The sequence below is a fragment of the Pongo abelii genome, chromosome 7 (assembly GCF_028885655.2).
Source record: "Pongo abelii isolate AG06213 chromosome 7, NHGRI_mPonAbe1-v2.0_pri, whole genome shotgun sequence".
Taxonomy (NCBI): domain Eukaryota; kingdom Metazoa; phylum Chordata; class Mammalia; order Primates; family Hominidae; genus Pongo; species Pongo abelii.
The window spans coordinates 132,829,439-132,973,617 of NC_071992.2; the positions used below are offsets into that span (position 1 = coordinate 132,829,439).

Here is a 144,179-nt window from a genome sequence, read left to right on the forward strand (position 1 = left end):
TCCTAGGGGATCATAATCTAAAATTCTCATAGGCAAACCCACACCAGCTGGCAGATCTCACTGACTTTGGTGGTACACAAACAGCAAAATCTGTGATTATCTTTAAAATATAAAAATTACTAAAATATATTTTTCCCAATGTACTACCATTCTCCTAATTCCTAATTCCTCATTCACAACACTTGCTGTTAGCAGAATTATACTTCATGGTTTGGGAAGACAAATGTGAAGTCCTAAATAATATAAACAAAATGAAGTTTACTTGTGGTGGCATGATTCTTTTCTTTAAAATTTCTGTGTCCTGTCCCGGAGTGGTGGCTCATGCCTGTATTCCCAGCACTTTGGGAGACAGAAGCAGGTGAATCACTTGAGGTCAGGAGATGCAGACCAGCCTGGCCAACATGGTGAAACCCCATCTCTACTAAAAATACAAAAATTAGCCAGGTGTGATGGCACACACCTGTAGTCCCAGCTACTTGGGAGGCTGAGGTAGGAGAATCGCTTGAACTCAGAAGGTGGAGGTTGCAGCGAGCTGAGATTGCGCCACTACACTCCAGCCTGGGCAACAAAGTGAGACTCTGTCTTTAAAAAAAAAAAAAAAAAAAAATCGTGTCCCATGGCCTGTGAGTACAGGGACTGGTTGACCATCACCAACAGAAATGAAAAGGCAGACTGACTGGAATTAGGCCAAGTGATTCCGGGTCCGGGGACAAGGAATCCTGGGCAAGTACACGAAGTCTGGACTTCTCTCGAGGTGCTCATTTGGGAGCAGCGAAGTATAAAAATTCAAAAAAAAAAAAATATATTCACAGTAGGTGCCACGGCCTCCGGGTCAGAAGCTGGGATAAGTAGTTGGGAGAAGTGGGTTGAAAGGTGGCACCTGAGAGGCAGCAAAAGTGGTGGAGCCTATAGGTTTCTGCCTGATGAAACTTCTGGTCAGGGCTTGCTTTAGCTTTTAGAAATAAACAAGTATAAGCAAACAAAAGGAAGCCAGAGAAAATACATCTAAAATCAAAGAAGCAAGCAGTCAAGGTTTTGTTTTATTTTATTATGGCTAGAAAGACACTGTTATAGCCAAAATCGGCAATGACACTAAAGAAATCCTCTGTGCTTTTCAATATGCAAATATATTTCTTCCAAGAGTTGCCCTGGTGTGATTTCAAGAGTTCATGTTAACTTCTTTTCTGGAAACTTCCTTTTCTTAGTTGTTGTATTCTTGAAGAGCCTGGGCCATGAAGAGCTTGCCTAAGTTTTGGGCAGTGAACTCCTTGATGTTCTGGCAGTAAGTATTTATCTGGCCTGTGCATTTGAGAAAGAGATAGAGCCATAATGTTCCACAAATTGTAAAATGATCCAGAAAGCTAGTCAAACTGAAAAATCAGCATAAAACAGAATCACCTGTATATTGTTTTGAATTCAGAGTTTATTTTTCTATAAGGGATAAGAAATACAAGTTCTTTTGAAAATAAGCTACTGTCCACTCTCAATTACACAGAGAATAAAGAAAAACTACTCCTCAAAAGCTTATCAGCCCTTAGGACATAATAGCTGTCAGTCAAAAGGACTGACTAAATAGATCAAACCAATGCTGTACAACTGAGAAAACAGCATTGACTAGCCTTCACAGGTAGAAAGGAGATACTAACAATAAATCACAGAGCTGCAAACCAGCCAGACCTACTGGACCCAGATGTGAACAAGTACGGTAGGTTTTCAGTTTGTGCTTTGGGAATGTTAAGGAGTTTTCTCCTACGAGCCAGACAGAGTAAGAGTAGAGAGTTCACCTGAAGAAAGGGCTCCATCGTTGCTTTTTATGTCTTAAATGATCTAATCTCATGCAACAGTTACATCAGTTACATACTTCTTCAAAATATAAGGATTTCAATTCTGTTTGAATTGGACCTTTGGGAAGGAACTGTGTCTCATTTCCAAATTTAATTTGTATGTACACTAGAAAATGTTAAGGAATTTGGAATTTCCTCCCACATTACAAATGTATCAATATAATTGAGAAACTGCCAATCAGCTTTTGAGTAGGATTTTCACTTTGATAAAATCTTCTCACAGGTAAGGATCTGACTGAATCAGATGGCATTTAACATTTCTATAAGATTATAGCCAAATAAGGGCATGAATGTCATATATTCAAAATCAAGTCCTAGTACAGGACACAGGACCTCTCCTGCTTAAAGGTGGTATTAAACATTAAGCATAACCAGAAAAAGTTCATCCAGAAATACATTTGTGCTGCCACAATTTAAGTCCAAGTAAGGGAAATAATTTCCTAAATTCAAGTCAAGTACCCACTGTACACTGCTGAGCTGGAAGAGGAATAGTAAGAGGCCTGAGCTAAGTGATCTTCTGCATTAAGACTGTAAACAATTTTTCTGGGTTTCCATGAAAAAGCACTCATTTCAGAAAGTTTATAATGCCATCTCAAAAATGTTTAGAAACATAGAGTGAAGCACTGAAAGGACCTGGACAAAAGAACAAACTCTTACAAGTTCTTAGATTTCAGATATTACAGGTGCTAGATTCAAATTCATCCTGCAGCTATTTCAAACATACTAGCTTTTATGGCATGCTTTTCTGTTTGTAAGTTTCTCACTGTCTTCTGCTTCCTAAGAAATGAACAAAACCAGCCAGGTTTTGCACTGGGCAACAATACCTGCAATGAGCAGTGAGTCCATCCTAGCAGGAGGCTGTGGCGGTTTGAAGAGTTTGGACAGGTCCTCCTCAGGGAGCGGGGGTTCTCCTCGGCTCTGGCGCTGCATATTCTCCTGCTGGCGACGCTGCTGATACTAAAATTCAAAGGGAAAATGATTTGGTTATTTTTCTCCATCTGAGGAGGAAAAAAAGATGTCCTTCCCCTACACAACCAGCAGAACCCCACTGCTCTGAATTCCAACCTCAGTTTTTATCAATGGCAACATTTGGTAACTTGCGTCTAAGAAGCTAAATACGCCAATAATAGAAGAAAATTCCTTTGTTGAAAACTCTAGTGTCACTCTGAGCTCTAAGAGTCTATAACTAATGATTCAGAAAACAAAACTAGTTATGTAAGTAACAGGGAGCTTAAAGGGAAAGAAACTCATGATTAGTAAGGTAAAGGGAGTTCCTTTATCATTTATGACAATGGGGTAATAAATAAATGATTCATCCTAATTTTAATGACTAAGTAAAGAACTACCACACTGGAAATTCTTTCACCTTTACTCCTATTGACCTAAAATAACAATACAGATGATGTCATTATTGCTATGTTCACTATTGTTACGGCTTTTTTTTCTTTTCTTTTTTTTTTTTGACACAGAGTCTCATTCTGTCACCCAGGCTGGAGTGCAGTGGCACAATCTTGGCTCACTGCAGCCTCTACCTCTCAGCCTCCCCGGTTCAAGCAATTCTCCTGCCTCAGCCTCCCAAGTAGTTGGGGTTACAGGTGCCCACCACCACACCCAGCTAATTTTTGTATTTTTAGTACAGTCTCAAACTCCTGACCTCGTGATCCACCCGCCTCAGCCTCCCAAAGTGCTGGGATTACAGGCGAGAGCCAGCACTCCTGGCCTGTTGTTACTACTCTTAACAGATAATTGTCTGTACCTCAGCTCTATAGCTAAGGATGGATACTATTAATAGCTCAGATAATGCTTCAAATACTTTCAAACTCTGGATTCCTACGATTCGCTGAAGAGAGAGTAGGGACATATATAAACTTTAACTATAAACTTATAGATCAACTACAGTAAGAGCTAACAGCTATGACTGCTCCCAACAGTGAAGCACGTAATATCCCATACACAACCTTAAAATGTCAGGTAATGAGAAACCAAGCTGTGCTAGTAAAAATTTAGTCTTTGGATTCCTAAGAAAATCAAGGGAAACAACAACTCTTTCTAGTGAAGGAAAGTAACTTGCTTTGTAAAGATTCCTGTATTCATTATGGGGTACTCATAGGAAACAAATATTCAATTTGATACCCTGGATGAGTCCTTCACCTACAGGAAAAACCAGCATGAAAATGAAATCCAGCTGAGACGATTTTTTCCCCCTCAGTTTATCAGACATTTGTAACCACTCCCATCTTTTCAGTTAAAAAAAAAAATACTGATTTACATATGTTTTCTCAATTCTAAGCTGGTAGAAACAAAGTACTTTAAATTTCACTATATACTAAAAATGAACTCTGATATTAAGAAAAAATTTAAATACAACATTCTCAGAAACCACTTAGTTGTGCTTAGAATTCTATATTTAACAACGCTCTGTTTAAAGTACATTTTAATGAACAGAGTAGTCATATATAAATACTACTTTCACAGATAAACATTCTGGAATCAACTTATCTATGAATCAAATGCTAAGAACACTTTAGAGCAGTATAGTCCAAATACAATATTCCAGGAACTGTGAAAACCATGTGGCCTGCAGGCAACATGAATAAAGAAAAGGTTAAATGGCCACAGCCGTAGATGTATGCATATGAGAATATTCGGATAATTCTAGGGTTTTTGTCTGTATTATACTATCTACTTCACAGCAGTTAGTCTATTACTTCCTATCAACATTGCTTGCTCTTAATCACAATTGCTCAGTTTTTTAAATGAACTGAAGATTGATTGCTAACTATGCTGCAATGAGCCACTGCCAAACCAATTATATTTTAGTAAAGAAATGAGCTGTGACATTCTGGAATCTCTTTGCTCCTGATTTTCTCAATAAATGTATCTCTTATTTGCATAACCTTGGCATTACAATCTGAGCTTAATAGCTCTCTTTAACACAGGTATTTTTAAGTATAACCTGTAAATAATATGTTACAAACATGCCATAAAAATAATAATCTTTTAAAAATATGATATAGAGTAACTAGCTAACGGTCAGTGCTTTACCAAAGATAATTTAGGTCATTTTGAACATGACTCTTGAAATACATGAAACGTAGAAATACATGTTTGTTGAATTTTTCCATAATACCAACCTGATGTTTCTGCTGCTGTTGTTTACTAGTATTCCTCATGTATGTGTTGTATTTAACTATATCTTGGCTCATTTCATCCACTCTGTCCATCAGCAACTGTAGATTCTTCCCCAAATGATTGCTGAAATGTAAAGTAAACATACTGACAAGTCTTACTTTAAATTATAGCTTTGCTACTGCTCTAAACAGTTTTAAGACATGAACTTGAACTGGCTTTTGCTAAAAGAATGAGAGCACACATATGCATAAAAGCAAAGGCAGAGGAAAAAATCTGAGTCAACTTGTTACTAAACTTTCCATACCAAACTTCCAACTATAATCTCAGGGATACCTGAAATAGCCGAGTTTCTTATTGTGAGAGCACAGGCATGATAGGGTAGGAACTGTTAAACATACCTAGTGAGACATCTATAATACATATTTTTTATACCAAGTTCAGTATTCCCAAATTCTTTTCATTAACTCACCCCTGCCCAAATGCATTCCATAACATTTAAATCAGCAGCCACAGGAAAGAACCATCCAGATTATGACATCTGGCACATGATTTCTCTATCTAGGCTTTAAATGAGCAATGGTAACATTTATTCTTCTACGAAACCTGATGAAGAGGCTCCTTTCCTCTTACCTTTCCTAGAATCTATAGTACAGTCTTTCATATTTCTTATTCTCTCCAGAAATTTCTATTGCAGTTCAGTTACCAACATCACTTTATAAAGTGATATAATGATTGGCACAATGACCACCATATTCACTGATTTCTGCCTGCAACTTACCTTCTACCATGGTAACGCCTGGACAGCTATTATACATATATATGTTTTTAAAATAGCAAGCTTCTAAAGAGTAGTACCCATTCATTAACTGCAAACAGGTATTTACTATACTCCTATTATGTGCCAGCCTTAGTACTAGAAAACAGGGAGACAACAGTGAATAAGACATACATGTTCTATATCTTCATTGATCTTATAACTGATTAGGGATGGAGGAGAAAGAGAAGGGGGAGGTGAAGAGACACTTACTTTAGATAGCATGATCAGAATATCTCTGAGGAGATGACAGACTGAAAGTGAAAGATGAGTCAGCTATGCCAAAAATATTGTAGGCAAAAGAAAATACAAGTGCTGAATGCCTGAGATGAGCAAGAATTAGGCAGATTTGATAAAAAGAAGAGGCCTGGCATGGCTAGAGCACAGGGATTAAGGTCAGGCAGACCAGACAAGCACATGTGGGAAGCTCATTAGCACCACACAACTCCCCAGCAATATAGTTTGTTGTGAATGAGACCTCACAACTGCAATGTGAATGATACCCTGGAGTTTTGCATGTTTATGACACATTTTGCTTAGATTTTAAAATGATCATTCTGCTGCTATGCAAATAGACTGGAGAGGAGAAACCAGGAGGTTAGTTAAAAGTCTACTGTGGGGTGTTGGCGAGGATGTGGAAAAATGAAAACACTCATACATTGGGGTGGGAAGGTAAAGTGATACAGCTGCTATGGAAACAGTTTGGTGGTTCCTCAAAAAGCTAAACCAAATTACCATATAACCCAGCAATTCCACTCTTAATGAATATACCCTATAAATATGTATATACCCTAGGGAATTAAAAATATATACTCACACAAAAACTCATACATGTATGTTAATAGCTACATTATTCTTAATAGCCAAAAACTAAAAACAATCTAAAATTCCATCAAATGATGAAGAGATAAATAAAATATTATATATCCATATAGTAGAATGTTATTTGGCCTTAAAAATGAATAAAGTTCTGATACACCCCACAACATGGATGAACCTTGAAAACATTTACTAAGGGAAAGAAGGTAGACACAAAAGGCTGCTTATTTTAGGACTCTTTTTTTCTTTGAGACAGTTTCACTCGTCATCCAGGCTGGTGCAGTGGGGCGACCTCCACCTCCCGGGCTCAAGCAATTCTTGTGCCTCAGCCTCTCGAGTAGCTGGGACTACAGGCATGCACCACCACACCTGGCTAGAGTTTTTGTATTTTCAATAGAGATGGGGTTTCGCCAGGAACTCCCGACATCAAGAGATCCTCCCACCTCGGCTTCTCAAAGTGCTGGGATTACAGGCATGAGCCACTGTTCCTGGCCAGGACTCTATTTTATAAAATATTCAGAATAGGCAAATCCGTAGAGATAGAAAGTGACTAGAGGCTGCCAAGGGTTAGGGGAATGGGAATGACAGCTTAATGGGTTTGGGTTCCCGTTCAGGGTGATGAGAATGTTCTAGAGCTAGTAATGGTTGTAAAACATTGTGAATATACTAAAAACGACTAAAGGGTACATTTGAAAAGGGTTTAAATGGTCAATTTTTTCTCTATTTTAAAAACTGCACCTCCGGCAAATAATCTATCGTGACATTACAGAGAGAAATTGTGGTGACTTGAACTAGGATGATGGCAGAGCATAGAGAAAAGTGAGCAGAACTGAGAGAGATTCTGGAGGCGGAGCAGGCAATCTTTATTTGATAGGGGGCATAAGAGAGGAATGGAGGGTGACTCTCAGTCTTCTGGCAGCTGGTTACTACATTTACAGAGAAGGGAAAGACTGAGAAGGAAACAGGGTGGGAATACTGGGAATGAATAAAAATAAATCCAACTAAAATATGGATTCTATCAGTAACCTCAAGAAAATCAGAAAGTTTTGGCTCTTTATCAAATAATGGAAAGAGCATAGAACTAGGGTGTATGTGAGTAAATTTACCTTTTAATCCCAGCCTGGCACTACCTAGATAACCTTGGTCCAGTAACATGGTCGGACGACTTCACCTATTGAGGAATCAAGTGCTTCTTTCATATTTATTTTATTGTGTTGTAATTTTTTAAATCACTTTTAACTTCAAAACATTTCTTCTTCTCTGGATACAATGTATTTGCTTCTGTTTTACCCTAATTTCTAAATAGTTGATTTAAATTCACTCAGACTTAAGTATTAGAATTGGGCAAGACTGGGGAAAAGAGAGGCAGACAACGATCAAAGTGCAATGACTTAAAAACATACTACAAGTCTGGAATCTGTCCTAAGGACAGTGGGAAACCAGCTAAACATTTTAAGCAAAGGAGTAATATGACCATCTAATTTGCATTTAGCAAGATCATTACAATTTTGAAAGAGGAAAAGAAATAAGGTCCTAGACTAAGGCAGTAAAAGTCACAGGAGTAAGACAAAATCGCCCCACGAGTATATGTGTGAGAAGACAGACCCTGGGGAACACGGACAGAGATGAGCACAAGAGGGTTCACTGTGGAAAATGAGAGGAAACCCAGAAGGGCTATAGTTTCACAGGCTCCTAGGAAAGGATCTCAGGAAGAAGGCCTTATCAACATATTACATGCTGAAGAGTCTAAAATACTCAGTGACATAGTGACATCAAAGTCTTTTGTGACTTTGGAGGGAGGTCTTACTACATATAATGGGTGGAATGCCACAAACTGTTGGCAATCACTGGGAAATCAGTGGGAAATGAGGAAACAGTGACATCAAAATTCTATCGAGAAGTTTGATTATGAAACAAATTGAAAAATTTAGCAGAAAACAAAAGGAGATGGATACTAAAGGCAGGAGATCAAAAGGTATTCTTTTCATAAGTTTTTCTTTTGAGATGGGGGACGTAAACAAGTTTAAATGTCTTTGTTTTTGGGAGATGCATGCTGAAGTATTTAGGGGTTAAAAGTCACGTCTACAATTTACTTTCAGATGGTTCAGAAAGAAAAAGTAGTGTTTATGTACGTAGATAGAGTGCAAATGTGGCATGATATACAATTGGTGAATCTAAATGAAAGGTTTATGGATGGATGTTCACTGTATTTTTCTTTCAAATTGTCTAAAGAGTTGAAAATTTAAACAAATTTTTAATTGGAAAAACAAGCCTATAAAGATTGAAAAAAAACTAGTATAGAAAGAAACTGAAAATCTATGAAGAAGGAAGGAGTAGATCAACCTAATGAGGTCCTGAGAAGGCAAGAAGACAGGAGGCACTGGCTTCAGGTTCCTGATCCTTTCATTTTTACCAGTGAGCAATGTGAAGCCCAAAAGGCTATATAAAGTGTAAGAAATGCCGTTAGCTACATGATTAGTTGTTAAGTCATTTATGTCATTAATTGCAAAAGGAAATCAGAGAAAGAAAAGATCATCACCAATGCTGTGGCTGGGAGGTTACGGGGAAAGCAGTGACAGTAGGGAAAAAATAACAGCACAGGAGAGGTACTGCCATATGCAGAGAAAATACACCTAGACCTTAAATCTTGGAGGCTGTTTACAGTAGTGAGAAAGGCACTACTAAAACAGACCCACTGTTTCTACCAGAAAAGTCTTTAATATAAAGTACTAATATTATCTGCTGCAAGTATATGAAGTTATTGTGAAAGAACACTGCTACAAGCACAAATATGTGGACTTTAAGTATTTCATAACTTTTATATTATGATAATGCTCTTCAGAAAAAAAAATCAGAAACACACACACACACACACACACACAAATCTGTGTACTACAGGCCTTATAAAAGGGCATCAGAAATTAACAATGACAGAAAATCATACCACTACCAAGACCAATTTTGTGGGAATCTTTTCAGTACCAATTTAACTAGGATGCTGAAACAGGGACTTACTGTTAGGAGTTTCAGTAACATTGCCTTTTCTTTTATTGCCAAGCAAATAAAGAACTGAAAACAGATAACTTAAACAGATGTGAACCAGGACATGAAGTGTTAAGTCTGCTCTGGCTACAGTATCAATTTATGCTTATAATCCTTAATGTATGATGCCCACCCTTAGTTTACGTTTTTTAAAAGAGAAAATAAAAACAGAATTGTTTCACATGTGTGAAAAGCTGAACGCCTGTGATACACATTTTTAAAAACTAATAAAGACTGTTATGGAATAACTATTACTAGAACTTCCATCTAATAAAATTAAAATAAAAAAATTTGAATTTTTCAACAAAAGCAAATACGTTTTAGTCGTCGCAGAGAACAAACTTATCAGGCACATCAAAGAAACTGGTGCCCATGTATAGGCTGTGAAAGGAAAGACCAAGTTTAAGCACCTGCATAAGAATGATTTCTGATGAGGTTTCTTATACAAACTTTTATGGCAACTGGCCTGAGCCATCATCACACAACTACTGTCAGAAATTAAAAATTGAGATGTACAAAACTTTTCTTTCTGTCTTTTAAAATAGTATAATCGATTTGGTTCAATGTAAGCGTCTACTAGCAAAAAAGCGCTGCTTCAAAGTTGCTTCATTTTTTTCCCTCCCAACAGGAACACCAATTTACACTTTAAATAATTTCATATGGAAAGCAAAGAAATGGGGCCTCTTTTTCCTCGTTTACATAAAAATACAGAAGACAAAAACTATAATAAAATATTTGTCTAGGTCTCAGTTGCTAGGGCAAACTGAGAACATTTTCTTGGTTATTATAAATGCTGCTTTGGACAAACGGACATTATAGACCAGCTCATTGGTAATGTTAAAGCACCATCAGGGATGTATTTCTTTTGTATGCTCAATAAAGGAAGCCTGGGAAAAGGTGAAGACATGAATTATGTAAGCAAAAGCTTTCATGCAGTAAATTTAAAATTATTATATAACCATATACTTAATACATCAAATTGTAACCTTGCATGCTGAAAAAGGTTCTTAGCTAAATGCTTTAAATACAGGTGTGCCCAGTGTGTTTGTAAAAGCAATAAAGAAAAATATGACCTTCTAAAATAGACAAATTAAAGGACTATTATGAATATATGTTTGCAGTCAAACAGCACACTCTTTGGTGCCAAATTAGCCTTGCAACCTGGCTGTGTTACTTAGCACTCCATTTACATTCATCGTCCATCTCCCTGCCCTGTTAAGACTTTCTAGTGGCCTTTGTGATCAATTAATGCAACGGAAGGCGGCGCTTCAACCACAGTCCTACTCGTGCCAGCGCATGGAGAAGAACATTGATGTCTCTGGCCCTTCTGGGTTCATCCCACTTGCCTTATTATCGAGGAAGTACAAAGTCTGTACATTTTTTTTTTTTACAAGTCTCTATCTAAGATTACTAGAAATCTGATAAATAATTTAGTCTGCTCCAAACTGGTTGCTTAAGAAAACACACCTTGTTTCTTTCAGCCAACAAGCATATATTGATTCTTTACCTACTCTGACCATTTAATTTCATTCCACAAGTCTGCTGCTAGCCTCCTTCCACCACAGACAAAATAATCACTAACATAATGCTCAAAGGGCATTTAAGAGGAGCTATACATGTGGCTCTATTCACATTTCTGTTAAGAGTAATAGATGAGGGGGAAATAAACATTAATTTAACAAAGGGAACAATACTTCCTTTTGGAAACCTCAATCTGCATTTTACAAATATAATAAACATTATCTCAACAACTAGATAGCTAAGGCAGTCACGCTGGAGGAAATTGTTATCACCAACTAAAATAGGTGAAGCCAATGTCAGGTTCAGAAAATTCAAATTTTAGTTGAAAACTCAAACAACTGGAATTTTACAACTGCAAGAGTCTGCATCTGAACAAGGGCAAGTACAACAAGTAAAAGAAAAAAGCATTTCTGTTCTTTTCCTGAGCATTATTAAATATCCAGACATAATACCCTAAGCCTCTTAGGACCGTGTACAAGAAATAAAGCTGAGCCATATAAAAAAGCCCTCCCTCTTGGGCACTGACCTTATCAAAGCACAAATGATACAGCAAAGAAGGCAGCAGAGGGTTCTTCTAATATAAGCAATTAGTATTCAAATAATGTGTTGTTTCATATTATCAGTTTGGCGTTTTTCCCTGAGATCCTAACAGGGCCAGACTATTACTCCATGTTACACATGTTTTAAGAACCTATAAATGTTCTTAAGTAACTGTTTTCTTGTTTCACAGGTAAAGTTTATGTGAAAGAATCTTTTGCAAAAAGTTCTAAAACATGGGCTTTTTATTAGGCAGGGCCACTTACCTGCTGGCAAGGCTGAGCAATTCATGTTTATCTGCAACAGCTGACTTCTTTTCAAGTTCCCACATTAGGACATTGATCAGATGTGAATTTTTAATTACAATCGGCACTTCTTCAAACATGTACTCAAAGGTGATATTTGCTTTTTTCAATCTGTGAAGCATGTTAAAAATACTTTAGTCTGATGGTCAAAAGTAGATGCTAGATTGACTACTTCATAAAATTTACCTAATTACAGGCCCTATCCAAGATCTTTGTTTCATTAACACTCTTAAAAAAAAAAAAAAAAAAAAAAGAGAAACTAGAGTTTTACAGAGTCAAGCGTAAGTTGAGTGATTTGAGTAACTTTGAAAATGATGCGAATTTGAGCTAAAGCCCAGAAAATAAGATTCTTGGCAGAAGAAACTACTCATTCTTTGTAATCAGGTATCTTTAAAATTTCACTGATACGAAAATGTAAATGTCACAGTAAGCTATGCTACACAACCTACACCTACAACTTAATTTAAAATAGCTAGAAATGAGAAATACTCTATTTCTTGAAAAGTTCATTTTAAAAGCCTCTTGAATTAGAGTTTAACAAGTAGCAGAACACAAGGAGACTCCAGATACAATAGTTAGAACATGCCAAGAACACAGTTTCTCATAGATTAATTATAACCACCACATCCAGGAATTGTTCATGAGTTAGCTTTTCTTTTAAAATTCTCTGCACCTTAACTTTTTAGGAGCCAAATGGGAAACTAGAGATGAACCGTCCTACATGAAGTCAAAACCATTAATTCTGATTCAGTAAGAACTAAAAATTTCTATAATTAAAAAATGGAAGAATTCTAAGTATTTAATTTATTTAAAGTAAATATTACAATGCCATTAAATAGGATCCCAAAACAGCTCCATCAGTTAATTCTCTGCATAACTGTCACCCATAAAATTTCCAATAAGCCACATTCTTTACCAAATTCTTAAAATGTTTATGTCTTTCCCACCCCCTCATTAAACAAGGGTTCGGAAAATAAGACACACAGCTCACAACCAGTCTGACACAGAGCTTACAATCTGACAGCCACTGATCACTCTTTCCATCTCCCTTTATTCAATCATTTATTTCTTCGAATCCAGTAGCTAATTAATTCCCATTCTAACTGAATTCACCCTTGGTGAGAACAACAGATGAGATATTCCCTAAAGAATAATTTAAACATGGGAAGGGAGAGAGCAAGCAGCACTCGGCATGCAGAAAACTTCTACAGTCCACATGGCAAAAGCATTACCACACCACAACCGAGGATTCAAGAGATGTGGCAAAGAAAAATCTCAACAGAAAAATACCCAACCCTTTACCAGATGCCCCCAAACACTTACGCTTCAGGGGAAAAATCCTTTTCTTTACAAACTTCCATCAGTTTAGGAGTCAGTCTGTATGCCTTTAGTGAGAGAGATCCTTGGGCAGTTTTTATGGGATCTCAAACAAGGAAAGAGAAATAAATTACTAAGAATTTTGTCACTACCATGCTTGAATGGCATTGGTTCTAGGCACATTCTGTTACATATCACACAATCTTTGCAAAATAAAGATCAAAATAAATAACCAGAACACAACTTGAAGCAGACTCAAAGCACTATAGCAAATAGCACTTGAAAATGCAGGAATACCTCTACCCTACTTACAATAGAGTAATTTCCTCTGTCAAAAACTAAAGATGCAAAAGAGTTATTTTCAAATTCATTCCTCAGCAAGAACCAGTAATCTTGCTGAAAATTAAATGTATCGTATGTTCTAGACATCTTGTATAATTAGGAAATCACTGATAAATATTAAACATGAAAATTCACTGCATGTACTTGGGTAGCTCCTCATTCAACTTAAAATGAATAGCCCCGCACACAAAATTTATCCATCCTAACAATCACTGTTCACATTTTTTCGTTAAAACAGATTGTAAAAACAAAACCATTCAAGTCAAACTGCTATCACAAAAGTGTCTTTTTGGTTTTGGAGAAACTAATTTTGTCAAAACTAACCGCTGAAACACTCCATGAGTAAGGGAGCTTAGCACTTGCTGCATGATAACGGCTCTGGCATGCCAATATTCGCCTAAAACCTGTGTTAACATTCATGTTGTATGAAACTTAACACAGTGAAACTTTTAGCAATAGGTGATAAAATGAAAACCAAAATAGATTGAAACAAGTGGAAAATTCATCAAGGTCTGATGATGCAATGTTTCCAGCCAATATAAGTACACTTTAACAACTTGTTCTTTACTGTAATCCAATTGTTAACATACTGAAACAATTTTGGGGCAGCTCATAAGATTGATCGTATTCATTAGTATTTTTTCTGACAGATACTCAGGACGTTACATTTACTTCTCAGCTGGAAACTATATGCAAGTCTGCCAGATATGGCAAACTGTGAGTGTTTGGGGAGGGGGAAGGCTATAAAGCTGTTAAATTGCCTACAGTTCTGATACAGCACAGAACATCTGGTCTGGAGAGCTTGAGGAAACACCATTAAATAGGCCGAAAAGAAAAAAATCTTTGTGCTAAGAAACAGTCCAGGTTTTGTACGCTGTTGTCAGAGGTATAAAAAAAACTTGGCACACTGTATTATGATTGGTCAGTCACGTACAGAGCCAGACACTCTAGCAATCGGGGTTTGTTAGACATCTGGTCTAGTTCCACCGGCCCCTTCAATGAGGGAGGGGAGATGGAGGAATAAAAATGAAGCAGCTACTCCAGCATTCCAAAATGTACACATCAGGGCTCTGATAGCAAGAAAAATAAACAGAAAGAAGGAAACCCTGTCTAGACTGAGCTGCTGCTGAGGCTGCTGCAGAAACAGGGTTGGTATTTACTTGAGAAGGCCTGCCAGACTGCTCTTAGAGGCAAAAAAGACAGAAAGCAAAAATAGTAGTAATAATATTAAGGGAAAAAAGAATAATAAACCTCCTACTAACCATAAATGAGAACGACAGATTCTTCAATGGCATGCTGGTAACTAAACTGAGAGTCCAGGAGCGCCCGGGTAACGAATGAGCCATAGTATGTGGACTGATACCAGCCCACATGAAGATGATCAATGTTTACATGGCGAAGGCTCCGCATCATTTCCATCTGATATTGGACTGGATGATGGGGAAGAGGAAATTAAAAGAAAAAACTTTTTAATGATGTTACCAACATTAAAAACAAGCCTTTTGGAAACAAATGTCTACCTAACAATTTATTAGCAATAGGGAACAGGATTCCAGACTTAAAATTCATTCAGTTCATATATAAAACAAAACAAAATTAGGCTTTTAAATCATCAGGGGTTTCCTTTTATTCTTTAATGAAAAAATATTTTGTAGAAAATGTATTCCACACAATATTAATACCTTGTTCTAACCAAAGAATTATTAAATGTGGCTTCTACTCCCCTTTTTGAAACTCTCAAAATAGTAAATGTTGAAGAAAAATTTGTGTAATTACTAAATTGGTTGGTTGTAAGAAGTTTCATTTGAATTAATAAAAAAGGAAGAGTTATCAATCTCTTCTTCAACACAGCTTTTAGAGCTGAGAAACTAAAACCATTAGGAAAACTAAGGGGAAACAATTAACTACCAACCACACTGCTTATATATGAAGAGGATACAGGCTGTAGCTGATTCAAAATATAAGAATATATTTTTGCCTTCATCTGGTGCCCCCTGCTGCATATGCTAAATTTTTTAAAGAATTATTTTTTCTTGTTTGTGTGTTCCTTTAAGTAACAGACACTATTTTTTCCTTAGAATAAAGTTATATTTTAATGACCATGTATAGAATGAAAAGGTTCAGTGACTTTTACTTTTGTCAAATTAATGACTACAATGTATACTAATGACTATAATGTATACTATATTAAAGCAGTATTACCAGAAATACAGATTAAAACTAGCAATATAATAAATGACATTTTAAAAAGCAATATAGCAGAATAATGCACAGCAAATATATAATACAGGAGAAAACTTTATAGTCAACATAATAGCCATGCTATTTCTCTTATTATTATTTATTATTATTATTATTGACACAGGGTTTCAATCCTGTTGCCCAGGCTGGAGTACAATGGCCTCATCTTGGCTCACTGCAACCTCTGTCTCCCGGGCTCAAGTGATTCTTTTGATTTAGCCTTCCAAGTAGCTGGGACTACAGGTGTGCACCATCACACCCGGCTAATTTTTGTATTGTTTTTTTGTAGAGATGGGGTTTCACCACGTTACCCAGCCTGGTCTCGTACTCCTGGGATCAAAGAATCCACCCACCTCGGCCTCCCAAAGTGTTGGGATTACAGGCATGAGCCACTGCATCCAGCCCCAAACTATTTCTATTATTATGAATACATGACCACGCTGAGTAAACGTATTTGCTTAACTTGAAACCTGTTTCATTTTCAAAATTCTTACTCAGGTTTTAGCAAAAGAAAAGTTATACATCTGTCATTCTTTTGGTTATACCAGTATGGTTTTACAAAGCCAACAAGACTCAGGATCATAAAGTATAAAAGAGTGTTCCTCAGATGGACACAGTCTGATTTTTCATTACTTGTAGGCGAAGAAGTTATAAATCTGCTTATTCCAAGGAAGTTACAGTTCTCATGCTAAAAGATGGCAGCCAACTCATCAACTACACAAGAATTGTGTTTTTTGAGATTTTTTTTTTTGCTATGTAGAAAAGCTAAACAAACAAAAACTACCAAACAAAGTTATTTTGCCACTATCTGAAGAGACTTTCTTAAGCCTACGGCAATGTTGCAACAGAGCTGGAAGCTGCACTACTGTCAAGATGTACACAGTTTAAGTGCCTGTTTTGAAAGTGGGCTCATTCATTCATAAAAAGGAAAAAAAGTGTTAATATAGAGGAAGTTAGGCTACTAAGGGTATGGGGGAGAAGGTGATACCAGACACCAGACACTTTGTATACCAAACCAGGGTTTCTGTATATTTATGAATAAAATACAAAATCAAAGTCACATAACCTATGCTATACTTTAAACCACCATTAAAAACATCACTACCTTAGAAACCTATTTTATACACAATATGATAGCCTGAAAAAGCAGTATAAAATATGATAATCTTACACCAATTATTTTTTATCTTCATATTTTATTTCTCTAGCATGTAAGAGGAATCTCACCTCCCCCCAGCTAGTTTAACGATTCACATCAACCACATAAATTTGGCAAGTGGGACAGAATCACTGCTATGATCTCCTTCTGTTTTGAAATTCCATAATTCTTTTAAATCAAAGTAAAATCACTGATTTGGCTAATAAATTGTAATCAAATTTAATTTATGAGTGAAAAGTCCCAGTATTATAAGTAAAATGGGAGCCGAAACTAAATTTGCTATTTATTTTAAAGGGAAAGGGAAGAAGAGAGATTATTAAGCAACTGACAGAACAAGTAAGATTTTTAAAAAATTATTTTTAAATCAAAACTTACACAACATATTAGTACACAATTTAGCTACAATATAAGAAGAGGTTGGAGTCTGCCAACTTATAATAGCAGAAAAGAAAGACTTGGGTGATCTCGGCTCGCTGCAACCTCCCTGCTTCAGGCTCCTGTGATTCTACTGCGTCGGCCTGCCGAGTGCCTGGGATTGCAGGCGCGCGCCGCCACGCCTGACTGGTTTTTGTGTTTTTGGTGGAGACGGGGTTTCACCCTGTTGACCCGGCTGGTCTCCAGCTCCTGGCCTCCAGTGATCTGCCCGCCTCGGCCTCCCGAGGTGCTGGGATTGCAGATGGAGTCTCGCTCACTCAGTGCTCAATGTTGCTCAGGCTGGAGTGCAGTGGCGTGATCTCGCCTCGCTACAACCTCCACCTCCCAACCGCCTGCCTTGGCCTCCTAAAGTGCTAAGATTACAGCCTCTGCCCCGCCGCCATCCCATATAGGAAGTGAGGAGCGTCTCTGCCCGGCCGCCCATCGTCTGGGATGTGAGGAGCGCCTCCACCCGGCCGCCCCGTCTGGGAAGTGAGGAGCGCCTCCGCCCGGCCACCCCATCTGGGAAGTGAGGAGCGCCTCTGCCCGGCCGCCCATCGTCTGGGAGGTGAGGAGCACCTCTGCCCGGCCACCCCGTCTGAGAGGTGAGGAGCGCCTCTGCCTGGCCGCCCCCTCTGTGAGGAAGTGAGGAGCGCCTCCGCCCGGCCGCCCCGTCTGGGAAGTGAGGAGCGCCTCTGCCCGGCCGCCCCGTCTGGGAGGTGAGGAGCGTCTCTGCCCGGCTGCCCCGTCTGGGAAGTGAGGAGCGCCTCTGCCCGGCCGCCCTGTCTGGGAGGTGAGGAGAGCCTCTGCCTGGCCGCCACCCCGTCTGGGAGGAAGTGAGGAGCGCCTCTGCCCAGCCGCCACCCCGTCTGGGAGGTGAGGAGCGTCTCTGCGTGGCCACCCCATCTGGGAAGTGAGGAGCGCCTCTGCCTGGCCGCCCCGTCTGAGAAGCGAGGAGCGCCTCTGCCTGGCCGCCCCGTCTGGGAGGTGAGGAGCGCCTCTGCCTGGCCGCCCATCGTCTGGGATGTGAGGAGCGCCTCTGCCCCGCCGCCCCATCTGGGAAGTGAGGAGCGCCTCTGCCCGGCCGCCCTGTCTGGGAGGTGTACCCAACAGCTCCGGGGAGACAGCGACCATCGGGAGTGGGCCATGAGGACGATGGCGGTTTTGTTGAAAAGAAGAGGGGGAAGTGTGGAAAAAAGAAAGGAGAGATCAGATTGTTGCTGTGTCTGTGTAGAAAGAGGTGGGCATAAGAGACTCCATTTTGTTCCGACTAGGAGAAATTCTTCTGCCTTGGGATGCTGTTGATCTATGGCTTTCCCCCCAGCCCCCTGCTCTCTGAAACATGTGCTGTGTCAACTCAAGGTTAAATGGATTAAGGGCGGTGCAAGATGTGCTTTGTTAAACAGATGCTTGAAGGCAGCATGCTCTTTAAGAGTCATCACCACTCCCTAATCTCAAGTACCCAGGGACACAAACACTGCAGAAGGCCACAGGGACCTCTGCCTAGGAAAACCAGAGACCTTTGTTCATGTGTTTATCTCCTGACCTCTCCACTATTATCCTATGACCCTGCCATATCCCCCTCTCCGAGAAACACCCAAGAATGATCAATAAATACTTAATAAAAAAAAAAAAGGAAAAAAAAAAGAACTATAAAAAAAAAAAGAAAGACTTGGAATCTAGAGGTCGAGGTTCTCATGCCAGCTCTGAGATTTCCCCTGTGGGGATCTTGCTGTACAGTTAATAATTCTTCTTTGATATTTAATTTTCCCATCTCCAAAGAGATCTGAGAACCCAATCCCAGTCAAAACGCTATTATTCCACATTGTTCACTGGATATACTAATTATAAATAATTTTCTATTAGCTAAAGGGGCCTCCAGCACGCATTATGATTTAAAATAAAAATACATTCCTCTGAAAAATATTCTGTAATCTTGCTAAGTCTCTCCTCAAACAGCCTGAATACAAGAGATTCACGAGGTACAATACTCCAGGATACACGAGGTAAAAAACTCCAAGATCCGTAGCAAACTTCCAAATTTCTTCTTCATCCAGAGTTTTACCTATTCTACAGCACCTCTGACAAGGGTAAGAATGAAAATGAAGTGTTCCTCTAAACTAGGGAAGAAAGTCAAGAAAGCCTATAGCCATGTGGAGATACCACTCCTCCAACATATTTCTGGGGACTGAGGAGTAAAGAGAGATCAGCTTCTTTATTAGGGGAAATGAGGGGAGCATTTCCATTTCCTCTTCCATGGTTTAGAATATGACATAAAAGATTTTGCAAGATTTTGGACACATTTGTAAGTCATAAGAGTTTTCATATCACCTAAATATCAAAATAAAGGGGCCAAGAGCAATGATTGGTCAATTAAGAAAATCACTTTAAAAAGATACAATGCACTAGAATTTCACTAATAAACAATGTATGTGTTGGGCCTAATCTATGTAAAGTGCCAGGAGATTCTCTATCTTGGTTTGGACTTACCACCCCAATTTTAAAATTAAAAACAAAACAAAACTTTTTTTTTAAGTGCCCTCTCAGAGGCATCATATAAAGAAAGGACCTAAACAGACTGCAAGTGAGTCTTAAAAGGTGGGGCTGGGGATGCTGGAGCTCCGAAATGAACCACAGTGCACAGAGGCCCAGTTCTCACCATGACTCTGCTCATATGAAGCGCCAACAAATGCAGTGTTTGAAAAGAGCTCACTTTGATGTAATAAGGTAAAAAAAAATAATCAGTAATACTGTTTCTGTTTATTATAAGCCAAGGAACAAGAGACACAACTCACAGCCACGTGAACTGCATTATCTCTGTAGACTTTCAGGTCTGTGTCCCCATTCTTTGAATCCCATCTCCCTTCACCCCCAGTTTATCCTCCCCTTCCCATCCAAATTTTCAAAAAGTAGAAAGCCAACTCCTGCAAAAGCTTCCTGGTAAACCTAAGTAGGAATACGAAATGAAAAGCAACTGTCCCAGTGACCTGTCTCAAAACCATGCTCCTGGCAGGCACCATCAAGGGAGCTAAGCTGCCACACCAGCTAACATGTATTTACCCCTCTGGCCTATGGACAAGGGAACAACTCTGAAATGATGACATGCTGGTTAAGTTTTACACAGAAAATAAGAAATGGTCGTTCCAGATTCCAATCTCCTGGATAAACACCCTTGCTTTTGTGGCTATGCTAGTTTCTCTCAGGAGTTATATTGGGTGGGTAGGTAAGGTGAGCACAAGAGACCCAGTTTGGCTACAAAACAGGTAAATGAGGGAGGGAAGAAGCCTCTGCATATCTGGAATTGGTTTGTGATGAAGATGCCATGTCATAGCCCACAGGCTCTGGTGACTATGAGGTACTGCTATTTGCCTCCTCATATGCAGCCAGTACTCACTTTTCTGGCTGGAGTTTTGGTATTTCACTCCCGAGAAATAAGGCTCAGGAGTGGCTCACACCTCAGAAGGAAGAGAATCATGTCAAAGAAACAAAAGGAAAAAGGAGGAGGAAAAGAAAAAAAAAAGGCTCCTTGACTCGAAGTGCCAACTGCCTACTGCTGTGTTAATGCAGATCAATGAAGAAACAAGCACTGATTGGCAACTTTGCAGAGTTGGTCCAGGGTTAGACAAGCTTCAATTTTTGTTCTAAAGTTCTCATATTTAAGGGAAGTCAAAACAGCAATTTCAACCAATGACATTCTCTTCTGAGTTAATGTCTAAATATTCCTGGAGAAATTTCCCAAAGATGAATGGCAAGAGGATAATCCTCTTGGGAGACAGAACTATTTTAAAATTCATAATGTTTAAGAGAAGGACTTAGTAGAAAAGAACCTTTTAGGCATTCTTAGTACAAAAAAGCAAACATCTCCACTGAGAAAAAGTAGTATGCAACACATAAATTTCAAAGACAAACTGGTTGGCTGGGCCCCGTGGCTCACGCCTGTAATCCCAGCACTTTGGGAGGCTGAGGTAGGTGGATCACTTGAGGTCAGGAGTTCAAAACCAGCCTGGCCCACATGGTGAAACCTCGTCTCTACTAAAAATACAAAAATTAGCCAGGCATGGTGGCAGGCGCCTGTAATCCCAGCTACTTGAGAGGCTGAGGCGTGAGAATTGCTTGAGCTCGTGAGGCAGATGTTGCAGTGAACCAAGATCACACCACTGCACTCCAGCCTGGGCGACAGAGCGAGACTCAGTCTCAAAAAAAAAAAAGACAAACTGGTCGTTACTATTAAGCCAACTCAAACTACTAATACAAAAAGCCACACTTGGATGCAGTTGAGCTGGTGCCACAAAATTTGGAAGGATTATAAAAACGAGAAGTTTTATAAATCTCTTCAACTTTTGCAATTGTTTTCATTGGTAAGCGTGTCCCAAGCAAAGGAAAACCTGCTTTACAACACTGAATAACTGCCTGAAGTTTGGCACCAGTATATTCATATTCAGTTTTTCCAGATATCCTCTTTGCAAAACAGTCCATTTTAAAGCGCCTAGAGCTAAATCTGTCTTCATTGAGGTGGACTGTCCAATAACTATCCCTTTCAAACATCAACAACATTTGTTGGGCTTTCTCTTGTTTTACCGTCACATATGAAAACACTGAAAATAATATGCTGTCTTACATTTAAGTGTTATATATATCTGAAGTTGCAATGGCAACCAACCAAACAACAGTATGAGATTCAAGTGCTCCTGAAGATCACTGGAAAGGACAACAGAGTAGAAGCTTTTCAGTTCAGCAGAATAACTCAACAGAATTCTTCTTACCTTCAATTCTTCGTCCTCATTTTTAAAAAAATCATCTTTTTGTGTTAAGAGAGCCCTTGTGAAATACAATTTCTCACTGAGAAACAGGAACAAAGAATTGCCACCAATGGATAGGCTGGGATGAGGAGAAAGTAGAAAACTAAAAATGGAGCTTATTCAAACTCGAAAACTCAAGATATGTCCAGTAGATCAAGAAAAAAGAAGTGTTTTGCAGATGTGTTATTAGGGAACTCTTAATTAACAAAGTCATTTAAATTCTAAAAATTAAAAACAATTTAAGAATCTACCATCTAATATTTAATGACTTAATATTTTATCAAATAAATCCAAATTATTTAAAAATACAATAAAATTATTTCTAAAATAAACATAGCCTGTAGGGAAAGAGTAGAGCTAGGCACAGAGAAGGAAACTACCACTTAGTGAGCACTTACTATGTCAGACTTCCTGCTAAGTGTTCCACATATGTTATCTAACTTTATATTCCTCACAATAACTCTAATGAGCTAATCATGATTATTGAAATCCTTTTAGAAAAGCTGTTTACCACAGCTATTACTTCAGACTCTGACTCCAAAGGCTAGCCAGCCACCCATTTTGAGAGCCTCATTACTTCTTATTGGCGAAGTATACAGTAAATTATTTCTGAATCATTGAAGCACAGCACAAATACAAGAGAAATACACAACAAATTTCTAGGTTTCCAGAAACCACATCTTGTGTATATTTGACATTAAATTAACCAATAATAAACCAATAAATGCCAGTAAAATTTTAAGTGATAAAACCACCATCAAAGATTTTTAAATACTACAGTTGGTAATTATCACAAATACATAACCAAGCCCCTAAAATGCTGCATTCTATGTTACTATTTGAGGCTTGTGCCATGACTACTTTGTAACTAAATACTAGCTTAGGTCAAAGATGACCTATATAGGTATATAGATGGAACAGAGACCAGATCTAGTACATGTTCTTTGCAGCAAAAAAAAAAAAAAAAACACAAAGCTCAATCAGGAGATGCAAATAGCTTAAAAAGCAAGCAAACAAACAAAACCCCACAATTTTCCAGAAACAAACCAATGATCTCAACAAATACGACACGGAGGTGGAATGCATAAAAATCTCCTATCTGTTCTGGCATGAGAGCTAACCAAAGTAGGACTTTTAAGAATATAATTATAGGCCTCCTTCCCAGCTGCAACATGGGACACCAGTGAGCACTAGGCTGTGAACAGTGTAGGCTCTGTGCCATTATTTAACAAGACAAACTTTATTCTGTGCTTTCCTCTTCATATCAGACTTTTTGCCAAGCTGCACATACGTTTCAGGCAATGTTCAAAGCTACTAGCAGATGTAGACTTAGGCAAACAGAATGTGCATTTGAAAAAAGAATTAAATAAGAGTCTACTTTGGGTGGAAAGAATTATGGAGTACACAAGTTTCTTAAAACATCCATATTCTCTGCACCCAGTCTGTACCATGTATTCATCTCTTGTTTCAATTAATACATCTCTTACTAATACCACCCTGTGACTGCTTAAAAATTTTACTAACAGTTCCATTTTTCACATTGAAGTGTCCAATGTAAGTTCTATTCTACCTAGACACTAATCTGTTGTATTGTAAAAGAAGTAACAAAAATACTGCCTCTTAATCTTACAGAAATATTTTTTAAAATCATGGGTGGTTTAATGTCTTCTTTAAAGTGTTTATGAATTCTGAAAAAATATTTTTTTGAACGCCAAGCTGGGGGATAATGGAATGGGAATAGGGTGGGGGAAGGCATTGTTACCCTAATTTATCTTTAAAACTAGTATGAACTTTGACAATTATTAGAAATCAGGTATTCTGAGGTTTTACTGTGTCTCAAGAAGTCTTCTATGAAATAAATTGAATTATTCACACATAATAACACTTACATCCTGTAACAAATTTATATTATCTTCTTAAGCAAATCATGAAATAAAACCATGAGATCTTATTTCTTTGAGGTTATAAGAATCTGAAATACATATATACATTTATGGCCTTGGTCATGAAAACACATACACATAGTGGAAGATAGATAGCCATCAGGAAGTTAATTCTATGTCATTTGAGATGTGTTTGTACAAACAAACTGAATTTACCTGGAAGGGCTCACCATGAAGAACTCTCATATAAAGAACAGCTTACTGACCAATGCTACCTCTTGCTACAATTAAGAGCATGGTATGTTAGAAGACCAAATGAGAATCTTTAGTGTTAGGCAAAAAAAAAATTTACACTATGTAATAGGCTCTTTCATGAGGACAAGTAACACCTCTTGTCATACAGGTATTAGATTAATGTTAGCAGAGAGGTGCTGAAAATATTCCCGAAGAATGGAATATTTAAAAAATGTGATTGTTGTTAACGTGCTTGAAAAAAGTCACAACTATTGGGAAAGTATACGTGTGTGTGCGTGCACCTGTGTGCATGTGTGCACGCTCTGCCCCATTCACAAAGGACTTGAGGTAGCTTGCATTAAACCATACAAGGTGATAAGTAATATCAGAACTACAAAACATCTAAATTAGAATATAGAAAGTAGAAACTGAAGGAGAGGCAGAGAACTGAACAAAGTGAATCAGGCCATGGATATTCTGATTAAAACATACAATTTGGCTCCAAGCCAAATCAAAGCAAAAAGGAAAACATGGTCATTCATATCCAAAGGGAGACAAATATCAGATCTTAAAGTAGGTGAAACACTTCCCAGTACTTAACCCTGAATGAAATTACCTTAACCCTAAAATGAAATTTTCATGTGGGGCTTCAATGAAAACTATTTTAAGAAGACATTTCTGTTATACAAAAATCATGCTTGATTTGCCTTTCCTATAAATTTCAGTTTCTAATGTAAATCAAGGACAGAACAACCTGAGTACTTTTCTAAACACAGAAAACTGTTTGTACAACTTTACAAAAAAAAAAAAAAGATTAAGGGGCTAACAAAATGAATTAATAGGTTCTTTCTATTTACAGAAACAATCTGTAAATTTCAAACTCCACTTGTTTACAAAACAGAAAGAGATGTATCAGAAGTGAGCACTAAACATTCAAAAGAGAACAAATGATCACTTTTTGGAGGTACTGTTTGTAGTGTACACACAAAAGTGTGGTGATAATAAATGACCCACAGAATCACTTCACTTTATTTGTTCTGAAACCATTTACTGGGCACTGCTTGCACTAGGAGCCTGATAATGCTATAGTGACCTCATCTTCTAAAAGATACCCTCTTCAATAAGGTTGCCCAATGAACTAGTGGTAGTCAACACATTTGTCTCTCTAGGCCTTAATTTCCTCACCTAGAAAATAATCGTTTCAACTTCCAAACACATGATGATGGCAATTTAAAAAACTTTCCTACGAGCCCAAGGGCTCTTTTGCTTCTTAATGAGCATTTTCAAAAGTCCCATAGGTACCACACACCATGAAGTATGTATAGACTAAGTTCATTAACCCCACCCTCAAACTCTACTACTTCTATATTTTCTCCCTCAGTTAGAGGATTTGTGCCATCTATTGTGACTACTTCTCCACCACTCGGCTTATAATAGTCAACTACCTTCCGAGTAGACTTTGTTTTCCTCAAGGCAAAAATCATTTAGAACATTTCTAAAAATTTTAAATGGCATAGGAAAATGCTCGTGAGCTGCTAAGAGAAAAAAGCAGAATATAAAACTATAAAACATCTATAAATGCCAATATGTAAACAGTGTGGACTGCACTCTCCTCCTAAGGAGAAAGACTGGAAAGAAATACGCTAAATTGGTAACGGAACTGTTCTCCAGAGAGTGAGATCATACAAGGTTTTTCTTTCTTATTTACTCTTATCATCATTTTCCCATGTTTCTTTGGCAAAACAATTATTCAATGCATACAATGTTAAAGAAGTACATACATACATACATACATACATACATACATACATACATACATAGTGACAAAAGTTTTCTATTGCTTGCCAACTTGCTGATTTTCCCATAGTCACCTATAACCTGGTTACTAGTGCTCCTAAACTGTGGGAGCAGCAGGATAGGGTACCGGACTACTCTGAATCTGAAGCACCTAACCTGGTCTGAATAACATCTTTACCACACATTAATTGTGTGACTGGCAACAAATTAACTAGACTGGCCTCCTCTGTTGCCGAAAAAGAAAACATGGGGAATGTGGGGGACATGGGGGCTGGGGGGACATAGGGGCTGGGGGGACGGTGGGCACGATACTACCTACTTCATAAGGCAGTTAAGATTAAACGAAATCATTTACATCAAAAGCTTGGTGCACTGGAAACCTCAGAAGAGCTCAAACCCTTACCACCATCACCTATTATTCAGAAATGTTCCTTAGAACCCAGGTACTATGATACTCATCTGGGTCAGAAGGAAATGTTTGTGTAGAATTGGATTGGATTAACTTGGCCTCCACGGAGTGTTACGCAAGCTCCCCTTTTCTCATCTCCATATTGGCGATGGGGGAAATCAGGAAACTGGGGAGGGGGACTGGAGATTGTATGTGTCACTACAAAAATCAAAGTCTATGCATTTCTAACATTCATGTCATGAAACAGAATTCATATGTACAAATAGGAATATGATCAAAAAACAATCTACCAGGAGAAAAAAATACTTCTAAGATACTAAAAACACTAAGCTAATTATATTCAGTACAATAAAGAACAGATTCAATAAAGAAAGAGACAAGCTACAGAAATTAGATTTCAAGAAAAGGTAATCTTGGGTGTTCTATTATTACTGTGCATATAACAATATAATTGCATTGTACCATATAAGTTTCTATCTCCTGATTCCATTAATAACTCTTCCAAAGAGAAGAAATAAGCTTCCTGCCCCTATCCCCAACAGGTGACTTTTCAAAAAAAGAAAAACATTGAGAACAGCAGTGGGGATGGGAAGGAGGAGTGAGCAGTAATGCCAGCTTACTCAGGGTACTGGGTCAAGGCTATGTGAAAAAACTGCCCACCCAAGTGAATAGCTAAAGTCAGTTAAATAGAGCAAACAGCTTTATCATACACCATGTATTGCTTAGGAAAAGGGTCCACTCCAGCAACTTCAACTGCCCAAAGATAAGCTTCCTTTACCTTCAAACATCAGGATGATTTGGATTTTAAAAAACAGTATCAAAGATATTACAGAAGAAAGCCTGAGGAATATAATTTTTGAAGACTATCGTTAACTGCAACCTAAAGAAGTGGAAGATGGCAAGAATGGAAAGTGACAGCAGTTATAGAAAAGGTTAGGAAGAGCAAACAATTTCCTATGGTTTAGTCAAACCAGAAAAATAGAAGTTTTTATAACCACACACTCCATCCATCCTTTCTTGTCCTCACTTCCTCACCTCTTTCCCTACATACATACTCTGCTTCTTCCAAATACTTTTCGTAGGATAGGAAATACAGCATTCCAAGCTAAGAAAAATGATCAAGCAGAAACCTTCATGGCAGCCCATGATAAACAACAAATCTGAGGTTAGGAATCTATGGTTTATTTTTAAATGGGGCCATGTTACATTTCCTGTTATGACAATATCTAACCCAGGAATCCTTATCCTGGGATTTCAAGGAATGTGTGAATCTCCTATAATCATATGCATATGCACTACTATGGAGATAGTCCAAAGCTTTCAACAAATTCTCAAATGGGCTCAAGATCTAAAAGGGTAACAAGTACTGAGATGCAATGGAGAACAAACCAAATGTGCTCCTGGAACTCCCATTGCCTCACAAGTATGTGGGGAGAATGCGGAGGTAAGGCTAGGTGTGAGGCAGTTATCAATCCAGTTCCGGGGCAGCTACAAGGTAGCACAGATGAGTACTGAGATCACCAAAGATACACTATCAGGACAAGTACAAATGACAGACCAAGGGTTCAGAGAAAACTCCAGCCTTCAGCAGGAGAGCCAACAGAATGTGACTTTTACCCTTGCCCTTCTCCTACCAAAAACACAAAGTGCATGATGAGGGAAGCTGGATGGAGGCTTCACCTAACTACTCTGTGATCCAGACTATTACTTTCCAGGGTGGAGAAAGAGAAAAAGCTGTGCATGCCCTTACCCCCAAGGTGATATGACCAGAGACTTCTACATTTGAGAAGAATACGCATTTATAATTTGGGAGAAAGTTAGTCTCTAGCAAAAATATCACATTATCACATTTTTGAAATACTCTCAGGATAAATTTTATTCTATGTTAGAAATGTACCTTAGATATAAATAGCTCTACTGTCACATACTAGGGACTAACTTCAAGCAACCAACAATCCTGTTACTTTTTGGAGTTTTTACACACAGATCTCTTGAAGTCATTACTGAGATTAGCCTTATCAGCTGCCATTGGGTAATCTGAAGCTCATGAAGATACTTTCCTATGGAGGGCCACTAGGATTAGAGGAAGGTGAAATACAGTATATGAGGGGGAAGTAAAAAATATTGGACAGCAAAAACATTATTACAGAAAGATGTCCGAAGGCTACAAAACAGATCAAATAATTATCTTCTGCAATTGGCAAACAGGCTCCTGACAGATATTTAAAATAGAATTAACTTCTATGGGCTATACTGATAGAAATAAACTGTATAACTATAAAAAATAAACATCTAGGAAAGCATAAATAACTGTCTAGGGAAGGACTATCTTTGTTTTACTTTCCCTAAACTTGCTTCAGCTTGTTTGTCATCCCCTAACGCAGCACAAAAATTGTCGTTCCATGTAGTATCCACTGATACTAAGCCAGCAGTGTATCCCAAGGCTTTTGAGAATGTGTCAAAGGCAGACCAAACGATATCTGCCTAGGGAGCTAAGTTTAATCAGAGTATTTGCAATGTTTCAAAGCATTTCAAACCAGGTAATAATATCATCTTAACAACAACAAAATCTTCCTTTTCCCCTGAAGAATATACATCTTTTCCTTGCAGAAAAGATTATGAGGCTCAGTTAGACCAACGCGTTGAATAGCTTTCTCCTTATATTTTGGGGGAGAAAAATCTGAAAGAATGAATTCATGCATTCATTCCCATGACAATTATTTATTCTGTGTTCTAATTGTGCCAGACCTTCTAGGTGCTGTCCAGCATAGGGCAGTAAAGACAGAGAAAGCTCCTGCAGCTGACGTAGTAGTATAGAGGAGTCGACAGGGCACACAGGATGACAGTCAGCATTCTAGGGTCTACTCAAATGCTTCATGTTTGTTCCGTAAAGAAAATATCTGGGTAATCCCGCAGAGTTCTCCACACCTTTAAATTAAACAAACTATCTCCGTCAAGAACCACCAAAAAAATCAACCTTGGAAGTCAAAGGCCCAGCTTCATACCTTGTAAAATAATACAGTGTAGAAGAATAGTTGCAGGCTGAGAAAACAGAAGATCTGAATTGCAATTTTGACTCTGCCATTAAAATAATAAATCAAAGCAGAGAAAAACCTCCCCAAAACCTAAATGCCCTTAAAAATACAGTTAAAAAATAACCTAATTTTTAATTTATTCCAAATGAAAAAATTGTCTGGTTTAATGTTTATTACAATGGTATGGAGACAAAATAGTAAAACAGCAATGAGTATCCTTGTTAGAGAAAGCTGACATTTTAAAAGAGTTAAAGCAGATACAGATAAAAATCTGCCATGAATAAAATTCCATGTATTTCTTTGCTAAGTTTTGGTATTAGAATTAATTATCTCTACTGTGTGTTCAAAAACTAATATTCCATAGAGATAAGTGGAAAAAGATAGTTTCACTAAAAATATGGTCTAGAAATCCTAATAACCTGAAGTGAACAGAAAATAAAAATAAGACTCAAAACAGGCCAGGTACAGTGGCTCATGCCCGTAATCCCAACACTTTGGAAGGCTAAGGCGGGAGGACTGCTTGAAGCCATGAGTTCGAAAACAGCGCAGATGACACAGCATCTTTACAAAAAAATTTTAGGGCCGGGCGCAGTGGCTCACACCTGTAATCCCAGCATTTTGGGAGGCCGAGGCAGGCGGATCACGAGGTCAGGAGATCGAGACCACCCTGGCTAACACGGTGAAACCCCGTCTCTACTAAAAATACAAAAAATTAGCCGGGCCTGGTGGCGCATGCCTGTAATCCCAGCTACTCGGGAGGCTGAGACGAGAGAATGGCGTGAACCCAGGAGATGGAGCCTGCAGTGAGCCGAGATGGTGCCACTGCACTCCAGCCTGGGTGACAGAGCAAGAGTCCGTCTCAAAAAAAAAAAAAAAAAAAAAAAATTTAAAAATTAGCCAGGCATGGTGGCACATGCCTGTAGTCCTAGCTATTCAGGAGAACGAGATGGGAGGATCACTTGGGCCCAGTAGTTTGAGGCTGCGGTGAGCTATGATTATGCCACTGCACTCCAGCCTAGTCCACAGAGTGAAACCTTGTCTCTTAAAAAAAAAAAAAAAAAAAAAAAAAAAACTTGAAACAGTGATCAGTGGTCAGGAGAGGGAGAATACCAACAAGAATCACAATTTAAGAAATGACAAGATTTCTAGTCTAAAGATGACACCAAAGAGCTTATGTGGGTTCCCTGACAGAAAATCGGCCTCAAGATAATCTGAAAAGGAGGAGGAGGCTCAAAAGGTGTCATCAGATTTTCCTCCCAACACTTTAAATTTTATTTCAGACAAACAAGAACGTCTCTCTCAAACATTTACCATTTGCAGACCCTTTAACAGACATATGGCACTCATGAAATCCACTGAGTCCAAGTTTTAAAAAGTTATCTCAATCTTAATTATATAAAGTTTTAATAAAATTACAAAAAAAAAAAAACCCACAAAAAACTGCTGTGTGCCAATGACAGGGACAAAGATGATTTGTACCTCTCCCCAGGGTTTCAATACACAGCCAGGAGGCAATAGCTTGCACTATTAGGTTCCAGGTCTAGGAAGCTTATTTTCTCAATTTTTACTAAATTAGAAGCTCTTTACTCAGACTTTTAAAACATCAGCAAAAGCAGCAAGCATTTGGTCACTGTTGGAGGACCCTAGATATATAAACAAAATAGAGACTCCAAAATTAAGACTCCACCCTAAATGTCTAAGAAACACACTATATCTAAAAATTAATATTTCAATTATGGGGATTTGATTCCGATCCTTTAAAGCTCTGGAAGCTATTCATATCATACTGTGGTATTTAGATGTGGTTTTCAAAAACATGCCCAGTAATCTCATCAATTTCTTCCTCTAATAAAAGTATCAAGGTTTAGCAAAGAAAAAAATCTTACTAACTCCAGTATGATAACCTCAATGTTAAAAAACTGTGATATTTTTACTCAGAAATAATGCTGTCAAGCTACCCAGGAAACTATATGTTTAGCTAAGCATGTCACTTTGGCAAATTATTTATAAAAATACAAATGGCTTTATTGGCATTAACTGTGTCATAAATAAGGGGTAAAAATGTAATCTTGTCTCTAATGTCGAAGATTCATGCAAGCATCTTTCTCTTCACAGACAGTATGGAAAAGCAGGGTCAGACTTAAGCTCATGCCACACGTTTTTCATTCAGCACACTGTAAAGAGGAATACTTGGGCCGGGCAAGGTGAAGCATGCCTGTAATCCGAGCACTTTGGGAGGCCGAGGCGGGCGGATCAGAGGTCAGGAGATGGAGACCACCCTGGCTAACATGATGAAACCCCGTCTCTCCTAAAAATACAAAAAATTAGCCGGGCACGGTGGTGGGTGCCTGTAGTCCCAGCTACTCGGGAGGCTGAGGCAGGAGAATGGCATGAACCTGGGAGGCGGAGCTTGCAGTGAGGCGAGATCTCGCCACTGCACTCCAGCCTGGGGAACAGAGTGAGACTCCATCTCAAAAAAAAAAAAAAAAAAAAAAAAAAAGATGAATACTTAAAGGTGGAAATTTTAAATTTATTATTTTGTCTACTTCCTTCCACAATGAATTAAGACTAGAACGTATAATACATTATTTCATAAAGCCCAAGACTCTACTGAGTAGAAGAAGGAAAGAGAACTGGCAATTTTAATTCTAAGACATCATAGATTAACAGATGCATCCCAATTTCATAGAGTTCAGGTGCAAAAAAAGAGGCCTGGGGGTGGGGATGGGGGTGGGGAAGGGATTCTAAAGCAGATAAAGCTGTTCCCAGAAAATGAAGTAGTGGATGGGTAGGCACTGTGGTAGCAATAGCCTTTTCTTGAAGCACAGCTGCATTCTATCATACGCATTCTATCCATCCCACTTTTTCCAGTCTATGTCATAACTCAACACAATTGTTAAACAGAAAGTCTCTTCCTTTGAATCAGGGATTTTCCATTATGAACGAAAAAAGAAAACACCTAGTACCTCTCCATACAAGAACACATATGCTCAGAATGAACACTCCTGTACAGATCAACTACGAGCCTGAATATCTAGTAATGTACACAATTAAAATAAGTGCTTTTGTGTATTGTATGTGACTGATATTGACCAGTATTATCCAACAGTCATTTTGTAAAGGAAATATAATTACTCTACTTTCTCTCCAAATAATATTTGTCAGTAACTCATAAAGCCCAAGACTCTACTGAGTAGAAGAGGGAAAGAGAGCTGGCAATTTTAATTCTAAGACAGCATAGATTAACAGATGCATCCCAATTTCATAAAGTTCAGGTGCAAAAAAAGTTGTGTTTTTTTTTTTTAGATGTTTTTACAAGGTTCTCTGCTACTATAGTGAGACTTCTGCTTTTTTGTGTTAAACCAAGTGCTACGTTGAACAATGCTCCTGTAGTTGGGACTCTTGTCCATCTTTAAAGACAAGATTCATTATTTTTGGAAATAAGCCTTTGGAAAATATAAAATATCTCATTTCACATCTGTCCTCAAAAACTTTATTGATTTATAAAAAATGTCTTTGTAACGTATTTTTAAATCACATATGTCCTGATGGCACTGTCCTACCACTTGATTAAGTCATAAATACACAAAGATTCTTGGAACTAGGAGCAAATGACTCAAGAAACCAATAAAACCTATTTCAGACATATGTCATTGAAATTCCTATTTACACTCTTGTTTTTCAACTGCCTGTGTAAATCATCAAACTCCTAGATTCTTATTCCCAGTCTATACAGATCCACATTCCATTTTAACCAGAATTTCCCATCCTGGCCACTAATGATGACATTTTGGGTACGCTAATTTTTTGTTGTGGAGGACTATCCTGTGCATTTTAAGATGTTTCATTCACAGTGCCCCGGCCTCTATCCTCTATATGCCAGTAATGAGTGCACACACACCTCTTCCCAAGTTGTGACAACCAAAAGTATCTCCAAACACCTCCTGATGTCCTCTGGGGAGTAATCCCCAATACCCCTCCAGCCCTGAACACTGATTTAAGCACTGGAATTCTGTTTAAATGTCAAATTTATTTTAGTCAAATAAAACAGTGCTATGTTACTATTTTTATGATTGGATAATCTACTGCTGATCCACTTTTGAGAGGGGATTATAACACAAGGAGAATGAAGCATCTGAATGCAACAAAATATGTAATTGATGTAAAAATGTTAACCAAAACAAACTACCCTATTAATTGAATATTATCTGACACATGGTAACCAACTTACTATCCTTTATGGTACACATACAACCTTTAAAAAGTTAATAATTACTAAGAACATAAAAAAGCATTCTAGAAAACGCATAACCAATCTTACATTTCAATGTGTAAAACATATATGAATAAGATTGTTTCAATGCCTTATCCTCTGAAAACATCAAAATATGAGGATCTTTTAGAAAGTAAAGGCCAAGTTAAAAAAAATTAGCTGCTATTTTAAGTAATAAGTATTTAAGCTAATTCACTACCATCGAAATGTGATATAGGCCCAGGAACATGCAGGAACCTTTAAAAGGTTAGATAAACTAACAACAGATACATACACAATTAAGATCTTGAAGTTGGTTGTCAACTGCAGCAATTAGGACTTCTCATAAAACTTGTCTCTTGTTACAATACTACTTACTAATACTAATGAGAGAAAGAATACAAGGTGGGGAAGAACATGTATTAGTCTGTTTTTATACTGCTATAAAGAACTGCCTGAGACTAGACTGTGTAATCTAGAAAGGACTTTTAATTGACTCACTTTTAATTGACTCACAGTTCGGTATGGCTGGGGAGCCCTCAGGAAACTTACAATCATGGAGGAAGGCAAAGGGGAAGCAAGGCAATTTCTTCACAAGGTGGCAGGATGAAGTGCTGAGCAAAGGGGGAAGAGCCTCTTGTAAAACCATCAGATCTCGTGAGAACTCACTAACTCTCATGAGAACAGCATGGGGGAAACTGCCCCCCATGATTCAATTACCTCCACCTGGTGTCTCCCTTGACAAGTGGGGATTATGGGGTTTACAATTCAAGATGAGATCTGGATGGGGTCACAAAGCCTAACCATATCAGACTACAAGCCTGAATTAGTATGACAGTATTACTAACGTAAATGGCAAGGAAGAGAAAGGTTAAACATAGGATGTTCATCCTTCAGTCTTGGCTTAGAAGCCCCTTCTTTCTAGAAATGTACTTAGTTCCCCAAAATTCAGGTTCAGTTCCTTCACTTGGTGCACTGTATTTCTGCTTTCATAAGATTAGCCCATTATGCTATAATTGTCTTGTTTTGTCTACATTTTCCAAATAAGCCACTGTGTCCCCAGCACCATGCAGATGATTGGCACCAGTGGGTGCTTTACTAAGTCCTTGCTTTAAAAAAAAAAAAAAAGATTCATATGAATACTGTGATAGCTCTCCTTATGGTATGTAAAAGAAATAACATATACAAATTTATCCAGCATAATTAAGAATATCAAGGAAAGGGGGGAAATTCCTGATAGCAATCTAAAACATTGCAAAGACTCCAAATTTTTACAAATCTCAATGAGCTCTGTGTATGACGGTCTCTATATTTAGAAGGGGTGAATTGAAATTATACAGCTAATTTTACTTACGTCTTTTGCAGAAAAATACTCTGTGCAAAAATAAAGATAATATGCTAGATGATGTTTAAATCCAGAATTTTACTCCATTGGGCTCATCCAAATAAGCAGCTTACAAATCAACGTATTTTGCAATCAAATACATTTTCAACTAAAACATGTAATTTTCACCTGAAAAATGTGTAATTGAAAAAAAAAATGTTCGATGATGGTTAAGATGTGTTTTAACCATAGAGGGACATATGTTCTAATGTGGCTGGATCCCCATTTTTACTTGTCCTAATGTCCCCCATGATTTAGCATTTACTTGGGAGTAATGCATTCCAGTTTGTATGGTAAATTATATGGTCACAGTTAAATGCCATTCTCATATACTGAGAGCAACAACGTTGAAGAAAAAATGCTGGCACCAACAATAATAGCTTCCATTTACTGAGCACCTATTACACTTCAATCAATAAACCTGATAGTTTCCATATTGCACGTAAGGTAGGTATATTTTTCCAATCGTCACATGTGTAACTTGCCCATATAATAATAAGTGACAACTACAGCTCAAGGCTAGACTTTCTCAGTTACCAAGCTCATGTTCCTTTCAATATACCATAAAATGTTTATGTCCTGTGATTCTTTGATTCTGTTGATAGAAATCTAGAATAAGGTTACAATTCTAATTTGAAAGAAAAAATATTTGTTTTTAAATGGTTACCAAAAACTACGTATGCTAATAAAAAAATTAGAAATTACCTAACAGGTCTGATGACAGGAAATGTTAAGTTAAATGTAATATATTCATGCCTTCAAGAGTTTACAGTACAGCTTAAATAACGATGGTGATGAGGATCATTCAATAATACAAAAATGTACTTAATCTGAAACACATACAAAAGGTAAAAAACTGGCCAGGCATGGTGGCTCACACCTGTAATCCCAGCACTTTGGGAGGCTGAGGTGGGAAGATCACCTGAGGTCAGGAGTTCGAAACCAGCCTGGACAACATAGTGAAACCCTGTCTCTACTAAAAATACAAAAATTAGCCAGGTGTGGTGGAACAAGCCTGTAGTCCTAGCTATTCAGGAGGCTGAGGCATGAGAATCGCTTGAACTGGGAGGCAGAGGTTGTAGTGAGCCAAGATCAGGCCACTACACTCCAGCCTGCGTAATACACAGCAAGACTCTGTCTAAAAGAAAAGGTACAAACACTCTATGACCGGGCGCAGTGGCTCACGCCTGTAATCTCAGCACCTTTGGAGGTCGAGGCAGGCGGATCACCTGAGGTAGGGAGTTCAAGACCAGCCTGACCAACATGGAGAAACCCCGTCTCTACTAAAAATACAAAATTAGCCAGGCATGGTGGCACATGCCTGTAATCCCAGCTACTAAGGAGGCTGAGGCAGGAGAATCGCTTGAACCCAGGAGGTGGAGGTTGTAGTGAGCCGAGATCGAGCCATTGCACTCCAGCCTGGGCAACAAGAGTGAAACTCCGTCTCAAAAAAAAAAAAAACTCTAAAATTTTAAAGCATGTTTTAAACGTTTAGAAAGAATTATACCAACCTAATAACTACTGTGTTAAAGATGACACAAGATAAACAATTCTTTTCTAAATTCTGTAAAATACTGTTCTGATAATTTTATTATTCAAAAAACATTTAAAAAAGAAAAACTTACCAAGGGCTACAAGTTCAGAGAGAGTACATTCTGTTCTCTAATTCATAACAAAATTCACATGCTCACAAAAGTGGTAGTTAAGTTTAAAGATATAGATAAGATAGGGAGAGAAAAGGCAAATGAGAGATGCAAGAATTTAAGGAGTTCAGTAATGGAAGCATTTCAAGAGGTAAACCAGATGTTCCTATGGAATTGCAGCATAGAATCCAGGAGACAGAAAATCATAATGTCAATAGCTGTACTCAGATCAAAGAGCATAAAAGTAGTGTCCATCCACTACAGAAATGTCCATTATACTCAAAGGATCAGGCCACTCTATGCTCTCAGCAAAACCCAAAATTAAAATCAGTTGAAGGCTGTTGATTAAGAAAGTACTAGAAAGATGAGAAGATTGCTTCCTCAAACATTTCACTGGTAAATGGAAGCTTGGCAATCGGGTCAATACATAGAGGTCAAAAGCATAATTTAGGTCAATAATGTCTCATTAGAAGCTTTAAAAAGTTACTAACAGTGATCGGTATAGATCCATTTTACTTGCTTTTGCTGCCACCATCATGCCTTCCTTTCCAAGCATCTCTCTCCTGCTTTACTTTCACACTGGCAATGTTGTAGACAATGTTGTAGGCACTCCCTCCAAAAACCTCTCAAAACCAGATGAAAAACTCCTTAAGATATTCCTGTCTCCAGAGGCAGCACAGTTCAAATGCCGTCACAAAACACTTCCTAGGTCTATATCACCTTTCAAGAGGATAAAAGATGCATACTCTGGTTAAATTACTCACAATAGGTAAAAAGTAAAAATTATTCCAAGCGGTCCGTACCTATTAAATTTACCTTCCCTCCAAAATTAAAATGGAATTAAGGTTATACATAGTATGTAGCTACTTAAGTTGAGAATGTTTGGTTTTTTGAGGGGTAAAAGTCTTACTTTCCAATTTCCTGACTTCTATTCAACAACCTAATCAAGAGACTATATAAAATGAAATGCTGTAATATGTGGTTTGCTATGGTTGTGACCCATGAACTTTTCCATAGAGAACTATGCTTAGATGATAATCATCTGACACTGAATTATGAGTACTACATTAAGTGCCTGTCCAGAGAAGATCAATTAAATTTCCATGAATGTTAAAGGTCAAAACATCTCGGGCTACCTACCACCTACTAAACAATAACATTTTACAGATGGCATCATAAAACAAAAATTTCAATTGACATCTGCTCTCCTATCAGGAATAAAGGCAGATAAAGCTATACCCCACCCATTAAGCAGAATGCCTTTTCACTGTTTCATGTTCTATATAATGAATTTATCTCCTTAGTATAGATAGAGATCAGCCTGCTTCATACATATTTGCTCCATTTTCAATTTCACTTGTGTATTGCTCTGCTCTGGCTGCCATTACAAAACAACATAGACGAGGTGGCTTAAATAACAGGATTGTATTTTCTTACAATTTCTAGAGGCTGGGAAGTCTAAGATCAAAGCTGCCAGCCAATTATACTTCTTGTGAGAGACCCTTCCTGGCTTGCAGATGGCCGGCCATTTTCTCACTGTGTCCTCAGGTGGCAGAAGGAAGAGTCACCCTCTCTTGTGCCTCTTCTTATAAGGACACAAGCCCTGCTCTCATTACCTCATCTAACCCTAAGTACCTCCCCAAAAGGCCCACCTCCAGCTATCATCACATTGAGGGTTAGAAATTTGACGTAAGAATTTTAGAGGAATGTTAGACATTCAGCCCTTAACAACTTTTATTTAACTTTCTCAATTTGGTGATGGTATGTGTGCATGGGGATGGATGACATAAATTAAAATTTTTTATTTAAACCATAAATTTTGTAATAAGAAATGGTTGATATCAATATTCACGAAAAAGACTATATAAGAAAATAATACCAAAGTTGGATAAAGCAAAAAACAAACTCTAGTTACGAAGATGCTATTTTATAAATGCTAAAGGTCACATTAGTACTTGGTGATTTACATAATCTAGGCAGGTTACATATGTTGAATTCTTTCTAATTCTAGCTATCCTTGTTTTTTTATGAAGGCATGATTAATAGTAGCCCACATTTATTCAGTTTACTACCCAGTAGCCACTTAGCATGTACTCATGTTAATCTTCCCAACAGTTCAACAATAAGACTACTGTTTCTGCCCCCATTTGACAGGTGAGGAAGTCTAAGCACTGTCCCCTACAGTAGTACATCTTTAAAATACAGAGTTTAGAAAAGAGAAAAATAAGATGTGTCACTAATAATTCCATTTCTGCAAAAAGAACTAGTCAAAAATCTGTAGCTTTTCATTTGACTATTAATAAAAGAAGCCTGTCTTTGTTCTATGTTTTAATCTCAAAGAGATGCTCTTATACAACCACTGGAGAGGGCCAAGATGAAACTGGGCAGAAAGGATCAAGTTCTCCCCAGATGGAAGTCCTGCAGACGTGAGGGATTTTCCAAAGTATTTGATTGAAAGTAGAAAAAACAGAGAGTGAATTTTCTAAAATACATCCACCGTAAAACTGTTCTTTATGGATCCCCCCTAAAGTGAAGATCTACAACGAACACAGTTTTAAAGCAGTTTCCAAAAGACACGGTGATTCTTCCCTTTCTTCAATTAATATAAACTTTAAAATTACCTTGCAGCTATTCTATTCCTATTATTCCAAAGAAACAAGATGATGCATCTCTCCTTAACTACTACTGCTATTTTTTTTAAAGCAACAGTCCTTAATGTTACATAAAACTGCTAGACAATTATTGATGGGAAAGAAAAACACAGAAATCTGGAATATCATGAAATCTTTTCCAGACTCAGAATTATGACCAGTGCTAAAATTCAAAGATTGAAGGAAATAGATAAGAAAATAATTCTTTTGAACTGTACACATACACTACAGGAAATATGCATAGCATCAAAACAACACCGCATTTTACAGTGTTTATAAATCAACTTCCTGCAGATGTTATCATTAGGAATATCCACAATTTGTTCAATTATAAAATGTTTTAAATTGTCATATTAACAAGAAACTCATATCTGCTTCAAATGCTTTTTTGGAAGGAGTATGTAAATCATAAATATTTGCTGTACAGTCAAGAAAGAATACTAATTTACTATTTATTCGTAAGGGGTACTTCTTAAAAGGTATTTTTCCCCAGTGTTTCCATACAGAGTATAGATGCAATATGAATCAGAAAAATATTTATAAAATGTAGCTGTAGCACAACTTATTTGATATTGATATTACGCAAATCACTCCGTCTTTAGGTTATACAAGACTGTGTGTTCTCCCTCTCTTATGTGTTTAAGATAAACTTCAAATTCTGATTTCTTATGATGTTTGATGTAAGAAACTAATCAGGAGGATACCCTACAGAGAAACAGAACATCTGGTGAAACGTGTAACATGCCTCAGGATTATGTCTGCTATTAAGGTTAGCGTGGAATGTGAGAGCTGCAATCTCCGTGTTAAACAGTAAAAGCATAACAAAGAACTAGGGTAGCAAGAAGCCTGTTCTGCAGCCACAGAATACTTTCTTCTCAGCAACGTGTTAACACTGAGCCTCACACAGTATTTGGAGAAACAGTTTCATAATAAGCATACACTTTGGTTCAGAACACGTAGCTGTTCAACAGACTGCTTCTCCCATATGACTGCTGATTACATCCCTTCCCCAAATATACTAACCTAGGCATTCATCAAGACAGGATGTATGCTGTTGCTTGTCTGTGATTCATCAATCTATTCTGCTTTTATTTTTCAACCCACCAATAAAAGAATTTGGAGCAGAAGAAATAGGAAAGAAAAACTGAGCAAGTCCAGGTGACTAGGAGAGATGGCATTATTAACTCAAAAGGCACACAATGCTCGGCAGCCTTGCTCCTCCATTTGTTTTTAACTTTCAATTTTCTACCATAAACAGCAACAACCAAATTCTACGCTTACTTCAGTATAAATTGCCTTACATTTGTGACATTTTTAAAGGCTCCTACTGTGTCATGAAAGGTTCCCAAACAAGGAAAGACCTGCACAGCAGGAGAAGAACCTACTTGGATTTTCTGACAGCTGTGAAGGATCAGTCTCCTACAGTAATAGAAATCAACCGCAAACTGAAAAGTGTTTAGAAATAAAATGTTTCCATCACCTCACACTATCAGCTACTTCCATTAGTACCCATGAAAAAGACACTGGATTTTACCCAGCATTTTAATACAATAAAGTTTACCGACAGTAGAAAAGAGAATACAATCACAAACTAATCCTATTATTAAACATAGGAAGTCATCAATGAAGAGAAAGAATACTTCTACCCCTTCCCTACTGGACTACACTAATCACAAAAGCCTTACACAACAGTTTACAAATGCTACTCATGAAGCCTATTTTGGGCTCTATATTCTGAATCAAAACATTATTACTTCAAATATAAAAGCATCTCATCAGGAGTTGATTTTACATCAAGTTCAAAGTCAATGAAATGATAAGCTGCATGGAATGAGTTTTGTCTGTCTGTGGATATCCTGACTACCTACTTATCAGAAAGGATAATACCATCTACATACCCTGGAAACCAAATGTGCTCGAGTCATCCATATTACAATAAAAATAAAAAGGTTGTGGAAAGATAGTCATCAGTCATTACAGAGTCAGTCCCAACTCCAGTTCTTGATTTCTGCCAGTATTTCCTGAGCACTTAGCTCTGTTTCTAGGATCTATGGTAAAAGCTGACACAGCCAGCTAAATTAAGACACATTCCTTGCCTCCAAGCAGTTCAGAGTATGTTTAAAAAAAAAAAAAAAGCCACATAAACAATACCAGGTGATCAACAGGTTGTAGGGTACAGAATTAATGCAAAGGGGATGACTATGGGGACAGGGGAATTAGGAAAGGCTTTGCAGAGGAAATGATACCTCTGCTAGGTTTTGCGGGATGGGCAAGAGTTTGCCAGGTCAAAAAAAAAAAAAAAAAAAAAAAAGTGAAAGCAGTATTTCAGCCAGAGGAAACCACGGTGCAAAGGCATAAAAATGTGGATAAATTTTTAGTGTAATCTTCAAACAATCTTTTATTATATATAGGAGAAAGAATAAAAAATAAAGCTGGGAAGGCAGGCCTGAGCCATATCTCAAAGGGCCACAGGCCAGGGAAATTTAGACTTTACTGAACTGGCAAGAAGGTGTCAGACAAGGGTTTAGTTGGAGAGTGACACTCAATCTTCTGCTGTAAGACATTACCTAGGAGCAGAGGATGGACTAAAAAGAAAAAGACTTAGATGAGGAAACCTATTAAGAGGCTACTGCAGTAATCCATGCACAAGATGATAATGAAAGCCTGGAGTTAGGAAATGTGAATAGGGAGTTAGCATGAAAACTGGAACATAAGCAAGAACTATATGTGTTACCTTTAAAAGGGGCTCATGGAAAAGTGCATCAACAAGAAAACATCAAAATTCCAGAAAGAATTTTAGGCCAGATACAGTACTAAAGGAATATTCCAAAACAAATTCAATTATTAAGAATCAACAAAGTTTACACATTCACAAAAATGACTAAAAATCTCCATCTTACTTGCTGAAACTTTTGGAGCTCCAGCAAAAGAAAAGCAAATCACAAATTGATAGCACTAAATTCACAAATCAACAGTGTAATCTCCAAATTTTTAAATAATTGCTACAATTTATAATTACATTGTTTCATTACTGTATCACATAAAGACAAAAGCAGAAATTCACAAAAAATTGATTTGTCTATTTGTGCTTTATGAAGGGTCAGGAAACATTTGTTTAATTTGGGGCATTTTTATAGGATTTTAAAACTGCATCATTTCTAATGCCGCTTTCATTTCTGAAATGATTTTCAAATCTATGGTAAACCATCTAAATTTAAAGAAAAAAAAAATCTCTAACAATGAGGGTTGCTAAGTTATTTGTGTACTCCATGATTCCTTTTAAAGATACTTAGAAACAGCATCATGAAAGCAATCATTCATTTAAATAAGGAACCTGAAATGTCCAAGATACCCATCTAGAATGAATCAGTTCTGACTACTGTCAGCATGTCCTTAATGATACAAGCTAAGAATATTTGTAAAAAATAAAGTACTTTAGAAGGTCCGGGCCTTCTAAATATTGACCACAGCTTAAGTTCAAAACAATAAAGTGTTACTATCAATGCAAAGAAACAATCTGAAGATAAATATCATATTGAACAGTCCAATTTAACTCACAATTTCCTTCACTTATATAAGATACATTATTGGGGAAAATTGTAGAAACATACCTGAATTCTAAGGGAAACATTCCAAAAATTTTGCAACAAGCCACTACTGACAAGCTTACCACAAGCTAGACAGTAGTGAAATACCTTCTACAGAATATGCAATATGCTTGAAACACAGAATGTTGTCTTATCTCACTGGTATTCAGACCTTAGATAAGGGTTGTGAAATAGCTAGCTTTATAGGAGAATTTCAGCATACAAATGTTCTGACATATACAGGGCTTTAAAAGAATCTAGAAATTTTACATAAAAAGTGGGAACAGCCAAAATCCCTACTGACAGTAGAATGAAAAAATAAAATGTGATATATTCATAACAAAGGATATAGCAATGAAAAATGAACTGCAGAAAATGAACTCACAAACAATGCTGAGTAAAAGAAGCAAGACATAAAAGATATACTGTCATTACATTTATAAAGTTTAAAAACCAACAAAATTAAATTCATAATGCATGTAAACACTGCTGCAAGAACTACAGAAAACTGAGTTTCATGAAAGTCAATACACTGGCTACCTGAAAATAAGGGGGAGGAGCAACAGGAACACTCAGGGAGAATCCATGGTGCTACCTATGTTCTATTTCTTGACCAAAGTAATGGTTACATAGATATTTGCTTCATAATTATTAATTAAGTGTGCATCTGTTTGATGCACTTCTCTTGTAAATATCTTTTGTAACAAAAAGTTTTTAAATAGAATACGAGAAGTAATAAAAACTAATGGGTAGTATCTTGATTTAAAAAATAATAAAACGTGTAAATGGTGCAACTGCTTTGGAAAACAGCTTCGCAGTTCCTCAAGGGATTGTATGTAGAGTTACCATATGACCCAGCAATTCCCTCCTAGGAATATACCCAAGAGAAATGAAAGCAATGTCCACAAAATTTTGTACACACAGATTTATAGCAGCATTATTCATAATAGGCAAATGTTCAGATGAATAACAAAAACATATTACTTATATACATTTAATGGAATACTACTCAGCAATAACAAGGAACGAAGTTCTGATGTATGCTGCACTATGAATAAACCTTGAAAAGATTATTTTAGTGAAATAAGTCAGAGACAAAAGGACAAATATTGTATAATTCCACTTACATGAGTTATCTAGAAAGGGCAACTCATAAAGACAAAATATAGATTTGAGGATACCAGAGACTGGGAAGGAAGGGTGACAGGGTTTCTATTTAAGGTGCTGAAAATACTCGAGAATTGACACTAGCGATGGATGCGCTTATCTGTGAATATACTAAAAGCTACAGAATTGTACACTTTAAATGGGTGAACTATAGAGTATAAGAATTACACCTCAATAAAACTGTCAAAAAATAATGTGTAAAATATTTCAATACAAGTGAGGGTAATGTTTTAGCCCCATCTGTTTAGAAATAATAATGCAGATTCAAATTATATATTTTAATAACTACAGATTTCTGAATTAAGTATATAAAAAGCATCCATGAGCAGAATGCAGAAACAGGTATCATTCTTTTCATCTAACAATTACAATTGACTATTTTTAAGAACCAAGAAAAACTAAAGCCAAAGAAAATAAGTGTAACATAAAAGAGCTCAGTAATATGGGTTGTATATAAGTTCATTAATCAAAGTACTAAAACCAATGCGTTGCTATTACAAAATCATCAAGAACTCTGGAAACCATGTTTATATTTATTAAAAACTCAAATGTAGTCAGAGGCTCTATCACATTGAAAGGTCAGATTTCCTGGATTTTAGTTAACTAGTATGAGTAAAATGAATGGCACAATAGGAAAAGTATATATCATATGAACACAACCCAAAAGATGCAAGGGGTTTGACAGCTGGTGGCTTGATAATGCCGTATCTACCCCTCCCATATATAACATATTCATATCTATAATAATCCCTATCAGTGTAATATCTGCTTAAAATAATTTCTACATTTAGAATTATTTCTAAAAGTCAGTCATATCTGTTTTTTTCAGAGGATACCAAGTCTCAGGTCCTTCTCCATACTGGCTCTCCGTTCATTCTTTTCTGTTTCCTACTATTCTACTATTTTGTGTTAAGTGAAAGCAAAGAGCTGGTATAGATCTCAGAGATGACAAACCTCTGATGGACCACACAGCAGAAACTACTAGAGTCACAGGCTCTATTACTGAAAATACAGCAATATAAAACTATCAGATTGAAGGGCTAATACAATTCAAAAGAAAAACAGGTCCTCTCTTCCTTTATCCCTCAACCCCACCAGTAATAATGGTTATTGGAAATAAACTAGAAAAAAAAAAAAAACCATAAAGTTTGAAAAGAATGGGCAGGACAGAGTGGCTCACACTTGTAATCCCAGCACTTTGGGAGGCTGAGGAGGGAGGACTGCTTAAGCCCAGGAGATCATGACCAGCTGGGGCAACATAGTGAGACCTCATCTCTAAATAAACAAAACAAAACAAAACAATTGGAAAAGAAGTTCTAACTGAGCTAAGGCACTTACTGAAAAAGGCTGTAATAGCAGACATTTAAGCCTGGGAAAAGGGGCACAGAAGGTATCTGCTATAACATTACTTTGATCCTAACTGCCATTTCCAGGTGTGATTTACATTAGGATCTAATTACAACGTATTTTTCTTATAATTCTCAGTATGTAGAAGAAAAAATGCTTACTATAATCACATACAGCGAATATTCAAAGATTATCTCTGCTCTCTGCACTCATTTTAAATAAAAAGTAAAAAACAGGTAGAAAATACTTTTCCTCTGTTTGTTAAATTAATAAGCAAATGAATCAGAAACCCATTATTCTCAACACACTAAAGGCTCTGACAAGCAAAATGAAAATGTATCATGGCTAAGTCCAAACTAATTTTCACCAAAATCAGTGATACTGCTCTGTCTCTGGGAATACATTCAACCCTAATGCTTACTGTTCAGTCAACTCTGTTGCTCCTCGGTATTCTTAGATCAAAGGGGCATTTTATAGCCCTAGCTCAAACACAGTTTACTACGTTACTAAGTTTGATGGCAACTCCCAATGAGAGCAAATATTGGTTAAACTACTTAGTTAGGAAATGTAAAAACAACTTTAATTTACCATTCATAAATAACAATCCATTTGCAGACTGCATCCATGAGAAACACACATATACCACACTTTGAAAGAAATGTTGCCAGCAGTACTAACAGCTGACTGCATTTCAAGACCAAATGCCACCTTTTGGTTTTGACTCACTCCCCAAGCTCCTACAAACCTGGGGGAAGAGGAGTGGGGGGAGGTGCTGGGTATGATTCTGTCTAAAAAGCCCCAAGACATCCCAAATATATGGACTCTAAAGTGTTGTTTCCTTTGGTCAGTTAATAGGTACTACATAATCCCTATGCATTTTCTGCCTGACATACCATGTTCTTCAGTCATCTACATTTTGCCTCAAAATACCACCAACAGAAAGCTCTATTTTAATAGGAAAAAAAAAAAAAAAGCCTATAAAAGAAACGCCCTTTTAGGCCAGGCACAATGGTTCACACCTGTAATCCCAGCACTTTAGAAGGACAAGGCAGGAGGATCACTTTAGGCCAGGAGTTCGAGACCAGCCTGGACAACATGGCGAAAGCCCGTCTCTACTAAAAATACAAAAATTAGCTGGGTGTAGTTGTGCACGCTTGTAATTCCAGCTACCTGGGAGGCTGAAGAAGGAGAATTGCTTGAACTCGGGAGGCGGAGGATGCAGCAAGCAGAGATCATGCCACTGCACTCCAGGCCGGGTGACAGAGAAAAACTGTCTCAAAAAAAAAAAAAAAAAAAAAAAAAAAGAGGAGGTACAACATTTAAAGTTTCTATTTTGAATGTTAAGGTTTTCTGGGTTAGACACAATTACCTTTTATGTTATTCCTCCTGGAACAGAAGTTTTCTGATAGCTTGTGCAAACACTAATACAAACTTCTCTCTTTCCAAATGCTCACTGTTTCACATTGTTGTCTGTTTAAGTAGTACGGCTTTCTAGATTACCAGTCTCCCAAGAAATCCTTCCTAGGATCCCCCTCTGGCACTACCTTCTTTTACTTATTGGACTGAACTAAATCTAACAGACTACAGGTGTAAGCATAGACAGATACACATGCAACTCTGCAGGCACTATGAAAGGCTCCCTAAGTCCAATAATTACACAATTTCAATAATGTGAAATAACCCAGAAGAAACTGGGAGAAAAGAACCATTACCATTCACTTTATAAAGACCTTCCCAAGATTCCTCTCAACAGAAAACTCTCAGCACATTTAAAAGATTATATATTTACAAAAATACAAGCTACATATTTTTCTAGGGCCTTGATTATATGAAAAAAAGCATCAATATGATAAAGACCAATTAAATCTTCTAATTTAGAGAAAAGACCACCTAGCTTATTAACTTTGAATAAAGGTAAATATTGTTTTAAAATCTAACCTAACTGGAACTTGAGCAAAACATTTAGAGAATGCTTTCGTATGATAAATGACTGAGACTTACTTAATTAAGACAGGATTTCACAGCATAATTAAAGAACACTCAGGAAAAGTACAGTTTGTCCTACAGAAAACAAACACCTTTCCTTCCACTCAGATTATATTTTCACTTTATATTGTGGCACTCAGACATTTATTTTAAAAGACTGTATTCATAATGTTTAATGAGTTTATTCTCCAAACTAAAATATTAAAATAGTAGTTTAATATCAAATTTGAGACACTAAGAAAACAACAGGACTTCAGCTGGTTTTCACAATCTGTTGAGAAGCTATTTTCTTAATAAGCCCCAAGTTCTTCTAACTGGCACAAAGCTTAAGTCAATTTTATCTTTGTATCAATATAAATTAATTTTATCTTTGTATCAATACCATACTTCCTGCTCTTTCTACTTCGGAATAAAATGGAATTAATTTATATATGCCAAAGTAACTTACTTTGTAGAGAAGATTTTTTATAACCCAAATCTTTAAATATTCAAAGTTCATATCTTGAAAAGCATATAATTAAATAAAAATGTTATCCTTCCTGAACCCTAAGTAAGTTTTTCGCCTTCAGTGACAATAAGGCAGGAATATATTTGGAAGTCAAAGTACTAAATTTGGTTATGTTAAATAATCAAATAGACCTAAAGTATAACTGAAATATAAAGAATGTTCAATTTTTAGGAAACTACATTCTTAATTTTATAACTAAGTATCGTTTGACATCAGAAAATTTTAGCAACTGCTTGTTAGCTCAACAGAGTGAGCTCCTTAAGAGTGAGGAGTGCTACTCTTCAGGGCCATTTTTTTTTCCAGAAATAAAGTTTCGATCACTTTTAAAATGGCACCACCTGCATGGTAACAAATACAGAAACACACTGCTGCATTGATAAGTAGATGTTAAATGCTGAACTGGGTGGCATGCTAAGCTAATTTCACCAAAATGATTATATATTCTGTCACCATGCTGGAAGTAAGAATGATAAATCTGTTAATGTCAATAGTCCACTGTGGCACTTTAAATGGAAACCTATGTTTCAAAAAAACTAGGTCTCCCTCCCGCTGGTATCTCTCTTATACAGAGATAACCACTCTTTCTGCTTTATGTATATTTCTTTTTTTTTTTAAGAGACAGGGTCTTGCTCTGTCTCCCAGGCTGGAATACAGTGACATGGTCATAGCTCACTGCAGCTCTGAATTCCTTAAGGGATCCTCCTGCCTCAGCCTCCCAAAGAGCTGGGACTACAGGAGTGCACCACCAAGTGGCTATTTTGTGTAGAGTCGGGGTCACCCTGTGTTACCCAGGCCGGCCTTGAGCTTTTGGCCTCAAGAGATCCTTCTGCCTTGGTCTCCCCCAAAGTGTTAGGATGACAGGCATGAGCTGCCACACCTGGCCAGATGTATCATATTTCAATCATTCTCCTACTGGTGAGCATTAAGATTTTTTCAATCTTCTGATATTAAACATTCCTATAATACTCTTGTATGTATATCACTTTACATATGTATATGAATATGAGTAAGTCAAATTCCTTTCAGAGAAACTGCAAGGTCAAGAATTATGAGCAAACCTTTTTTTTTTTTTTTTTTACATTGCCAAACTTCTCTTCACATAGTTTGTACCAATTTAAACTCCCATCAGCAATCAGCAGTACGAGTGTGTCTGTTTCCCTCCAGTGTCTGTCAAATTCATCGTGCTATAAAACTTTTAATCTTTGCAAATCTAAAGTGTGAAATGTCGTATTTTGTTATAATTTGAAATTGCATTTCTTTCATTATGAATAAGATTGGGTATCATTTTGCACATGTAAGTGCCATTTGTATCTTTTCTTGTGAACTGTCTAAACCATCTTTGGCCTGCTGTGGCCACTGGTCTGTTTGTTTGTTTTCCTTCTCAATTTGATTAGTAAAAAAATCATTTATATATTAAAAATTTAGCCTTTTGTCAGTGCTAAATTGCGAATATTCTCTTTCACTTTGCCATACAGATTTGTTTTTACTTTTATTTGTTTTAGGTATAGACCATTTATTTTGTGCCTTCTGGGTTCTGTGTCATACATGGAAAGGTCATATCTGGTCTCACACTGCGGTGAAATCATTCATTCATGTTTTCCTTTAACTGTTTCACAATTTTTTTGTTTTATATGTTGAAATGTCTGACCTACATGTAAATTATTTTTGAAAAGATCTATAACTTCTACCAAAAGAAGTTTTCTTAACACTAAATTATCTTCAGGAGAGATGGAGATATATACTACAGGAGATGAAGATATATACTAGCAAGGCAGATAGTGTAATCCCTTAAAGAAGGAAGAATGAGCCAGAACTGACTTGTATAGCTGTATTCCAACATAGTAACAGAGAATGAGAAAATAAAAATGTATCTCCATACCTCCTCTGTTTATCCCATGGTCCAGCAACAAAATGATGTAATGCAAAAAAAAAACTAAGGTAAACTTCCTGATTCTTTTTTTTTTTTTTTTTTTTTTTTTTTTTTTGAGACAGTCTCACTCTGTTGCCCAGGCTGGAGTGTGGTGGAGCAATCTAGGCTCACTGCAACCTCCACCATCATGTTCAGCCAACTCTCGTGCCTCAGCCACCCAAGTAGCTGGGTTTACAGGCATGCACCACCACGCCCGGCTAATTTTTGTATTTCTTAGTAGAGATGGGGTTTCACCATGTTGGCCAGGCTAGTCTCGAACTCCTGGATCTCCTGGCCTCAAAGGATCCGCCCACCTTGGCCTCCCAAAGTGCTGGGATTGCAGAGCCACCACACCCACTGCTCCTGAATTCTTACGCATAACTTGGCACACAGGTACATTTTTTTCTGAAGAAAAGGTCTATAGCTTGGGGGGAGAAGAAAATGCAATGGCTCAGAGCAGTGTTGCAGCCCAACCAGGTAAGCAGGGTATCAGAGTAGGAGGCCTGTCCACTTTAGAGTGTCAGAGACTAGACCATGCAAGAAAGGAATACTCAGAAGATAGTGGTTGTCATGGGGATTCAGAGATTCAGTAAAGTGAGGAAGGTATTGGGGGTAGGAGGAGGAATAGCACAAGGAGTCAGCATCTGAGCAGGGTAAAGAAGGCAGGGCAACCCATGCATGAGTGGCCTGGCATGGGTCTTCAAAGCCCAAGTGGGATGGTATGTGGAGTCAGAGACTGAGCAAGGTGAGGAGGGCATCTGAACAGGAAAAGGCTTGGGAGCAGAAATAAATTAGTTACATAAAAAGGAAATTAACCAAATAACTAAATGTATTAAGAATAATATGAACAAGTGTTTTCACTATCAGAGAAGGGAATTACAAATATGAAAAGGGAGAAAAGTAGAATAAACTCTGTTGTAATGAACTGGAGTTGGAGCTATCAGTGTAAATTCATGGTTTTCAATATAAATAAATACAGAAATACAGATGTAAATGTGTTTATCTGTGTGTTATTTGTATATTCAAATACATGCTCAGTCAGCTCAAAAGGCCTTCAAGTAGTAATATCCCAAGAGAAATGAGCACGCTCAGGGTGTTCTTGGCATCTAAATACCATTCTTCTCTTGGAGGATCTAGGGCTCCTTTGAGAAATGACTGAATCCAGAGATGGGACAGGGAAGGTACAAAATGAGCCTGAAACATTACATTATGCCAAAGAGTGAGGAATGCTCAAATAATTGATGGAAACATTGCAAAAGGGCACAAGCTACCTTGAATGGGATTCCACTGATCAAACTGGGGATAAACTGAACATTAAATAATGACAGTAACTTGCTAATAGCCCACTGAATAAAACAGGAAACCATAAGTTTATACAGCTACATGACTAAATTGAAAATTATATAGATACATGACTAAATTGAAAATTTGTTAAAAGAGAATAGTTACAAAGTTCCCCATAAAATACTTGGGAGTGGTTCTTTCCTGAGACTATTTAAAGTTTACTAGCTCTATAATACAACTAATAATTAGGAATAATGATTGAGGTTTGAAAGAAGATAAGCATACTTCATGACTGCATCAAGGATCAGATTCCAATGCAGTAAACATACTGTTTTTGAAATAATTTATTTCTGCCTAAAATACAGAGTTCAATGACTAAGGCTTCAGAATACTTACAGAATAGTGGGGGGGTTTTGTTGTTGTTGTTAGCATGATATTGAATCTCTACTGTGTACTCGTTACTTAATCCCTGTATCATGCTTAGTCTTCTCGAGGAATAAAATCTAAATAATTTGTAAGGGCAAAATGATAAATAAGTTTGACTACAAAACATATGAGGCAGAAGAGCCCTGCACAGACAAAAAAGTCAAAAGCACAGGTGACAAAACTTTTGTAAAAGAAAACACAAAACCGACAGTTAAGGCAGAACATGTAGGCAAACAAAAAAAGCTAGGACACCAACCCTCTCCATATTACATGTTAATACAATTAGGGCACAGAGGTAATAGTAGTCTCACTGTGGACAGCCCTGGCTCACCTCTCCAGCTGGGATCTCTCTCCTGAGAGGCCTCCATCACCACCCACAGCCATCCCTGGTGAATCTCACTCTCTCTGTGTCCAACCAAATTCTGCTTTCCTTCCCTCCCAAACCTGTGCCTCTTCTCCTGTGTGTGCTTGTCCCTTTTTCCAAGGGGTTGGCAGATCACCCCAAAGGAAATACTGGGCCTAGATGAAATCAGAAGAAACAAAAAAAGAATAGATTTTTAGGGGGTTTTTTTAAGTGTAAAAAGAAAAAAACTGCATGCCTGCTTGCAAACATATGGGATACTGAAGAACTATTGCTGCTTTCACCAACCCAGTTGCTGATCAGTGTCAGTGCTGACAAACTTGCTTTCTTTCTTCCACTGTTTTACTACCTACATCTTCTTAATGACTGGGAACAAAGGGGAAGTCCAGTCCTTTCACCAGTCAGCTTTTGAATTAAATTGAAACTGTAGGGATGACCACAACCTATTCTGTACTCAAGCCACTATCCCTATATTCCTTAAAGCCACTATAAAGAGGTGAGATTCCCACTGCATTATGTTACAAATTTATGTTTACCCCCCTTACCAGAAACCTCTAGCTGAGCCCATCCTCTTCACACTGGGTAATGATTTATGTTTCTCCCCTCAGGGCCTAAACTTTTATTTGTTCTTATTAAATATTATCCTGTTTTAAAAGCTTCTAAATTTCAACTGGCCCTGATTACTTTGAATTATGCAATGCAAATTAGTCTGCTGAATAAAGATTGGTCTTGAAATTTGATGAGCATCTCAATTGATTAAGTTAAATTATGCTTTAGTGGGGGGCATACCCTATATACTTCAAATACCTCCAGACACACAATGAACTAATAATTGTACCAACACTTTTGTGAAAAATAACAATATCTACTACACATTAAGTGCTTACTAAAAAGCAGGCACTGCCTTTAATGTATTATATGCACTCCTTCTTAATCTTCAGAACAACTCTTAAGGGTAGGCAGAATTATCATGCTCAGGATCAGATTGGATTCAAATGCACCAAGGCTGTTTAACTCCAGAGACTATGTCTTGATCATTATACCAGAGGGCCATTATCATGGCTACTAGGTAGCTACAATTTCACAGGCAAAGTAATTATAAAAGCAGTTTTTTTTTTAACCATGACTTTAACAAGCTGATCAATATGATGTAAAATAAATTTCACAAGACGGATTACTCAAAGAAGTAAACCATACACATTTCATTCAAAAGGGGCATAAGGTACAATTTTCCAGATACTCATGAGCCTAGCCCACAAGTCATGAGTGACAAGTTAGATGTCACTCATGAATGAAAATTACCCCTCTCCTCAGTAGACACCACATTCTCCTATCTACCCCATCTTCATTCCTGCCACCAACAACTAGTCTTCTTGCATTCAACTATTATTTTTTTCTTAAAACAGATCTGAATAATGTCATGATACTTACAAAAAGCCTTCATGGTTGCCCACTATCAATAGTATAAAAGCCAAACTCCTGACCAAAATGATCACAATTAATACGTTATGCTGTAGATGTCAATTGTCTCTGTTTTACAGATGAGGAAACTGAAGCTGAAAGACTAAATTTTAATATAACCTGCATCTCTCAGCATCCTTGCCCATGCCATAGCCTCTATTTCAAAACCTCTTGCCACTACCAATCTCTTTCTGCAACTTCATGTTGCCAACTACCAACTTTCATTGTTTAAGATGATTTTTTTTTTCTACTGAGACATAAATCACTGTATACCAGTGGCTCATCAGAGCAAGAAACAGAGGTGGAGCTGTTAAAAATGTATATATAGGCAGAGTGCAGAGGCTGACATCTGTAATCCCAGCACTTTGGGAGGCCAAGACAGGCAGATCTTTGAGCTCAGGAGTTTGAGACCAGCTTGGGCAACATGACAAAACCCCGTCTCTACAAAAAAAATACAAAAATTAGCTGGGCGTAGTGGCATGTGCCTGCAGTCCCAGCTACTCTGAAGGCTGAGGTGGGAGAATGGCTTGAGTCCGGGAGGCGGAGGCTGCAGCATGCTGAGATCATGCCTCGGCAATAGAGCTGGAACCTGTCTTAAAAAAAAGAAAATTGAATACACACATACCCACATATTTACTTGGGTGTACATGCCTAAATCCACTGAGTTATAGGTCCACCATTCTTAAACTACCCAACTGTAGCATATGAATTACAAAAAATTACTGATATCATGACATACATTTCAATTTTCATCCATTTCAGAGTTCAATTTCCCAACAACTTTTGTCAAATTTTAGACATTTGACTCTAAATTCAACAAACTTTTTCTTTAAATCTTGCTAAAACAGGTAATCTACATGAACACTGATGCATGCCATTATCCTAAGCAAATTAATGTAGGGACAGAAAAACAAATACTGCATGTTCTCACTTGTAAGTGGGAGCTAAAAATTGGGTACTTACGGACATAAAGATGAGAACAGAAGACACTAGGAACTACTAGAGTGGGTAGGGAGGGGGGGTCAAGTGTTGAAAAACCACTGGGTACTATGCCAGCTACATGGGTAACAGGATCATCTGTATCCCAAACCTCGGCATCATGCAATACACTCATGTGGCAAATCTGTACATTTACCCTGTGAATCTAGAAGTTGAAATTATAAAAATAAATATACATATAAATGAATGCATAGGTGCTCTAATTATTCTCTTCTAAGGGTGAGGGTCTTAATGGCAAATGACAATGCAGGGTTTTTTTTTTTGTTTTTTTGTTTGTTTGTTTGTTTGTTTGAGACAGAGTTTCACTCTTGTTGCCCAGGCTGAAGTGCAATAGTGCGATCTCAGCTCACTGCAACCTCTGCCACCTGGGTTCAAGAGACTCCCCTGCCTCAGCCTTCCGAGAGCTGGGATTACAGGAGTGCACCACCATGGCTAATTTTGCATTTTTTAGTAGAGACAGGGTTTCTCCATGTTGGTCAGGCTGGTCTCAAACTCCGGTCCTCAGGTGATCCTCCTGGCTCGGCCTCCCAAAGTGTTGGGATTACAGGCGTGAGCCATCGTGCCCGGCCGCAGGTTTTTTATTTTTTAATGGAAACAATAAAATAGAAGACAGTATTTTTAACAGTGCCAAGTTGCCACTTAGAAGTCTGGCACTGGAGCAAGAGCTCCTTAAATTAATTGCCTAGGGAAAAATGGAGGTAGAGAAAACTCAACCTTCTTGGGATGGTGGCAATAGCAGCTGAAACAAAATATTAAAATCCATCTCCTAAATAAAGCAAGTTTGTACAACCTGCGGCCCGGGACAGCTTTGAATGCAGCTGAACACAAATTTGTAAACTTTCTTCAAACACTGTAAGATTTTTTTCTTTTTTTCTTTTTTCTTTTTTTTTTTTTTTTTTTTTAAGCTCATCAGCTATCACTAGTGTTAGTGTACTTTATGTGTGTCCCAAGACAATTCTTCTTCTTCCGGTGTGGCCTAGGGAAGCCAAAAGATCGGACATCTCTGTCCTAAAGTCTTCAAGTTATTAAGGGAAAATCCACTCTACTTTTTACCTACTACTTAGCAAAAAAAAGACAAAGATTAAATGCAAGTATGGCTTACTGTTCCTGTTTCTAGTGAGTCAAGCAACATAAAGAAAAGAAAAAGATTTATATAATTTGATCAGGGAGACCGGAAGTCATCCATAAATAAAACTGGCAACTACTATGAAAGTTAAATTTAGCATGGTTGGGGTTCAGGGAGTCCATTTGTAATGCAAAAGTTAGGGTAAACATAATAAATTGATGCTTTTAAACACCTTTTTTGAGAAATGGGTAAGAATTTTTCTATCACTGCTAATTTACTTACAAATTATATGCTTTCCCAGGTCAGTCCACCCTTCTAAATATAGGGTATACTCAAAACATTGAACTAGCTATCTTTAATCAAAAAGTAAGACTTCTGGTCTAAATTTATATTGTTAAATTACTTTATTCTAATCAGTTCTCCAAAGCCAGAAAGAAAAATTACTTTCTAAATATTGTGTTAAATTTAGGAAAGAATATATTCCTCAATTTCAAACAAATTTAAAACAAAGGAAACTGACACAGTAATTTTTTGGGGGCTGGAGGGTTCACATCATTCCGTTAATATTGTCCTATACCTACACGATTAAATTTAGCTACTTTAGCTTTGTATGCAATTCACAATCTCCATTGAATCCATTCAACAAATATTTAATTGGGCATGTATTATATTCCATTATTCTAACAATAAATATTGGGGATAAATAAATCTCAGCCCCTGAGCTCAGTGAGCATCCAGTCTAGCAGAAGTGAAAAATAATTGATAAGATATAGTGTGATAGTCCCCATAATATTAATTACTAGGGTGTTTTTCATATATCTTCAAAAATTCGTTGATGTTCCTTCCCACCAAGCGACAGAATTTAATTCCCCTCCTCTTAATTATGGGCTGGACTTAGTGACTCAATTCTAAGTAATATAGTAGGGGAAGGAATAAAAAGTAACTTTTCAGTGAAGAAACCTGGCAGTCACCACCTAAACTAAGTAACCAAGGTTAACATCATCATCATTAAAGACATGTTGAGATGATGCAATGAAAGGGCCAATTTACTTGTATACTTCCCCAAATCATGGGGATTATTCTTTCCTACAATCATGAGAAAACATCAGATAAGCCCAAATTGACAGATAATGTATAAAACAGGTGACAAGCACTCTTTAAAAGTGTCACAGCCAGGAAAAACTAGGAAAAGAAACAGACTGGAACATACCAAAGAGATACAATGAAATCCAGCATGGCACCCTGGACTGCATCCCACATCAACAGAAAAAGAACATGAGTAAGAAAACTGGAGAAATCTGAATAAATTCTGCATTTTAGTTAATGGTACTGTACCAATTCTAATTTCTTAATTTTGACAAATATTATGGTTACATGTTAATGGTCTTTGCAAGTTCTGTAAATCTAAAATTCTTTTTAAATGAAAGATTTAAATATATACAGTCTGGTAAGAATCATCATGAGACAAGCATATGATCTATGAGACATGATCTATGGGTCAGCATCAGGGGTTACGTGTGTGAAGTCTGGGAATAATGTCTCAACTTACTCTTGAAATATGGGAAGGAGTTGATCAGCTGGAATGGGGAAGGGGGTAGAGAAAACAGAATAATCCACTATCCAGGAACAAGGCAGATTTTTGGTTTGTGTAGTTAACAAATGGTTCATCACGGCTGGCATAACGGGAGAAGAAATGGAAGTAGTGTCAAGAAATAAGGTCAGAGAGAAAAGCAGGAATCACTTGTCTTCAAGATCCAGCCTCAAATCCCTCTTCAAGATCCAGCCTCAAATCCCACATATATCATATCAACCTAGGGCTGAAGTGACTTCATCTCCTGAAATCATTTCCTATACCAGTCATTTGGCCACAACCATGTACTGCCTTGTGATAAGTTTGTCCTATTATTTTAATTTTCCCAATTTAAATCTTACTCCACAGAGTGAGATAGCAGGAACTAAGCTTCACATACTCCCTGAAATTTACCTTACTGGTTTCTACCTTATATCATGCCTTATACAGTGTCTAGCATAGTAGGGACTCAATGGATGAGCAATATATAATATAAACTGGTCATCAGAATTAATCTGAAGAATATGGTATCAATGAGAAGCTGATTTTAATCATCATAAGCTGATTCACTGGGGAGGGGGAGGGTGCACAGAGAACAACAGTACAGATATTTCCAAAATCAAGTAGAAATAACAAAGGACAACGTACTAAAAACCTTAGAAATCATTTTAGGGCGGTGGTACCCAACCTTTATGGCACCAGTGACCAGTTTCCTGGAGGACAATTTTTCCATATAAGGTTGTGGGGGTTGGGGCGGTGGCAGTGATTTTGGAATAAAACTGTTCCACCTCAGATCATCAGGCATCAGATTCTCATAAGGAATGTGCAACCTAGATCCCTCACATGCGCAGTTCACAACAGGGTTAGCGTGTGGGCGGCAAGCCACCCAGGTGCCAAGGCAAGAGACTGAAGGCACAAGCTGTTCCAGTATAATAAAGAAAATACTTAAAATAAGAATAGTTATATTAGACGTAGAATAGATATGATTATATATGAATACTACTAATCATTAGTTTATAGTATTACTCTTTATTCCAATATTATAATAATCTTTGCTCTACTATTATAACCTAGGAAAAACCAGGGCATACAGAGATAGGAGCTGAAGGGACACGGTGAGAAGTGACCAGAAGACCGGGACAGGGCCACTAGAGGGCTCCCTGGTCTAGTGGTAATGCCAGCGCCTGGGAAGGCACCCGTTACTTAGCCAACCTTGGTCTAGTGGTAGCACCAGTGCCTGGCAAGCACCCACTACTTAGCAGACCGGGAAAGGGAGAAGAATCTGCTCCACCACCTCTTGTGGAAGACGATGTCAGGCCCGCCCGCAGCCATCCGGAGGCCTGACCATCTCCCTGTGATGCTGTGCTTCAGCGGTCACACTCCCGGTCCACTTTCATGTTCCACTCTGTACACCTGGCTCCACCTTCTAGATAGCAGTAGCAGAATTAGTGAAAGTACTGAAGTCTTTGAAATGCATAGAAGAAATAATGATGTAAGCTGTCCCCTCTCTCTCTCCGCCTCGGCTACCAAACAGGGAAGGGCCCCTGTCCGGTGGACACATGGCTTGTGTGACCTTACCTATCATTGGAGATGGCTCACACTCCTTACCCTGCCCCCTTGTCTTGTACACAATAAATAACAGCACAGCCAGGCATTCGGGGTCACTACCAGTCTCCACATCTAGGTGGTAGTGGTCCCCCAGGCCCAGCTGTCTTTTCTTCTGTCTCTTTGTCTTGTATCTCTATTTCTACCATCTCTCGTCTCCGCACACGAAGAGAAAAACCCACAGGCCCAGTAGGGCTGGACCCTACATTAGTGCTCCTATGAGAATCTAATGCCACAGCTTTTCTGACAGGAGGCAGCACTCCTGGTTCTTAACAGATCAGTACTGGTCCGTGGCCTGGGGACTGGGGATTCCTGCCTTAGGGGACTTAAAGACTAAGAAGATAAAAACTGTTCCACATAACATCATTTCTGCCTATCATTCTGATACTCTGCTCCATTCTACCTCCTGACAATTAACAATCAACAAAAGGGTGTCCTATAAAGTGGTTAAGAATCCAGGCTTTGAATCCTGATTCCATACATTGTAGCAAAGGCTCTTGGACAAAGTACTTAGCTTCTCTAGCCCTCAATAAAATGGCAACAGTAACAGTACTCAACTCTTAAAAGAACCATATGGATTCAATGCATGCAAGTCTTCAACACAATCAATGTTTGGTACATGACAAGCGCTCAACAAATGTTAGCAATTACAACTGTGACTGTAATGTTATCATTACCAGTACAATAATGGAGAGGATGATGATTACCATTCAAGAGTACTGCCTTGCCACTCTGCTCACTTCTAAGTCTTTTACTTTTTAATGACCTTCTCTAGCTTAAAAGATAGAGGAGAAAAATTTCTTGTTGCTGTGTTCTCCCTAAAAGCTAGTAAAAATATCTATTTTACTAAAAGTAAAATCTTCATGTACAGTTGTTGTTTTATTCCACATACAGAAGAGTAAGGTTAATCGACAAACAGGAAGATATCCTCGGCGTCAATAATCAGATAAACGTTGAAGAACAACTGCATAAAAGGGAAAACAAAGGAATAGCCCTAAAATTTTACTGTTTCCTTTCCTATTATTTTTAACTTCAACAGTTTAAAAGAGGTCAAGCTAATACATTTCAAATATCTAAAACACAAACTACTTACGGCTATTTTAAAGCAAATTATTTCAAGCATTTTTTTCTTCAACTATTTAAATAATTTTGTAGACTGTATGCAATGTGTAGCTCTCACGTTGACAGTGTACTCTATGATAGTGGCCAAAGGTACATTATACCAAACGTAAAGGTCTAGAGAGTTCCTCTGTACAAAAGGTACTTTGCAGTGGAAACCAACTATGCCAATAACACTTTGTAGCACTGCCCACAGGAAACACTAACTGCTGTATCAAACATTCCTGATGCTGAAGTGCTTATTATCTACAAAGAATGTTCTTCAACATCTAATTCATACTCGGTCAGAGATGGATCCTAATCCACCCATATGAATTTAGATAATCAACAGTGTGACCAAGATACCTATATACATATTTTCATACGACATTTGTGAAAAGTTATAAAGGCACAGAATATATTTATACATTTACCCATGTTGTTCAGACTATGAAAATATTAGCAAGAATCAATATAAGGAGAAAAGCTGTTCAAGTTGTTTTATCCAAGAGCGATGAATTTCTAATTTCTTAACCAAAAGATCCATGCCCTAATGCTTCCTTAGGTTATAAAGATTCACAAGATAGTAAGGTAACTCAGAAAGACATTAGACACTACCTTCACCAAGTGACCAAGGTTAGCATCACCAGTGATGTCATGTGGGTATCATGTTACACCACCCCCCCTTCCCCCACCCCAGGAGAATGCAATGAAAAGGGCACTTCAACACTGAGATTTCTTCTTAAAAATCTGTTAATTCCAATTTAATCATGAAAACACATCCAACATATCCAAACTGAGGAACATTTTACAAAATACTTAACCAGCACTCTTTAAAACTGCCTAGATGGTGGGAAACAAGAAAAGACTGAGACAGTCACAGACCAGAGGGGCCTAAGGTGACATGATAACCAGCGCAATGTGGTATTCTAGACTGGATCCTAGAAAAGAAAAGGACGTTACTGGAAAAACTGGTGAAATCCAGATAAAGTTAACAGTAAGATGTCAATGTTGGTTTCTTAAACTAACGTATCTCAGTAATATAAGATGGGAATATTAAGGGAAAACTGGTTGAAGGATATAGGGGAACTCTGTACTATCTTTGCAACGTTTCAGTAAAATCTAAAATTATTCTAAAACAAAAAGTTCATTAAAAAAAAAAAAGACTCCAGACACACTTGTTTACAAAGGTTATCTAGTAGCCATGGATAAACTTTCTTGGAGTAAACACTACCACCAATAAATCCAATCACCAAGCTGAGTGCCCATAAATATTTCAAATGTCAAATGAAAATTCCTAGATTAAATCACAGAATTATAAAGACATTGATGACAGCTGATGATAGTCATCAAGTCAACTAGATTACTACAGATAGCTTAAAACCTTTTAGTAGTCTCTTACAGTTTACAGAATAAAACCTAAACTTCTGTAAGGTCTGAAGAACACAGCCCCTTGGTTTTCATTCAGCAGGATTTATTCAGACAGATTAACCTTCTGAAAGTTCCTGAACAATGTCAAGCTCATTCCCACCTCAGGGCCTTTAGCACTTGGTTTTCCTCGTTTGTCTCTCTTCACACAGCTAGTTACTTCTTATCTTTCAAGTGTCAGCTGAGCATATCTCCATTCCAGGGACTCTGCATATAACCACTGTTTTTCATGTTTCAATACAGCATTCAATAAATTACGTGAGATATTTAACACTTTATTTATTTATTTATTTATTTATTTATTTATTTATTTATTTATTTAGAGACTGGGTCTCACTCTGTCACCCAGGCTGGAGTGCAGTGGCACCATTTCGGCTCACTGCAACCTCCACTTCCCGGTTTCAAGAGATTCTTGTGCCTCAGCCTCACGAGTAGCTGAGACTACAGGCGAATGCCACCACACCTGGCTAATTTTTGTATTTTTAAAAGACAGAGTTTCACCAGGGGTTTTGCCATGTTGGTCAGGCTAGTCTTGAACTCCTGGCCTCATGTTATCTGCCCGCCTCAGCCTCCCGAAGTGCTGGGAATACAGGCATGAGCCACAGCACCCGGCCAACACTTTATTATAAAACAAGCTGTGTCAGATGATTTTGCACAACTGTAGGCTAATGTAAGTGTTCTGAATACATTTAAAGTGGGACAGGCAAAGCTATGACGTTTGGTAGGTTAGGTGTATTAAATGCTGGGTTTATCGGGACGTGACCCCATCATAAGTTGAGGAGGACCTGTATTTTATTTGGTTAACTAATGTCTCTCTCCTCTACGTTTTCATCATGTTATTCCAGAGACAAGGCAGAATTATCCATGGAATCCTATCCTATAAATGGAATATTGTGTTGAAAAAGTATCTTATTTCTCTTTTAGTAATCTTAGTTCTGTCTTTTGGAGCTTGATAGTAAAGATTAATACTCTCTCCAGAAAACAGGCCTAAAAAATATCAGTCTGCATACGTATTACACTGACTTACCACTCCACATAATGAACGTACTTTTTAAATGGTCCAAAAAGATATCCATAATTTCTGAATTGAAAAACCTTAAATATTTCATATTTTAGTGAAGTTGATATTGTTACAAGTACAGGAATTCCCCTGCTGGTTATCAGCAGCTTACATTTACTAAATTCATCTGCTCTGTAATACATACTATCATCACAGAACAGGTGCTTTTTACAAAGTATTCAAGATAGAAGGGAAGGCAAACAGGAATTTAATTCTGTATGTGTGAGGTATTAAAGTTATTTGATAATATTCAGTCAAATATCTCATATGTGAGATATTAAAGTTATTTGATAATATTCAGTCAAGCCCCTAAAACATGAGTGTACTCTTATACTCAATCTTTTGTCATTTCTTCTACCTCTCTCTAGTTTTCATCTTTTCATTCTCATTGCTACTGTTCACATTTCAGTAAAGCCCTCATTATCTGTTTTCCCCACCTTCAGCCACAAAATATTGGTTTTATATCAACACACCTCTGCCAGAAAACCCAGAATGATTCACAACTACTTCAAACCTAAGCTTCATTTTCAAGAGTTCAAAGTTTTCCATAATCTGAGCCTATTATTATTCAGACCATTCCCCGAACTAAGTCTCTGATCTAACTAATCTCATTTTTCTATGCTCATAATACATGCTTGTTTCTAATTCTATGCCTTTGTCTCTTATATAAGTTCGTGTTTCTTGATTCAGTCAGTCACGAATTTCTAAAACTTTGAGTACAGTCCTACTCTCAAAAAAATAATATTACAAACTCTTGGTAAGCAGTATTTGCATTATTCAAATCTTTTCCTTTTTAAAATACTTTTCTCCTTTGTTTTATCAGGAAAAACAAAAAGGCTGTTGATTGTCACTTCCAAAAAGACAATAACATTCTTAGGTGTCTTTAAGTTACACCGGAATTTGGAAACTTCAAGCCAAATTACAACAGTATAACAGAGTACTCAAAAATCAAAACACATGAATAAAAGTACAAAGCAACTTACTTGTAAATTTTCAAAATGTCACCTCATTATTATTATTATTATTATTATTATTATTATTATTATTATTACTATGCTAAGGACAACAGTATCTTAAAATTATAAACCTTCATAGTCTTCCCTTTACTAATCAAAATGAGTATTTTTCCAAGACAAAACAGTCACTTAAATACATAACAAAGATAACAATAAATACCTGTAAAAGACTATTTCCACAGTATAGAAAATTAGTAAAAGTGCTGATATTGATGACTATAAATTTCATTCAACTATATTAGGCTAATTAAAATTTAAAGATTTCAAGTTCAAAGGCCAAATGAGATAATTTATCAAGCAAATTAAATTCTGTGATTAGTATAATTCATTCACTATGGGTAAAGTAGTTAAAAATCTTTCCTAATTCTCAAAGATGTTCATCAAAACCACTTAATACCAGCTGAAGGGAAACTGAGAGCAGTGCTTTATTCTTAAAACATGAAATATATATTTTAAATGCACACATTTATATCAAACAGTAACTAATTGAATTATACCAAACATCCTTATGGTACTCACTACCATATGATAATTATGATCCAAGCAAAAAACTAAAGAAAAGCAAGGTCAGATGAACTTAATATTCAACTGCTGTACTTTTAAGCTTTCCATTTTTTTATGTTGAACAGGTTTTCTAGTTCTAAGGTTTGCCTAGCTGTTGAACTTGTACCTCCTTACAATTTTGGTTTAGCCAGAGCCTTTCTTTAAAAAAAAAAAAAAAAAAAAAAAAAAAAAATTTTTTTGCAATAAAAGAAATTACGGTCTAAATCGCAAAGATGACAAGAAACCTTAGCAATTTAAATAGACGAGCCTTGAAATAATACTGTGATCAAAGTATCAAGCAGCCTAATATAACCCAGCTGGCTCAGGCTTATCATATATGGTACTCATTACCACAATTGCACTATCTAATCTACTTCCTGGTGTCAACAACAACTTTCTGTTATTAATTCCTCCCAGTTATGGATCTGCTTAAATTATTGCACTTTCTGATATGACAACCCTTTGTCCACAAAATTTTTTTAAAAAAGAGCAGGTCTTATTTTAAATGTTTTAGAAAGGGAACCACGGTTAGTAAAACCACAGAAACCATGGTGGCTTTGTATTATTAGCCATCTATATAAGGGTATGTTAATTTCTATGGAGGTAACAGATGACTCATGGTTAACACAATTTTGTAAGGGATCACGTTTTATCAAAAAGGTAACCATATGCACGTATGCAAAAAGAACTATTCTATAAATTTTTGAAATTCAAGTAAGAGGATGTATCCACTGACAAAGGTATACAGGTTAGATTCTGCTAGCCAGTCCTCTTATCCTATCCATACACAACTTCATCACTCACGTAGATCCTTGTTGGGTTACAACTTATAAGATTTTGAAGCTATAGCTCTTACTGTCTTTAAGTAGTTAAATGTTTCTTAGGAACTTGCTTTTACACATAATTTGTTTCCCAAAAGACTCCATTTAGGCAAAGTAAAAATGCTAGGATTATTAAATCTACCTCAACATTGTGTCAAACACTGAAGCAGCAAAAAATTAAATCAAAAAATACAAAGAGATAAATAAGAAAAGGGTAGTGTGATCATGATTACTGTCACTGGATTTACTGGTCTGTCTCAGCCATAAGTACCAGGACATTGAAAAGATGAATTGTGAGAGTTGTTCACGGTGCACACCTTCATTTTTTACAAAGAGCTAGTTGGACTGGTTACAAAGGAGTCACTAACTGCTCAGTGTTTCATGAGTGGCACCCAGCGTTCACACAGATTCCTTACAGCTAACTGATCCATTTCCTTTCCATGCTCTCTTCTCTTTCATTCTGCTTGCCCAGATGGCAGTCACAGCAGATTGGAAGCATTGCACAACATACTACTTAACCATACTGTGTACTCAGTAAAGAAGGAAATTCACGTGACAGGCTTTATCAGTATTGTCTGTTTAAGTCATTTGCAAAGCAATGTATTCTAGAAAGTCTTCCTGTGTCATCAGTCAGGCACTGATTTCCTAAGTCAAATTAAACCATCTATTCAAACTATTATTTGTAATTGCATTCAGTGATATTTAATAAGAACACATTTTTCTTCCCCTACCCTACCCAGTTTGATCTGTACTTTCAGTTAGTTTCTCCATTCCATGTGGCAAAATAGTAGAGGCTGTGCTGACTTTCAGCAGTGAAATGGGTTTAGTGTCTGTATATACTCAACCACCGCTAATTTTGTTGACCTTCATATTTACTTAATATAATACCTAGTGTACACCCACAAACTTAACTTTCTAAAAATCTGGTGTTAAATTTAATATCATTTGATTTCAGTTATGCTGATAGTAAATGATAACGCCAAGAAGCAGCCTTTTAAGTAAACACAATATGTCTACAAGTCACAACTGCAGGCAACTGCATCACTCACTGTGCTTCTGAAAACATACTGGAATTACTGCCACCTCCCTAAATTGTGATGGATTATATATTAGATGAGCATACTGGGGTTTCTGGCTCTGCATTTGCCATTAATTTTAAACTTGGGCATCTCTGGGACTCAGTTTCCCATCTGCTAAAATAATTAGAAAAGTTCCTCCTGTGATTCTCTTTGTAAACATGAAAAGTAAGGCTGTAGAGACTCAAGACTCCAATTAGCAGTAAAGCCAGAACTTCATCAGTAGCCATAACTCAGTGTAGATTTCCTGTTATGCCTATCTGAAAGTTTGCCATATATAAGAAATAAATATATCTGCTATACATACATTTTAGAAATATATTCTATTTTAGAAATTTTCTCAACTAAGAACTATAATGGTATATGTGTATACACATTGCTTCCATAATTGGATACTAACATCTTTTCAGGTTGCCCAGAAGATGAGGAGACAATTTAGACAGAAATGTAAATCTGGATTCTGAAAAAAACATCAGAGTGTCACTGTTGGTCGTATCAAGTATCTCCGAAAGGGGCAGGGAGGCAAACCAGATATGGCTTACAATGATCTTAATACTGCATATAACGTCTATACCACCCTATTCCCCATTTTATCAACAGAGAAAATAGCTCATACCCATCAAGGTATTTTATCATCATCCTTTATACAACCCCTCATCCTCTTCTAGTACTGAATCTTTTTAATGTTTTATTTTATCTTTTTTCATGGGGTTGGTGATGCTGGTAGTTGGAGGAAGAAGAGAAATTAAAATATTAAGAAGAACTGAGTACATTTAAAAAACTGAGTACATTTAAAGTATTGGGAGTTGCTACGAAATGAAAATGAATCAAAAATGAAAATAAAATACTTCTAATATGACAAAGAAAAAAAGATGGTCAACTTACAAATTTTCAAGAACAAAAGTATCTTATGAAACAAATACATTCAGAATGACTTTGAATTACAAACTTGGAGACACACAGTTACGTAAATATGTGTTTATAACCCCAAGACATTCTCCAGGTAAACAAAAATATATTCCAGACACGTTTACCTGCATATTAACACAACATTCACCTTCCAATAGTCTGATTCACTAACATAATGCACTAAAACAAGTCCTCCTCATGCTTCTCATGTTAAAGTCAAATACACTGCTTAAAACCACTAAGTTCTATAAATAACAAACATTTCAAAAAATATCTGTAGCAGAAATGTAGGTAAGCAAAGGCCAAAGTGCCCAGCACACAGTTTCCACTCAAATATTGATTTGATGAATAAACAACAAAAGAAGAAAGAAAGAAAAGCAAAAAGGAGACACTAAAGTGAGAGCAGATGAGCCTGGAATCTACAGTGACTTGAGAACAACTGGAATTTGTAGGACTGCTGCTGCTGCCACCGCCGCTGCTGCTGCTGTCATTGCTGTCTGCTGAGGATAACAGCATGCCACAAGTCTAGGGAGCCCCATGGAGGGCTCTGCTGCCAAACTCCTTCTACCACAGATGCTGGTTGTGAGGTTAGTAGCCTACCACCAAAATTTGTCTCCACAAGGTAGTCACCCATCCAATTCTATAAACCAGAAAAAAGATGAGTACATCTCTGCAAAGACCACTAGAATAATTGTATGGCCCTCTCATCGGTCACAGGAAAGAAGGGCTGTCTGTCTATCAAAAGACAATGTCTGTAGGTTAGATGTTAGAGGGCAAAAAAAACGGTAAATATGTATATGAGGGTAAGGAAAGAGGGAGATATGGGGTTTCATTATAAACCTACACCATTACATTATTACTTAAAGTCAAAATAAATACTGCCTTTGTTTTCAACTATATCAGAAAGAATCTAAAATGTACTGAGTAAAAATTACTGGTAGAAAAAAGCATTAAATAATACTCATGGTGGAGAAGTGTTAACGGTATGAAAACACAATTCTGAAACTGCTAATAGGTAAGCCACGAAGAATAATCTCAAACAGATAAAAGAACAATCTCAAAACAGATAAAAGTTCCACAAACTATCAAAATTTCACCTGAAGAGAGACGAATATAAAGCAAACAGAACACTTTACTGGCATAACTAAGACAGCACTCTTTTAGGATGAAGGGGAGTTTGGAAAACTCAGTATTAGCACCAAAACACCAAATGTAATTATAATTAATTATCGATCTGTAAAACATACTTTAGGTAATATATTTAATTGGGGGAATGAAACTGAGTACCACTTCTCCTAGGCAAGATAGGAAGCAAGTCTGAACTTGAAAAAAAGAAATAGCAAGGATCTTTGGTTACATACTGTAATAGTGACTTTTTGACATTTTAATTAGTACTAAAACAATTCATTTTAATGGCTATTACCTTAAAGTTTGGTAATAAATTCAAATATCTTTACCTAAAGTTGTTGTGGGTCAAAAGTAAGACAGTTTTTATTTAATTAAAATTTAAACCACTGGGAACAGTAATTTAAGGATTACATTTTTAGACTTGGGAAACTTAGGAATTTTAAATACTATTTAAGCACTGGATCCACCTGTAATTTTCAAATCTTACAGTATTACTTTAAGTCTGCACAAAATTTGAACAGGTTTTACTTGGCTTCTTTCCAAACCATAGCACTTATGCTTTGGGGACTAAGGGAGAGTATAGTGTAAAGCGCTTTAATTTCTTTAAGCAGAAAAATCTTTTACCTTGACCACATTTTCAAAAGTATATCCTTCCATGCATAAGAGTTTCTCAACTCATTTTTTAAAAAGAAAAGAAAAAGAACTAAATTGTAAAACATGAAGTAAATGCAAAAATATTTTTCAAGCTTTCAAAATGAAGCTAGACTTTGTTCCTACTATTGTATTTAAAATCTTGAGACACTCAAACTGAAAGAACCAAAAAGCCATGAAAATAGGAGAACTGATGCTTCCTATTCAGATTTTGCTTCTCGTATATTCTAATCACCTCAATAAAGTAAATTTAGGTTTTTAAGTTAAAGTTTTATGTCACAAACCAGGCTTTTCTGAGTGATACAAAAAAATGTAAGTGAGCAATAATCTAAAGTTCATTGCCCTGATTATTTAGCAGTAAATCACTAAATGTGAACAGTTTAACATTTTCAAAATACTACGTGAGTAACAAAAAGATGAGTACCAAGGGGAATTATATCATAATTCAGTGTACAGATTCTCTCTAGTTACCTGCATACATAATGCTTCTAAAATCAAGTATCTATTAAGTATTTTACTGAATATTTTAAATAGAACCAACTGCAATATGGGCCCCGAGGTTCTATAAACATGACACTAACATCATTATCAGGAGAACTTTCATGTACAAAAACAAACGTCAAAAACAACTTCTCTACCTGGATACTAAAGCAACAGCAATATCTGAAAGGCATTTTCAAGGAATCTGAACAATAAAGATGTCAAATAAAAAAATATATACATATTAGTTTGTTCTTGATTTCTAGAGGTGTGTGTGCCACTTATGAGGACCCAGATATACAAATAATCAGAACACATTCAAAAGACACAACTTTCTTGTTTAACAGTTTCTTTAAATTGCAACTGACATCTATCTATAGACTCAAACTTCACCTCTCCTGTGAAGTCATCCCCCGAAAGGAATTAGTGGCTGATAGCTGAGTGTTCGCATCATTTTTTCCTTCCGTAGTCTACACTTACATCAATTCTGTTTTACAATTTTTTTATGTACACACTGGTCTCTCCCACTTAAAATCTTTTGAGGCAGTAACCAGTATTTGGTGTCTTTGTATCTTTTTCACTTCCCACTCAAGTAATTTGCTGGCTAAATGCTGAAGTGAATTACGGTGGACTAATTTTTTTTCCTGGATATTTGAAACAATTTATCATACCTCCACACTTGACCACAACGATATGAGGTCACTAAGTAAACATGCTATTTTTCTGCAGTAAATTTCAAAACATAGCCCAAAACTGTCTACATATTATTTCTAACATTTCTACCAAAAATATATCATTTTTAAAAATGCAACAAAAGAAAGAGAAGTTTTCAAAAAATCTGTCAAACAGACCACAATGATCCCTGACTATTCATACAGATAGGGGGTAAGACAAAATAATAAGTAAACACATGTCTACTCACAAAATGTCCCCATCTGTCTAAAAAACATTAAAAGCTTTCTCCGTCCAAATTCAACTCTTCTCTGAGCTCAAAAGCAATACAAAGGCAAAATAGTAACCACAGACTAGGTTTCCAGCAGTTTTACCCTGGGTGTGGGCTGCAGGAAAGCTAAGAAGAGAAGGAAGGTGAGATTTGAGGAACCAAGTAACTAAGCAGAGATTTTCTCCAATGTAAAATATGACTAACTTGCACACAGAGCACTGCAAATAACATCATCATACAAACTTATTCTCCCCAACCTCAGTCATACAAAAATAACCCTATGCTGGGAAAAATTACTCTAAATACATCAATATTTTAATTACAGTTTTGTCAATTCATATTTTAGCCTCTGAAAGGATTGATTCTACAACTCTGCTTTTCTTTTCAAAACTTAAACGAAATATGTTAACAGTCGACACTAGTATTTCTTACTCTAACACCAAACTTGATTAATACAAAAACAAATAATTTTCAAGTAACAATTTTCTCCTACTGAAAATGAAAAAAACACATAAAAGCTATGTTTTATTTATCACTACAATGTGTATTATCACTTTAATAATTATACATGGTGCACACATGAATACTGTCTGAGTAAAAAGATATTATTTTATTCCCCTAACTGAATTTTAGGAGTACAATGCAGTCTTCATGCTTCGTTTTGAAATCAACCTATTTTGAAGGCTAAGGATCATCCTTTGTGTGTAGTAAGCAAAATAAAAAATTGGCCACTCCAAATATGAAAATTATGGATTTGACTCTGATGCAAAATAAAGTAAGCTTCCTATATCACCTGAAATAGTAAATCAATTTAGTCTGCTGAAAAGCAAGGCAGTGAGTTACTGAATCTGTGTTTAATTCAGTGTACTTTATAACATATTTAAGGAATTCAGTTGTATAAAACAGTATCTGAATCTTATCAGATGAAAATATTTTTCCCTTTTAGCAAGCCTTGGGTTGCATGTTTGAGAAAACAAATTAGTCTCCAGTTCTGCTAAGCTTGATAATAGTGCCCCCTAATGGGAATTTTAGTATGAGTTTTTCTACTCTTTTTTTTTGTTTGAAAAAGCATATATTCTCTAATATGATCAAATCACTTCACTTTCAACTAGAAGGTAAATTCTGTAATATAAAAGTTTATGAAGACTGAATTCACTCAAAGGAGAGTTACCACATGTGCAAAAACAAACTGTGAATTAAGAGAGAGACAATTATAGAAAACTTATAATAACAGTTTTCTAGGTTTTGAATCATCCAGTAGCATAATCTAACACAGCACAATACAAAACATTAATCTCGTAAGGAAATTATCATTCTCATTGTTTCTAGTACTCAAGTGAGCAATTAAAAAGATACCAGAGTCAGAAAAAATTGGTTCAGAAGTTATTCTATGCTGCACAGTTCCAAAGTATAAAGCTGAGATTTCCACCCAGGTTTTCTGGCCTCATACCATTATCTTTCCACAATGCCTAGTCACACGTCAGCAACCATGAATTACAACTTAATATGTGTTTTCTTTTTAAATGAAAAAGGCACTAAAACTAAAGCAAAAACTACCTATTCTGATACTTCCTAGGTGTACCAGTGAAACAAACATCCTATAGTATCAGTATTTTCGTTTCAGTGCTCAAAATACATTCTGAGCTCAGTCAAGATTAAAGGTAACATCAAGAACAAATATCGCACAAAAAATTATCAATTTATGATGAAAGAGAGGATTTACTGCCTTATTCTTTAACTTTACAGAAGAGGGAGAACAATAAGACATGAAGTTACATAAATCACAGGTGGTCAAAATTTCTTTAAGGGTCAGACAGTAAATATTTCAGGCTTAGGACCCATATGGTCTCAGCCACAACTACTCAACTGTGCCACTGTAGCGGGAATGAAGCCACTAAAAAATATGTGAATGGGCATCACCGTGTCCCTACAAAACTTTATTTACAAATCAGATCACTGTTTGTCAATCTCTGATTTAAACCATTTATTAACATTTCACTTTTGGACAACAGATTAAAAATCTCCTCTTTACATGAGGCACCAAAACAAACAAACACTTGAAATATATACTCATTAAAATTATGAAATATTTGGTATATTACCTCCCCGAGGTGGATGGCACAAAAAAAGATCTTTCTCTGAATAACTGCTAGTTTTAGAGACCACAAAACAATAGAAAAGCAGTAAGAAATGCAATGGGTCTTTACCATGATTTTAAAAAATCAACATACAGGACTATTCTAATATATATCCATATAACAGAAAATTATAGTTTTTATCTAAATTTAATAAAAATCTACTGGTGACTACATTTTAATGCCCATTAATATAGAGTATATGGGTTAGCAAGGAGGTGAAAAACCTCAAGGAAAACTACAAAACACTGCTCAAAGAAATCACAGACTACACAAACAAATGGAAACACATCCCATGCTCATGTATGGGTAGAATCAATATTGTGAAAACGACCATACTGCCAAAAGCAATCTACAAATTCAATGCAATCCCCATCAAAATACCACCATCATTCTTCACAGAACTAGAAAAAACAATCCTAAAATTCATATGGAACCAAAAAAGAGCCTTCATAGCCAAAAGAAGACTAAAGCAAAAATAACAAACCTGGAGGAATTACATTACCCGACTTCAAACTAATAGTCACTAACAGTATGGTACTGGTATAAAAACATGCATATAGACCAATGGAACAGAATACAGAACCCAGAAATAATGCCAATTACTTAAGCATTAACTGACTTCGACAAAGCAAACAAAAACACAAAGTGGGGAAATGACACCCTATTCAACAAATGGTGCTGAGATAATTGGCAATCCACATGCAGAAGAATGAATCCTCATCTCTCACCTTATACAAAAATCAACTCAAGATGGATCAAAGACTTAAATCTAAAACCTTTCCTGAAAACATAAAAATTCTAGAAGCTAACATTGGAGAATCCCTTCAATATACTGGCTTAGGCAGATTTCACGACCAAGAACCCAAAAGCAAATGCAACAAAACCAAGATAAATTGACGGGACTTAATTAAACTAAAAAGCTTCTGCACAACAAAAGAAATAATCGGCAGAGTAAACAGACAACCCAGAGTGGGAGAAAATCTTCATAATCTATATAACCAACAAAGGACTAATATCCAGAATCTACAATGAACTCAAACAAGTCAGCAAGAAAAAAACAATTGCATCAAAAAGTGGGCTAAGGACATGAAAGAAGATATACAAATGGCCAACAAACATATGAAAAAATGCTCAACATCACTAATTATCAGGGAAATGCAAATCAAAACCACAATGCAATATCACCTTACTCCTAGCTAAAATGTCCATAATCAAAAAAAAAAAAAAATTATAGATGTTGGCCTGGATGAGGTGAAAAGAAAACACTTTTGGTGGGAATGTAAAGTAGCAGAATCACTATGGAAAACAGTGTGTGGCGACTCCTTAAAGAATTAAAAGTAGATCTACCATTTGATCCAGCAATTCCATTCCTGGGTATCTACCAAGAAGAAAAGAAGTCATTATACAAAAAAGATACTTGTACACGTATGTTTATAGCAGCACAATTTGCAATTGCAAAAATATGAAACCAGCCCAAATGCTCATCAGTCAATCAGTGGATAAAGAAAATGTGGTGCATATATATATTATGGAATATTATTCAGCCATAAAAAGTAACAAAATAATGGCATTTGCAGCAACCTGGATGGAATTAGAAATCATTATTCTAAGTGAAGTAACTCGGGAATGGAAAACCGAACATCATATGTTCTCATTCATAAGTGGGAGCGAAGCTATGAGGATGCAAAGGCATAAGAAGGATATAATGGGCTTTGAGGAATTAGGGAAAGGGTCAGGGGGTGGTTAAGGGTTGAAAGACTATACACTGCATACAGTGTACACTGCTCAGGTGATGGGTGAACTAAAATCTCAGAAATCACCACTAAAAAACTTATTCATGTAATCAAACACCACCTGTTCCCCAAAAACCTATTGAAATAAAATATATATATATATAAAAATTAATAATAAAACCTGCCTCCCCCAAAAAAGAAAAAAAATGTTAGGAGTTACATTGTATTGAAAATGCTAATTGTGATAAAAACACAAAAGAATAAAGAAAAATTACTATGGTGTGAAAGAAAATGAAGACAGAAATAATTATGTCCAATATCTGTATATCTAGAAATACGTGAATAGTACATTCAAGGCCAGGAGGAATGAGCCTTAGTTTAATAACTGACCATTGGATCATATCAGAATTCACTGTCTTTGTGAGGACAACGGATTCAGAAACAGCACTTGGCAAGTTTGTAATCTTCTCTCAAATCAGAGTTGGGCGAAATATCAACTGCATAATAATGGGCCCTTTAATTCTGAATAGAAGACAGAGTTACTAACTTTGCATTTTTTCAGAGCTACAGTTAGAATGGAAACTGTGGCTATCACCATCAAGCCTGTCATCTCACCAACTTCTTAGAGAAACTATGACAAGGCTCTGGAAGACAGAAAAAGTAAATGTTTATAGGGAATGAATAATCTGAGATGAAAAAGAAAGAGTGTAAAGGATAGAAGTAGGGAAACTTAAATGGAGAGAATGTAATATGGGAAAATGTTTGAATGGAAAGCATTTCATCCAGGGAAAAGGCCAGATAGAGGACAGCACACAAATAAAAAAGAGGGAATGTTATCATCACCAAGAACACAGCCATTCTAAAGGGTTGAGGAGTAAATGGTTGTCAGAAAATTTATGAATATTTTTTAAATTCTCATGAAAAATAAAATGGAGAGATCAATGCAAATATTTTTTAAAAAAGAATATATGGGTTAGGTGAAAGAACCTAAAATTTAAATCTATCACATGAGGTTATGAAAAACTAAAGAAGACTGTTGTCTTAGATTTTTCACATGTATAAGAAAAATGACAATTCCCATTAATTTCTAAAGGCAGACCAAGAAAAACTTATTTACTTGCTTTACACAAAAAGCAGATTTCAGATACGGAATAATGACCTACACTCAACATCCTTTAACCTCTGGCATACACTTCACTAAGAGTCTAAGAGTCTATTATAGTAGAAAAACCATGGTATTTGGAACCCAGTCAGCTACCAGTTTCAGTCCCTATATTACCAATTCTTAGTTAAATGATTTCTGATAAGTTATTTATGTCACTAAACATCAGTATCCTAATTCTGGAAAATGAGACTGAAAAGACCTTCAACTGTGCAGATTAACAACTAATCATAGGCAATTTACATACAATACACAGAATACAATGCCTATTTTTTATTACTTAATGCTAAACTTAAATCTCTATCTCAGGGCTGTTAAAATATTTTTTAACATTTACAATTGGTTGATTTAAATTTAAAATTTTTTTAATTGAAATTTTAAAAAACTTCAATTGTCATGTTTTTAAATTTAAATTTTTACATTGAAAAAATATTAAATGTTTTCATTTAAATGTTTAACACGCATGTTCATGCTCATTTTCTCTCTTGCCTGCCACCATCTAAGACATGCCTTTTGCCTTCTGCCATGACTGTGAGGCCTCCCCATCCACGTAGAACTGTGAGTCCATTAAATCTCTTTTTCTTTATAAATTGCCATGTCTTGGGTATGTCTTTTATCAGTGGCTTGAAAATGGACAAATACAGTATATTGGTACCAAGAGTTGGGTGCTGCTGTAAATACCCGAAAATGTGGAAGTGACTTTGGAACTGGATAACAGGCAGAGGCTGAAACAGTTGGGAGGGCTCAGAAGACAGAAAAACTGTAGGAAAGTTTGGAACTTCCCAGAGACTTGTTGAATGGTTTTGATCAAAATGCTGATAATGACATGGATAATGAAATCCAGGCTGAGGTGATCTCAGAGGAACTTGTTGGGAACTGTAATAAAAATGACTCTTGCTATGTTTTAGCAAAGAGACTGCTAAATGATTTGTGGAACTCTGAACTTGAGAGAGATGATTTAGGGTATCTGGTGGAAAAAATTTCTAAGCAGCACAGCATTCAAGAGGTGACATGGGTGCTGTTAAAATCATTCAGTTTTAAAAGGGAAACAGAACATAAAAGTTTGGAAAATTTGCAGCCTAACAATGCGATAGAAAAGAAAAGCCCACTTTCTGAGGAGAAATTCAAGCAGAAATTTGCATAATGAGGAGCCCAAATGTGAATCTCCAAGACAACGGGAAAAATGTCTCCAGGGCATGTCGGAGACCTTCACAGCAGCAGCTCCCATCACAGGCCTAGAGGCATAGGAGGAAAAAATGGTTTTGTGGGCCCTCCTGCTGTGTGTAGCCTAGGGACTTGGTGGCCTGCATCTTAGCCACTCTAGCCATGGCTAAAAGGAGCCAAGATACAGCTTGGGCTGTGGTTTCAGAAAGTGCAAGCCCTAAGCCTTGGCAGCTTCCACATGGTTTAGCCTGTGGGTGCCCAGAGGTCAAGAACTGAGGTTTGGGAACCTCTGCCTAAATTTCAGAGAATGTACAGAAATGCCTGCAAGTCCAGGCAGAAGTTTGCTGCAGGGGCAGTGCCCTCATGTAGAACCTCTGCTAGGGCAGTGCAAAAGGGAAATGTGGGGTTGAAGCCCCCACACAGAGTCCCCACTGGGGCACTGCCTAGTGAAGCTGTGAGAAGACGGCCACCATCCTCCAGACCCCAGAATGGCAGATCCACCAACAGCTTACACCATGCACCTGGAAAAGCCGCAGACACTCAATGCCAGCCCATGAAAGCAGCCAGGAGGGAGGCTGTACCCTGCAATGCCACAGGGGCAGAGCTGCCCAAAGCCACAGGGACAGAGCTGCCCACTTCCTACATTAGCTTGACCTGAATGTGAGACATGGAGTCAAAGGAAATCACTTTTGGAGCTTTAAGATTTGACTGCCCCACTGCATTTCAAGACTTGCCTGGGGCCTTCAGCCCCTTCATTTTGGCTCATTCTCCCATTTGAAATAGGTGAATTTATCCAATGCCTGTACCCCCATCATATCTAGGAAGTAACTAACTGGCTTCTGATTTTACAGGATCACAGGTAGAAGGAACTTGCCTTGTTTCAGATGAGACTTTGGACTGTAGACTTCTGAGTTAATACTGAACTGAGTTAAGACTTTGGGGCACAGCTGGGAAGGCATGATTGGTTTTGAAATGTGGGGACATGAGATTTGGGAAGAATCGGGGTGGAATGATATGGTTTGGCTGTGTTGCCACCCAAATCTCATCTTGAATTGTGGCTCCCATAATTCCCACATGTTGTGGGAGGGACTCAGTGGAAGATAACTGAATCATGGGAACGGTTGCCCCCATACTGTTCTTGTGGTAATGAATAAGCCTCACGAGATCTGATGATTTTATAAGGGGAAACCCCCTTTGCTTGGTTCTCATTTTCTTTCTTGCCTGCCACCAAGTAAGATGTGCCTTTCACCTTCCACCATGATTGTGAGGCCTTCCCAGCCATGTGGAACTGTGAATCCATTAAACCTCTTTTTCTTTGTAAGTTAGCCAGTGTGGGGTATGTCTTTATCAGCAGCATGAAAATGGACTAACACAAATAACATACACTTGTGTCCTTGCTAGCTAACTTAAGTAATTTTACCAATAAAGCTGAAGTCCTCTGTGTCCCCTCTATACCTCCCCTTCCAGAGGTAACTATTACCCTGAATTTGGTGTTTATTGTTCTCATGCATGTTTATACTCTTACTACATATGTATGTATCTTTTATCAGTATGTAGTATTATATTTTTTTAAATTTCACACAAATAGCAGCATGTAGTGCACATTCTGCAGCTTGCTTTTTCTCTAACCCAAGTGAAGAAGCAGAGAAAACTAGCAGGAAAACCAAAGAATTGAGGTTTTGTTTTTCTTATCAGTTAAAAGGTCCTAAATGATCATTTTTTTAAAAAAATTCTACTCTCGCAAAGTCTACCTATGTAAATCCAAACACACAGTTATTCTTCTGTTCTCAGTTTTCCAATCCGTAAAACTAGGATAATAATCTGTGCTTCTTATTCCATTTGAAACTTTTGAAATAAACATTCTTTTAAGACTTTGAAAATAAAGAGCTTGTAGAAATTTAAAAAATAAAGTACATGTTCGTGAAATAAAACATTTGTCAATTCAAGTATTTCAAGCTCATAAAAGAAGTTAGCATCCAATGATCTAAAATTAGTAATATATTTCGTTTCGTTCACCTACCATAATTGCAATGAATATTATTTCTTTATATTCTAAACCAAGAATATTATTTAAAAAATTAATTACCTGAGAAAACTGTGTGACAGTATTAACTATTCTGGAATAGATTCTACTCCCAACTGTGCCACCAACCCAGTAACCAAACAAAAAACTTAAACCTCTCAAGCTCCTCACTTGTAAACCAAAGAAACTGCATTAACAATCTCTTCTTTTCCAGACCTAAACTAGTGATTATTTAAATATAATTAAGTACCCCCAGACATGTGCATGTACAGAGAAATAGAGATATTCTAATACCGCCAGAAAGAACTGCAGAGAAATCTCAACCTTAATTCTGTGGGAGGTAATTCAAATTAAATAGGGAGAGCATAGCCAGTTTAAAAAAAAAAAAAGATGCACACTGCATAAAGGTTTAAAAAATCCAAGTATGCTAGTGTTCAGGTGCCTAGAACAAAAGTAGCCCTGGTTAGTTTCTAGAGGAATTACTTTAATGAAAATCTGCTTTGCAGACAAACTGCAAGGTATTTCACTTTAGCAAGCAATACTTTGTGTTTATTATATGCTCAAGGTACTATGAAGGTCTGAAGTCAAATGAAGCAAGTAACATTCTATCAATATGATCAGTTAAAAGTCATATCAAAAATGACAAAAAGGAAATTAAGAAAAATCCAATTTACAATAGCATCACAAAGAATAAAATACTTAGGAATACACTTAACCAAAGAGGCAAAACACTCATAAATTGAAATTACAAAACACTGTTAAAAGATGATGCATATAAATGGAAAGAAAAGCCATGTTCAGAGGTTAGAAGACTTCATCTTATTATGTTGTCAATATCACTCAAAGACAGATTCAATGCAATACCTATCAAAATCACAATGACATTTTTTGTAGAAATAGAAAAATCTATTCTAAAATTCATATGGAATCTCAAAGGACCCTGAATAGGCAAAACAATCTCAAATGAGATGAACAAAATTTCTGACTTCAAAACCTATTACAAAGCTGGAGTAATCCAAACAGTGTAGTTCTGACATTAAGACAGATATACAGACCAGTGGACTAAAACAAAGAGCCCAGAAATAAACCCTGGCATATATGGTGTCAACTGATCTTTAACAAGGGTGCCAAGATGATTCAATGGGAAAGGACAGTCTCTTCAACAGATGGTGCTAGGAAAACTGGATATCCACATGCCAAAGAATGAAGCTGGACCTTACCTTGCATACAGCACAAAGATTAATTCAAAATGGATTAAAGACCTAAACATAAAACCTGAAACTTCCTACCAAAAAACAGAGGAAAAAAGCTTCATGGCATTGGATTTGGCACTGATATCTTCAATACAATACGAAAAGCACAGGCAACCAAAGCAAAAACAGACAAATGGGAGTATATCAAATGTAAAAACTCCTGCCCAGGAAAAGAAACAACCTAGTAAAAAGGCAACCTACAAAATGGGAGAAAATACATATTGCAAACCACATATCTGATAAGAGGTTAATATCCATAACTCCTTCAACTCAACAGGAAAAAAAAAAGCCTCTAATTTTAAAATAAGCAAAGGACTTGAATAGACTTTTTTTCAAAGATATACAAATCACCAACAAGCATATGAAAAGATGCTCAACATCAGTAATCATCAGAAGTGCAAATCAAAACCACAATGAGATGATCACCTCACATCTGTTAAAATGGCCATTATCAAACACACAGAAAACAACAAGTGTTGACTAGGATATTAAGAAATTGGAACCCTTGTGCAAGGTTGGAAATGTAAAATGGTGCAGCTGCTATTAAAAAAAAGTACAGAAGTTCCTCAAAAAATTAAAAATAGAATTACCATGTAATACCATTTCTGGGTACATATCCAAAAGCAAATGGAAACAGGATTTTGAAGAGATATTTGCACGCCCATGTTCACTGCAGCATTATTCACAATAGCCAATAGGTGGGAGCAACCTAAACTTCCATCGACAGATGGCTGGATAAGGAAAATGTGGTATATACAGATGATGAATTACTATTCAGCCTTAAGAAAAAAGAAGAAAATCCTGTCATTGCTACAACACGGATGAACTTTTAGGACATTATGCTAAATAACATAAGCCACTCACAAAACAATAAATGCCACATGATTCCACTAACATGAGGTATCTGTAGTCAGACTCTTGGAAACACAAAGTAGAATGGTGGTTACGGGGATGAAAGAGGTGGAAAAAGGGATTGTTCAATGGATACAGAGTTTGAGTTTTGCAAGATGAAATAGTTCTAGAAACCTACTGCACAATATGCATACACTTAACACTACTGTAATGTATACTTAAAATTTTTATGTGCTTTTTACAATAAAACGTTACACAAAAAATGAAACCTGAGATTTCAAACAAGTGAGAAGTTATTTTCAACCTGATTTTTTAAAAATCTTTTAGATGCTGATTTTAGCCTTTGATGTGAGCTTTTAACTACTCTCAGCCTTTGCTAACAAAGCAATTACACCTATAGTACAAAAATAAAATATTTCTGAAATGCTTGAGGAGTATCTTCTTTCCGAAGCAGAAAATTGAACTCCATCTCTTTCTAAACACTGACTTAATCAAAAGAGGATGGAAGGGAATGGATACCAGACACATAAGGATGATCTTTGTCCCTCAAAACTTTATTTAGCAAGCTGATTTCATGTTGACAAAGTCAACATCAGCACAGTTCCTATCCAATCTATGACAAATCAGAATCACAAATTCCAAATAAGTAAAGGCCAAACTAATGATGTCTATGGTATAAACCCTCATTTCCCAGAATTTATATAATTTTCCCAAAGTATCAGACATCAAGTGAAGTAGGCTAGCCTGACAGACTCCCAATTCACACGTTATCAAAAGTTATGGCGAGACCTGTGTTAATATCCATTTGTATGCACTGCAAAGACACACTTGTGATGAACACCCTTACCTTCATCAAAGTCAGCATCATCCTCTGTGTGCTGAGGGAAAGGAAAGCAGTTGGTAATTTCAAGCCGATCTTCTACAACCAGACCCAAAAGCACTCCTTGAACAACTTCAGTTCCTTGTCCTTCTTCTTGATAATGTTTGATTATCTTTAATACCACCTAAAACATACACAAACAAAAGGGAGCTTAACAACCATCCTAGTTTATTATTTCCTTTATTTCTAAGAAAAAACAAAATAAACTGTACTAGGTTTGCAAAACCACAAATTAAATAAGAGGAATAAATAAATGTCTTACAAATCCTTTCCTTTGCCCTTACATAAATAATAAAGCTCACATAATCTAAACGCAGATCTGAAACTCCAGGAGTTTGACTACATGTCAAAAACGTCCATGTACAGCAGTTATGCTCTTAAATCAAAGCTCCCCCATGGTCTCGCATCCAGGAGTTCCTTCAGCCAAATCAAAGAATACCCCCTCAACCTGAGGCTATTACTGAGAAAGTGATCCTGTTAATAGACACATAAATGACAAAACTATCAATAAGACACAGAGATAAAGGTCTCAATTATCAGGACACCTGAAAGCAGAGCCTTCTGATAAATTCTCATTTTGCCTTTCTCAACAGATCATCTCCATAGTCAGAGGATGCAACAACGGGAACACGTACCTACACGTATCCAACAACAATCTGGTTGGTATAGTCTCCAGCATGATCTAGTTTTCCTCAACCAGAAGGATTCACTAACCAACCTCTAATGGAATAACCAGGTCTTACACTACTCTCTCCTTTAATATTCCCATAAAGATAAAAGAGGTAACACCATGCGCAGGTGGACAAGCAATTAAAGTCTGCAATAATAATAATCATTAATAATTCCTCCAACATGGGGTTAATATATGTAAAGTGCTTTTTATAGTGCCTGGCACATGTTAATAATAATAGCATTAATATTTAATATAAGCCCATGGCCTGAAGACCCAAAAGGCAACACATTCAAAATTGTAATGTAAAGTTCTCAGAGGGAAAATAATTCTAACAAGAAAATGACAATTTATTTGTACGTTATTAGTGTTTCATTTAAAACAAATATATTATTGTTAGAAACTAAGTAATGGGTAGGCCAGGCACACACAGGGTGAGCAGCTACTTCTGTGTGCAGCCTGAGACCACAGGTCAGCTCAGCCACACGGATGGTGAAGAAACAGCCTAAGAGAGAATCAATGCGGTTGTCAGCTAAACCTGCTCCCGCCAAAGTGGAAACGAAGCTAAAAAAAGGCAGCAGGAAAGGATAAATCTTCAGACAAAAAAGTGCAAACAAAGGGAAAAGGGGAGCAAAGGGAAAACAGGCCAAAGTGGCTAACCAGGAAACTAAAGAAATTTACCTGCACAAAACGAAGAAAATAAAACTGAGAAGAGTCCAGCCTCTGATGACGCCAGAGATAAAGACGCCAAGTTTGACTGATATCATAACACACTGTATCTTATCAGTGGTTCCTATTTCCCTTCTTGTACAACCCAGAGGAATACTGTTATCAACTATTTTGTAAACACAAGTTTGTGTGAGATACTGAATTATGGGAGGGTTTGACTGTCGTGAGTGTCAGCTTAACATTCCATAGTTGGGGGTTAGTTTTTATATCCTGTAATACAAAGCATACTAAATGGCAATATGGAGTTGCAGTCCTGCATTTAATGTCTTGAACATTTTAAATTACTTTCATTCCCACATTACTTTTTAGTAGAATTGTTTCCTAAAGAAAAACACTCTTTGATCATGGCTCTCCCTGTCATAATTCTGTGTACTGTAACATCTTTGGTCGTGGTAGTCCTGCTTTTCTAATTAACTTTGTTAATGTGCTGTGGATGATTGAAAATTTGAGTATGTAGTCTATATAGTATTATATTGTGAACTGGTGGGATCTATGTAACAGCTTACTAACATGTGAAGATACTGGTACTTGATAGCCTCTTATGGAAAATTTGCTTCTCAATTTTAAGCTGGAAAGTCACTGAAATAACTTTTTAAAAATTACAACACACGGCTTTTTAGATTTTCAGTATATATGTTAAGAATTGTGTACAAACTGAAATGTCTGTGTACTGATCCTCAACACAACCAATAAACCAATTATGAAAGAAAAAAAGAAACTAATTAATGACCAGTTAATAACAGCACATTACATTTACTAAACATTATATGACAGGCAATAATCTAATTATTTCACATGTATTACCCTATCATGTAATTCTCACAACCACCTTAGGAGAAAGGTACTGTTATACTCATTTTATAGATAAGAAAACTGAGGCAGAGAGAAATTAAGTAAACGGCTAAAGGTCACACATCTAGGAAGTAGTAGAGCCAAGATTTAAACCTAGTTTAAACCTAGTTTTTTTTTAAGTTTAAAAGTAGGTTTTTAAACCTAGGAGATGATTTTCATATTAGTAACTAAATTGATAGTTAAAATAACCAGTTAGTAGTAGAAAACAGACATGCAGTAAAAACTGTGTTATGAATAGACCCAAAAAGACTACACCAGTAAGATACAGAACTCCAAAGCAGAGCAAGCAGTCAGCAGGGAAGAGAGCTCAAAATGGAGTAACATCAACTAATAAGATTGGCAGACCTTCAATACTACGAAATGAAAGTGCACAACCTACACATTCCTGTATGAAAGACCTCTCTACTTCTTGAAAGGCACAAAAATGGACTTGATGAGTCATACAAGTATGGGTATGAGTTCCAGCTCCAGCATTTACTAGCTGTGACCTTGAGAAAGCTATTTAATCTTCTTAAGCCTTAGATTCTAATTTGCAAAATAGCACTATTTCATAGCATTACTGACACTACTAAAAATGGCACAGTATAGAGTTCTCTGCACAGAGTCTGCCACATAGTAAGTGCTCAATAAATGACCAATACTGTTGATTTTTGTCAATAAAATAACTATTTAATGCTTATTCAACATACCTCTCTGCCAAGAAAAATTATTTCTACACTTAAAAAATAGAACAAACACAGGTGATTAAAGCGAGATAAACTAAACTGATAAAGAGTTATTACAAACACATCTACCAATTCATCTAGGTTACCTAGATTCCTTTATACTTACCCCTACCTAATGAGATTGCTAAACCACTACTGAAATCAAAGTAAACAAGAGATACTAGAAGATATACGAGCTTAACATAGTTCTTCAGAGAAATTCTAGAAGTGATTCCTAAACAGCTGATTCCTACATATGCAAAAGGGAATACTGGTGACTAGGACCAGCACAGTTTCATAAAGAAGCCAGGTGAAAATAACCTCATTTCCAGTTATGAAGAAAATAGCAATAAAAAAATTATTAATATATTTTAAAACAAGTTATTACAGTTCAAACTATATTGAAAACTGTCTTAACTCTAACAAAAGTGAATTCTAAAGGCATCAGTAAGGATAATGTAACCAAACAGCACACCAGTCTTGACATGCTTGCCAAACAGCCAATGCAATTTTATGTAGTATCAATAGAATACACTGCTCCAAGTAAAAGAAATAATTATCTCACTCTTTCGACATCACTGAACTGTTATCCTCAGTTCTTTACAATGACCCAAGAGAAAATTTACCAGTAACAGTACCCAACTAAGAAATGAGAAAAGCACAAAAAACAATCAGTATGAGTAAGAATCCACAGAAAAGGGTAATTACAAGAGAGAAAGCTTAAAATCCTGTGATGAGAACCAGTAAAATTAATGCAAATCTCTCTCTAGGCAAGGGACACTCAAAAAAAGCATTTTCCAAATACTGAAGAGTTCTTTGGCTGCTAGAGGATTAGTCTTACTTTGAAGGCAAAACCTAAGGACCACAGGTGATAGTTTCTGGAAAGAAGATTTCAACTCTAAGGATAAATTCTCTCTAGTACTGAAGGCTGTCCAAAAAAGAAAGCATTCAGGAAAGACTCGATCACTAAAATAATTTCCAACTTTAATATTTATGATCTTGTCATTTTAATATAATCTGATAAAGTACTCAGAAAAAAAATCACTATTATCAAAACTAAGCTAGCTCATTTTTCATTGTGACATTTTATGATCGTCCTACTTCCTACATACACACTAAAACCTCAACTCTTTAGTTCAAGAAGTAATGTCATGGAAATGCCTTAGAGTAGGATTCATTTGGAGCAGGGGTTCCCAACCCCAAGGCCACGGACAGGTACTACTCGGGAACTGCTCTGCGGCCTGATAGCAACCTGGCTGCACAGCGGGAGGTAAACTGCCTAAGCTCCGTCTCCTGTCAGGTACCAGTGGCACTGATTCTCATAGAAGCACAAACCTTTACTGTGAACTGCACATGCGAGGGACCTAGGTTGCATGCTCCTTTGGAGAACCTAATGCCTGACAATCTGAGGTGGAACAGTGTCATCCAGAAACCATCCTCTCATATCCCCACAACCCCCGACATGGAAAAACTCTCTTTCACGAAACCAGTCCCTGGTGCCATAAAGATTGCAGACACTGATTTAGATGTTAAAAGGAAAGGAAATTCCTGATTAAATACAACTAAATGACATACATACTTCTGCTATTCTACATAGATAACCAAGAATTTGCCATGTATATATATTTCAAAGTTTCATAGATTTGAAGTATCTTTTAATAGAGACAGAATCCATGTTGTGCTCATCGTTTCCCCTTGTAAATGTTCCCATAAAAATGAAAGGATGATTTACTCACCACATCTTCAACACCTAACACAGATACTGGCACATAAAAGATACTCAAAATATATTCTGCTGAAAGAATGAATGGCAAACACTTATCACTTATGATATGTCAAGCACTCCACTGTCTTACGTGCAAGGACTCATTTAATCCTTACAACCACCCTATGAAGTCAGTTATATTATTTTCCCATTTTACATAAGGAAACAGAGATAAGCTGACAGGGAATTCACCCAGGGAAGTGAGATCTGACTTCTGAGTCCAAAGCACTTCTAATTACTTTACAATAAATGAGTGATACCAAACTGAGTGCACCAAATATGTTGATAACAGCAAGGCTGAAAAAGACACATGGAAAGCTTAACCATTCTTCAAAACAAAACACTCTCCTGTTATATTTTGTTTATATGTATCACAAATGACCCCACATTTGTGATACATATACACTCAGGAGCCCTATTTACTCACTCTCAGCTGAGCAAAATCAAGTAAAGAGCTTTTTTTAGATAAATGAAGAGGGGTCCTCATTCTGGATACACATTAGAGCCATCTGCGGAGCTTTAAAGTATACTAATGCGTGAGCACACTCCTGAAATTCAGCTAACTGATATGGGCTGGGTTCCTATACCGGGTTTGGTAGGCGGTGTCTGTTTTTGGGTTCTCCAACTTACTCTAACATCCTATATAGTTCTAACTTCTAATGAAGTTGTACGGCCTAGCTTTCCTCTGTTTTTGTTTTGTTGTAACTCCTCAGGTGACTACAATACACTGTTGGTCAATCCCCAATTTCCTCTGTTTTAAGACTTCGTGGGTTGCTGAAAAGTGAAGGCACTGAGAAATACAGACCCAAAAGTGAACATGTTGTTTATAAAAGCATAAATATCACCCTAATAAGAGGAATTCAAGCCCTAGTTGGAACAATCTCTACAGCATATAAATAAGAGGGAAGGTAACACCAGCAACCCATCTTGAAACATTCTTGTTTTCTGCAGCACAGTAAGACTTACACCTTAGCATCTGACCCCGTATATAAGACTGTTAAGAACCGATGCTGACTAGATTTGTTTATCCTATAAATTAGTGGGTAAATGAGGATTCTTCTATGAATTATGCCTCAAGGGACAGAAGCAAACTTGCTAGTAGAAACCTAACTTATCAAATTCTTCTACACCTTCTGAAACTTTGTCATGTTCTGGGTTTAAATGCTTAACCTACTCTATGTGCCCTAAACAGCAAGTATTATTCTCTGATTAGGTCAGTTGTCTCTCAAACCGTTTCCCAGATTTCTGAAGTTTACAGTCTCAAGTTGGGCAGATCTTCAAGGAATCCCAACCTGCAAGATAGTAAACAGGTGTCCTGTCTGCTGAAATTACCCTGAAGGGAACAGTTTTCTACTATTCTTCATTATTCAGTGCAAACTATTTGAAAAAGCAAAGCAGACTATATGCCATCTCTAATGAACACAATGCTACTTTTTAAAGTGTCTGGCTTTAAAAAAAAAAAAATGAAAACATATCTTTGCCCAAAAATCTAAAAGCAAGAAAGGATTTAAAGGATTTAACTTCTATTACAAGTATTCTCTGTATTATAGGGTAAAATATAAATACCAATCTAAAATAGCCAAATAAATAACATTATAAGTCAATAATCTAAAATTTAGAAGAGTTAAGAATGGCAGGTAAAATATTTCATCCTTCCTAAAGGGAAAGATTTAACAGAATCTCTAAGACCTCCCTATCAAAATCATATCAAAGACTCAGTTCCATGACAGGGAACAGTTCAAATTTGACCAAAATAAATATTAAAGTTTTTGATGAACTAGAATAATTTCCCATCAAACATAATGTCTGCATAGACCAGTAACTACAGAAAGATTTGAAATCTTTCTGCATAGAATCACTAGGCTTCTGTTATTTTGACTTCTTTCATTCCCTCGTTCATTCATTCATTCATTCACTTAGATATTTACTGAGTGACTTTTCAGATCAGTCACCTCTGCCAGGCCCTGGGAATATGAAACTAAATCAAACACATAGGTCTTACTTTCATGGGGCTCTTATTTTTAGAATAGCAAGTCTCAAACACAGTTTCTCTTTATTCTCACACAACACTGCTGACACCAGATGTGTGGATTCTTTCTATACCATGTAATTCTTCAATTTGCCAAACACCAGCTGGGTATCTTACAATTTAATTCAATTTTTGACACTATCTTCCTGGAGTCAGTGTCAGATTCCAAAAGTTAAGGACACAGTCCTACAAGACTGCCCTCACTTCAGATGACAATCCCAAATCCAGGCCTCCAGTACTTCTGACCAACCAGCTATAAATCAGGAGTTCCCACAAAACCCTCCTCAGATTCAATAATTTGCTAGAATGACTCACAGAATTCAAACACTTTACTTACATTTATCACTTTATTATAAAGGATATGACAAAGGACACAAATGAAAAGCCAGATGAAGAGCTGCACAGGACAAAGTATTGGAGGTTAGGGGGCAGAGCTTCTCTGGGCCTCCACCCTCCCAGATTCTCCAAGTGTTTGGAAATCCAAAAGATCATCAAATCTTGTACAAGAGTTTTTACAGAGCTTAATGGAGCTTAATCTCCAGCCCACCTACCCTCCTTCCCAGAGGTCAGTGGGGCTGAAGGTTCCAACCCTCTAATCACTTGCTCTTTTGGGTGACCAGCTCCATCCTGAGGGGCCTGACCCAAATCACCTCATTAGCATTAACTCAGGTGTGATCAAAGAAAAAGCATTATGAATAAAAGACAGTCCTATCACTCAGGAAATCCTAAAGGTTTGGGGAACAGTGTGACAGAAACCAAGAACAAAGACTAAAGATATTTCATGTATTTCAAGGCCCTTTAAAATTAAAAAAAAAAAAAAACCTCTTAAAAAATTTTTAAAATCCCTAAAATTTTCATGGACCCCCAAAAATCTTATATATTGATATCTGCATATCAGAAATTCAAACCAAGAAATGTCTGAAATATTTATTTCTCTTAAAAATAACCTCTATTGGAAGCTTTGAAAAAAATTAAAAATAAATGCATTACATGCTAATATAAACTACGTTTTAATGAAAAATATTTTATAAAACAAGGTAATTTTATCAGGATATAAGAATGACAATGTTTCACATTTTTGTAAAAAATTTACATTTTCAAAAAAAATTTAATCCAGGAGAGGAGAAACATAGTTTTACATTTTTGTAAATCTTTTTAATATCTGGTTTAATAGAAAACAGATGGATAATCATATCTGTTCTTGCAGTCAATCCTTTATGATATCACACACATCATGTAACATCTGGAAACCTCCATTAAACAGTTGTGAAAGAATGAGAGTAAATGGCAAATTATGTATTATTATGAAAATAAGTTTTGACCTTGGAGAGTCTCTAAAAGGGTGTCCAAGATCCTCACACTTCAGGAACTGCTATTCTAGAATGACAATTAGGAAAATTAATGTGATTACAGATTGTGGAAATTGCTAAGAAAAGGGGAAATGTAACGGGGAGGGGCAGGGAAGCAGCCTTAACTTAGGGGGATCCAGGAAGGGCTTCTGAGAGGATACCTGACCAGAGAACTGAAGAACAAGCCAGCCCTATGAAAACCTGGGAGAATACTTGACTATGGATTTTTTAATCTTTTAAATAAAAATGCTAATATTTACATTTCATAAAGCACACAAGTTGTATTTTAGGTGAAGAAAAAGGCCTCTAGATGGATAAGCACTAGGGTGGGAGTGATACACGGTCACGTTTTTACTAAAAGAACTGGTAGATAAATAATAACCCCACCTACTGGCAGAAAGTTGTCTGTTTTTGAGACAGGATCTCGCTCTGTCACACAGGCTGGAGTGCAGTGGCACAATCCCAACTCACTGCAACCTCTGCTTCCCAGGTTCAAGTGATTCTCCTGCCTCAGCCTCCCTAGTAGCTGGAATTACAGGTGCATGCCACCACACTCAGCTAAGTTTGTTATGTATTTCTAGTGGAGACGGGGTTTCACCATGATGGCCAGGCTGGTCTCATACTCCTGGCCTCAAGTGATCTACCCGCCCGGGACCTCCAAAAGTGCTAGGATTACAAGCGTGAGCCACCATGCCAAGCAGGAACAGTTATATCTTAAAATAACATTAAGTAATTCAAAACTACCAATTTCAGTTATTTTTTGTTAATGAATTATAAAACACAATATACTAGTAGAATCCTTTCAGGAAAAGTTACCATAGCTTTATAATTAGCAATATGCGTATTCCTAATGCCAGGGTCAGGGTCAATCTTTACCTAGTAGGCATGTCTATGAAGCTAACACCAGAATTCTTCTAATAAAGGTTGCAACTCCAATAAAGTTCAGAGGTAAAAAGAAAACTATTTAAGAAACACATTGGACTTTCAGGACCTGCAAGTTAATGCAGCCATGCCCCAAAATACATCAGATATAGATATTTTCTGCAAAACCTAGGAGCTGAGTAATAATCCAATCTCTGTTCTTGGGTCAGGATATGGAGTTTTGAACTTGTCTGAGCCACGAAAGTAGAAACTGAGTCCTTTCTAAAAAGCTTCAACTCTATGAAAATTGCTAGTGCAAAAGCAGAAAACAGTAACTACAGTATCTTAGACGCTAAACATAAACGCACCAAATGACTATACCTAGTCCCAGGAATCTACCCAAGAGAAATAAAAACATCCACACAAAGACATGTCTACAAATGTTCATGGTGGCATTATTCATAATAGCTAAAAACCGAAATCAACCCAAACCACCAAATGCAGATGAATAAATAAACTGCAGCAAAGGTTGAGTATCTCTTATCCAAAATTCTTGGGACCACAAGTGTTTTAGAGTTTGGAATAGTTGCATTTTCAACCCTATCTTTATGCCACAGAGCAGAGAATAAGCCAAAACACCACCACCACATAATGAGTAATGCAGATAGGTCATCTTGGCCCGATGTGGATCATCGTGGTGAATCTGCTGTTGATGTATCAAGCACCCACTTTATTACGCTCTGCAGGTATGCTTGCAGGGGGCAATTTGGGCATGCAGGAAAAAAAAATACGTAACACAGCTAAAGGAGACTGGGAGGGTCTTTTTTCCCTTGGAGACCCCAAATAAACTGTGTGGTGTGCAACTGTGTTTTGACAACATCCATCACATGAAGTCAGGTATGGAATTTTCCAATGTGGCATCATATCAGCGCTGAAAAAGCTTCACATTTTGGAACTTTTCAAATTCTGGATTTTCCAATTAGGGATGTTCAACCTGTATATCTATTCTATGGAACTATACTCAACAATAAAAAGGAATAAAATACGAATAGACAAAACAAGGAGGAATTTCAAAAACATGCAAAGTGAAAGAAGTTAAACAAAATGTTATGTACTACACATATGATTTCATTTATATGAAATTCTAGAAAAGGCAAACCAATAGTAACAGGAAGCTGATAGATAAGTGGTTGCCTAGGGCCAAGGTGAAAAGGCAAATACTGACTGCAGAAGGATACCAGGAAACTCTCCAAGTGGGGAAACTATTCTATTAATACATCTTGATTGTGGTAGCAGTTAAACAATTGTTTACAATTACTAAAGTTCATCCACCTGTGCATTTAAAATGAGTGGAATTGCCAGGCGTGGTGGCTCACGCCTGTAATCCCAGCACTTCAGGAGCCTGAGGCCAGCAGATCACGGGGTCAGGAGATTGAGACCATCCTGACTAACACGGTGAAACCCCATCTCTACTAAAAATACAAAAAAATTAGCTGGGCGTGGTGGCACGTGCCTATAGTTCCAGCTACTTGGGAGGCTGAAGCAGGAGAATCGTTTCAATCAGGGAGGCAGAGGTTGCAGTGAGCCGACATCGCGCCTTTGCCCTCCAGCCTCAGTGACAGAGCAAGACTCCATCTCACAAAAAAAAAAAAAAAAAGAAAAAAAAAGGTGGAATTTATTTTGTATAAATACCTTAACTGAACAAAACTGTACACACTTTAAAAGTCTGATGAAGAAACAATTCATACATGCGCTGACTCCCAATTTTACTCTCAATTTCAGAGTTCAAAGATCCCCTGAGATGCTATAATACCCAGAGCTAAGAACCATAACTATAACCCTACCTATTATGTATAATATAAAATAAATATCTATTGACTCATGTTTTTAATAAACCTAGGTCACCAAAAATAAATTAAATTGTATTATTGTTGAAGACAAAGTATACTGCTTAGAATTTTCCTGTTTACAGTATTTTGGAATTTAATGAGATTATTTAGACAACAGATAATTTGTTCCTAGAAAAGTCTGCTTAAGTCAAACAAATTCAAAGAAATTGGAAAATGTTAAAATATTTACCATCTCCCTGCCCAAAAAGACATGATTTTTTAAAAATTCACACTACCCAATATTCTATATCAAAAAGCATACTTCTCAAAGTGTGCAAGCCCTAAAAGCAAACATTCACACCTGAAGGACAGATATGCACTTGAAAAGATCTACGAACCTCTTAAAATCATCAGCAATATTTTCTATCTACGTACTTGAAGGCATTTCCCTGGGGAAGAAAAAAAAAAGACTTTGTCATTCTTCAAATTCCCAAAAAAGCCCATAACCCAAAAATAAAGTTTTAAAAATTAATAGGGCTGGGCGCAGTGGCTCGTGCCTGTAATCCTAGCACTCTTGGAGGCTGAGGCGGACCGACTACCTGAGGTCAGGATTTCAAGACCAGTCTGGCCAACATGATGAAACTCATCTCTACTAAAAACACTAAATATTGGCCGGACATGGTGGCTGGCACCTGTAACCCCAGCTACTCAGGAGGCTGAATGCAGGAGAATCACTTGAACCCGGGAAGCGGAGGATGCAGTGAGCTGAGATCCCACCACTGCACTCCAGCCTGGGCAACAGAGCGAGACTCTGTCTCAAAAAAATAAAAAATTAAAAAATTCTTTAAAAAATTAATAGTAATAAAAACTTATTACCTACATGCAGTTACGTGTTTCAATGAAGAACAATGAGGCCGGGTGCGGGTGGCTCATGCCTGTAATCCTAGCACTTTGGGAGGCCCAACTGGGCAGATTGCCTGAGCTCAGGAGTTCAAGACCAGCCTGGGCAACATGGTAAAACCCCATCTCTACTAACATACAAAAAATTAGCCAGGCCTGGTGGTGTGCACCGGTAGTCCCAGCTACTCTGGAGGCTGAGGCAGGAGAATCGCTTGAACCCAGGAAGCGGAGGTTGCAGTGAGCTGAGATCACACTATTGCACTCCAGCCTGGGCAACACAGTGAGGCTCCATCTCAAAAAAAAAAAACAATGGTATGGACGGACATACTTCTTCCTTTATACATCTGTATTTTAGTTATAATAGAATGGAGCATGTGTTTGTTTTTAATTCAAAAAGCATCAAAAAAACTAAGGAAAAAGATTTTTAAAATACAGCAGTAACTGATTTGCTATGTGGAGTTTCACAAAATAGAACAAACTAACGTTTCATTTTTTCTGACAGTGCTACTGAGTTGACAATGATGGAGACATAATATATCTTGATTTTAGCAGGTTCCTTTACATTTGTAAAATATGGGCTGAATGAAGCAGTTAAGACTTGAAAGGATGAGAAAAAGAAGCCCACACACTACAAGCCAAAGCATCTGCTGATTTTAAATTCTCATCTCTTGTTAACCTGACTCCTCTTCAACTCTGTGAATATCACTGCACACACATATACAAATTGCCAGAAAACATGCACATATACACACACCATCAACATAAAGAGGTAACTAACGTCTGGCCTGGTTTTCAACAAGCAGAAAGGCCTGTTTAAGAGAAGCCTAACTTATGCTTCAACAATTGAACAATTTGTTCAAACTTATTACAATAAACATTCACCAGGAAAAGCAGGTTTCCCATCATCTTTGTAACAGACACAATAAGGATCTGCTGAAAAGCCCTGCTAAAATAATTAGGAACAGAAGTAATTTTAAACTGTTAGAACCATACCACCTATCATTTTTAAGCCTGCTTTATAAAGCTGAGCTACGGAATGCTGAGGTTACAACCTGTTCATCTTTTTAAACAGTTCACAGTATTAAAAAACACTGAATTATTAAAATGTTTTACCACTAAAACTAATTTAAAAGTTAAGTAAATCTAAGGTAATGGTATTTAGTGATCACAATACTATTTTAAATACAGCTCAATTAAATTATTAAATTATTACTCTTGTTGGGAACAGGCCCCAAAATCTGGCCATAAACTGGCCCCAAAACTGGCCATAAACAAAACCTCTGCAGCACTGTGACATGCTCCTGATGGCCTTGACGCCCACACTGGAAGGTAGTCAGTTTACCGGAATGAGAGCAAGGAACACCTGGACCACCCAGGGCAGAAAACCGCTTAAAGGTGTTCTTAAACCACAAACAATAGCATGAACGATCTGTGCCTTAAGGACATGCTCCTGCTTCTTAAGGACACGCTCAAGTCTTAACTAGCTTCTGCTGCAGATAACTAGCCAGACCCATCCCTTTATTTAGGCCCATCCCTTTATTTCCCATAAGGAATACTTTTAGTTAACCTATAACCTACAGAAACAATGCTTATCACTGGCTTGCTGTCAATAAATATGTGGGGGCTGGGAGCAGTGGCTCACGCCTGTAATCCCAGCACTTTGGGAGGCCGCGGCGGGCAGATCACAAGGTCAGGAGATCAAGACCATCCTGGCTAACACAGTGAAACCCCGTCTCTACTAAACATACAAAAAATTAGCCGGGCGTGGTGACGGGCACCTGTAGTCCCAGCTACTCGGGAGGCTGGGGCAGGACAATGGCGTGAACCTGGGAGGCGGAGCTTGCAGTGAGCGGAGATGGTGCCACTGCACTTCAGCCTGGGCAACAGAGCAAGACTCCATCTCAGAAAAATAAATAAATCAATAAATATGTGGGTAAATCTCTGTTGGAGGCTCTCAGCTCTGAAGGCTGTGAGAGCCCTGATTTCCCACTCCACACTCCATGTTTGTGTGTGTGTGTGTCTTTAATTCCTCTAGCGCCACTGGGTTAGGGTCTCCCCGACTGAGCTGGTCTCGGCAACTCTGGTTACAGGAAGATGCTATTAGCCAAAATACACATGAAAATAGTTTACAACAATGCTTCTCAAGTTATCAGTGGTAAAGAACCCATTTTCCCCCAATCTATCACAGACCAATACTTTAGTAAAATACAATAAAAATTACTTACTAGAAAGATGAAAATAACACACACACACACACACACACACAAAGCCCAGGGATATCACTTGGATATCACAGCAGTGTCAAACTACTATAATAAAAGTTTCTAAACTCTCTATCTTAACCCTGTGTTTATACTGTGCAGACCAGTGTTCCCAAACCATACCTCATACTTTGAATAGCACTGGTTTACAGAATCTGTAACATTAAGCACGTAAAGTTATTTCCCAACTCCCGAAACTGAGCTGTAGACTACAGAATCAAACATTTCTTAATTTATGTCACGAAGTCTGTCAAAATACATGACCACAATAGACATGAGCTCCAAACTGTGTAGCTACCAAGCACTTATGTAACTGTAAGCCCAGTGGCATAAGACTGTGGCAGTAGTTGAGAAGAGCAAGAAATGAATAGTTTTCTCTGCCACTCCTTGCTGCTTCTACAGGAGATGACAGGCATACTCCTCCACTGAGGTCATATCACGACTCCCTTAGCTCCAATTCTATTCTGAACATTGTATTTTTAAGAATCATAAAAACAAACTTATTTCAGCAGCAGGGCCCACTTTGAATCACAACTTCTGTAAGACAGGGGTAAGACAGTGATTTATTTATTCAGTGAGTAAGCCCAGGTGAAACCCCAACATTCAAACCTCTCACTGCTGTCTTCCATTTGTTGTCTAGTACACAGTAATTCTAGAAATCTTTATTTCTTTGCAAAAATGTAATGTTTGAGTAAAAGAAAAAAATTTTAGTAAAAGCTTAAACATGAATTCTTATGAATGTACACACCAATGTGACTGATTCCCCAGCCCTGTAGTCTACACAAACAGAAAAATCCTATAGCAGAGTGGTTGAGGGGCTGGGAACCAGAATCCAAAATAAAGTTTGAGTGCCAGCCCTGCAGCCTTAGTCAAGTTACCTTATCTACCCTACCCATACCTTCCTCCTATAAAGACAGTACCAATCTCAAGCACTGTTGCAAAGATTAAAAAATAATCCACTCAAACTACCTAGCACACAATTACTAGTAAGTCCTCAGTAAATGTTAGCTACTATTATAACAACTATCACAACAAACATTTCACCTCTTCTTTTTCTTTTTATGTTTTAGAATCATCAAGTCTGATTTTTTAATTTTTTTCTATCTTTTTTTTAGAATTGTCATATTTCACCTATTCTCATTCATTCATCTATCCATCTGTCCATCCAAGGAATATTTAGTGACTAAAATATGCCTAGTTACCCTTATGGCACAGACACTTGTCTCCCCAGAATGTTTTCAGTTCATTCCTCAGAGATTTTTTTTTCAGCCTAATAAGAGGTGAATTATAACTTATTAACCCAACTGATGCCAAACTTCCATTTTCTTTAAGACGCATCAATCAGCTGGACATACTATCTAACAACCAATACCACAAAGTTTTACAACACGATGTTTTAAATCTGCATTAAAAAGTCAAGAGTTCAATTAAATTTACTCAAAATATTCTGTATACGTATGTGTGTTTATGTGTAATTTTCCCTTAAAACATCATTAAAGACAAAGTACAGTCCACAAGTTTCTTAAAAGTCTTTAATAAAAAAGACAAAGCTCAAACTATACCAGTCACTGCCTAGTTGAAGAGGTCAGGCAGGATGCACAATTCCTACTTGGCTTTATTACAGTTTTGTAGCTTCTGGGAGGTAAGGCCCACAGCCTGAATTTCTCACATCAATAACTGTCAAAGAACAGCTATTACTGTAGAAGATTTTTATTCTCAAAGAAACTGTAATGCTGTAAAATCTCCCTGCAGCATATTCTGCAAAGTCAGTATCTAGACTTTCATTTAATTCTGGCTTCTTTCACTGACTGATCTGTGAACTTGGCAGTTTTCTTATTTGGTTAAGCCTAGATCATTTTTTCTAACACTGAACAAAGATGGTAGTTATTGCCAAAATGTAAATTCAAAAAGCAGAAAGCTGCATTAGTCTTAAATTTAACACATTTTATGGCTCAAGTGGGATAGGGTTCCATTTCATAACTGGCTGAGTCAAATAATAAATGGGATTTAAATCACTGCTGTTAAGTTTTGATGTGAAAGAAATTTAAGTAACTTCAATAGGAAAAAAAAAAAAAAAGATTTTTTGCTCCTGACACACATGGGATTAGTTACAATGCTCCAATACACTTAATCAATATCAACCTCTATAATATTTCAGTTTGAAAGGGCTATTTCACTGCTATTCTCTTGGATCTAATGCTCACTGATGGTCCACATTTTTAAAGTTAAATCAACTAGTAATTGTTGGGAAAAAGAGAAGATAGAGAATTTAGCCTCAAGAAATTCAAAAGAATGGTACTAATCTTATAAAAATTAGTCACATGTAAGTATAATGATGCAATCAAATGTACAAATATATAATCGTAATTAAGAATTAACTGATAAGATGTTTAATTTATAAGTTTCTGCTTTACCAATTCAATATACATAACCAACCTGCAAATTTTCCCACATGTACCTGGTTGGTAATTTTTCTAAAATAATATGATTGATTAAAAAGCTTAGCTGGAACAAAATTCATTTCCTTTCTCATAAAACAAAAAAACTTTTCAGAATTGTTATGAACTATCTACCTTCTAACACATTCTAAGTTTATTACATTCGAGTTTATTACATTCAGGAGCACGCCACTGCTTACTTAAATAGAAGGCAGGACTTTAGGTGATTTGGGGGCACTCTCATTACAATTTGTTTCTGCCTCCTTGCTAAGGTAAGTGCAGAAGGAAACGTATAAAGCAACTATGATTGCCTCTTGGAAGAGGGTGGTTAGAAGACAGGGATGACAGTGAGAGTTTCTTTTCACTATATACTTTCACTTTGTCTTTGATTTGTGTGCCATACACATGTATTATCCAGTGTAATGGTTGTGTTTAAACAGGCTTAATAAATTAAAAGGGTTCCCATTTTCCTGTATAAAAAGCACACCACAGTAAGTCCACAAGGTGGTTATTCATCATCTTTCTGGTCAAGAGGTCCTTTAGAATGAAACCGAAGCTGATGCATTTCTGTGTAAAATGTAAAATGGGAGTTTTCTTCTCTCCAAAAGGAAATAATTTTTATTTTATTTTAAAGGCTACCAGTAAACCACACTTGAAAACACCATCTACAAGCCCTTGTTTGGAGGATGAAAACAAAAGGCGGCAGGCAAGGCCAGGTGGTGGTGGCTCACACCTATAATACTAGCGCTTTGGGAGGCCAAGGCAGGAGGATCACCTTAAGGCCAGAAGTTCAAAACCAGCCTGGTCAATATAGGGAGGCCCCATCTCTACAAAAGAAAAATAAAAAAATTAGACAGGCAAGGTTGCACACACCTACAGTCCCAGCTACTAGAAGGCTGAGGAGGAGGATCACTCAAGCCCAGGACTGTGAAGCTGCAGTGAGCCATGACTGCACCACTACACTCCAGCCTGGGCAACAGAGCAAGATCCTGTCTCAAAAAATAATAGGCCAGGCACAGTGGCTCATACCCATAATCCCAGTACTTTGGGAGGCTGAGGCAGGCAGATCACTTGAGGCCAGGAGTTCAAGACTAGTCCGGCCAACATGACGAAACTCCATCTCTACTAAAAATACAAAACAAAAGCAAAAATTAGCTAGGTGTGGTAACATGCACCTATGGTCCCAGCTACTAGGGAGCTAAGGTGGGAGGATCACTTGAGTCCCAGAGGTGGAGGTTGCAGTGAGCCGAGATCGCACCACTGCACTCCAGCCTGGGCGACAGAGCAATACCCTGTCTCAAAAATACACACACACACACACACACACACACACACACAATAAGTTGGGAAATACAGTTTGATTTTATTTTGTGTGTAATAGTGATTTTCCAAAGGGTTGAGTTTTAGGACTACAGCTGTCCATTGAGAAGATAACTTACTCAGCAGCACTGTCCAAGTACAAAATGAAGTCTGTAAGACCAGTTATATAGGCTTTGGTGATAGCTAAGAAAGAGTGCAAGAACTGAACAGTACAGACAATGCAGTTATAAACTCAAAGAACTAAGTAAGTGATCTTAGGAAAAACCTCAAGAAATAGTCAAAGACGATACCAGAAGCCTGCATGACTTGGGTAGACAGTGGTATCACTAATGGACAGGAAATAAAATTAGAAGGCAACACGGAGAGGTGGAAATATAGAAAGTATTAAAAAAAAAACTCACAGTAAGCCTCAAGATACAACAAACATCTGTGGCACTTAAGTACCAGTTTAGGTACTATTTTGGAGGGAGAGAAAATCTTAAAATTTTATGCCAAAATGCAGCTGATGTTTAAAGGGTCAAAGACTCAAAGGATTAAAAATATATACATTTTGACTAAGTTAATACTGAGTTATCACTGTTTTTCCTGAATCCAATTTTTTTTCTTATATGCTTGAGCATGGTACCAACATTAACAAGAATATGGCATACTACTCCAGCATATTTAAGTATCCACTTCAGCCCTTTCAGTTTTGATGAAACAAGTACAGTTTGTCATCAAACAGCTAAGTAAATTACACTACACTTTGCTATTAAACCTAATCTTTACTGCATATAACCATTTTAAAGAATGATCTACCTACCAGTAGTAGTTTACAAAAAACGAAGCCATATTCTCTTTAAGATATTATCTAAAACCTTGCCAAATAAAATAACATCCAAGTACCATAAATTAAATATTTTACCAAAAACATTATAAACTAATTTTGAAAAGAAAGCAAATGCAACCAAGTTTTCTGTAAGTGCTAAAATTAGGAGCTTTTATCTAAGAAATGACCTATGGTAGACTTGATGAAGTAAAAGAAAATCTAAACACAAAAATAAGAACTTGGAAAGATTCTTTTCAAACTTCATGCTTTGTAGAGGCTTTTTTCTCCCAGGTATGGGCTAGAACTGAGCTGCAAGTCCAGAGCATTGCTGCCAAGACTTAAAATACCTGGAGGTGCTCAGCCAAACCAATGAAGTCTGAGATATTGAACAAAAGATCCAAATTTATCATATACGGAAACCCGTTGAAGCAAAAGGTGACAAGAAGGCAAAAGATAAAAAATGCTTATTACACCCACACCTTTTAATGTTAAATAGATATTTGAGGCATTAACCACATAAATCCAGGCCAGATTTGCTGTAACAACTGAAGTTAAAATATTTTGATCATATTCCATTTACTTGGGAAATCATCCAGTTTGGAATCCAACAGTAACTATTACCAACTATTAAAATCAATATCTACTACTAAAAATCATATCAGCTATGTAAGAAATTACCCATTCAGGTTATCTTTATTACAGTAGGAAGGCCATTCACTATCTTCATATCAAACTAAGGCCTAGAGATCATAACTGATTTATTAAGTCATCTCCTCCATGAGAAGTACTGTGTATGCTGCCTTAAATAATACCCAGGAAGACAGCTACAAGAAACAAATGATAGATTGTCATCACTAGCGTATATGTCACAAACACAGTAAGCATTGTCAAAAAGCAAATGGCAATGAATTTCAATAAGGTGTCTGACCTTAAGAGAAAGGACCAATGGCCCAGGATGTTTGCAGATTTATCCAAATCTTGGGAGGAACATAAAAACGGAAAAGTCTGGCCCAGTGTGGTGGCTCATCCCTATAATCTCAGCACTTTGGGAGGCCAGGGCGGGTGGATCGCTTGAGGCCAGGAGTTCGAGACCAGTCTGGCCAACATGGCAACACCCCATCTCTACTAAAAATACAAAAATTCGCCGGGCGTGGTGGCACAAAGCTACTGGGGAGGCTGAGGCATGAGAATCGCTTGAACCTGGGAGGTGGAGATCGCAGTGAGCCGAGATCGGGCCACTGCACTCCAGCCCAGTCGACAGAGCGAGACTCTGTATCAAAGAAAAAAAAAAAAAGGAAAAGTCAGATGGACTTAGAATTACCACCCACCTAATGCAGGTAAATTAACTTACTTAGGAACACATACCAGTACTCTTCCCAATGCTCCTTAATATGCTGATTTTCTTTACTATTGATCCCCAGTATCTTAATATGTGAACTCAGCAGTTTAAGGTTGCATTTTTCCAAACTTGAGAATATTTACTAAATTGACTTCTTATAGCTACAAATCTTCTACAATATGACTGATTATCAAACATAAAGATTCTAATATATGTTTCCTCATACATTTTAAAGTTAGAAGTCTGTAAGACACCTGAGTTCTGAAAAACATATTTCCCAATGCTCAAACAAGAAGCACTAGATTAACTATTCTGTACACACCTTAACTTCTATTTCCTCCATCTGGACATTAATCAAATCACATAAACTATTTATTTGTACCCACGTCTCCTCATTGATAAAATAGGGATGATGATGGTTCCTATATCAAAGAGTTGTTGTATTGCTTCAATGCCATAATAAATACACAATACTTAAAACAGTACCTGTCACATAACAGGTAACAACTACCGGGGTCTTCAAGTATATGAAGCTGCTATACAATGTAAAAGAAAATGAGTCAAGGATGGCTAGATGTGATCTGAATTCAAGCTCCAGGATATATTCACTTTATGTCTTTGAAAAGCCACTCAGCTTTTTGGAGTGGGAGAATCACACGTTTAATCCAGATAATACTAGTCCGCCCAGTTCCTGGAGCTACCAAGATATAATAATGTACGCTAAATGATTTTTCTATTATAAAAAGTTACTATTTGTAAGCAATAACATCTTACTTGCCTAAGCAAAAAATATAACTAAGCAATCAAAATGTCAGACTGCATAATGAATTTAATCCTCACTCACAATTACTCAGGTTAGAGATAATCCTGCATAACTGGTTTTTCACTCACAGCAAATAAAAACCTGAAAAGCAAGGGGATAAGAAACAGATAAATTTAACAACCAAAAAAGGCACCAACTAGAAACATAAACTACTCAAGGCACCTAAAATTCAATGACAGGGGACATTTATTATAGAAATAACAGACTACCCGAAGGGATTTCTTGAAAGATCTACTGTCTTGTCTGGTTCAGTAACATGTTCTTTTTTTTTTTTTTTTTTTTGAGACAGAGTCTCTGTCTGTCGTCCAGGCTGGAGTGCAGTGGTGTGATCTCGGCTCACTACAACCTCTGCCTCCCGGGTTCAAGCAATTCTCCTGTTCTCCTGCCTCAGCCTCCTGAGTAACTGGGATTACAGGCATCCGCCATCATACCCGGCTAATTTCTTTTGTATTTTTAGTAGAGATGGGGTTTCACCATGTTGGCCAGGTTGGTCTCGAACTCCTGATCTCAGGTGATCTGCCCACCTCAGCCTGCCAAAGTGCTGGGATTACAGGCGGGAGCCCGGCCCAATAACATGTTCTTAATGATAATACTATGCCATCAAAACATGGTTAGATTGTGTTCCATGTTCTCTGACTAAAGCAGCAGAAAATTATGTATTACACTTCAGAAAGACATATAATTAAAATAGCTAAAATGTGCAAGTTTTGGTGCTTGAAAGGATTTCAAATTATCTGACTGAAAAAATTATCTCACATGTCAAATAAATTATGTATGCACCACTCAAGTCAGAAAACTGAAAGAAGAGGCCAAGGGTCATATAATTTTTTTGTTGTTAAAACATTAAAAGGCCAAACAAACTACGTTCTACTTCAGACCAGGATCTCAGAGAAGAGCTTCCATTTCAATGGAATTTAAACAAGCTGTTGTCCAGTCTCTTTAAATTCATAAGAGTATCACAAAAAATCTACAGTGACACATGGGATAGCCTGGCATTACAAATTCGAAGTATTTGATTCAAGTCACAAAGCATTCCCACCAGCCCGCTGCAGTGGCTCACACCTGTAATCCCAACATTTTGGGAGGCCAAGGTGGGTGGGTCACCTAAGACCAGGAGATCGAGACCAGCCTGACCAACATGGTGAAATCCCGTCTCTACTATAAATACAAAAAATTAGCCAGGCATGGTGGCGCATGCCTGTAATCCCAGCTACGTGGGAGGCTGAGACACGAGAATCGCTTGAACCTGGGAGGCAGAGGTTGCAGTGAGCCAAGATCCGCTTGAACCTGGGAGGTGGAGGTTGCAGTGGGCCAAGATCATGCCATTGCACTCCAGCCTGGGCAACAAGAGCAAAACTCTGTCTCAAAAACAAAACAAAACAAACAAAAAAAAACAAAGTACTTCCACCGAAATTTTTCCATTAGATTTGAATAACCATCAGGTAGGTAAGGTAGTGATAACATTTATCCCCAAAGCTGTTGTGAGGATCACATCTAAAATTTAACACAAAATTTAACCAAACAACACAAAATTTAACCAAACATCGCTGTACAGGGTCTTATAATAGGTGCTCAATTAACATTAGTGATTTTTCAAACAGATAAGAAATTGACAAATAAAAAGATGGAGAAATATGAACAAGCCCAGAAAGCTAACCAGCTTATCCTCAACTGTGTGCTCTTTTCTCACCAACACTCAAAGCATTTATTAACCCAGTTTCTTCATGATTGATTTTCAAGAAAATTTCCACCCAACAGGAGTATATTCATTCATTCGCAACATCTGAGTGCCTTCTATACACGAGGAACTGTTCTAGACACTTAGAAATACTGCAGTGAACAAACCTGACATGGATGCCACTTTCAGGAAGCTGATATTCTAGTGTGAAGAAATAAGCAACAAGTAAAAAGAGTTTCAGACAGGAACAAGGACCAAACTGGATACCAAAATTCGCAGATGCTCAAGTCCTTTAAATAAAATGGTGTAGCATTAGTTATTGCATATAACCTAGGCATATCTTCCTACATATCATCCCTAGATTGCATATAACATTTAATACAATGTAAATGTTATGTAAATAATTATTATACTGTATTGGTTTTTATTTGTATTTTTAATTGTTTTTTTCCTATATTTTCGATCCATAGTTGGTTGAATCCATGGATGTGAGATTGCTGGATTCAGAACCCAAAGATATGGAGAGCTGACTGTATATGTAACTCATACTTTTCTATTTATTAATAACATACTCTACCTTACTTACAAAACCAGGGGAATAAAGTATCTAATAAGATAACTTAAAGGGGAAAACAAAATTTAAAAGGTAAGAAATTTCAATAGCAATGGGTTTCAAGCACCGAATTATGGAGGAGACAAATGTTTTATACTTTAGCCTTCAAAAGGGTTATCATCTCAATGAGAAGGGGAAAATATATTAACACTAAATCACTAACAGTATGGATCACATACCAAGGTGAGTGATACAAGCTGTCATTAAAAGGCTCAGAGAAAGGAAGAGACCAATGCTTCTTCTCAAACATTAAAATGCTATAAATCACCTGATTGTGTAGGTCAGGAGACCGGCCTGAGATTCTGTGATACGTATGTCTGCATTTCTAACAAACTCAAGTGTAGCCAACATTGCTCATCTTACTGGTCATGGATCATACTTTGAATAGCAAGAGTCTAATGAACATAAGAAAGGTAAAATTCAAATGTTCTAGGGAACAAAGTGGGTTCAACATGAAAAGTTTAACGGGAAGAATTAGCTTGATCTTGTCTAGGAACAATGAGATCACTTGACAGAATGAAGATCCATTCTTTTGTTTTCTTTATTTTTGTTTTCTTTCTTTTAACTCATGTGTATTTGTTACAACTTTAAGCAGAATGTGACTCAGGCACTACATTTCCATCCACAAGACTAGCTCTGAGTTATTTTTGAACAGCTTTATGACATGCTTAGGTAGGCTTATAACTTTGCTCCTCCAGTTGATTCTTTTCTTTGGAAAACAAGCCCTGTGGAGAGTTCCTTCTATCAAGTTCTTTCAGTTTAACCATTCTCCCATTTCACAAGGAAGTACCAAGCACTGACTCTAGCAAGGTACACAATAAGAGACACACTGACAAGTCTATTGGAATGGACAATTAAAAGATTATTGAGAGAGAGCGTTTCATCTTAGTGGACTAACAAAAATGGGTATCCAGCCATACTAAAGATAAAAGAGATGTGAAGCAATGGGACTCCTCATAAATTGCTAGGACAAATGTGAAATGGTACAAATACTTAGGAAAATGATTTGACATTATGGTACTTAGTATAACTGTCCAGGAGCATCCCTAAATCCTACCAATCATGGTGTGAGACAGACGTACCAAGACTCAAAACATAGGAGAATATAAACTATGATTTAATTCATATTTATTCATACAGACAGGTGAAAATAAATTGTTTAATACTCCATGTGGTAAAGCTACAAAAGAATCATTAAAACAAAGCTCACCAATAGTGATTCCCATATGGGGAGAAGGGATTGGAGGAAGGCATGAAAAAGGGGAAGGGGCTTCAAAGATACTTGTAATGTTCTGTTTCTCAAGTTGAACAGTGGGTAACAGGATGTTTAAACACTATCTTCCATGTATGACATTTTGATATGCTTTACAGTTCTTTGCTGATGTTATCAATAATCTTTAAAAAGTAATAATAATAATTCAGGGAGTTTGTGGTGGCAGATTCTAACAGCAATAGAGTTTTAGAAAGTATGAAAGACTACAAATATAAAATAGTTCTTTAACCATTAACTTAAAGAGGCAAAAAAGCCAGGGCAAAAAAATGGAACACAGGGAGCTAAAAGAGACAATGCTGAAAATTTTAATACGGAAAAGTCCTGATGATGTTTATGTGCTAAGGGAACATACAGTTGACCCTTAAACAATATGGGCTTGAACTGCACAGGTTCAGGGATGTGAACCTTTCATACAGGAAAGGCCAGCTTTTCCTATACGTGAGTTCCACAAGAATCCATAGGGCTAACTGTAGGACTTCAGTATGCCTGGACTTTGAATACACAGGGGTCCTGGTTTCCCTGTGGATATTGAGGGACTGCTACATTACAGATACAGAGGAAATGATGAAATAGGTCTAAAGGTAGGAAAGGAAGGGTTCAAGAATACAAGAAAAATTGGTCTTGGCCACTATCAATGTGCCAGGAAGGAACAAATGTGTTAAAACATCAGGCTAAACATAGGATGAGATTAATCTCTGGGTTCATCTATATCTATATATGGCTGAGAATGGTCATGAGAGTCGGGACTGGGTTCTACCTTGTTCACCTATATAATATCTTATATATGTTACTGCAATATACCACAGCATGTAGCAGGGCTAGACCTGGCATGTGGTCGGCAATCAATAAATATTTGTTAAATGAATGAAGAACAGAATACATCTGGACTATACACATTCAAGTTAAACTATATGGAGAATTTTTAAAAAAACAAGAGTAGGTCGATTAAGTCACATTTTTTATTCAATATGTGATGATGAAAGAGAACAATTTCAAAGGGAAAGAACTTCATGAACAAAAGCAAGGTCGTGCTTACTGCCTGAATAAGGATGTGAATCTAGGTCTGTCTTTAGCATGACTTTTTTGTTTTTTTTTTGAGGAGTCTCGCTCTGTCGCCCAATCTGGAGTTCAGTGGTGCAATCTCAGCTCACTGCAAGCTCTGCCTCCCCGGTTCATGCGATTCCCCTGCCTCAGCCTCCCGAGTAGCTGGGACTACAGGCACCCGCCACTACGCCCGGCTGATTTTTTGTATTTTTAGTAGAGACAGGGTTTTACCATGTTAGCCAGGACGGTCTTGATCTCCTGACCTCATGATCTGCCTGCCTTGGTCTCCCAAAGTGCTGGGATTACAGGCAAGAGCCACCGCACCTGGCCTTTAGCATGATTTATTAAAGAAAAAACCAAGTAGTCTGAGTGGCTGGAATGTACGGTTCCTACAAAGCTTGGAAAGGAAGGAAATAAACCTGAACATAAATGCAAGAAACAAAGACAACATTTTGGTCCTTAAATTCAATGGAAAGTCACTGAAAACATCTAAGGAAAGAAGTTAAAATCTGAATCTTCACATTAAATAAATGTTTTAATAAAAGTATGAATGGTAGACTGAAGAGGACAGGGGAAAACAATATTAAAATAACCTATATAAGATATTAGAACATAAATTAGGAGTAGTATAAATAATAAAATGGAATACATACTCATTCATTTATCCTACTCTGTGAATTAACAGGTTCAGCAGTGGAGATAAAACAGGTGAAAAAGCATAGTCCCTGCCCTCAGTAGCATACATTCTGATGAGGAAAACAAACAAGATAGTTACAGGCTGTGGAAAATTCTAGAAAGAAATATACGGTGCTGTGATGGAAAGTAAGGAGAAGAACAAGTCTATAATTCTATTTTGTACATGTTAAATACGAGATGCCTATGAGATATTCAAATAGTGACGTCAAACACGTCAAACAGGCAATGGGTATTCAAGAGAGGCATTCAAGAGCCATTACTGGCAGAAATATAAATCTAGGACTTATTAGAATATAAATATTTACAGCCGTGAGCACAGATAAGAATACCTTAAAGAATATTACTATAATTACTGCAAATAAAGCAGCAGCAAAGCTTAAATGGTGACTTATTCTGTCCCAGACATTGTTCTAGTTATTGACATATATTCAGTCCATTTAAAGTCTCAAGCAGAGACTAAAAGAAAAGCCAAAACCTAAACCATGAGGCACTCCAATATGCACAGATGGAGAAGAAACATAAAAGGTGAGGAGTAAGTGGCCTAAAAGGAAGGATAGTGATTGACTGGGGTCACACACCGGTAAGAACCCTCAGGATTCAGGTATGAAAGCAAAAGACAGAAACCATAAACCATTAAAATTGATAGGGATAGCAGCAATCATTTTGTGGATGAGAAAATGTACCTTTGGAGTAAAACAATCATAGAAGCGTTGTTAGTTACTGGTGGATGCAGACTGGAATGCATGTCTCCTGATTACCAGTTCAGTGCTCTTTCTACAATTCTAATCTACATTAGCAAAGTTAGCATTCGAAATGATATGAGAAACATTAATAAGGATGAGAGTGGCAAAGACACAGTAATCTGAGTGTTTACGATGACACAGGTACTATACTAAACACTTTAAATACCTCGGAATTTCATTCTCACAACCCTTATGAGTTACTACTTTATCATCATCCCCATTTTACAAAGGATAAACCTGAGGCCTAGAAAATTTAATAACTTCCCCAAGGTCATGCTTACTGCTGGAATAAGGATCTGAATCCAAGTCTGTCTTCAAGATTCTCTTGGCTAGTATGTAATACTGCTTTCCTAAGAGTAACATTGTTCATCAAGACAGAAATGAAGAAGAAAGGAAAGAAAGGAAAGGAAAGAAAAGAAAGAAAGAAAGAAAGAAAGAGAAAAGAAAGAAAGAGTTTAAGGAAGGAGTTTTTTTAAATTGTATCTGGGCAAACGTGGGTATACCTACATGACATCCATGTGGAGATAGTATTCAAGATGGATGATTCTTGGTTACTCCAGCTGCAATAATCCATTAATAAAATTTAGAGTAACCAGTATTCCCTGTATCAACAATGTAAAAGGCATAAAGAACATACCATTTAAATGCTCCCTACATGATTTATGGTAACTGGAAAACATTCACAATTAAAATATGAGCAACCAAGATAAAAGAACCTTGCAACTACAATATAATCTAGCTGCCTAAAATTACATAAATGACAGAAAGGCAGATGTCCAAAAAGGGGGAAAGTTGTTAGGAATTTATTTTGTTAATATCTACCCAACCGGTGGAGAACAAAAACATAGAGGTACCCACTACTGTGAATAAGAGATAATTCACTAAGTTCGTCAAGAATCTGGATATAAATAACTCTCAAGTAAAATAATCCTTCACCTGCTCTTATTATGATTGATTTTGGAGTCACTGGTAAGCTTCTGATTTTTTATTCGATTTCCAAGGTGCTTTGGTAATCAAAAAGGGTCTTTTGGGGGGTAGATATGAGCGTTTTCACCACTGAAAAGGTATGTCTTCCACAGTAAATGAGTAAATCAACATTTACATGTACATAAACTAATCTCCTGTGAGAAGGACTAATTGGTTCCTTAGCATTAATCAATTCTGAGAGAGCTGATAAGAAATAGTAATTTGTGAGTCCAAAAAATTGAGAACCAGTCTCCTGACCTTCCTAAGCACCACTGCCTATTTGTGAAACCTGAAGTGATCCAGTCCATCTCCACCTGCAGGTCTCTTTTTAATTCAACAATCCCTCTTAAAGCTGCCAGGACATTGTTACTGAAGTGCTTTTATCACTGCCCTGTGTTAGGCAGTATTTGGCACTTAACAGAATGTCCTAAAATATTTGCTAAATAAATGATCTCCAAATAGATTTATGCCACCGACCTGTTGCCTTTTTCAACTCTGGAAACTAAGTGATTCAAAGAGTGCTGTTGTGACATAGCAAATTTAATATGAAATATGTTTCTAAGAAATAAACATTTCCCAAGTACACAAGTGCTACTTATTTTAACAAGCGTAATCTAAGTCCACCCACTAACTTTAGAGATTTGCAATCTCTAAAGATACGTCATTTATTCCTGAACACACATCTGCCTCCCATGAGCCAGGGAAAGCCACAGTGCCAGTACACAGGCCAGATAGTACTCCATTTTCTTTTCTTTTTTTTTTTTTGTTTGAGACAGAGGCTCGCTCTACTGCCCAGGCTGGAGTACAGTGGCACAATCTCGGCTCACTGCAACCTCCACCTCCCAGGTTCAAGCGATTCTCCCGCCTCAGCCTCCTGAGTAGCTGGGATTACAGGCGCGTGCCAACATGTCCGGCTAATTTTGTATTTTTAGTAAAGACGGGGTTTCACCATGTTGCTCAGGCTGGTCTCAAACTCCTGACCTCCTGATCCGCCCACCTCGGCCTCCCAAAGTGCTGGGATTACAGCCGTGAGCCACCACGCCTGGCCTGCATTTTCAAAGTATTACACAAGTGACATTTAGAACAAAACATTCCAAAGTTAATTTCTTGCCTGCATCTTTCAAACTCTACTAACCACAGACATTAAACTCATAATAATAATCATAATTAACATTAAGTGATTACACTGTACTACAGGTCACCACATAAATTTTTTCATTTAATCCAAACAACTCTATGATATAGATACTTCTCATTCCCACTTGACAGATGAGGAAAGCAAAGCCTGGAAAGGCTAACTTGCCCAAAGTCACAGAGCTGGTTAAGTAGAAGAGCCTAGAAGACTGAATGAGCTCTTAACCACCAGGCTACACTTTTGTATCCAGTTTAACTAAGTCAGTTCAACAGATTCAATTATATGCTGGGTTTAAATTATCAACAGTTTCCACTTAAAAATACCCCCTTGCAATTACAATTTGCACATGAATTTAAAAGTACTTTCTTATTACAAATATCTAAGATCTGCAATAATAGGAAACAACCTTTAAAAAAATCAAAGGAAGAGAGGACGCGTTTTAAAAAGAGAGGCAGGAAGCATACTTTTAAAACTAGAATGTCTATAAATGCATTTTGCTTCGAAACAACAGAAATAAAATTTCTCATTCTAGATTTTCCTTTTCCCAGCTAAGTCCATTTCCTTATCAAGAATTTCCTTGGATGTCCTAGTTCACGAACCTTAACTACTAAATACATTTAAGGCCCTTCTCTTTGATATTCTTTTATGTTTTTCAGAATGAACACTACAAAAGAGTCTACTCTAAATTATACGGTTTCAGATAAAGCGCCGAAGTACAGGCTCAAAAGAGTGGCTACAAAGTACATCTCCACTTCGGAAGTCACAGATGTCAGATCCCAGCAGGGAAGCAGTGGAATCTTCCTTAATCTCTCCTTCCCGGAGCCCTACTAGGTCCCTAAATCCTTCTCGACACCTTCGTTAGCTGCTGGTCTCCAGGAGTCTTCCTCCAAATCCCCCCACCGGCCATCTCAAAACAAGACCCCAGGAACCTGTCACTCACACCCCTATTCTCAGTCCCCTTCCTGAAGCCCCAACTGTCCCGTTAGAAGACAAGAGAAGGTTGTCGCGTCTCCTGAACAAAAAGTGAAGATGAAAGAGAAAGGTACTAGGGAAAAACTTTGGCCCAGCCACACCAAGCCCGAGGAGGAGAATGCTAGAAAGTACGTCTGGTGGGACGGGGCTGGGAACTGCGCTCCCCACGTGGGCCAGAGGAAACGGGACAGCACTCACAAGGCCATCTATCTGCACTTGCTTCACGGCTGAATCTCCGGAGCCGCCTTTGCCTTTGCCTTTCCCTGCTGCGCCGGCGGTGGAGCTCGAAGAGGTGGCAGTAGAGCCGGTACCTTCCTTGCGGGACGCCATCTTTCCAAGCAGACAGGAAGAAGGAGAAACGTGGGTTACCGGAAGCGGAAGTACAAGTCTCGCGTGACGTCACTCGCAGGCCGGCGTTCGTGGGGCGGAGATGGAAGGAGAAGCCAAAATTGGGCCCCGCCTCCCTCCTGTTTTCCAGTTTTACCTTCTTTCCAGGAGGTATCCTTTGTGCCTGCCTACTGTACATTTTCGACCTCTTTCCAATGGAATGATCTAAGATGAAAGTAAACTTTTTAAATGTTTAATCATTCACCATTAGGCAAACCGTCATAATAGCATTACAGTTCGCATTATTTCTGTGGTGTCTCTTATGGAAAAATGCTTTCATTTCTGATCTTACAATGAAGTGCTGTACTAACTCGCATTATGCATATTAGAAAACTGAGAAGTGATTTGTCCGACATTATTCTGTTAATTGGCGATGAGCCAGTATTGCAGAGCTTGTTTTACGTAATTTTAGATAGCTGCTTGTAACCACTTAGATTATGTAGAAATTAAGACACAGAAACTTTTATCAGAATTACCAGAAATAGTAGCCTTTTGCTATTAGTTTCATGTAGAGATTTACCTGAGTAAAGTACCAAAGAAGTTATTTGAGGTATTGTTGAAGGATGATACAGAATATATTTTCTAAAAATCACGCTGATTTATGACACATTACTCTGAAATACACATCTCAAGTCCTTAAAAGAATATATGACAACTGTAAGAAGCCATTTTAGATAAGTAATTTAAAACATTTTTTTCTACTTGCAAATGACTTTTTTCCTATCCCTTATTTTTGAAATGTTTATTCAATCAATATGTATACAGAACTGATGAAATAGTTAAATCAATAAACGGCATATCCTGCCCTGAAGTTTTTTGTTGTTTTGTCATTGGGATCTGGTGTTATATTTCAATCTGGGAGGAGAAATAGTTACATGTTACAAATTCTTAACACTACAAAATGAAAAGTTAATATCCACTCATTTCAAGTGTATATGAAATATTTATCAAAATAGACCAAATCCTAGTTCACACAGAAAGTCCACAAATTTAGAGGTTTTAAAGGTTGATCCTGGTAAAATTACACTAGAATTTGGTAATAGAACGTTCACAAAAAGAAGAAAGAAAATCTCTCATGGAAGAACCAGACTGGAGGTTTTTGCCTACCACTAGGTAGCTGGAATGATGAGCATTAGAAAACAGTCAGGCTACTTATAAACAATAATACATTTATTTATTGCTTTATCCTACAACATACATAACACAGTTTTGTTTCAGAATTACAATACCAATATCCTCATAACAGTAAAACTACAAAGTAAAGTTTAAAATTTTTTTGCAATTTTTTTGTCCTTGAAAATATCCAACTAGGGTTTTGCAGCCACGTGTGCTAAACATACTACAATGGGTTATTTTCATCTGTCCTGAGACAGTTCATGTGAGCCCTCTTTATGAAATACACTAGATGTAAGAGGTACAACTGAGAGAGAGAGAGAGCCAGAGAATATGAAAAATTTGAATTAGAAATCAATATGATCACCTTGACACAAAAGGGCCCAGAAGCAATAACATTTCCGTCACTTCGGTTCCTAATTTCATTCCTATCTCACTGGGTACCTCCTTTATTCTCAGTTCCCATTGCTGATTTTTCTACCCCTTTTCAACCTTTAAATATTGAAAAGCATCAAATTTAGACTTTGAACATCTTCTTTCCCATATTTTTGCTCTCTTTTATGGTGCCCTTATCCAAGCTTTACAAAGAGATACACTCCAAATAACATAAATAAATCAATATATTATTTAAAATGTTCAAATAACCCAGAAGAATGAAGAAAAAGAAAAGAGAGAAATGAAAACAGAGAGAATGAATAAAAAATAACTTAAATGGCAATCTTAAGCCCAAATATAGTAATAGTTATGTTAATTTTTTTTTTTTTTTTTTTTTTTTTTGAGACAGAGTCTCCCTCTGTCACCCAGGCTGGATGCAATGGCGTGATCTTGGCTCACTGCAACCTCTGCCTCCCAGGTTCAAGCGATTCTCTTGCCTCAGCCTCTTGAGTAGCTGGGATTTCAGGCACCCACCACCCTGCCCAGCTAATTTTTGTATTTTTAGTAAAGACGGGGTTTTGCCATGTTGGCCAGGCTGGTTTCGAACTCCTCACCTCAGGTGATCCGCCCGCCTCAGCTTCCCAAAGTGCTGGGATTATAGGCGTGAGCCACCGCGCCAGCCAATATAAATGTTTTAAATATACCAATTAAAGGAAAACAATTGGATGAATTAATAAATGGATAAAAACATGATCTATCCATAGGCTGTCTATAAGAAACTCACTTCAAACATAGTAATATAAGTACAAAGAAAGTAAAACGATGGAAAAAAATATATCATGTAACCACTAATCAAAAGAAAGCAGGAGTGGCTATATTAATATCAAATAAGGCAAAATTCAGAGAAAAGAAAATAATCAGAGACCGAAGGAGACATCAAATAATGATAAAATGATCAATCACAAAGAACACATGAGAATTCTCAATGTGTATGCCCCAACAGAAATCAGAACTTATGTGAAGAAAAATCTCATAGAGCTGAAAGGAAAAAGTGGGCAAATCCATAATTATAGCTGGAGATGTCAACTCCCTCTCTCAACAATGGATAGAACAACTATGGAGAGAATCAATAAGGATATAAGGAACTCAACAATACCATCAACCAACAGGATCAAATCAGCATTTATGGAACACTCGAAGAACAAAATACACACTTTTTTCAAGTGTCCATGGAACACACAGGTCATATCCTGAACCATAAACAAACCTCAGCCAGTTTAAACCTCAACAAATTAAATGATTTCTGAATTGAAATTATTCATAGTATGTTCTCAAATCACAATAGATTTAAAGAAGGAATTAAAACATAGGATAACAAAATTTTCTGAATATTTGGAAACTAAACAACATACTTCTAATAATATTAATCCACAGATCAAAGAGGAAGTCTCCAGGAAAATTTTAAAACATACACACAAATTGAACTAGATGAATATGAAAATATAAAATATTAAAATATGTGGGGCACAGATACATCGGTGCTGAGAAAGAAGTTTATAGCTAACTGCCTATATTAGAAAAAGGAAATGTGTCAAATCCATCATCTAAGCTCTCTAACATCCTAGACAAAAAAGAACAAAATAAACCTGAAATATGCATAAGAAAGTAAATAACAGATTGTAGCAGAAACTGAATATATTTAATCACTTAAAGATGATTGGTCACAACCATGAAGTTGTCTTTCTGGCCTCGCATAAGGAAGTTCAATATTGTGGGTATTAATTTCATTGTGGATATTTATTTATTATATAAAATAAATTTATCTTGTATTCGCAACAAGATGTTCTTCTTTGTCACAGAAACTAATGTTTTTAGCATACTTCTCCAATTGCTGGAAATATTTCTAATTTAGTACAGGCAAAAAGAGAGAGGCTGATGAGGGCCTTCCAAACTAAGCTGTGGGCGCTGCCCATGTGTGATTACTGCATGGGGACAGGAAGCAGAGGATAGCCTGTCACACCTGAGTGAGCAAATAAAAAATAAACGTCTAACTAGTTCAGCTTTTGTGGCATAATAACTCTACCCACTAGAAAAACACTGCCCAGTAAAAGTCATTCTGTGACCATTCCATGCCCAGAACCACCCAGTATTGGAGCTACTTTCCCTCCCTTGGCTAAGACACTTAAACCCCTTTCAATGCAGTAAAATGAGTCAGGACACCAAAGATGAGCCCCTAAATGTTGTTAAATGTCATTTTATTACGATAGAGAGTGTTAACTTACAACAGAGAGTATAAATTTCGGGGTTCACCTGGCTCGTTCTATATTCAGATGAGCCAAAAGATGTGTGGGGTGTGTTTGTGTATGTGTGTGTGTGTGTGTGTGTGCGCGCACACACACACGCACATGCTTGCCGTGTCTTACTCTGTTGCCCAGGCTGGAGTGCAATGGCACGATCTCGGCTCACAGCAGCCTCAACCTCCCCAGGCTCAGGTGAACTTCCCATCTCAGCCTCTCAAGTAGCTGGGACTCCAGGCACACAGCACCACACTTGAATAATTTTTGTACTTTTTGTAGATAACCAGTTCCACAATGTTGCTCAGGCTGGCCTCAAACTCCTGGGCTCAAGTGACCCTCCTACCTTGGTTTCCCAAAGGGCTAGGATTATGGGTGTGAGCCACCATGCTCAGCCTGCCAATTTAAATTATTTTAAACAAGAGGGAAATATATGCTATCATGGATCTGGATGTCTAGAGAAGGGCATACTCCAAGTGAAGCAGCATAAAGACTCCAGTTTCATTACTTCATGACTCTCTGGACTCTGTCTCCTGCCATGTTTGGGTTCTGACCAAAGACTGGCTACCACTATAATCTCAAGCTCTCAGTAGCAATTGAAAAAATACACTTTTTGTTTTGTTTACTTCAAGGAAACCTCTCCCCCAGCCATAGAAAAAAGATCTTGCTCATTAGCCTTATTGAGATCAATTTAAGTCATAGGCCTCCTTTTGTGTACAAATGTGAAATAAGACTATGGGAGGTTATACTTTGAAGAGCTAGGTAATTTGTTCAGTGTTATGAAAGAAACTACAGAGTATAAAGTTGGAGCCAATAAAAAGAAAATAATATTCATTTACACATAAGAATTAGCATGTGGTCATTTTCTATATGTTTGCTAAAATAATAATAATTTTTAAAATGACATTGGACTTTTCATCCCAGTATTTTGATTCATCACTTACCAACTAATATTTAAACAAAGTAATCTTGCAGTAAAAAAAAATTTGAGAGGATTGTAAGAGTGACTTTTATTTTGTATAATATCATGTAATTAATACTTCATATTGGTGTAATTCAATTATAAATACTAGACTTTGAAATAATATTCTACTGGATTATTGAAAGCATGTTTAATTTCTTGCCACCAGGAGTTCAGTTTCTGCCTTGAGTCCTCCTGCTGCTTAAAAATATATACAAAACCATGAGTGAAAGAGTTGTCTTCAACATTTTGTTAAATATAAATAAATAGTGTTTTTTAGAAAATCCTTTTAAAGCTGTAATCTGACATAATTTCCAATCTTTAAACTTCTTTAAGTAACAATAATAATATTTGGTTACCTAGAGTAATTTTATAAGGATTCATTAATCTTCTAAAGTGCTTTGATAGATGAAAATGAAAGACCCATTTAGTGTGAACTTCTCTATCAGTTTGAATAATAATTAAATTTCAAATGGCAGTTTGCTTTGCATTACAGTAAAACATGTTTGCCATTGTACTATTTCTTAACTTTTTGCTCTGCTCTGCCAGTTTTTATTTTCACCATTTAAATTAATGCCAGTAAACATTTTGTAGTAAAATGCCAATGGAGAGCACTGTTTAAATCTGTTAGAGACGGGCTGGGTGAGGTGGCTCACACCTGTAATCCCAGAACTTTAGGAGGCCGAGGTGGGTAGATCACTTGAGGTCAGGAGTTTGAGACCAGCCTGGACAACATGGTGAAAACCTGTTTCTACTAAAAATACAAAAATCAGCCAGGCGTGGTGGTGGGCACCTGTAATCCCAGCTACTCAGGAGGCTGAGGCAAGAGAATCGCATGAACCCGGGAGGCAGAGGTTGCAGTGAGCCGAGATTGCACCACTGCACTCCAGCCTGGGCAACACAGTGAGACTCTGTCTCAAAAAAATAAATACATACATACAAACATACATCTGTTAGAGAAATAATAATTCCTTTGAATTTACCTAACATGGCAGTATTTGTTCTAAGTATGATTTCATCCAAATAATTACAGAAAGCAAACTTGCTCGTCTAATTTTGTAGTGATCTGACAATAGTCATCTGATAACTGATGATGGGCACTTCCTGTTTACTGTCTAGTTTAGAAATATCCTCGAGAAACAGAAATCTCTTGAAATCTTTTTCTAAGAGACAGCTTCTCCTTTGTCATTTGACCTGAAAGAAGAGCTCACTGATACTGGCAGGACCTATATACATGAATTCTACTTGCTTTCGTTAATTGACAACTGGATGACACTAACATTTCCTTGATGTTCCTTACCCAAGCAGCTGGGGCTCTTCATATTTAACTAACTTTTCTCAACAGGAGATATATCCCACTGACATACCAAATTCAAATCAAATTGTTTATACTTTCAAGAGAAACAAATGTCAAGACAGTTTCTATAGTATGTAAAGAAAGATTTGGTTTATTTAACTTTGAAGACTTTCTACCTTTTAGAGGAAATGTATAAACTAGTATTTTGAACCTGTTCAAAGGAAGGGCAATTGTATTGACTAACATGAACTAACATCAAGGTCTCATCAAACATATTTGTTCATATAAAATTATCTAATTCTGGCAAGTAGTTCTAACTTTATCAGTTAGCATTGAGTTTGGCTACATATAAAATAAACTTATGATAACATTTTTTTTTAAACCAAGGTAGAAGTTTATTTTTCTTCTCATGTAAAAGAAGTCCACAAGTAGAAAGTCTACGTTTGGAAAGACACTTTCACAGTTGCAAGCGATCCAAGCTCCTCTTATCTGCTTTACCAGTGTTAAGCAAACGACCTCCATTCTCAAAATTAGCTCATGGTCTAAAATAGGTTGCTGGAGTTAAAGCTATCACATCCAAATTCCAGAGAGTAGGAAGGAAGGAGATATAAAACACAAAAGTGCCCACTGCCAAGCTAAGTTGACTTCCTTTAAGCCGGCTTCCCAGAATTCCATGCAACACTTACACTTACATATCTTTGGCTAGAACTTAATCCTGTGGTTCTACCTAACTGCACAGAATGCTGGGGAATGGGCTGGCTGCTGTGGCTCACGCCTGTAATCCCAGCACTTTGGGAGGCCAAGGTGAGCGGACCACTTGAGGTCAGGAGTTCAAGACCAGCCTGGCCAGCCTGGCCAGCATAGTGAAACCCAGTCCCTACTTAAATATACAAAAATTAGCCAGGCATGGTGGCCTGTGCCTGTAATCCCAGCTACTTGGAAGACTGAGGCAGGAGAATCGCTCGAACCCAGGAGGTGGAGGTTGCAGTGAGCCGAGATTGTGCCACTGCACTCCACCATGGGCAACAGAGCGAGACTCCGTCTCAAAAAGAAAAGAAAAAAAAAAGAATTCTGGGGAATGGATTTGCTTATCTGGGCACATTACACTCCAGAATAAAATCGGGAGTCTATTCCTACAAAGAAAAGAAGAGATCTTGGGTGAAAATTCATAGTCTGTGTCTTATCTATTGTGTTATATTTGGTGATTTCGTGAGAAATGTCATGCAGCCATTAAAAATAATGCTTGAGAACTCTGCCAATTGACTTTGGGTAGATGTGTGTAGGGATTTCTACAGGATTGTTAGGTGAGAAAAGCAAAATGTACAGAATTGTTAAATATGATTCAATTTTGCATAACAGAGTATCTCTACATAAATATTAAATTGTATATATATGCATATGATATATCAATATGTGAATATGGAAACATTGCCAAGAGATACATAATACATCATCAAAGTGTTATCTGGGCAAGGGGAGAAGAAATCACTATCTTTGTGTTGTTCCACTTGTTTTAAGAGGCATATGTTATTTTTGTAATTTGAAATACATAAAGTTTTTTGTTATTTTATTTTATTTTAAAGATTATTTTAAAAAGTGACAGCCTCCATATCTGACCTTTGTAACACCTTCTAACATATTTGAAATTTCACAGTAAGGCATTCCATGATGGAGCCTATCCTAGGGGATCTTAGCAAAGAACCTCATAGGACCTCAATACAAAGTGCTTTACCTAAGTTGTCTTAAAATATTTATTTAGCTAAATTATTTATTTAGACAGTATGTTAGATAATGTTAGGAAGAAATTTTTTTGAGCTAATGAATGTTAACAAATGTTTATAAATATTTAGATATGAATATAAGGCAGAATAATACCATAATAGATATGTTAGCTAAATTGTCTAACATTTATGAAATTAAACAAAATTATACTAACATTGATGAAATTCAACAAAGTCACCTTTATGAATTATATTTAATGTTTACCTCTTTAATTCCATTTAGGCCATGAATCTTTCATGAGAAAGTCCTATTTGGGAATTAGTCATACGTTTCAAAAATAAATTATTCTCATGTCAACTTGGCTTCATCAAAATTTCATGAAGAAAAAAACTTCAAAATCATGTACAACAGCATAATATTATAAAACTATATTTGATCCAGACATAATAAAATGAAGAACATAAAAAATAAAGAAAAATAAATTAATCACCTACTTACTCCAGCTGAATGTGGATTTCTATTTGGCATGGAAAATGTCCAGTGGACTGACCTGAGAAAAAAGCTAAAAACTAGCAATGCTGTTATGAATTATTGTTCCTTCAGTATAAGGTCAAAAAAATTTCAATGAATATTAAATATTTTAATAATGACATAACTTTCAAAATAAAATTTCAGATTTAAATTTATATCCAAATAGTTCATTCAATAATGGCAGTATTTGGCTTCTGCCTTGGTTGTGGCTAAACGTTGATTTTCCATTACAGATCATTTGGCATCTAAACAAAAGTGTATTAAGTGGACCAATTAATAAAAAATCTTATTGGATAAACGATGCTTTATTACAAAAAAGGTCCTTCAGGAACACTAATGAGCATAATAATGATTTGGGGAGATTGTAATAAATGTCACTTCCTCTCTGAATAGTATCCCTCTCCCTCAATACTTATTCTGAATCAGAAATGGGCATTTTAAACAAGCACACTAAGAGCTTTTCCTGCATATTCCAGGACCATGTTTTGAGAAACACTGCTGTAATAGAAAACTCTATTTTTTTCTCTTTTTGTCTTTTTTTAATTTAGTAGAGACAGGGGCTCCCTATATTGCCCAGGCTGGTTTCAAACTCCTGGGCTCAAGTGATCCTCCCGCTTCGGGCTCCCGAAGTTCCGGTATTACAGGCATTAGCCACCGTGCCCGGGAGAAAACTTTGTTTTAAACTTGATAATCACCATTATAGACCATCTTCATGTTTTCATAATAAAGATAGGGTGCAAACTGGCACTGTCATATACATAGAGCTTGGGGAAAAAAATGTGCTGTAGTTTGGTAAATTAAAAAACGACAATAGAAACTAAGATAAGACTAAAATCCCTAGTGCTGCACCACATTTTTCTTAGTACTGAAAAGTGGCCAAGGAGCTGGTAGATAAATCTGAGGCTATTTAAGAAAAAATGTTTCAACTGTTTTGCAAGACTCAGGTGGTATCTCGTTTCTCTGTCTGTGGTGGGCGCATAGTTGGAGTAGAGAGTTGGCATACAGGAATAAAAAGAGGATTCACATTGAAAAGTACTGAGCAATTACACTCAAAGACCATGAATCCAACCCTGCAAAAGTTTTCATGGCTTCCAATTCCTAAATTCATTTTAAGTTTAAATGAAAGCAACCATCTAAGTGATGTGCTGGAACTCAGGTCAGGGCTAACGTTATAGATCTTATTCCAATTTCATAAACCTATATATTGAAATAAAACCCCAATGCAAACAACGCATTCAATCACGTTGTAAATCATTTTCTGTGCTGGTTCTTTCAATCTTTAGCCAAAACTAGATCTGGGACAGATTCCAGGCCAGGACAAAAATGCAAAATTCCATACTCCCCGTTCTTTGATTATTTTGCCTTGAAGTGGATACTCGACAGCCACGGGAGAACTTGAAATTTTCTGATTCATTCTCCTTATTAATCAAATTGACCAAGTAATTTTTAAACCTTCAGTCAGCTTTGTGCCTTCCTGTTACTGGCCCAGTATGTAGTCTTCCTATGTCAGAGACTATGGACATAAAAAGAGTACTTGAAACTTATCTAGACCTACAACCAGTTTGACAGTGAGGAAGTTGAACCCAGCTTTCTTCGGGAGTTGCCCAAGATCAAACGGCTTGGGTTTGTGGCAGAACCAGGACTCAAGGTTAGGAATTCTGACTCTAGGCAAACGAAGCTCTTGAGAGTTCTTCCAAAACACTCCATGCGAGTGATTTAGGGTGGTCCTAAGGCAGGAGGAAATGCAAAATGGTTGCACCCTTTGCCCTGACAAATGGTCCCCGAGTGACGTTAGTTTCTATGGTGGTGTGGCAAGAACATTTGAACTTCAGGCACGAAAACTGGGTTCCAGACACTAACAAACTACGTGCCCTTCGTGAACGTGCTTAATTTCTTTATGGGAAAGCAGCCAGTACAAACCTCCCCACTCATAGCTATCCAATATATCATTTCCTTCTTTCACTTGGGAATTATAAACATTCAGGGGAATAATGTAAGGTAAATCACTTAGGACAGTGTCTGGAACATATTAAGGCTCAATATTATCACTGATCACTACTATACTGCCAGTCTTTCAGAGAAGCTCTTGCTACGCACCTCTGAAACGTAGGTAACACGCTAAATGTATTCCCGTAATTTTCTTTTACTGTGGCCCCAGACTGCGCATGTGCGCCCCCGTGCGGAATCGCGCACCCCAGCGGTTTTCCCGCGTACGCACTAGTTCCGCCCTAAGGGACCGCCCCTTTAAGCGCGGGCGCCGCGGTGAAAGCGCGCGCTAGTCTAGACATGACGTAAACCATTGGGCAGGCCCGGAAGACCGGGGCGTTTGCTTCCGTGGCCAAAGGGGCTTCATTTCCGGGTGAAACTGGCATTGAGGGTGCTGGGGCGTGCGTGAGGCGTTTGCTGATGCTTCCTGGTCCAGTGGCCTCCGTCCCGGTGAGCCAAGCATGAAGATCACAAGGCAGAAACATGCCAAGAAGCATCTTGGCTTCTTCCGCAACAACTTCGGAGTCCGCGAGCCGTACCAGATCCTGCTGGACGGCACCTTCTGTCAGGCGGCGCTGCGAGGCCGCATCCAGCTGCGGGAGCAGCTGCCCCGCTACCTCATGGGGGAGACGCAGCTGTGCACCACAAGGTGGGCCCGGGGGGCTGGGGAGGAAGCACAGAGGGTCCGTCGGGTGTTGTAGAGGCGAGGCCATTGCTCACAGACCTTCATTGCGAGCTCAGGAGGTGCAAAACGCCCCGCCCACGTGGAGTTGACAGTTAAGTGGAGAGGTGAAGGTGGTCAGGCGAATACCTATAATAGAGGCAGACTGGACAGTGCCCTGTGAATATCACGTGTCATTAGCCTGGCGAATGAGAGCACATTATAGCAGAGAGATCTGACTTCGAATCATGATCCCAGTTCTACCAGCTCTGTGATTTCGGTCAAGTTATTTAGCCTCTCTGAGCCTCGGATTCCTCATTTGTAAAATAAAGATGATAATTGCTTAGAAGATTGCTGTAAGCTCAAACGAGTATAATGTACTAGAGCATTTTTCGGTATCCAAAGTGTACCCGTCTTCAAATGGTTGCTGTCATTTGCATAGCTTTTCTTAGTTTAAACCAAAACTCTGCAAGTCTCACAGTGAACCTATGAGTTACCATCTTTGATGTCCAGGGCAAAAAGTCAGTACTTGAGATTAAGGAATCGGCCCAAGGACATTTGTTTATTCACCTCGCTTTATTAAGTACCCCCTATGCCACACACTGCTCCCTCATGTCCAGTAAAGTGCATAAGTCAGTCTGCAGTGTGTGTTTTCACTCTAGGTCTGTTTCCCCACTACATTGAAATGTGGGAACACTTAGGATGGAAGCTTGTCGGGATGAAGAGGAGAGAGGAGAGAATTGTGACAGATTTCAGATAACATTTGAGCCCATTCACTTGTTCAGTTCTGAGGGGAAGAACTATTTTGAATGACAGAAAAGAATGACACTTCTTGTTGTGGAGACCTCTTCACACGGAATGGAGTTATGAAATGCCTGGGAAAGAGGTTGCAGCACAGAATATATTTGGGAGTGAAACTAGGAAGAAGGCAAAGTGAGACTAGACCATGAAGAACTATTAAGAAATTTAGTAGTTTTTTCATTGCAGAATATTTACTTTTAAAAAAGCAAAAAAAGAAAATTAAAATGACTCATAATACCACTACTCACGAATAATCACTGTTAACATGTGCAATGTCATCCCTCCAGTTCTTTATACACACTCACACAAGCACAAGAATGGACTATTAAGCCAGGCAAGGTGGCTCACACTTGTAATCCCAGCTACACAGGAGGCTGAGACAGGAGGGTTGCCTGAGTCTAGGAGTTTGAGGTAAGCCTGAGCAACATAGGGAAACCCGCATCTGTAACTACAGCCATAACAAAGTATGGGCTTTTTCTGTGTATACTGTGTTAATAGTCTCCTTTTCCTCACATACCACTATTTAATGAACAGCTTTCTGTATTTGTTCAGAATTTCTCAAGCAGAGTCTCGGCTGAGTTACAGATACCCCCAAAGTTTTGATCCCCTTAGTCTTCAGGGCTGTCTAACAAATCCTTCAGTAGTCTTTGCCCCTGAATTGATTGCTTTTGTCTACAAGCAATTTGTCCATATATTCCTGTGTGCCATAGAAATATTAACATTTTAAATATAGTGCTATGATATTAAAAAGGTTGAGAAGTGCCACATAAAATTATATTCTACAGCAATTTTTCTAACAAATTTATTTTAACTCTGGAATTTTTCAGACAACTCAAAAGTAGAATAATATAATGAAACCTCTCTCCAGCTTTTGCAGTTACTAACATGGCCAATCTTGTTGAATCCATCACCTCTCCTTACTGATGGGTTGATTTGGAGCATATTATTCTATCAATTCTTTGGCATGTATCTTGAAAAGATAAAGAAGCCTTTTAAAAATCAGGATTCAAACTAAATACATATATTACATTTGATTTATATGTCACTTGAGTTTTTTTTTTTAATTTATTTTTGAGGTAGAGTCTCACTTTATTGCCCAGGCTGGAGTGCAGTGGTGCAATCATGGCTCACTGCAGCCTCCTCCTCCCGGGTTCAAGTGATTTCCCTGCATCAGCCTCCCAAGTAGCTGAGATTACAGATGTGTGACACCACGTCCTACTAATTTTTGTATTTTTTAGCAGAGACAAGGTTTCACCATGTTGACCAGGCTCGTCTTGAACTCCTGACCGCAGGTGATCCACCCACCTCGGTCCCCCAAAGCATGAGGATTACAGGCATGAGCCACCATGCCAGGCAGTTTTTAAAACTTTTAAGTTTCTCCTCCCTTTAAATTGTGCAATTTATGTTTTTAAGAAATCAGATAATTCGTTTTTCAGTGGAATATATTTCTTGGCCACTAGTAGTTAGGTCTCTACAGAGTTTACTCATATTCAGGTTTGAAGATATGTGGAGTTAATTGATGAAGTAGAACAGCCGAATGTTATCAGGCCTGGGTTTTATTTTAGAAAAGATAACTGCAGTCATGTGAAGGGTAAATTGGAGAAACAAGAGAGCAAAGGCATGAAATCTGTTTTGCGGTTGTTCAATCAAGAAGTAAGGGGAGCCTAAACCTGGGAGAAGAAAGGCAGGAACCGAAGGGTTCCCAAAGAAACGTTACGTTACTGAGATAGATAGGTCGAGCAGCTGATGGCGTAGGAGTATGGGTGAAGAAGGGCAGGAAGGTCAAATGTGATTTCTGATTTCTATCTAGGGTGTCTGGGAAAATAATAATTTCAAAGAGATGGCAAGTCTTGGAGGATAAATTTGGATGCAGGAAAGTGGTTTGATCTTAGACATGGTGAATTTGAAGAGTTGATGGCAGGATATCCACAGGCTGGCAGTACTCAAAATAGAGGTCAAGTCTAATGACTAAAGCAAGCAAAATCTTCTTAAAACAGAAAGATGATACAGGATATGAGGCAAGAAAGAATCTGGCAAAGGCTGGCTAGGGTCGAGGAACTCTTATGACTTAACATTTTTTTAAAAACAACTTGATGACGTGAGAAGTTTTACTGTTCTGAATTGAAAATATTTTGAAAGTGTACCAATTTGTACTTGAAGCAGAAGCTTATTATGCTATGGTTAGGACAAGGGAGCTGTTGTCAAACTACAAGTCTCGGTACCACTTACTAGTTACTTGAACTTTGGCATGTTACTTGAAATCTCACAGTGGGGTGCTTTCAAGGTAAGCGACCTAACTTCATAGGGTTATTTTGAGATTAAGCAAGAATTTATGTAAAGAGAAATTTGCATGCTGCATGGAACATAGTAAGTGCTCAGTAAATTTTAACTGTTATTCTTCCTACTTGGTAAATGATTTTTCAAGTCATCTTTTAAAGTAAATGGTTACCAGATGACAAATTTAGATTGTAACGGCATAGTTTTATTTTAAGAAAAAATTGACTTTTTTTATACTTTATGTAAACAACTGAAATGTATCTGCTATAATTTTTCTTTTCAGATGTGTGTTAAAAGAGCTAGAAACGTTGGGAAAGGACTTATATGGGGCAAAACTGATTGCACAAAAATGCCAAGTTCGAAATTGTCCTCATTTCAAGAATGCAGTGAGCGGATCAGAATGTCTGCTTTCCATGGTTGAAGAGGGAAATCCTCATCATTATTTTGTGGCAACACAGGTGATACTACTTTTAAAACCACAGGCAGTTTTAACCATTTCTATTTATACTTCATATGGAGCTATTTATAATCAGAAAAAAGTTAGAATGATTAGACTTTTAAAAATACAGCCTTCTAAGTTAGTTTGCAGTCAGTAAAAGCAATCGTCATTTGAAAATTTGAGGAAAACTTTAAGCATGTTGATATTCTTTTTAGTACTGGAAGATTGGTTTTTTTTTTTTTTCATGATTCCTTTGTTTTGCCTTTTTTGTTTGTTTCTTGAGACTTGAGGGTCTCACTGTGTTGCCTAGGCTGGTCTTGAATCCCTGGGCTAAAGTGATCCTTCCACCTCAGCTCCTGAGTACCTGGGATTACAGGTGTTTGCCATCATGCTGGACACTGGCAGAAGTTTCTTTTTTTAAAACGAGAAATTGTTGACATGAGATGTGATTATTTGTTGTAGGGTTCTTGAAGGGAAGATAAGTAGAGCAAAGTTCCTATATTCTGTTAATGTTTTTTCGTGCTCCTGTATTTCCTACTATTTCTCAAAGTCATGGTTCATACTGCTTAAGACTGTACCAACAGTATGAAATATTTCAGGCTTTTAAAGAAAAATATTCCCATCTTCTTGAAGGCAGGAAAAGAGAGACTTTTGGGGGTGATAATAAGTTCACATACATACAGATTTGATTATCAGAATTATAAAATTACACAGAGGCAGAGCTGAATTTAGAATCTGAGTAGCTAATTACTACCCAGTTTCTTTTCCTTTAACCTCTTCAAGCATTCTTGACCCTTTCCAAAGAATATCTTAGAGTGGAAACAGGAGAAACCCACCTAACACATTTACCTTTGCATTAGTTTGTAATTTGTGGCTCTAGAGTATCGATAAATGCAGTTCACAAAGCTGCTACTAACACTGTGCTCAGTTTTTATGTTTTTCTTCCTTTATCATAAAATATACCCCCATTACTCAAATGAATGAGTGAGGCTTACTCATTTGAAAAATAAAATATGTGATCTCTTTTATTTTTAATACAGTTCTTGAAAACCTATTTAAGGTACCTTAATTGACATTTGAACTGAATAATTCTGTTTTCTTTTAAATAGGATCAGAATTTGTCTATGAAAGTGAAAAAGAAGCCTGGAGTTCCTCTCATGTTTATTATTCAGAACACTATGGTTTTGGACAAACCTTCTCCCAAAACAATTGCCTTTGTAAAAGCAGTGGAGTCAGGTCAGCTTGTCTCAGTGCATGAGAAAGAAAGTATCAAACACCTCAAAGAGGAACAGGGTTTAGTGAAAAACCCTGAACAGAGAAGAAGAAAAAAGCGCAAGAAGATAAGTGGTCCCAATCCTCTTAGCTGTTTGAAGAAAAAGAAGAAGGCACCGGACACACAATCATCTGCTTCTGAAAAGAAAAGAAAAAGAAAAAGAATTCGGAACAGATCTAACTCAAAAGTACTTTCTAAGAAGCAGAATGCAGAAGGAGAATGAATCCTTTGGATACTTTTAAGGACATTCAAATGTGAAAATGAATTTTTTACAACTAGAAGTATTTATAATAAAAGACCAAACATTTTTGTAAATTAACCCATATGCTTTAGCTAAAATTAATTATAAAATAAAAACAGTGACCAGTCTAGCCAGCATGGCAAAACCCCATCTCTACTAAAATACAAAAATTAGCTGGGCACAATGGTGCACAGTTGTAATTCCAGCTGCTCAGGAGGCTGAGGCATGAGAATCACTTGAACCTGGGAGGCAGAGATTGCAGTGAGCCGAATTCGCGTCACTTCACTCCAGCCTGGGCAACAGAGTGAGAACCTGTCTCAGAAAAAAATAAAAATAAAAAAAATAAAAACAGTGAATGGGTTTAGGTGTGATGGTATTCACTTTACTTACTAAATGGTTTCGGGAGGTTGTTTCTCCAGGTAAAATTGTTGCCTCTCTGGTCCCATTCCCACCTTCAAACATTATATGCAAACAGTTTTAAAAAATCTTACAGTTCTAAAAGGCTTGTGAAAAAAAGAGGCAGTCCCTCTTTCACATTGACAGAAGAAACTTCCTCTTTCAATTCTAGTAGTTGAAGAATTTATATTTCCAAATTGTATGATTATACTGCTACTTTTTGATACATCAATTATTTATTGACTTCCTACTAGAAAGAGTGAAATTTTGCCTATTTATACTGCACCATTTTTCCAGTATATGAATATTTTACTCTTTGTACATCAGAAACTCAGTATTTTCATTATTATGACTAGGGTTTTTTTGTTTGTTTGACTTCCACTTTTCTTTTAGATGTAAATGTTAACTTCAATAGCAAGAATTCAAAAATAATATTCTCTTTGAGATTGACTGTGAATGCTATTGAAAAGTGTCTAAATTAGTCTGAGGATCAATGAGGGTCAATTCAGTTAGCAATTGAATAATGAAACCTGTCTCTCTCAATTCCCCTGGCAATTGTTTTAGTCATTTATCAGGCCAAAATTAAAATGTTTTTGTACTACAAGATGGAAGTATCAAATTATTGGACAAGTGAAATCTTATCAGTAGTTCCTGACTGACAGCTTCTGGAGCCACCCTAGAGCAGTGATTCTCAGTCTAACATTAGGTTATCATGATGACGTATGAGTAAATTCTTAATGGTTAAATGTGAGACAGTTCACATTTATTCCCATAGAAATGTCATTCTCATTTGAATTCAGAGATACTTCTTTGCTGGAAATTGGAATTATAGCTTTACACCAAGGAGTGACACGTAGACTAATCTGGCAAGCCAAGGTAGTGTTTGGATTGCAATGTCATGATTCCATTTTAAATTCTTGACGGTAGAAACATTTTTAATAAGGAAGGCAAAAATACTGGAATAAAGTGAATACTGTAGGTTTTGTGAGGAAAGTTAACATTTGTCAATGACAAGCATTAAGGCCACCTAATAAACTAGACAAAGTGATAAGTGAAATATACACTGATGATACTCACTTCAATATGCTAAAATACATTAATTTTAGGTATTACTGTTAATCTATTTCTACTTAATCAGTGCTATCTGATTACCTGTTAATAGCATCTGAACTGGAGAGCTGGAAAAATCCACTTTTTTATGAAGCAGTAATTATAGAAGTACTAAAAATTACAATGTATTAGTTTAATATTTTGGCAGGGCGTGATGGCTCACGCCTGTAATCCCGGCACTTTGGGAGGCTGAGGCTGGCAGATCACAAAATCAAGAGACCAAGACCATCCTGGCCAACATGGTGAAACCCTGTCTGTACTAAAAATACAAAAATTAGCTGGGTGTGGTGGTATGCGCCTGTAGTCCCAGCTACTCGGGAGGCTGAGGCAGGAGAATCACTTGAACCCAGGAGGCGGAGGTTGTAGTGAGCCGAGATCACGCCACTGCACTCCAGCCTGGTGACAGTGTGAAACCTCGTCTCAAAAAAAAAAAAAAAAAAAGAAGTATGTTTAATATTTTAAAACTGGTTAGTCATTTGTGTATTTTGCCAGTAAAATTACTTTAAAAGATATTTTAACAAAAGTCTCATATCTTTGTACTTCAGTTTTTTTGTGTGTGGATACTATCCCTATACCACTATCCCTAAAACTTCGTAATTATTTGCTTTATTTTTTCATACAACCTGGGGAAGGGAACCATGGGAGTACGCACATGGGATCATAATCCATTGTGTGGTTTGGAAAAAGAAAATGTTAACCTCTGCTTTAGAGGGTAGCTACTAGCTTTGTTGGGGATAAAAGTGTAATACATGCACTTTTGAACTCTGAAAGTTTGCCAGTCTGAAAAGGGGTGTTTCTGAAGACCACTATCTTTTACGAACACTTAAAAATAAGTGTTTGCAGTTGTGTATGGGCACGATACTGTATTCTTTACATTTTTATAGCCCTACAGCTACTTCTCATCCCTGCAAGTATATAAATTAAAACCAAGTCACTTTAGAACAGCTTTGAAACTAGAGTTTCAAAGGTAAAAGGATTTCATGTTTCTGAATCTGGGTAAAGCAAGATGGCTGTGATTTGACAGGTTTAATTACTAGTTTTTTATAGGTGGATAGAAATGAATAGTTTGGAGTCTTTAAAATGTTTTTAAAAATGTTTGCTTACTGTCTCTCTCTATATATGACATTATTCCCAATTAGTTTTATATCTCCAAGATATATATATGTATATAGGTATATACACATATTATATATACATATTCTATATAAGAATATATTCCAATAAGAATATATTCCATACGGGAATATATTAGTCATTGATGTATTTTGCCAGTAAAATTAAAAGATATTTTAACAAAAATCTCATCTCCTACTTCAGTTTTTGTTTTGTTTTGTGAATACTATCCCTATACCTATATTCCATACAGGAATATAGTCTATATATTCCATATAAGGATATATTCTATATATTCCATATAATATATTCTATAAAAATATATATTCCATATAAGAATATAGAATGTATAATACACGAATTTGTACTGAGTAGAATGTATCAGTACATATTTGTTGAGTGAATGAAAATGAAGGCCAAGTGTGGTGGCTTATGTCTGTAATCCCAACATTTTGGTAGGCCAAGGTGGTAGGATCACTTGAGCACAGGAGTTTGAGATGAGCCTCGGCAACATAGGGAGATCTCATCTCTACAAATAATCGAAAAATTGCTAGGTGTGGTGGCGTGTGCCTGTGGTCCTAACTACATGGGGGGGTGAGGTGGGAGGATGGCTCGAGCCTGGGAGGTTGACATTGCAGTGAGTCTTGATCATGTCACTGCACTACAGCCTGGGCGACAGAGCAAGACCCTGTCTCAACAAACAAAAAAGAAAATGAAATAAGTTCAGGTCTACCAGAAGGGAGAGTCATGACTCATCCAATTTCCAGACTAAAACAGTTCGAGGGCCAGAACCCCTTAATTTAAGGGGAGGCTGGGTTCTCTTGAGAAAGAATCCAGTATATAAAAATTACAGTATATACTTGTAGCAGTGCTTCAAGTCCTCTTTCCCACAGGGACCTGTGGCCACTTTCTAGAGGGACTGTGAATTGGGGAATAGAAATACTCAGACCTTTGGGAGTATTTCTGGTTCTGAATTGATGCTAATTGCTAGGGTCTCAAAATGCTACTGGACTACCATTTAGAGTGGGAGTTTATGGTGGTGAAGTGACAGAAAAATTGAGTTATAGGTCAAATTTGAGTCTGGTGAGCTCAGTAGATACTTGAGCCCATCCTGTTTATTCCCAGTTCAGAATGTATAGTTGTTAAAGACATACTTGGTAACTGGTCATGTCCCCATATTGGCTCTCATTTATGGACTAAGGGTCATTAGGATAGGAAGGGTCAAGTAGAAACTGTTGGAATTTCTCTTTTCTGTCTTATAATAAACCAAAAGATAGGACATCATTGGAGGAATTGCAGAGATTATTAACACTACTATCATCAAATGATAGAATGAGGTAGAAGTGTTTACTCCTATCACATCTCCATTTAATGGATCTATTGGGCCTCTGCAGAAGGTAGATGATCTTAAAACCAATGACTGGATTATTTTAATGTTAATCAGGCATGATTTATTTCTAGCAGTTTTTTCAGATGTAATGTCTTCACTGGAACAATGAATACAGCTCTTGACACCTGAGACAAAAATGTGCACCGCCCCCCCACCCCCACCCCCACCCCCACCCCACCTGGCCCCTTCCCCATATCCTGCTCTTTATCAATGTGCTAGGACCACTAAAAGAACTTTGTTTTTTGGCTGAGTGCAGTAGCTCACGCCTGTAATCCCAGCACTTTGAGAGGCTGAGGCGGGTGGATCATGAGGTCAGGAGTTCAAGATCAGCCTGGCCAACATAGGGAAACCCGGTCTCTACTAAAAATACAAAAATTAGCTTGGTGTGGTGGTGGGAACCTGTAATCCCAGCTACTAAGGAGGCTGAGGCAGGAGAATCACTTGAACCCAGGAGGCAGAGGTTGCAGTGAGCTGAGATCATACCATTGCACTCCAGCCTGGGCGACAAGAGTGAGACTCCGTCTCGAAAAAATACATAAATAAATAAATGAAAAGAACTTTGTTTTTTCTTGACAAGGTTAATAGTACACCTTCACAGTCTTGCTTCATGCATATGTTGGCTCATAGGCTGTCAGCCATAATATAGTCTGAAGAGATCTTGATCATCTTGACATTCTACACAACATCACACTGGCCCACTACAATGATTTATTTGTATGAAAAACAGTTGCACCATCTTAGGTGAAAGAGGGAGGGCCAGGTGCAGTGGCTCTCTCCTGTAATCCTAGCACTTTGTGAGGCTGAGGCAGGAAGATCACTTGAGGCCAGGAGTTTGAGACCAGCCTGGATAACATGGCAAAAACCCTGTCTCTACATTTTTTTTTAATTAGCCAGGCACTGTAGCGTGCACCTGTAGTCCTAGCTAGTCAGGAGGCTGAGGCAGGAGGTTCTCTTGAAACCAGGAGTTGGAGGCTACAGTGAGCTATGATGACACCACTACACTCCAACCTGGGCAACAGAGTGAGTCCCCATCTCTTAAAAAAAAAGAAGGAAACAGATTGTTAATTGTTGTATGAAAGTTTAAATATATGTATAGAAGGGTGCATATGGATGCAGTGTAGGCAAAGGGGTGGGTTGTGCCAGTTCCAAGCTCACCTTTCTGTATTCTACATTGTGATGCTGAGCTGGAACTCTGCAATGTACAATTTTCCAGTGACAGCTTTTTGTTGGGTTCTGCCAATAATAGGCTCTAGAGGCAGGATCTGAAAGGTTAGTGGGGGAGGAAAAGACTGAATTCCTCCTGTTGCTTCCTGTGAGCTTACTGCTTGTAGCTTTTGTGAATATCATTTCTTCCCTTCTAGCAGCAGCAATTTCTCATCCAAGCAGGCTTCAGATCAAGTTTGCAACATTTGCAGAACCTGCTGTATTGCTTCAACCCACCTCCCTCCCACCAGAGAACCAGATACCAGCATAGTTGGCTGGAGCCCACTCTTCTGAAATTTGTCTGGGTACTTGGCCCTGCCACTAAGCTGAGAGACATCAGCACCTGTGGATTAAAGCCTAGCTTCTCAGAGGTTTCAGCTCCATAGGGATCCTTTTTCAAGCTTTTAAATTTTAAGAATTCTAACCCTTTCCTTTTGTCCCCCTTGACTTAGGGACAGAAACTGCTTCCTCCAGTTACTACCTCCAGAATCCTTAGAGTTCACTTTTTAGCTATTTAGTTATCTGGTTAATAACTTTATACCTAATTAATATGTGTTTATATTAAATGTTCTCTGTTTACATTACTGCTCTGTTTTTTCTCTTAACTAGACCCTGATGGACTACAATAATTTTGCTTGGCCAGCCTTGCTTCTTGTGTCCATTCTGGAGCTAGAGGAAGAGATCATCTCTACCTAAATTAGATAGACTGAGATTGAATAAGGCATAGTCTACTAAAGGAAAAATATAAGGTCCTATTACCATGACAGGCAAGGAGGTATCAGAAAAAAAATCATATCTAAGCACTAAGTTTATCTTTAAACTTGGGAAGGTGAAAAGACAACCTCCAGAATGGAAGAAAATTTTTGCAGATAACATATTTGATTAAAAAACTTGGCCAGGCACGGTGGCTTATGCCTGTAATCCCAGCACTTTGGAAGGCCAAGGTGGGCAGATCACCTGAGGTCAGGAGTTCGAGATCAGCCTGACCACATGGAGAAACCCTGTCTCTACTAAAAATACAAAAAAATTAGCTGGGCGTGTTGGTGCTTGCCTGTAATCCCAGCTACTTGGGAGGCTGAGGCAGGAGAATCACTTGAACCTGGGAGGCAGAGGTTGCAGAGAGCCGAGATCGCGCCATTGCACTCCAGCCTGGGCAACAAGAGTGAAACTTCGTCTCAAAAAAACCAAAAACAAAAACTTGTATCTAGAATATAGAGAAACTACAAGTCAATAATTTAAAACACCCAATATTATATCAACATAAAAGTTTAAAAACAACCCAATTAAAAAATGGGCATAGGGTATGAATAAACGTTTCTCCAAGGGAATATACAAATGGCTAATAAGCAGATGAAAAGATTTTCAACATCACTAGCCATCAGGGAAATGCAAATGAAACCACTATGAAATGCCATTTAATACCTAGTATGATGGTTATAATCAAATAGAAAATAACTGCTAGGGAGGATATGGAGACACTGAAATCCTCATATATTGCTGGTGGGAATGTAAAATGGTACAACTGGTTTGGAAAACAGTCTGGCAGTTTTTCAAGTAGTTAAACATAGAATTACCATATTATCCAGCAATTTTACCCGTAGACATATACCCAAGAAAAATGAAAACAGATACATGTACATGAAAATTCACAGCAGCATTATTGATGATACTCCAAAATGGACACAACTCAAATGTCCATCAACTGATAAGTGGATAAACAAAAGGTGGTACAATGGAATATTATTTAGCAGAAAAAGAAATGCTGCACATTACAAGATGAATGAACCTTGAAAATATGCCGAAAGAAACCAGTCATGAAGGATTATATATAGTATGATTTCATTTATATGAAATGTCCAGAATAGGTAAATATATAAGACAGAAAGTAGATTAGTGGATTCCTTGGGCTAGAGGAGATGGGGATGACGAGGGGGGTATAGGGATTTTCTGGGAGGGTAGTGAAAAAATTCTAAAGTCAAATGTTATGATTGATGCCCAACAATGTGAATATATTAACAGCCATTGAATTGGTATACTTTAAATGAGTGAATTTGTGTATCAGGTAAATTATATACCAATAAAGCTGTTTAAAAAGTGTTGTACACACAGTAGGCATACAATACATTCTTATTCATGAATTAGTCAAGAAACCAAGTGGATTGAACAAAATATACCTCTGCACTTTAGATGTATTTAGTGGTGGGTAAAGAAGAAAAGCAAATATATCCAATTGTTTCCAGTTTCCTTAAAAGGGGGAAAAAAACAAAATTTACTGACAAGCTATTTGGGTGCTAATATTTCATTTCTTTTTCTCCTATGAATTAATCTCAAGTGGGTCTCTGCCAGCTTACTAATGCTCACTGTCCACCACCTCATGCAGTCAGAAAGATGCCATCTGTTCTCTTCAGTTGCCAAAGTGTCACAGATTACCCACAGGTACTAAATGCTGAAAAGATAAATCTTCCAGACGCTTGTCATTTTGCCCAACTATTTTACAATGATATTTTGTTTAACTTTATATGAAAATGATAATCCCTATGTGATGAAATATTTTGATCTCCAAAATTGAATTAGCAAACAAATCTTTTATGTGCTGAGCAACATGAACATGGTGCAGTTTAGCTATCGGAAGTAATAGCATTCATACTGGGACTTACTTAGTTTTCTACATTCAGAAAGAGCAGGGCATGAAAGGAATGTCATTGAAGTTTAGAAGACCCATGTTTGCTATTAGTATGTGCTCTCCCCATCCGAGGCCCCTGAGAATGGTGGTAAAGCCAGGTAGCTAGTTAGGTAGGCAGCAGCCCTGATTTTGACAGCTCTGGGTTTTTCTCTCTCGTCATCATTCCCTGAAACAATACATTTTGACACTTAGAGCTGTAACTAGGATTTTCTTTGGTTAAAGTTCAAAGACATTATTTTATTCCACTCTTGTTTTCTAATAGTGTTTGATGTCATTTCTGGCACATAAGTGCTTAATAAATGTTGAATAAATGAGTAAATGAATAAATGAACAAATTGAATTGAAGTAAATAAAGTCTATTATTATCACCTGTTTCACAGGGTCTCCAGCCTTCCTGATTCATGACTGTCAGTATCACAGACATGTTCTCACTGTTTCTTTTATGTATGACAAAACAGGAGCTATGTAACTTTTCTTGTCAATACAGCACAGGTATTGCTCAAAACTTTATGCCTGGAACACTTGTACATTTGGAAATAATCAGCAGTTAGAGAAAAGAATCTTACATTGTGGTCAAAAGGAAGAAATAGTTAGAAATCTATTGTTGGCAAATATGTATCTTTTTTTTTTACAAATATGTATTTTAACTGAAATATTACTAACTTACCTCTAAAAATTATTTACTGCTTTTCTCATCACTATATATATATATTTTTTTTTTTTTTTTTTTTTTTTTTTTGAGGCAGGGTTTCACTGTGTCACCCAGGCTGGAGTGCAGGGGCACCATCTCAGCTCATGCAACCTCAGCCTCCCAGGCTCAAGTGATCCTCCCACCTCAGGCTCCAGAGTAGCTGGGACTATGGTACTATGGGTGGGTGCCACCACACCCAGCGAATTTTTGTAGTTTTTATAGAGATGGGGTTTTTGGATGTTGCCCAGGCTGGTCTCAAACTCCTAAGTTCAAGCTATCCACTCTCCTTCGCCTCCCAAAGTGCTGGGATTACAGGCGTGAGCCACCACACCCAGACCTCATCACTCTATTTTAATGGATTATTTTGATTGGGAGTATTCTGAATATGTGTGTGTGTGTGTACACACTGTTGCACATAAAACACCTATTATTTTTTAGAACAAGTGTAATTAATAGTGCAAGACTGCCTACTGCCCCTCACCTTCTAGCAATCCTAAAGCTGTTTCCCAGAGATCATTGCTAATTTCAAGAGGATGGAGACATACTCTTTCATTTCTCTCTCCGTCAACCAAAAAAAGCTGATGATAAGAGAGCCATCATCTGACCAGTGTCTGACTCGGTGTCCTCCCTACTGTGTCATTATCCTTTGTACTGACATCTACTCTGCACTGGCTTCCTGGAAGACACCTAACCATCCTCCATTATTTCTCACTGCAATGAGGAAGTACTATAACCTTTCTGGAAATAATGGCCTATCATTATGCATCTGGTCCCTACCATGCTCTGGCTAAACACACCCAGGACCTTCTGAAAAAAAGAAATCTGAAAAAGAAAAAGGAAGTCAGAAATAGGTATATGTACAATCAGTGTGAGAAGCAGAATGCTGTGAGACAACGATTCTCAGTTCTTACTGTGCACCAGGATCATGGGGAACAGTAATAAAACTAATAGATATCCAACTCCAACCTGAGAGAATTAGATCCCTTTAGTCTGAGACGGGTCCAGGCATTTGTGTAATGTAAATGTCCTCCAGGTGTTTCTGATGTGCAGGTTGGTTGGGAATCTCTGGTGTAGGAAAGAACTTGAGTTTGAGAGTCAGGCAATTTCAGGTTCAAATAATCAATTTGGGCCTCTCCTTCTCAGTTTTCTAATAGGTAAACTAGGGTTGCTAGGGGTGTAAATAGTTATAGTGTCTGTCACCTGATACATGGTCAATAAATAGTTTCCAGGTTAAAGTGGAATACTATGCAGCCATTAAAACTTTTGGTGGGTGGATCACCTGAGGTCAGGAGTTCAAGACCAGACTGGCTAAAATGGTGAAACCCTGTCTCTACTAAAAATACAAAATTAGCTGGGTGTGGTGGTGGGTGCCTGTAATCCCAGCTACTAGGGAGGCTGAGGCAGGAGAATCACTGAACTGGGGAGGCGGAGGTTGCAGTGAGCCGAGATCACACCACTGCACTCTAGCCTGGGCCACAGACTGAGACTCCATCTCAAAAACAAACAAAAAAAACAAAAAAGGGATGTATTGTCTCACAGTTCTGGAGGCTGGAAGTCTGAAATCAAGGTGTTGGCAGAGCCAGGTTCCCTCTGAACCCTGCAGGGCAGAATCAATCCTTCTCTGCCCCTTCCTTGCTTCTGGCAGTTGCTGACAATCCTTAGCCTTAAGGAAGGCCTCGTGCTGCAGCACTGCCACCTCCACCTCTGCAGTCACAGGGCGCTGTCCCCACCTGTGTCTATGTCTCTGCATCTCTTTTCCTCTATTTTTCTCCTTTAAATATTTATTTATTTATTTTAGCTATCTCCTACTAGAATGATTTTGTTGTTTTTTTTTAATTTTCTTTTTAGTTTCCTTTTAGTTTCTTTTCCTCTTCTTATAAGGACATCAGTCATATTGGGTTACAGGCCCATCCTACTCCAGCGTGACCTCATTCCCAACTTTAATTACATCTGCAAAGACCCTACTTTCTTTTTTTTTTTTTTTTTTTTTGAGATGGAGTCTCACTTTGTTGCCCCAGGCTGGAGTGCAGTGGCACGATCCCGGCTCACAGCAACCTCCACCTCCTGGATTCAGTGATTCTCCTTCCTCAGCCTCCCTAGTAGCTGGGATTACAGGCACCCACCAACATGCCTGGCTAATTTTGTATTTTTAGTAGAAACGGGGTTTCACCATTTTAGCCAGGCTGGTCTCGAACTCCTGACCTCAGGTGAGCTACCCACCTTGGCCTCCCAAAGTGCTGGGATTACAGGCATGAGCCACTGCGCCCGGCCCCTACTTTCAAATAATGTCACATTCCTAGGTACTGGCAGTTAGAACTTCAACAAATCTCTTTAAGGAACATGATTCAACCCACCACAGAATGGAAAGAAAAGAGGTAAAATGATGGTTTTTGGCTTGAGCAACTGGAAGGATAAAGTTGCCATCAGCCAAAATGGAGAATGCAGCAGACAAAGCACATTTTGGGGGTGAAGATCAGGATTTCCAAAATATTTCAACTCACACTACATACACAATCAGCTTCTTGTTCCACAACTAAAAAGGGAGGAGAGAATTACATTCTTGTAAATTTATGTGGATTATGGCAAATATAATTCTGAGAGCGACTGCTCTCATAAGAAATTCATATATATTCAGAAAACAGTTATTCAGTTTCCTGAATAAAAGCTTAAATTGTTTAAATGAATGGGAAGTTTAAAAATTGCATTTCATATTTGTCAGGACCCACTCCCGCCCCTTTGTTTTTTTGCAAATTTACCTTTAGCACACAGTTTCGGCACTGAAGAGGAAAAACTCTTTTTGAAAATCTATAAAAGCTTTCTGAACTCTTTAAGTAGGCAGAGACGACTCTTAGGGGATGAGTCTAAGTAAACACTTAGCTCATTATGTAAATTTGGTGTGTGGGTGCCAAAGTCATTATAACATTTCAGTTGAAAGTTACTGAATGTTCATAGCTTTGAATCATTTTCAGACAGTTTCATCTTTCTTTGAATACCTTGTCATATTTCTAATGTCCTAGGGATTATTTGATTGTACAGACTAAAATCTGTTCAAAATGACATAAACAAAGGAAAGGCTCTACTGGAGCATCTCCCAAAATGCCAGGGAGGGGAGAGATGCTGGGCTTCATGAAGACCAGCAATCAGGAACTGGAAACGGGGCCCAAGGCAGCTGCCCTCTCCAGCCCCATCTCTCTCTCTAGGGTTCCCAGGGCTCTTGTCTCTGTGTCTGCTCTGCCTTGTGTTTTTGCTTCATTTTCACCTCCCAGATGGGCAGTTGCCCCTCTTCTGCCTGCTCATGCTCCCTCCCCCTCCTCCAGTGGCGCCCTTAGCCTCAGAGTTTATATCACTCTAGGAAGCCAGGGCTGATGGCTCAGGAATCTATTCTCTCCAGAACCTGAATTCACATCTTTGCAAGAGGGAATCTGATTGGCCCAGGGTTTGAAATTGTTTATTTATCAGCTGTGTCGGGGGGCTTGGTCATGTTCATTCATTAGACAAATGTTTACTGAGAGCCTGCTGTGAACCTCTTGCTCTTATAGGTTATATGGATATTGCAGAGTAAAGTCCCCACTCTCAGTGGAGCTTAAAATCCATTGGTGTTGAGGAAAAGTGTCCGTTTTCCACCCTGTGTATATGTGTGTGGAACGGGCTGGTGTTAGAGCAGGGTGGACAGACATCCTAAAAAGATAATATTCTATTTTGAAATCTACCAAAATAAGAGCTGTCATTATCTGTCTGGGCTAGGCTATACTTTCATTTTTTTAAAATTGCAATTACAGTAAAGAGATTCACTCTCCCCTTATGCCTTATCAGAAGCGGAGAGATTTGCTGCTTAGAAGGTGAGATTCTTCATTCGTTCACCCATTCCTGCCCCAGGGCTGACACAGAGCTTTTTGTGATAGGAGCAGGTACAGGGAAGTGGGGGTGGGGTGTGTGCTCCAGTCCACAGTCAAACTTCTATTCAGCTAACCAGCTGGTTGTTCTACCAAATTATAATAACAATAAGGGCTGACTTTTCTGGAGGGTTTACAAATGTTGGTTTGCAGTGGTCTATGATAATGTGTATTATCTTACTTAATCCTTACAACCCCATGGAAAAGGTCCCCATTTTACAGAAGAAATTAAGCAGAAAGATTAAGTGACTTGCCCAAGGTCTCTCATTTAGCAAATGATGAGCCAGGATTTGAACCTAGAGTCAGTGGAACAGTCACTAAATTACAATGATCTCCAAGGCACCCTGGAGATGGCGATGGTTGAAGCTTCTAACTACTGCTAGTATCTTTCCTAGACAGAAACTAAAAGTTCATAGAGATGTCCAGTTATTCTTTTCATCCACCTTATTTGGGAAGCAAAGTGACAAGTACTCTGATTTATAGAACTCTGTACCTTAAATGAATATGCAGGCAAGCTTTTTAACCAAAAACACCTTAAGCAGAGGACTTGTGGGAGTTACAAGTTCTCCTCCCTCAAGACTCACAACTTACCTTTTTGAAAAGACCATAGCAACCTTTAGAGTACCTAGCTTCAGTGTCTTGCCCAAACTTGTTCAGCAAGCAACTGGTGAAAAGAAGATACCACCTAAAGCCCGTGGCCTTAACCACTAAAATACGCAACTCAAAGGCACTTGTGATGGTAGGTAATTCTAAGAGACTCCAAGGTAATTGTGGTCTGTTGATCCCATCTGCTATCTCTAGTTGAAAGAAAACCTTTGATGTTGTATTGGGGTGTGCATGGCAGGATCCAAAGCTCCTTAGAGTGGATTTTCCTAAAAATCTCCACTAAAATCTTTCAAGTCCAACCCTTATAAAGCCTTCTGTGAGCTCTCATCCCCTAAAGCAGAGTTGATCATTCCTTCCTACCTCCCACAATGTCCTTTGAATATATTTCCATTAAATTATGCAATTATCTCATTACAATACTTTTATTTTTTGAATTTATGACCTGTGAGCTTTTGGAGGTCAGAAGTTTCTGCTGTTCTGTGCACTGCTGAATCCTCATTGCTTAAGCGCTGTCCCCAGCATGTGGTAAACACAGAATAAATGCTTGTTGAAGAAAGACCAGAAAGAAAGAAAAAAGGAAGAAAGACAAAGTGATAACCAACTTCTGTGGCTATTTTCGAAATCTTTACAACTATTAGTTTTCTTATTTCTAGAACTAAAACTCTTTAAAGTGTCTAGACGTCTTTCACATTATCAAAGAAGGAATCTGATGTCTTCGTGGTATCTGTTTATGACCTTGTTCTGAGCCGAAATCCAATTATTCTTGGGTAATCTTGATTACATTGCAAACTTTCAAATTCTCTCTCATCACACACACACACACACACACACACCACAACACACAACATGTGACAATCATTCTATTAATAGTTTATGTATCTTATCATGCTCTATCTACCATTTACTCAGAAGTCAAATTGAATCTCAGGTCGGATTAGTCTGTCATTTGTTTTGCCCATAAAACACATAGTTAGCAGAAGTGAAGTTTATTCAGCTAATTTTAAGCTCACTAATTGAATTTACTTTCAAAGATATTACTCATTATAAACAAATCTATGTGCTTTAGGAACGTACCATTATCTTAGTTATAATTTGAGTTTAGGTTGAAAACAGAATGGGTTAGGTTTAGGGTGGCTGGGATCTGAAATAGGAGCAACCAGAGACTTAGAGCTGATGAAGAATGGAAATTGCAGTAGTCAGGACACTTATGGTTGCAAATGACAGAAAATTGGCTTTTACCAATTAATTATTGGGTCACATAATAACCTAAAAGTCCTGGGATAGAATTAGCTTCAGTCTCAGCTGGATCTAGGTGTTTGATTTCATTCAGACCACTCTCCAAATCCATTTTTCATTTCCGCTTTGCTTTGCTCTGGTTTTACTCTCAGGTACATGTTTCCCATCTGGTAGCCTCCCAGAGGCTGTAGTTTCAAGATGCAGAAAAGAGTTCATTTCTCATTTCTCTCTTACTTGTCTCAGTATATCCCAAGAATGTGCACATTCTGCACCAATTATGGAGGACAACAGTATGTGATTGATGCTCTGATTGGCTAGCTCTGGGCCACATGACCAACTCTGCTCTGGTTGTAGAGCTAACTCCACTTAAACCACATGAACAGAATGGGTAAGAGGTGTTTCCTCGAGGGAAACTGTAACACTATTAGAAGGAGGAGTGAAAGCTGGCGTGTAAGAAGCAAATGATCACTACTGATATGTGGGCATTTGAGGTGAATTAAATTTTTACTTGGATCATTTTATGTTTTCATACTCATCAGAGTTTGTGTAAACTATGGTAAAACTTACTGTCAGCTCTCAGCACGCTTAACTGATCTTTTACTGTCATCATCATATGAAGACAACATCTGTTGTGGTCTGAATGTTTGTGTCCTCTTCAAATTCGCATGTTGAAACCTAACCATGATTGTGCTGGTATTAGGAGGTGAGACCAGTGGGAAGTGATTAGGTCACCAGGGCAGAACCCTCATGAATGGGACTAGTGCCCTTGTGAAAAAGGCCCCAGAGAGCTGCCTTGCCCCTTCTAGCATGCAAGGACACAGTGAGAAGATGCCATCTATGAACTAGGAGGCAAGCCCTCACCAGACACCAAATCTGCGGGCATGTTGATCTTGCACTTTGCAGCCTCCAGAACTGTGAGAAATAAATTTGTGTTGTTTGGAAACCACCCAGTTTATGATATTTTTAAATGGCAGGCCAAATGGACTAAGGCAATACCCAACATCCAAATAAAGAACTTTATAATTTATCTTCATCTGCTGCTGCTCATCCCTCTTATTTCTTTCATCTGACTTTGGTCCCCAGGTGCAATGAACAGAAAATGGGCATAAATTGAGGTATCCTATGACAAATGCATTTGCTTTTTCTGTAGAATTACATCCTAAAAAATTCGAAAATTTACTTTCTCCTAAGATTACCTTTTTTTTTTTTTTTTTTTTTTTTTGAGGCGGAGTCTCGCTCTGTCACCCAGGCTAGAGTGCAGTGGCGCAATCTCGGCTCACTGCAAGCTCCGCCTCCCGGGTTCACGCCATTCTCCTGCCTCAGCCTCCTGAGTAGCTGGGACTACAGGCGCCCGCCACCACGCCCGGCTAATTTTTTTGTATTTTTAGTAGAGACGGGGTTTCACCGTGTTAGCCAGGATGGTCTAGATCTCCTGACCTCGTGATCCACCTGCCTCAGCCTCCCAAAGTGCTAGGATTACAGGCGTGAGCCACCGCGCCCGGCCTCCTAAGACTACCTTAGAAGGTAGATTGCAAAAAACTTTAAACATGTATGTATTTAAAAATTTAATAACAAAACCCCCCAAATTCTGTCTTGATCTTGATCATTAGAAAGATTTATGTAATTGGAGAATTTCAGAAATATCTTGGTGGCAGAACTAGATGCCTTTTGAGGTTCAATTTAATTCTAACATCCCATTAAAATTTAATGTACAATATGTAGAGAAGGACAGCAACTACACACTGTACACCCTAAGACTGATTTTTAAAAAAGCAACATCAACTTCAACATCCAAGTATCCTGTACTTTACACAGTGCCTGGTATGTAATAGTGACTTAATGTTTGCTGAATGACAGTGTGATCAAAGGAGTGTTGTTACATCTGTCACTCTGAGGTCCTTCTTTCTCAGATATGATGTTGCCATATCTTATAACATCAACAAATGTTTTCTTAAAAAAGAGATTTGCAGGTGCAATGGCTCACACCTGTAATCCCAACATTTTGGGAGGCTGAAGTGGGAGAATTGCTTGAGGCCAAGAGTTCGACACCAGCCTGGGCAACACAGTGAGACGCCATCTCTTCCAAAAAATTAAAAAAATTAGCCAGTCATGGTGGTGTGTGCCTTTAGTCCTAGCTATTCCCAGGAGTTTGAGGTTGCAGGGAGTATGATTGTGCCACTGCACTCCAGCCTGGGTGGCAGAGCAAGACTGGGTCTCTATTTTTAAAAAAAGAAAGAAAAATTTGCCTTCACAGCCAGTGCTACATTGTGGAGGATACTTTGTTTTGGCCCCTAGAGGGAGCGCTAGCCTCCTCTATAAATCTCATCCTCAGCACTCTCCTCCAGGGTTTTCAGCACTCTCCTCCAGGGTTTTCAGCACTCTCCTCCCGGGTTTTGCCCTTAATAGAAACTGTTAAGGGCAAAAACATTTCATGGGCATGTTTGTAGGAGTGTGGATCACTCCAGTGAGTGTGGATCACTGAAATCAATATGTTG

At 37.5% G+C, this 144,179-nt stretch overlaps 2 protein-coding genes and 2 long non-coding RNA genes across 4 annotated transcripts; 1 reads left to right on the plus strand and 3 right to left on the minus strand.

Moving 5' to 3' along the window:
- Positions 1–1,027: 1,027 nt before the first annotated feature.
- On the minus strand, positions 1,028–111,395 carry EIF3H (eukaryotic translation initiation factor 3 subunit H). Its single transcript, XM_002819374.4, has 8 exons — positions 111,204–111,395; positions 81,176–81,332; positions 14,936–15,103; positions 13,338–13,437; positions 11,976–12,125; positions 4,979–5,099; positions 2,669–2,801; positions 1,028–1,299 (listed from the first exon to the last, which is right to left on the minus strand). The coding sequence occupies exons 1-8, from the start codon at positions 111,333–111,335 to the stop codon at positions 1,202–1,204; spliced, it is 1,059 nt and encodes a 352-aa protein (XP_002819420.2). The 5' UTR covers positions 111,336–111,395; the 3' UTR covers positions 1,028–1,201.
- LOC129047515 (uncharacterized) lies at positions 48,768–57,432 on the minus strand. The gene is made up of 2 exons (XR_008509251.1): positions 56,886–57,432; positions 48,768–52,307 (listed from the first exon to the last, which is right to left on the minus strand). It is a non-coding gene; the product is annotated as an uncharacterized LOC129047515 (long non-coding RNA).
- Positions 96,291–111,197, minus strand: LOC134761965 (uncharacterized). The gene is made up of 2 exons (XR_010141285.1): positions 103,731–111,197; positions 96,291–101,966 (listed from the first exon to the last, which is right to left on the minus strand). It is a non-coding gene; the product is annotated as an uncharacterized LOC134761965 (long non-coding RNA).
- Positions 111,396–121,957: 10,562 nt separating the features above from the next.
- Positions 121,958–127,723, plus strand: UTP23 (UTP23 small subunit processome component). Its single transcript, XM_002819375.5, has 3 exons — positions 121,958–122,320; positions 125,694–125,868; positions 126,959–127,723. The coding sequence occupies exons 1-3, from the start codon at positions 122,133–122,135 to the stop codon at positions 127,343–127,345; spliced, it is 750 nt and encodes a 249-aa protein (XP_002819421.1). The 5' UTR covers positions 121,958–122,132; the 3' UTR covers positions 127,346–127,723.
- The last annotated feature ends 16,456 nt before the right edge of the window (positions 127,724–144,179 follow it).

What these genes read in the sequence shown, in the direction of transcription:
- EIF3H (XM_002819374.4), bottom strand. Translation starts at nt 111,335, where the DNA reads ATGGCGTCCCGCAAGGAAGGTACCGGCTCTACTGCCACCTCTTCGAGC. An exon ending in TGATGCTGACTTTGATGAAG is followed by an intron (nt 15,104 to 81,175) that starts GTAAGGGTGTTC and finishes CCCATCATCCAG; the next exon opens with TCCAATATCAGATGGAAATG. An exon ending in AAGGATTTTTCCCCTGAAGC is followed by an intron (nt 12,126 to 13,337) that starts GTAAGTGTTTGG and finishes CATGCTTCACAG; the next exon opens with ATTGAAAAAAGCAAATATCA.
- UTP23 (XM_002819375.5), top strand. Translation starts at nt 122,133, where the DNA reads ATGAAGATCACAAGGCAGAAACATGCCAAGAAGCATCTTGGCTTCTTC. An exon ending in ACGCAGCTGTGCACCACAAG is followed by an intron (nt 122,321 to 125,693) that starts GTGGGCCCGGGG and finishes TTTTCTTTTCAG; the next exon opens with ATGTGTGTTAAAAGAGCTAG. An exon ending in ATTATTTTGTGGCAACACAG is followed by an intron (nt 125,869 to 126,958) that starts GTGATACTACTT and finishes TCTTTTAAATAG; the next exon opens with GATCAGAATTTGTCTATGAA.